Here is a 108,544-nt window from a genome sequence, read left to right as displayed (position 1 = left end):
ATAAACTGAAACACCCACATCCACACACACGCACACACACACCTAAGACACCACGTAAACACATTTACACATAAACGTATTCTTATAGTCGTAAAAGGAAAAAGTTAATTAACATGGAACCTATGCAAAAACAAAGAAAAAGAAAAAAAAACAATTATTTACAACAATTCTAAATGTTAATCTTAAATGTGTTTCTGTGTGTTAAAAAAAAAAAAAACAAAGCAAAAGTTGTATTGCGTATTTTTGAATTCATTTGCATTTAGACATGAGAAACAATAACAAATACAAATACAAAAAATAAATGTAAACGCATTAAATTTACTATTTTCTTGGGGATAATCAATTCAAATTCATTACGATGATGAGTCTTTAACTGACACTGGGCCCTTCAACTTTTCTGACAGAACTCACAGTGTCCTTCGAAAGTAAATAACCACCTCTGTATTCTTCTTGCTTCTTGAAAGTAGAAATCCCTTACTGTGTCACGACAGAGGCAGTTGGTCTCTAATAAAATGGATTCATTGGGCCATTCACGAACTTACTCTACTAACATAAGGTGAGGCCTTTTTAATTGGCTATAAGCTCACGTTTTTGATTCGGGCGTGTCTTTCAGTCTATATTGTACTCGTAGTTGCACGTTCCATCATGGGATCAGAATTAGCACCAACCAGCATGTTCCAAGATGGTTTTTTGGTACAAATCCTGGTTATTTTGGAATGAGCTAAGGGACAACGTGTCTCTAACCAATATCATACGACTTAGCTCATGTCAAAAATCTAGATTCTTTTCCATTTTTGAAGTTTTTGTCACTAGGGCGAGTCTAGAACGGCTTCCCGACTGTCTTAAAGGCTCCAGTCATAAACCCTCCAGACCCGAATGTCTAGTTCTTTAACATGTCTGTTGCAGCTATAAATATTTATACCTAGTTTTGAATATTCTTATACTTGTGTACTTTAGTATAAGAGTCTTATATTTCCGCCCAAAAGTATGTAGCAACTTTAAAAATAACAGAAGAAGCTTCAACTGAAAGCTTAGCACTTCAAAAGCTTTTATGCCATGAGCGTGCTGTAATACTGTATGGGGGGGATGAAATGGAAATGAAATTTAAATTTTAAAAATTTTCGTTTTCAATTAAGTTTTGAATGCAATTTGAAAAAAAATAAACCACATAGCAAGTTCAACTAACTAAATACATGAGGAAAAGTCCGCCTGACTAGTAGAATAAGAAATATAAAATAGAGACTCCTATTTGAATTGGGATTAAGTAATATAAGAACATTGAGGGATACACAAGCCTTAGCATGATCGAGTTAAGTCAATCACTCTGGTCATAATTAATTTGTATACCCTAGCAAAAAGGGTATATTGGTCATAAGTGTGCAACGCTTAGAATGAAACATATTTCTTAGTTCGACATAGCTATTAATAACTGTGGTCAAGATCGGGTGACTTTATAATTGGAATGAACGGTGGAAAACAGTGACTTTTGTCAATAATTTTGTCAATAACTTCGTTAATTAAAACTAATCCTAACTTGAAAGTGCTGGCTTGTATTGCCTGACTTTTCATTCTACATTACGTATACGTTATTCTACAATGAAGTATTTGTTTGTAAAATATTTGTATCCTGCTGGAGAATTTAAACAAAATACATTCTATACAATACAATCTAATTTCAGTGGTATCGGGTCAAAACTTGGTATTCCCAGTTGACTTATACAAACAACTTAGTAAGTAAACTAAACTAAACTTTTCTATGCATAGTTTTTCCAGATTCTTTTCCTAAATACAGGATAACAGTTTGTTTTAGTTCGATTAGCATCTGGACAGACTTCAGAGAAATTAAATTCCACCAGCTCGTACGTTTTATACTTTCCAAAGAGTTTACTATAAAACTATTTAAAAAGTATCACAATTAATGAATTCTAATTATTGATGACTTACTTGCATACATCAAGTCGCAATATTCGAACCGCCAGTAACCAATTTCTTTAGAACTAGTCTTGCAAGATCGGTCACTATCCCTATCAAAAGTAGAGAATAGTTGCTTTCAATGCTCATCCAAAATATTCACAATCATTCCTCTAAATTTCACAATGATCCACTCCAACATATGTTTTCTTTCTCCAAAACCAACTCTAAAATTACCATAACTTGATGAGGCGATGGAAATCTTTAAGACCAATTAAAACTTCCCCTTTTTTGCCCAATTTCCTTTAAAAGGTTTACTTACTACCGTAAAATCGTTTATGAATAAGTATTAATTTAAATTTGAAGAGTTCCTGTTAAAAGTTCTTTGCATCTGGTTTTTGGATGATTCCTCCACTTGTTTACCTATTTCATAGTTTCTTTGACTTGCAGAGAATGTCTTGCAACTAAACGATTCGAGTCAATTCGAGTGAGTTTGATATTCTTCTAATGATTCCTTCAATGACATTTCCATCTAAAGTTTCAGAATTTACTTCTTTAATCTCCTTAAAATAATTCTTATTTTAAGCCTTTCATCAATTTCCTACTCAATTGCTTTATTAATCTACATTTACTTCTTTGAATGCAAAGTTCATCTTTTAAATCTTCTTTTGATTTTCACTTTCACTTCCTCCACCCCATAGTCATCTGATATTAGAACTTGGTTAATTGATTGACGCAAAAAATCGACAACGGAGGAGAAGTCGGAGGAAAATTCCTAATATTCCTAAAATTCTACTCATTTTCATGTCTTTACTTATTTTTCACTTGACTTACTTTAGAATTTTATGTTGTTAAATGTTTGAGTTCTCAGATTGATTTACTGATTTATGCTAGCAATATTTCTATTGTTTAAAACAAAGTGTCAAACTTAATCCCACAAAAAATCCCACTGACGCAATGTTTCCTAATCTTTTCATACGTAGCTAAATGAACTTTGTATGCGGAAAACTTCTTGAAAATATTTTTAAGTTCATTTCAATATCACAATCTTTTACCTCTTGGAACAAAAGTTTAAAAATGTGATGGTCGAATATTTAAATTAACAAATAAATCAGTTAAATATTTTATATAGAAAGAGGGTAAGACAAATGTTGCAAATGCATTCAGTTGTTCATGCACGCTTTGTTTATACTCATAAATAAAATGTCTTTGAAATATTGGTTAAGGTTTGTTTTAAGGTTTGTTTTACAAGTGCTTAGCCATCAGTTTACTCTATGTTTCTGATCAAACTCATAAGAGTTAAATGAATAGCATTTGATTCAATTAAATTGTTAAATTCTATAATTTTAATGAGACGAACGACAGCAGCAAATGCATGCACATCTAATACTATATGAAGGAGCCTACTTAAACTTAGGCAACTTGTCCGAAATGCAAACCAACTAACTAAGGATTATAAGGCGATGTCTAGCCAATTGCAATGGCTTTTCGCTTTGATGTAAAGTGCCGACAGCAGAACAAGCCTAAGCGGACTATTACTCACCCATGGCCACCCACACTACCCTTCCGCACACTCACACACACACACACATATATAGATAAATATACATACATATATTGGCATCTATGTATAAATCAGTCTAGACGGGAGAGACAACAGGGCAGGCCTGCTGGCAGACAGGCTTAACACAAAGCAAAAATTTCTTTTTGTCATCGAATATGCTTGAGGCACCGCAAATTGCCGTCACTTAAGCTCCTGTTGGCCGCCTGCAGTTATCCCCTTACACACTAAGTTTACTTTACTATGCACTTTCCCCATCCTTTACCCATTTTCCCTACCCTTCCTAGTTAATCTACCTGAATGCTAATTATCGTGAGAAATGCCATATCAAGCATACGCTCTGTTGGCCAAACATTTTCAACATTTTCAAATGAAATGAAGTTTTTGCATGCCGTTTGGTGATTCACTTCCGTACCAGTTCAAATGTCAGAGATTACAAGATTTTCCATAGGAAATTCATTTCACTTTGATGTGATTTTTACATTTGATTTATTTGGACGTGCGGAAATCAAAACACAAACACACATAAATATGCATTTTTCTATATATGTATGTATATTGCTTGGTAAATTTAGCATTTCATTCATAAAATCACCAAAATTTATGGCGAAATGGGAGAGGGAGAGAAGTGAGGGTGAGAACAGCGGGTGAGAAATGTTCATATGCAATTTCATGGGAATTTCCATGAGCTATGTGATTGATATATTGAAGCAAAAGAAATTCAAAAATAACTATAAATAATAAACCAAAATATGCGAATTTAACGGAAATAGCTTCAAAAAAACAAGAAGAAATAAGTTACTGGTTGCAATTTCCTACTGCTCATTAGATGCACTTTCAATAAACACTGGCCAATGTGGCAGACACATGCATTCATTCATTCAGTTCAGTTCAGTGCAGTTCAGTTAGTAGTTACTAGTTAGGTAGATATGTATGTGGCTGGCTATTCCCTCTGCTGGCATTTGCCATCATTAGTTGAGGCAAAAGGTGAAGCGCAAACGTTGGCTATCAGCAACAGCAACTGCAGCAGCAGCAGCTTAATACGCTCACGGCACGCCATTGCCCAATAAAACGCTCTCCACGTCTACGTAATTGGCGACCAAGGGTTCCTTCATATACCTACCCATAAGAGTGTGTGTGTGTGTGTGTGTGTGTGTATAGTTGGTAGACGTTTGCTGCTATGCACATCAAATTTCTTAATTTTCACTGAAGCTGATCCCCAGCAGCAGCAGCAGCAGCACCAACATCAGCAACAGAAGCGGCACCAGCGACATGCAGTTTGTTTTTGTGCAAATATCTGGCAATTAGATCTAAATTATGACGCTGTTTGCACCATAAAGAAATCGTTTTTCTTCTACGCCAAACAATAGACAGTTAAAACCGACAGAGAGAGAGACAGAGAGAGATAAAGATACGACTTTGGTTTACTATATGGTCGCTGCATGATTTCGCCTGCATTTAATGAGCTAACTGGCAACATGTTGCTAAACCCAATACACATACACCTACATGTGTATACACATGTATGTATGTGTGTGCCTGGCAACATGTTTTGGGGCCAAGCGGCAGCCGGAAATGCATTTCCGACAACATGTTGCTGAAAGTTGTTGAGCGAGTTATTATTTACATGCCTCTCCACGCATACAAAGATAGAGTACACACACATACGCCCGAAGACGAACACAGCCTGCCTTGCGCTGCTTTGCATGTGTGTGTGTGTGTGTGTATAAGTGTGAGTCTGTTATGGTATTGGTGTAAAATTGTTGCCTCTTTTTCTTACCTAAAATGAGAACTTTGGTTTTCAAAATTCAGTCGGCATTCGACCATCAGACGGGGCGCACGTTCACCCACCAGAATCAGAGTCGTCTTAACCAAAAAAAACAAAATATACAACAAAAAAAAATTAAGAATTTAAAAAATAAAACCAACTAAAAATATTTCAAAAGTTATAACAAAAGGAAACCCCATCAAAAAAAGTAGTGCTTCCCTTTCCTCTTCCCCACACACACACACACACACACACACACACACACAAATTGAGTGAAAAGTGCTAGATACAAAAATTATAATATTAACAACAAAAAAAAAAAGTAATTAAATTTGTTTTTGCAAACTAAGCAAAAATTGTTTGTTCACCGGAAAAGAAAATTTCGTTTTTTTCTGGTTTTATTTATAAATTTATAATTCATTTTTTATTTATTTTTTTTACAACTTTTTGTTTAATATTTATAGTTGAAAAAGTGCATAAAAAATGACAATATAAAAAAAAAAAAGATTCAATGAATCAAAATCAAATCTAAAGCAAAAAAAAAAACGTTAAACTGATCACCAAGTGAAAACTTAACTAATTGTGTTTGATCAAAAGAGGTGAGAAGTTGCAAATTATATATATATTTAGACATTAACGTAATTAGTTAAGTCAATTGTTAACCCGATTTCAAGTTAAGCCAAGCCAAAAGCTAAGCAAAAGCCAATACATGAGCCTAATCCGTTTGTGGCAAAAAAATATTTCCACGTATAAGCAGCACACATCTTCCAGACAATAACAAAATTCTTGCATAGTTGACAACAGAAAAACAAAATACAAAAACAAAAAAACAAAAAACAGCAAAACAAAATATAACAACAACAACAACATATAAGAAACGATCGAAAAACTCAATAACAGCTCGGATTTCATGTGAGCCGATATTTATTTTCATTTGCTTTTTGGAGACGACTATGACGAGACTCTGAGACCTACAACTCCAATCGAGACTGGAACCGGGGACTAGAAGTGCAACAAACAATTCTAGCTGTCTGTCTGTTTGTCTATTTGATAAACAAAATAGGGAATTGTCAAGTATTTCACACGGTAAAGCGTGCGATTGCCATTTTTTGCCTAACTCAACAAAATTTCACTTAGATAGGAGACTTTAACTTTTAGTAGTTGAATATTAACACAAACTAATTTTAACTAGTTTGGCTGTGGAAATGAATTGTTAGCCTATCCCGGGCTTTATTTTGTCATTCTTTGGTACCACGTTGCGTATAAGTAATGCAAAAAATTTGAACGCGCGACTTTCGGGAAGTAAAGAAAAAAATAAACAGTAGCTCAAATGGATCTGCATATGCGTGACACTCTCTGTGTGTGTGTGTGTGTGTGTTGTGGGTGTGTTGTATCAGGCGAGCCTTCCCTTTCAGTGGCCAGTTGCCCGTCAGAGAGATAGTGCCATCATCAACATCAACATCATCTCGAATAGCATCGACAGCAGGCAAAAGGCAGCAGTCGAGCAGTCTGGCTGTGGTTTTCAGTTTCGACTTCTGTTTTTTTGCAAGTTGATTTGTTTGTTGGTTTATGTATATTTATTGAAAATTTACTGCTGCTGCTGCTGCTGTCATATGCAAATGCGTAAGTGGGCAGAGTGGAGTGGAAGAGTAGGAGGCATATGAAGGGGATACGTTCAGGCCCCCAAAAAGTCATTAATCTCACGCCAAAACTGACAAAACGCACACAGTTTACGTTTACTTTGGCCTTCCTTTCGATAATGCGAATGTTGCTGTTGTTGTTGTTGCTGATGATGATGAGTACGATGACGATGATGATGAGTTTGTTGAAAGGAATTTCCTGTTGTTCCTTTTTGGCGGCGAATGACAAACAGTTTCCTTAGAAGCTATAATGCCAAACGGTTTCAATTCGGTAACCAAATATCTTGACCCTTTTATAGACACATAAACACACACACACAGACACGCACACAGGCATCGAGATAGTTGGGACAGTGGGACATTGGGGACAGGGGACAAAGGACAGGAATGAAACACAGTTAAAACTGAGTTCCGCCTAACGACTACAACAACAATAACATCGTAAGCTAAAAATAACACAGGCTCTCAGTTTCAAGTCTACGCCTACAGCTGGCTGGCCTTCATCTGTTTCTTTTTCTGTTTCTGTGTCTGTGTCTGGGTTCCTCTCCGGTTATTGCGCAATCGCCACAGAAGTAGGAAGCAGCGTGAATGCCCCCAAAAAGAATGAGGCTGAGGGTTCAGAGAGGCCAGAGGCGAATCAGCTTATTCATGGAGGCAATTCACAACTTTTTAGTGTTAACTTCAATTCTTAGAATATCACAGAACACGAAAATCAAAATCAATTTTATTACAAATCCTTTTCATATGTTGAAGTTTCTCAGAATACTTTTCTATTTCAATTGATCAAATAATTTCAAAGATAAAATTATATGAAAAAGAAAACTCTTTTCTTGTTAACAACATTTAATTTAATAAAATACAATTGATTCATAGACTTAAATAATAGTTAACTTAGTGGACTCTTCAATATTGTCTCTTTTTTGGATTCTATAACTTTTGAACTAAGCCCAATATTGATTTGAAATCCATAGCCAAAGAAACTAATTGTATTCCTTTTTAAACGACAATTTGTATTACTTTTGCTCAAAATAAAATAAAGTTTAAGGCTTAAATTTAATTTTGTTTAAAATCCAAACGATTGAGTACTAAATATAAAGTTAATAAGGCAAAATGGTTTCGATTGGTTTACCTATTAATTTGTTATATGGACATGATGTCCTACATAGACATATTACTTAAAAATTTGTTTTTTATTAAATTATAATGAGTTTAGGAAAACTAAATTGAATAGCGCGAATTGGATGAAATCCTTGATTATTTTAATGCAGAATCATCAGTAACTAAACAACTTGTCTTGCGACATTCATTATGTTTATAAAAACCTTGTAAGTTCCCTGCAATGGACCATTTATCTAGCAGATCGATGATAGATGAAGTGATTTCTGTAGCACACATGAGAGTCAAAAATCGTCGTCAAGAATCTCGTTAAAAAAAGTATATGTTTTTAGCGAAAGCATCACATAAAGTTATCCTTGTAGAGATAATAAATTATTGATATCCCAAAAAATATTTAAACTTTGACTATGTAGTCCTTGCCGAAATGATACGAAGAGAGACATGGAACTCCTATATGTATATTACCTGGAATTTAATTTAGACTGCCAAATCCGATCCTGATCTTGAGTTAAGAAGGCAATGCTAAGTCTTATCTATTAGAAGTTAAATATGTTTCTCTCTGTGTCTCAATGAAGTCTGATTATATCTGTTATGATTTATGTTTTTGAAAATTTACCTACTTTAGGTAATATTTTTGTTTGTCTGCCTTTAAGCCCTTTTTACTGCTAGACATTAGATTATAGAAGATTGAATTTAATGTTGCTGGTGTTAATGAGTTAAAAGTTTAAATAAAAACATTGTGGTTCAAAAGAGGGAGAGGGAGAGAGAAAGATATATAAAGCGAAAGATGAAGCAATAACAGTGAAATTTAGCACCGCTTTAGTTAAAATTTCTGCTTCTTGGGGTTAAAATTATGCACTTGTTGCTGAAGTGCAACAGCAACAACAGAGAATGCAGCAGCAGCAGAGGATGCAATTCAATACAAACAAAAAATGCAGAAAGAAAGAAAAGAAAAGAAAACAAAAAAAAAAAACAGCATTTTGCAAAAATCCAGAATAAATGCCCAAAAACATAAAAACAGGTCTTTTTTCTTTTTCTTTATTTTTTGTAAGCGGCGGCCAACGGTCAAACTGCATCTTGAAAAAGGCATTCGCTTTGCCAGTATGAGTGTGTGTGTGTTGTTTGTGTGTGTGTGTATTTGTGTGTGCTGTTATTGAGTTTGGCAATGCAGTTGTTAAGCTTGCCACAGCTACTGCCTTGAATGCATTTTATGCCTTTTGCTTGCCCCGTTGCTGTGGCAGTGGCAGTGGCTGTTGTTGTTGCTGTTGCTGCTGCTGCTGCTGCTGTACTCCTTGCATTTTTTGGTTGCTGCCGTTGCTCTCTGATTGTTGTTGTTGCTGCTGTTAGTATTGTTCACCCAACCTACCAAAAGAATTTCAAGTATTCAATGGCATAACTTTAAGTACAGTAAAATCTACCACAAGTACGAGAAAGATATCCGATATATATATATATATATGTATATATATGTATATATCTGTAGCTAGACATAAATTTTTCATATACTTGTATAGCAACTTTAGTTGCAAATCAATAATAAACAAAAAATTGTGTTTTTGTCTAGACAAAATTATCGAAAATTTGTTGCCATATGTTATTGCCCCGTTCAGTGCCTCTCTCTCGCTCTCATTTACTGAGACAGGTAGTCGTGGAGAGAGGGGAAGGGTAGGGAAAAACCCACTGACTGGCACGAGGTATCTAAAAATAGCAGGAATGCAGCACCAAGTCCAACTCCAACTTCAGTACCATCAACCAACTCAAACTCCAATTCCAAGTGCAAGTGCGTGTAGTTGTTGCTGTTGTCTGGCGCGACAAGCCCGGACAGCCAGCCGGCTGACTGGCCGGCCAGCCGGCCGGCATGCCGGTTAACCTGGAAAGTGACTGCAGCAGTCAGACGAAGACGACAACGACAACGACCGTCATATAAAATGTCGCAAGGCATGTTAACGCAATAATTTTTGCAGTAGGTCATTAATTAATTTACAAGGAAATGACCAAAATTCGATGCATTAATTTTTTACTCTTAAACTTCAGACAGGGTTAAGTTGAACGTTTCTTTTTGTATTATTTTTTAGCCATTAGCAATGGTTGCCTCTCAAGGACGTTAGGCAAAAGTTGTTCTGGTTAAATTAGGCTACTTGAAAACATAAAAGTCACACTCCAGTCACGTTCCATTTTAGCTCTCTAAGCGGCAATTGTTGCATGTCTACTGTCTCTGCATATGTTTTCTTTGAGCACGTCCTTAATAACATGACGATGACACTGACAATAGCAGCAGCAGCAGCAACAACAACAACAACGAAAGCGCCAAAATAAAAACAAATGCCAAACTAGCAGGCCAAACAAACTGCAAGTCACAAACCAGCAGCAGGCAAAAAGACAGATAGACAGACATACAGGCAGACAGACAGGCAGGCAGGCAGGCAAGGTAGGCAGAGAGCTACGACATTCAGACAGACGTAGACAGAAGTAGACGCGGCTGCATAATGCGCCAAACCTACCAAAGCTTGTGGAACACCTGCCCCTGCCCCTACCACTGCCACAGACCCAGTCGATGTTGCTGCTGCAGACATCAGCAACAGGTTCTTTATTATTAGTAGTCGCATTCTGAAAACCGCCTGCTCAATGTCAACTCAACGTTTGAGACTTAATTGTTGCCTCTTTGACGTCGTTTTTTTCTCTCTCTCTCTCTGTCTCCCTCTCTCTCTGTTTCTTTTCTTTTTTTTTTTGGTTTTGTTTGTTGTTGTACAAAACATTCTTTGTGCTTGACTGGCGGTTCATGTTGTTGTTTTTGTTGTTACTGCTGTTGCATCATGTTGCTGCTGCTGCTGCTGTTGCCGTGCTGCCACTTGAGGCATGTGCTTCATTCAAGTGTCTTGGCCTGGCTTGTCCCTCCTAAGCATTTCAAATACGTTTTCGTGTATTCGTTGTTGTTATTTAATTGCAAATTTTCTCCTCTGCTTATCTTGGTATTTGTTTTTTTTTTTTTGTTTTTCCTTTTTTTCTGTCTTGCAGCCTTTTGCCTACAGCACAGCATCAAATCGCCTTGTCATGCCCCATCATCATCATCATCGTCTACTTCAGACAAACAGTCAGAACAATTTAACATTTCTAAAATCAAATTACAAATTCAAACGCAGAAATATGCTGACAATGCGCGCACTTCCTGTCCCGACGACAACGGAAGCGCGTACACCAAACCAATTAGCGGCAACATTGTCAAAGACGTCAGCAGCAGAAGCAGCATCAGCATCAGCAACAGCAACAGCAGCAGCAGCAGCACCATCACCAGCAACATCTACCACCAACAGTAGCCACAAATGTAGAACAATTCTAAGTTTATTTATAGCAATCGCATGGAACATTGTGCAAGAGTCGGCCAATTGCTTGCTCCAACAGGCCGGTCGCATTGATCGTGTTGCTATTCCCGATGATGCTGGCCATGACGTCAATACGGCCCCATTGAGACATCGTTGTACACGCATTGCTGGTACTGCTGACGACGCTAATGACAAGGTGTCAACGGCACGTGAACAGCCACAGCCACAGCAGCAGCAACAACTTGGGAACGACTACTTAGCTAGTTCTAGTCAGCCTTGCACGAGAACAACATCCGGACCAGGCCATCAACAGCAGCAACATCATCAATTGCAGTTGCACTCTGGACAGCCACTGATGACTTTGTTAATTGGATTGTTGCTACTAAACATAAGCCTGGCGGCAGGTAAGTTAATTTCACTCACTCACCCCCCCAAGAAAAAAAGAGATTGACCCAATATGCATATATATTTTTAAATGAGATGGCGCCAAAAGTAGCAGTTGCCTTACCCCGCCCCTTTTCAGTTTTTTGACTCACCATATGTGGCGTTCATTCGCCCCGAAAGGAAGAGAGATGAACTGAGCTGCGATTTAACGATAAAAAAAAAATGTGACACATTTTTTGTTTCTTCTTTTCATTTCTTACCCAAAATGTGACGCAATTTTTCATCATACACAAAGATTGTTGTTTGTTTATATCCCATGCCCATGTGGATCCATCACAACAACAACAACAAAAAATCAAAGATTGTGAGAAAGGGAAAAGACCCAAAAAAATGTGCGCAAAAAAATAAAAGCAAAATAAATATTAATTTAATCCCAATTTGCTGGGAATTTATTAGCAGGCAGGCAAAAAAGGCAAAATATGATTATGAAATATTTAGGAGCAGATGCCTTTAGACGGATCAGGGATTCTAATGAATCAATCAATCGGAATTGCTTAGTTAATATGTTTAAAATTTATCATTCTATAAATTCTATAGCTGGTACCTGCTGGCAAACGCATCTTGGCAGCGGTAAATGCAATCAAATCTTTTCAACAAATATCACCAAAACGGAATGCTGTGGCGCCAGTCAGACCTTCTCCTACACCGATCGAGAACTGAGCAGCGTTGAGTACTTCTTTGCGACGGCCATTGGAGGAGGCGTTGAGTGTGCACCGTGTATGGGTAAGTCGACGGGGTGGGTTGTGGAGTGCCGTGAAGTGGCACCAAGTGGAGTGCGGCGACTTGTCTGAAAGTGCTAATTTATGCAGCAGACAACTGCAACAGAAACTGCACGATGGCAACTAATAAATTATGCAATTTCAATTCAAAATGAAAAAAAAAAACAACAAAATAATAATAAATAAAAAACATTAATGTGCCTTTTACATTTTTCTTGGTTTTTGCAGAGAATTGCAAGAGCTTTAAATGTGGGCCAAATAAAAAGTGCGTCAAACGTAAGGGAAGGCCAAAATGTGTTTGTGCCCCCGAATGTGGAGCAGCACTGCGACGGAAGCAACAACAGGAGCAACAGTGGGGCAAAACTCAACGCGGTTCACGTAGTCTAAGTAGTGAAATTACAAACATCAATTTAGATATAAATGGCCCCAAACGCCAACGTAAACATAGCGATATCGCTGATAACCAAAGAAAATCAGAGCAAGAAAATTCAATGCCAATGCCAATGCCAATGCCACAGCGCCAGAGTCATAAAAAGGCGATGGGTGAAACAAAACATAGAAGACTTTTGATTATAGATAGCAGCAGCAGCAGCAGCAGCAGCGGCAGCAGCAGCAACGGCAGGGTCGAGATGAGGGGTTATGAAACGAGACGAAGGCATAGAAACAACCATGGCAAACACTTAACAAGATCAATGATGACAGGAGCCAATGACTCGACGCCTGCGCACCAAACGACTCAGTCTAGACACAAGTTAGCAAATGCTAATGAACCCGCCAACGACATTAATAGGCAACAACAACCACGCAGGCGCAACAACAACAACAACAACAGCAACAGCAACAAGAAGCATAACAAGGATCAGCGCATACGAATTGTGGCAGGCACATCAGCAGCAGCAACAGCAACAGCAGCAGCAGCCACCACATTGCTGACAGTAAATACCACAATGTCTGTGTCTGGGTCTGGGCCACATCGTCGTCGTCTGTATCAAAATGAACACGGAAGTGAAATGGCTGCGTCATCGGCCCAGGGCAACCATGGCCAAAGCCATAGCCACTTGGCTAATGCCGATGACTTGGCATTTCTGGGTGGAATTTACGAGCCTGTTGTATTGGTAGGTAGTAGTAGATCCAGGGCTCTTCCCCTCTCTGTTTCTCGGGCATATATGTATATAAAAACCATTGCATACTCCGAGGGGCAACATTAATTTAACTTATTTCCATTAGCAACAACAACAGCAACACTCGAATCCGGTTTGCGGCTCCGATGGACGCACCTACAACACCGAGTGCCAACTGCGCAAACGAGCCTGCCGTTCCAACAATGCCCAACTGGAGGTTGCCTATCGAGGGCACTGCAAAAGTGAGTACCACAAAACCAAAAATGGAAATTCCTTAAAGCTGCCCAAGGAAAATGTAACCATTGGAAATGAAATTCCATTTGGGTTTTCTTTTCTTTTTCTTTCGAATTATACAAAAGAAAACCAGTCGAGATCTATATTCAGTTTGGATAAGCTAGTTATTTAGTTAGTTAGTCGATTGGCTAGTTTAGTTTTGCTTGCGTGCCAAAATGTAACAGCTTGCCACAATTAGATTAGATGACAAATTATTGCACATTTCAATTACGGCCAACAACTTGTCGCCAATGGTGAAATAACAGACACCCCTCCTCCTGCCTCCCCACCGCCCACTTTACCCCTAAAGGCACCACATTCCCCCATTCCCCACATACCAAAACTGGCATAAGATCTCCTAAGCCTTAAGGAGTGAGTCGAACGATCGAAATGTTGTGTAATAATTTAATGATACAGGAAGCACTCGCAAACATGCTCAAATGATCAATAAAAGTAGAAGAGATGCAACAACAACAACAACAACAGCTAAATAAGAACAAGAAGAAGAACTTGTTGGATTAGACCCGCAAGCAGAAGCAACAGCAACAACAACAACAGCAATCTAACGATGGCGCGTGCCAACATCCAATGGAATGTTAGCAATCGATGCAACTAGGCAGTCAGTTCAGGCTATAGAAAGATCTTGAGATCTCTTTCTTACTCTCTCTCTCTCTCTCTCTCTCTCTTTCTGTCCGTCTTTGGCATGACCATCCATAGCCGATCATAAAAATGAATGCAATTATTTGTGAGTGTCACAGTTGGCGCCAAGGCGGATCAATAATAACCATAGCAATATGCCTCTGATAGTGTGTGTGTGTGTGTGTAATGATAAATTTCGACAGTTTATTGGCTAGAAAAGAAAAATATTTCTATGAGCATCATCTGAAATTGGCAAAGCAAAGAAAAAGTATAAGTATAAGGATACCCTTTAGTTAAACCCCCTTAAATGAAATTGAAATTTGAAATCAAAAACGAGCAATGACCTGATAATCTAATAATTCTATCATTTCTTAGTAGAATTATAGAAAAATAAATGAAACTAAATGCCTCCAGAAGTCCCACAAATTTTAGTTTTTGTGATATAGGACAGACCTCTAGATATAGATATGGCAAAACTCCCTGATTCCACCCTATTTCGTGTCCTGCGAGTTGAACTGCATCATTAGTTTTTTAAGTTCTCACGATAGTCATGAATTTGCTCTAATTTTGCTTCTAACTTCTAAGATATTCATTTTTTTTAAAAAACTTTCTTCCACAAAGTCTCTTAGAATTGAACAGGCTGCAAATGTTGGAAAGACATCTAGTTCCTATGTATATCCTTCCGTTCTGGAGCTTTATCTTTATACAGACAATTCTATATCAGCTTTATCGATTTGCCTAGACTTATTCGAATATTCTTTATCAACATTATTTTTAAAAATTAATTTAAAATATTACCAAAAGTCATCTAAAAATTAAATCTGAAACACATTTCGTTTTAGATATATTTTCAATTTATGATTATTTGTATTTTCCCTTCTATTTATTACAAAGAAATAACACACAAATTCTATCCGGGATGTTTAAATATTTTTCGAGATCGAAAGTGATGTCTTAGTTTCTCGTCTCCCCCTCGTCTTTGTTTGCTTATGCTTTTGTAGACTTGATTCGCTATCAAAACTTTGGCCTTTTATACTTACCATCCAACGAATGATGATTCTTTCAATATCAATTTCAAATTGTTTTAAAAATGAAATAGTTTTGGGTTTCATATCTATACAGGAAAGTGATTATGCGTTTAATATAGTTCCTACTAACTAGTCTGATTAAAGTCGCTGAAGGCCTTGATATTATTCGAGTCTCTAAAGGAAAAGTGGAAAAATACTTACACAGGTTTCCGAACGTTAGTAGCCAGGATCCATATCCATATAAAACTTCCTTTACAACTACACATTTCTTTTTGGTGTGGAAATAAAAAACATTTCTATTTACATTTTTTAATTGGTAAGGTAAAGACTTTCATGCCTTAAATAAAGAATTGTCCAATATATAGCAAAAGGTTTAAATATAACTAAAAGTGTGACATTATTCTTAGACATTTAAAAATTGTTAAAAAAAAGAACTTGAGCATTTTTGAAATCGCATTTTGTGGCTGTCAGAGTACTCCTTGGCTTCAGCTTCACAATCAGTGATCAGTGATTTTTCTATATAGTCTAAACTTAAAGGTTTTTGTTCCTTTAAACAAATTTCCGGTTATTTTTGAAAATAGTTTTTGTGGACATGTATGTCGAAGATAATAAAAGGGTAAAGCACTTAATTATTAATTCAGAGTTTTGCTTGTTTAGCATAGTGCTAATGTATCCTCACTTTCAGTGAGGGGTACTTTATATTAACGAAAACAAACCAAAAAGAAAACAACCCAAGATTTATTTATAGGCCCAATCAACGCCCATATGCGAATAAACAAAGTTGCAAGGTGCTACATGATTTTCGAAATATTTTTAGATAGATACCTGTCGAAAGGTTATACATATACATACATACTTTCTACAATTAGCACAATTTATGTTATACAATTTGCATGGATTTTTGGTAATGGCATTCTAATTAAATCATTGATTTTTGGTTATATTGATTTTTGCAGCTAGTTGTCATGGTGTTCAGTGTCTGAATGGACTAATGTGTGTAGAGGATCAGTATATGATGCCCCATTGCATATCCTGTAATATTGAGTGTCCCAGACATAATGAAAATCGAAATGACAATGATGATGATGATGATGAATTGGATTTGGATGGCTATGGCTACGATGGGGACTACGATGAGGAGCGTGCTGTGTGTGGTGTCGATGGCAAGACATATAGAAGCGCTTGTGATATAAATCGTATGATATGCAAAATTGGGCGTTCCATTGCTGTGGCATATCCGGGACCTTGTAGAGGTAAGTTTTGGCTTAACAAAAACTGGAAATCAATCAAATTTAATTGTTATGGAAAGTCAGTCAGTTGGGCAAATTGTTGACGACTTTTGCTGCAATTGTAATGCAATTGAATGTTGCTGTTGGTGGCGGCATCGAAGGCGACGGCGTCGGCGGCTGTGCAAATTTAACAACAATCAACACAGAACCGCAATTTTGCATTTGATTGACTTGACTTGGCTGAGAGTAGGACCGAGTTGAGTTGAGGTTTTCCAAGTCGAGTCGAGTGGCTGTTGTTGCTGCTGTTGTCTCGTCTGCAGCCAGCCAAGCCATATCAAGTTGCTCTCTCGGTCTCGGTATTTGACTGAAATTGCTACATTTGCTTATACGGCTCCATGATTGCCAGCAATTTGATTAGCCTCTCTGTCAGTTGCTATGGCATTGCCCCTACATTTTGCTCTACTTTGGTGCAAAGCCCGCGCGCATCCACATCGTCGTCGGCATAATTCATGCTTATAAATTTTGTGGTCACAATGCAATTGATCGACTCCGATTTCCAATTAATTACAATGCAAGCTACCAGAACCAGCAATACCAGCAGCTGCCTGCCGCTTGTACCGCCCGCCCACATTCATCTTGGTGCATCTCAACACAAGCCATTGCTAATTAAAGGCGTGGCGGGCGTATACCATTGTCGTACCATAATCAGAGATAGAGACCTCCAAAGATAGGAGGACAGAGAGAGACAACATGTTTAAGACTGCCCAAACTAGTTCAGTTTAGTGGGCCAGAGATTCTATGCTGGGCCCGGGGTAGACACGGGCGGTACACGGAGTCGTCTGAGGTGGCTGCAATTGCGTGCTAATTGCAGTGTTTTGTTGCAAATTACAACTTGTAATTAATGCTGACTGAGGAAAAAACAAAAAGGCAAGCCTCACAACCGTATGGCCAAAACAGAATGTTGCTGGTGTTCTGCAGCTGCCAATGAAATTCAACCAAAAGCTGTTTCAAACGATACACATTGCCAATAAGTCCATATTTCTTACATCTAAGCAATGCAGCAGCAACAGTAATAAAAACCTATAACTGATCGGCAATGATCAAATAAATTTTACACTAAACTAGTTGGTGATAACCAAAATGATATTCAAGTTGACCAAAACAAATTTCAATTCGTAAATGTCCCCAATTCTTCGCAATCAAAATATTGCGCATACTTAAGCTAAAAAAAGTTTAAGTAAACCGATAATACGGAGGGTAAATGCCCCCTAAGTGCATAAGCGGATTAAAATTGGGGAACCTTTGCCCCTTGATGTATGCAATATGCAATTGGATATTCATTGTTTTCATGATTGCTTTGAAGATTGTTATTTGAGCACAGTATTTTCCAGAAGTTGTTTAAATGCTTCAAAGGACGCAATCCTGGCTTGCTCATTGCATACTTTAAGGGGATAATATCTCCCACTTTACAGCCCTAGATCCGCCTATGCCTGAATTCTAAAAAAGATCCACTGTTTGCCGAGAAAAAATGAATATTAAAGGAAATCCTTAAAACAGCCGGAAATGGCCGTCTGAATACTTTAAAGAGACAACTTCAATTGCTGTAAATGGGAATTCATAATGCAATTTTATATATATATATTTAGTGGTAGAAAGTTTGATTTTCTTTAAAAACTTTTAATGGAATCTAAGTGAAAAATATTCATATTCTTGTGACATGTCTGAGGTTTGGCTTAAACCGAGTCTCGTCTGCTGATTCATGCAATTCATTCACAATTCGTAAATGTCTAAGCTGACGCCTTCTTGTTTTCCCCTTTTTATTTAATTGTCTGTCAGTCAGTGCGTGTCCCCGCAATTTCCCCATCAACTCCCCACCCATACTCGGTCCCCTGTTTGGGTACATGTAACTCATAAATTTTCTTAGGCAAGTCGCCTCAAAACAACATCGAGCTCTCCACTGAGCCAAGTTTCACGTATGCACACGGTAGCCGGATATTAAAATAAATTAAGATCATTAACAATTATTCACTTTTGCTTTTAGCGCACACACTTAGAGAGACAGTGACAGAGAGAGTGAGAGAGAGAATGTGCGTGTGTGCGTGCAGTTAGTTTGAATCTTAAAATGCAAGAGGAGACACCCGTCTGCATGGCCTTACGCCTTCCCTTCGGCTCTGTCTCTGTCCTAGCCAGCTTTCTTCCTCTTCCTTTTGAGCTTCCTTTCGCGAATTGTTGCTCACTTTTTCAAAATGATCGTCAGGCTGATAAAAACCTATGTATGTATGTGTGTGTGTGCGTGTTGGTTCTGTGTGTTTTTTTTCTTGAGTTTTTATCTTTATGGTTAGTAAGTTTATGGTTTTCGCATGTTTATTTGTTTTGTCTGCTTTCACATAAATATTTAGCGGCGATGCTGCGCGATCGAACCCTTTCTGAAACCCAAAAAAAAAAAAGAAGAAAAAAAATTGAAGGAAAAAGCAGCAGCAACAAGCAGAAAGAGCTGACCAGACCAGACCAGACCAGACCGGGAGAGAGAACCCAAGAAATATGACTACACGTACAGACCATTAAAACGCCAACCCAATCCCAGTCAGACCAGGCGACCCTCACTTTTTTGTCTGGGGTTTTGGGTTGGCTACACACACAACCAACCATCGTCTGGTCTGGAAGTTTACGATCGTATTAAAATCACCTTAAACAACACGCAACACGGGCCTCCAAACTCCACGAGACAGACAACGCAGCTAACGCAGACCCACAACGAACGAATCACCTGGACATGGACATGGACATGGAGATGGTCTTGCGTCTTGGGTCTCTTTGTCTTGGGACACAATGTTGCAATGTTGCAGCATGTTCCAAGATAGGGGGAAAGAAACAGGGCCAGGAATAGGGAGCTAGGGACAGGCAGCTGCCGTTGGCGTTGATTAAACCACGTCGACATAACAAATTACAGTTGGATGGGCATTGTGACGGCATTATCAAGAGATCCAGCCATTCAGCCATCCACCATCAGTTGCTCCACATGTATACCCAGTCACTACAAGCAACATATCCATCACAATCAACAAGTTGCAAAGGCGTTTCATTTCATTACATGTGCAAAAAGGAGCCCCAAAGCCAAATTGCCAAGTTGAAATTAATAAACTTTAACTGTTACGAATTGCCAGACGGTCGACCTTTCCTTTCATCCCAATCCCTGTCACCCCCCAGTCATACCTGTCCCTCTGTCACCCATTACCAAAGCAATTGCTCTGTACAATGCTCCAGGGGTTTTGCAACATTGTTGCCAAAGTCGAAGATCATGTTGACGATAAATGCCCGTGTGTATAAACACACACACACACATACATACGTGCAGAGACAGAGACTTTAGCCTGGTTGCGGTCTTGGCTTGGACTTGGGCTACCAGTCTTGCGCATGTGCGCAACTCTTAGGGCGTCTCTTCCTCTGCCCCTGCCTCTGTCTGTCTGTCCCTACGTTCGCAGCATTGCCCGTGGTGTGAATAATGTGCCAGCGTTGAAAATTGCAGTTCTGTAAATGCTGACAACAGCTGTAAATGGGCGCGCACTCACACACCGTTGGAGCTGGAGAATGGGGATCGGTATCAACTCCATGTAATGGCACACAACAAACACAAAAAGCTCATCTTAATACTGTCAGACGATTATAATTGAAAATTTTTTAACCACTTGTAATTAATTCTTAAAATTCAGACCTATAAGTTAATTACTACTTACCCACTTCAGGCAATAAATTAATGTGAATTCATTACTTTTGCTGGCTAACATTATCAAGATATTGCTGAAAGGTCATTTTATGGCTAAAACTAAATCGCTCAATATCTAGGACCTAGGACCTGGACATTTTTGGAACATCAATTCAATTCTTTCAATTAAATCTCTAAGTAGGGACTGAAGGTACTGATAAATAGTTAATTTGTTTTCCATTTTATAAAACGTTCTGTTATCTGAAGTTAAGGGATTCTATGACTTTCGGAATTCAGCTAAATGAATATATTTTTCCAATCAAAACGAAGATCACGCCAGTCATGTCTCATATCCTTTGGCTCAAGATCAATCTTACGATGAAGATTATTTCAAAGGCAAATTGAAGTCAATATATACTGCTGGGCAATACCATAACATTTTATTTAAAAGTTTTCTTTTGAAAACAATTGAAAATCGTTAATCTTGGTAAATTAATTAAGCTTTAGGTGTATAATTGTTTTAAAATTTTTAATTAGTTTCTAGAAAAAGGAATTTATGGGAAAACTTCATATTTTGTTAGTGGATATGACTCAATTGCAAGTACAAAAAAATGATTTCAGTACTGGGTGCGGGCTATTTTTTCAATCAATTTTGATTCGTTCTTTTCTCCTTTGCTAAGAACTAAGATTTAAAGTCTAAAGTTTAAAGTTTTACTTGTATCATCAGCAGACTTTGGTAAAAAAAACAATCCTAAACTAGTTGGGAATTGCAACTAAATGAAGAATAAAAAAGATTGGTTAAATCTACAAATCGAATTCCACCTTTTTGTGCATACCTTTAGGCGCTTTGAAAAAGATTAAAGCTTGAACAATCAGTAAAAACAGTACTTTAAAGATCACAGTTTATGAATTTTCACTATTCACCATTCTAAAGACTTTATTAAAAATGTATCTTTTACTTTGAAACATCTTTAAAGAATAAATTTCACATCTTAAGACTTGCAAACATAAATTAAAACACTTGATTTAAACTTTTTAACTGACGTTTTATGATACCCACCAACAAAACTAATAAACTTACTATTTAAATCATTAAAGAAAAGCTGATGGGGAATGGAGAGCATTGGTTTTGCTTTTTATTTCGATTTTAAACTTTAATTGTAGCAACAGTAAATATGTTGACTTAAAATATTAATTATCTATGAACTTTTTTTCCTAATGTCTTGAAAAATTAAGAGAAAATATATTCTCGTTACTCAAAATTTGTATAATTATTTCTGAAAGAAGTTGTTCTTAATATTATGTTTAATATATAGAACTCGCAACTAACTAAAATGTAGTTGCAAGAAAGTTCGAACATCTGTTTTACAGCTAAGAATTTATTTATATTTATTTACATATAGGCAAAAGGCCATTAAACTGAAATTGCCATACAAAACTTTGAAAAGAACTGACAGTAAAAATCATAAAAATTGTTTCTTCAATATTGCAGCGGACCGCGTCACCTGTGCGGATATCAAATGTGGCCCAAAGGACACATGCTTGGTGGATCTGCAGACCCAAATGCCGCGTTGTGTTTCCTGCCGCTACAAGTGCTCCAGGAAGCGGCAACAACAAAATGTGGTGAGTGAAAAATAGAAAACCTTTCATAAACTTAATATTTAATTTGATTGTTTATATAGCAAGTGCAGGTGGACAAAATTTGTGGATTCAATAACCACACGTACAATTCGTGGTGTGAAATGCGCAAGGATTCGTGTGCCACGGGCTATTTTATAGGTGTCAAGGCGCAAGGGAGCTGCTAAAGACAAAGAGAAGATAAAAGAGGAACAAGAAACATCAAATTAATTAGCATATATATATATATACATATATAGAATGCTCTAAAGGGTATTCCATACTATCCAACATCCAAAGATTCTCGTTGTGCGTTACATAACTTTCCACACATATATATATATACATATATATATATATAAATTATGGAATCTACATAAAGAAAATACATTTAGTAGTATTATCAACAACACACACATACATATACATATACAAACAGACACACACACTGACTCATATTATAAACATACTTATAACAAGTCCATCATTATTATTATCCCACACAAAACCATCTACGGCCAGAGAAACCACATATCTTAAGAGGCTTTTGTATTTTAACATAAACACATAATACTACAAATCTAGGCTATATAATTATTATATTAAACAATTTACAATTTAAATTAAAATTACAACAATTTGTTTGTTTATTCGGAGACACGCGAGAGAACGTGAAATATTTATTTAGATTTAGTATTTGATTATTATTATTATTACTTTATATGACGATTATTATTATTATTTAACTTTATCTTTTTTTTTTCTTTGTGTCTTTTGCCTGTTTATGAGCGAAGCTTAATTAATTAATTGACTGATAGCTTAACCTTATAGCAAGATTTTCTATATACACACACAATTATATAATATATAGAATATATATATATATGTACTTATATATATGTTTGAGTAATTGTTAATTAAATGTGTTTCAAACTTACATTCATAATTTGTTTGGTTTTAATCTATGAACGGAAATCTCTAAGGCTAATCGCTGTCATCGAACATATCTTTGGCCCTTTGATATCGTGCCTGGGTTATCTTCAGATTGGCCAGTTTGCGTTTATCCACTGGAGCAGAGCGTGCCATTGAGGCAGTCGTTGGTTCACTGTTGCCTAAGCCACTAGTACCCTCATTGCCCATCACATTGATCTAGAGGAAGAGGTATTTGTGGTTAAGTTATTTTTTTAATCATTACAACAATACTTACTGGAGCCAGCAATCCTGTACTGGCATTTGTTTTACCCAAGGTATCACCTTTCTGCCAACCCAATTTGCTTAACATTTTAAAACCTTTGTTCGAGCTGGCAATCTCACTGAAAAATTAAGGTCAATATATCAAAAAGTTGCCCTGAAATTGCATTCGATCAACTCACGTATTCACACAGGCCACTTCGGTCTTCTCTTTGTCCGTGCTGCTGCCCACTTTGATGCGTCTTGTGGCGGCGCGATCATTATAATTGGAATTCTGTTGGCCATTGCCGTTGGATTCAACGAATTCTATAGAAGAGAAATCATGTTTACAAACTCCTGATTAACTTTTCTTCATGGGGATACGCACTTTCATTTTCAAGGCCATATTTCTTTTGTAGCTTCTTAAGTTGTTCCTTGTGTGAGAGGACAGTCATTTGGGCATTTGTTGCCGCCTCCGCTGGGCCCGGAGTCTCTATTAGCAAACCGGGTTCACATAAGCCACAAGTGCTGTTGCCCTCATGGACATGACACAATAGTTTGGTTTGACCTATGACAATGTAACTGCCATGGACCAAATCCATTTGCTCACTGGACATTTTGGTGCCATTTAATATGGTACCATTGCGAGAGCCCATATCCCGACATTTATATATGCCCGGCTTGCTGTCATAATGGAATTTCAAATGGCACTTGCTCACATTGACATCCGGTATGATGACATCATGGGCTCCTTCGCGTCCCAATGAGCCACCCTTAAAGGTAATCAAATGAAGGCTGCCCACTTTTAAGGAATCCAAATTTGTCTCCTGAACCACAAGGCGTAACGAGGGCGGATATTTCTTGGCAATGTCTGCACGCAAAAGGATCATACATAAGAGACAGAAACATTTAAATAATTTGTGAGATAAAAACGCGAATTTCTGCTAGCACCTTGAAAACGTCCGCCTGCTTTGAATACTGGAACATCAGAGCTAGACTCGCTACTGCTGCCATCGCTATCGCTACTCGAATCCGAACTAGAGCTACTGCTGCTACTCGATTCTGAGAGCTCACCATCTTCGGCATCAGCATCAGGATTACGTTTGCTTCTTTTCTTGGTCTTGTGATGATGACGATGCTCTTTCTTATGTTTTTTGGACTTTTTACCGGCCTTCTTCTTGGATTTCTTTTTGGCCTTGCGCTTACTTTTGGCTGCACGTTCCTTAAGCTTTTGTTTCTCGCCCCTGATTTGCTTCAATTTAGCTTTGTCCGTTATGACGCCACCGAATTCATCGAATTCCACTTCAATATCATCAGCGTCGTCATCGTCGGCGTTCTGACCATTTGTCGCACCATTTGCGTCAAGATTATTTTCCTGAAATCAATGGAAAGAAAGGAAATCCGCGTTTTTATCGCACATTCTTAAGCTCATCTCTTACCTAATGCATTTCTACGCATTCGGTCTATGCTTAGTTTGTCAAATTGCGCTAAAAGTCTACTATATACGCATGGATCGAGGCGACTGCTCTGGGCGCCAGATAGGAAAAAAAGAATTGGTTTGTTTAAGATTAATTGTTTGAGAAAAAATGTATCAATTGTTTATGCCAATACATATAGACTTACCTGAACTTGAGCCTGCGAATGGAATTCATAAGAATTTTTTGCATGATCATAGCTATAATAGCAACCTGTATTCCCATCATAATATAGACCATATTCCTAGAAAGGAAGACAAAGAGACAGACCCCAAGAGAGCGAGAGAGAAAGATTAAATATTGCCATTCCGGGGGCATTTTGCTGTGTGGGCTCGTTCCCCTTGAGGCGATGATAACCTTTTTGAATGTCACAATGCATTTACGATGGAACATTGCAAACACACAACAAACGTCATAAAGATTACGTATGTAGGTAGGTATATAATAATTATTTACCGCATTATAGTAATAGCCAGTCTTGGGATCGTAGTACATTCCCGATGTCGGTTCATATACAAAATTGTTCAAATTCTCTGCATGTTTTGCCGCCTGACGCATTTCATCCACAAAACTAAAGGCATCCGTTTCGGAAACTGAAAAAAAAAAAAACAACAAAAATAAATCAAAACAAGAGCAAATGAACTTCGAATTCGAATTGAATGGGAAACCCATACTTATCTCTCACGCTCTTTGAAAGCACATGGGCCATAAAAATTACTACTATATATAGTACATTATATACATACGTCTATATATTTGCACAATATATGTATAATACAGACAGTGTTTAGAAGAGATTCTGCCAACTAGGTTACATCAACAACACAGACTCCAACCCAAGAGTGCAGGGTTTTGACGCATTTTTCTTATACAAAGAATTATTATCATCTAGATGGCATTTTTAGACCCCTAAGTAGAAGCAGAGGGCGTGATATATGATACTCACGTAGATACGTATGTATATATAGATAGGAGAGCTAGTTAAAAACGATTTCTTCTAATCATAGACATTATCTCTTTATGGACAACTGATGTTTTACGACCAACCAAATTGCGACCATAAGCGTTTTTTTTTTTTTCTACATTTTACGGAAATAAGCTCAAGAGTCTCTATAAATCTTATCTCTCTCTACAAGCCCATGCCGACAACGCGAAACAGGCACGCCCTTCAAACAGCCCCCCAAATAGAATCTATAATAAATGAAAGTGTTCAATTGGTAATAACTACATATAAGAAAGACGAAAAGCTCTTTCAATGTTTAGACAAATAAATGGGGGATTAAAGTTTATTACCTAATGAAAAAAATTCGCAAATGGAAGACCATATATACATATATAGACCAAATCGACGTAAATGGAACTAATTGTAGTTTATAAGGTGGGGATTTTTGGTTTTTAAAGCAAGTATCAAAATTTAATTATACAATTTAGAAGATAGAAATAGAATAGGTTCATTTACTCTATAGTATAAATTCTCGTCTTTCTTCGGTAAACTTTTTAATATAAATTATTAATAAATATGTTTATGATGATATGATTTTGTCATGATTTGAGGCCATAATCAGTTGCAAATATTAAACTTAAAATGGGTTAGAAAAGTGGTTTGAAAATGACTATTCGATTAAGTTAATAAGGTATGTATACACACATACATATTTGAGATTTTATGCGAAATTTCTCTTGCCATCTAATGTTCTTAACCCTAAAATCTTTTAGTAAATAACCATTTAGGTCTATAAATATAAATGTAAATAGTTAATTGCTTTTACTGTGAAATATCATGTATTACTTAATGGGGTAATAAATTACATTAAATGATATTAATACAATGAAAACGAAATGACAAAAATTAACAAATGTTCAAAGATTTCAAAAGAGTTAGATATTTATCTATTAAGATATTTTTAGGTTGAAAAAAGATGGCCAGAAATGTATTAAACATTTTTTTGTACTTGAAAATCAGATTTTAAAACTATAACAGTTAAGGAAAAAAAGACAAAAAACAAGATTACATCTAAAAAATGTCATAAATTGTAAATCTATATTAGATTCATGCCGATTTACTTGCTATTTTGAAGCAATATTCTTAAAAAAAAACAGATTTAGAAAATAAAATAATAAATTAATTAATTGACAAAATGATGCAGAGATTTCAGGAAAACTAAGTCCAAAGCAAGATTACAGACTAAATCGAAAATTGATTAAATTATGAAAAATGATCAGAATTGAAACCTTCAATTTTAGCCCCTCCCCCCACAACACTGCGTTTAGTTTCGGTTTTCTTTCGAATGTCGGCTATGCCCTTGTTTAGGGTAGAGAGACATTAGATAGAGGTGTTTGTTGGCAAATCAGGAGCTATCATCAGCAATTGACAAATTCAAAAGGCAAGTGTGATTAGCATACATCGTTTCATTTGTGTTTTTGTTATTTTTCACTAGATTGGTTGTTTTTTAATTACTAATTTAGCTACGCAACAGAAATGAAAAACGCCAGCAGCAGCAGCAGCATTTGTTGGATCTGGCCAGTTGGGTGTGTAGGTGAGGGAGAGATTGCACACTTGCTCTTTGTTGCTAGACTTTCTTACTAGATTTCTATTAACTTTTTGTAAGTCAAGGCAGAAAATTGCAGTGCAAATTTTGTTGTAGTTTGTGTTTTTTTTTTTTTAGTTTCTTATCGCCAACACAATCGACTTGGACTGGCCGCTAGGTGAAGGTGGCGGCGCCTATTTAGATTTCAAATTAGTCGTTACTCATCGTTCGAGGCAGTCGGAATCAAAGATTAGCCCCCAAATAAAACTAAAAAGCGGACAAACACAAACTACTAAAAAAATATGCTGGACACCGAAGTACGGGAACTTATGCAATCCTTTGTGCTCAGCGATTATCAGGTGCAAGAGGTTTATAGTCGTTTCTATGCGGAAATTAGCAAGGGATTGAAACGCTCGACAAACTCCCAGGCGACAACGAAATGTTTTCCCACCTACGTGCAGGATTTGCCGACAGGTGATGAGATTGGCAAGTATTTGGCATTGGATTTGGGTGGCACCAATTTCCGTGTCCTGCTTGTCTCGCTCAAGGGTCATCATGATGCTCTAGTGGAATTTCAGACCTATGCTGTGCCCAAGGATTTAATGGTTGGACCTGGAGTGGATCTATTCGATCATATAGCCGAATGTCTGGCCAAATTTGTGGCCAAACATGATATGAAAAATGCCTATTTACCCTTGGGATTCACTTTCTCATTTCCCTGTGTGCAAAAGGGTCTAAAAGAGGCAGTGCTTTCGAGATGGACCAAAGGTTTCAAGTGTCCCGGTGTGGCTGGCGAGGATGTGGGTCGTTTGCTGCATGAGGCCATTCAGAGGCGCGGCGATGTGGAAATCGCTGTGGTGGCCATCCTTAACGATACCACTGGTACCCTAATGTCGTGTGCTCATCGTAACGCTGACTGTAGAGTGGGAATCATTGTCGGAACGGGCTGCAATGCCTGCTATGTGGAGCATGTCGATCAAGTGGATCTACTCGATCATGAGTTCAAACGTGAGAAGAAGCAAGTCATTGTAAATTGTGAATGGGGAGCATTTGGTGAAGGTGGACAGTTGGATTTCGTACGCACGGAATATGATGTCACGATTGATAACAAATCAATTAATCCCGCTCAACAGCTCTTCGAGAAAATGACTTCGGGCATGTATCTGGGTGAGCTGGTGCGTCTGGTTTTAATACGAGGACTGCAGAAGAAGGCCGTCTTCAAGCTAAACCCAAGGCGAGAGGAATTTGCCACCATTCTGGAGGAAAATGAGAATATTTTCGAGACTCGTCACATATCGGAAATTGAGTCCGACACATTCCCCGAATTTGCCAATACAAGGCGGATTTGTAAGCAGCTCTTTGGCCTGGAGAAGGCTACTGTGGAAGATTGCCAGAAGCTCAAATATGTATGCGAATGTGTGTCCAAGCGGGCAGCCACTTTGGTGGCCATTGGGGCCAGCGGTTTAGTCAATAAGACCTTTGATCGCAAGGTTGTTGTGGGCATGGATGGCTCTGTCTATAGGTATCATCCCAAATTCGATGAGTACATACGCGAAACTATGCACAAATTGGTCAAACCGGACAAAACGTTCGATATCATGCTTTCGGAGGACGGATCCGGACGTGGTGCAGCACTGGTGGCAGCCGTGGCCAGTAAAACCAAATAGTTGTATAGTTATTAGTCAAATCAATAAATTGTTATCCCCTTTCCCAACACACACACACACACAATATTCGAAACTATCGACTCACGCTCTTTGGGGGTTTCGTCCTGTGGTTCTTGGTTCTCTTCTGGCTGCTTTTCCTGTTCTTTAGCCTTGGCAGGTTTAATCTCAGACTCCTTGGTCAACTGCGTAAATGAAAAGGAGTTCAATTGAAATTTTGTTTTGTACTAAAATCTCTTGAAGAATCTCACAAAAAATTTCAGCTTCTGCTTGTAGATGGCCAATTTGTTATCATATTTCCGTATGATTCCGTGTAGTTTCTCAATGTACATGTAAAGTTGCTTTTGCTCCAGAGCCTTCACATCCTCTATGGACTTGAGCTCTATGAAATCGTGATTGGATGTGTCCACGGGGGCTCCGTTGTTATCTTCGTCTGGCGCCGGCGCCGGCGGTACTGATGCTTCCGCATCATTAGCTTCATCCGTAGACATTGTGATGGTTATGCGAGGTGTTTGTATCACAGTTTAATCAGTTTTGAAAATAAACAAATTTCTGGAGAAACGAAATTCGGCGAAATGAATTTTTATAGTGCAATTTTTCCCCTTATTCAAGAACTGAGCTGACTGACCAGGGCTGCAAAAAAGAGCCAAATATGGTTCGGAACTGGTTCCAAAATGTTCTTCGAAAATCCGCTACTCTTTAAAATTTGAATTTACATTTGGGGTAGTCAAATGACAATTAATTAATTGTATGAAGTTTCTTTTCTTTATTACATATTAACTTAAGAATACTTTAGATGGTATGTGGGAACGGATTTAATTAATTTGCTTCCAGAAGCCTCCGCAATGGCAATGCAGCCACTTGTTGAACCAGGCTTTAAGGGCCGATGTCTTGGCCAATTTGCTGGCGCTGTTCACAAAGACGAAACCACAGCGGGCACAGCGTCTAATGGTGCTGGGATGGGAGCCTAACTGAAGGTTACTTATGCCATCTTTAATGGATCTGGCAAAGACAACTTCTTCCATTTCAATATCCTGCAGGCTGGCTGGCTCCACCAGAGATGAGAACATTAACGGATGACTGCAAGCTCTAAGGGCAGCCAATCCCTGAGCACTCAATAGAGTGGTGGGTGTAAATTTAGAATTTTGTGGAATTAGTAACTGCTTGGATAGCAGACTGCACTCATCCAGTAGCATATCATCCGGTTCGGCGGTGTTCTGGGCCAGGCGGGTCAGCAACCGAAAGAGAACGGCCAGGACATCAATGTTGTCCATGGTTTTGGTGTAGATGGGCAGGCATTCGGTTTTCAGTAATCCCCAGATGCGTATCATGACCAGAAGCTCTCTCAAACTCCCAATCGCCACAATGTCTCGGCTGATATCATAACTTGGTCGCTTTCCGGAGAGTTTGCATTTCATCACCTCCTCGGGCAGGCGATGCAGCATATTGAGGGCAAGGTCGGTAACCCATTGGATGAGCTGCTGTAGACTTTGCAACATCATAGGCTCCACCGTAAAATCCTTGGCATCGAGATTCAGCATTACGGTATCCACATCAGGAATAGATTCAGCCAATTTCATGGCCAAATTATCAGCTGGTCCCTTGTCTTGGCAACCCAAATCGGAGGGACGCAACAGACTCTTGAATGTGGTCGATATGGCATGGAGTATGATGAGATTATTGAATTCCTGCTCCTGACCAGGTTGCTGTGTTTGTTGTTGCTGCTGCTGCTGCTGTTGCACCCGACACAGATGACTCTTGAGGGCAAGAAAATTAGCATAGTAAAAGTGCCTTACATACGATGGTTGCCGGGTGAAATTATCCGTGAGTTTCTCCACCAAACTGTCCAAAAGATTGACACCAGCCGAATGATTCAGAAGGAGAACATCGCTGGCATCCAAGCCCGAGATGATGCAGTATTCCAACAGAAGCAATAGGAAACCAGCTCCTCCCTGCTTCAATAAAGGCGTCTGCATGGCATGCAGTTGAGCATGGCTATCAAAGATTAGGAGCATTTGGCTGGTTGGTGTAAGATCGCCACTGGTAAATTTCACTTCAGTATGAGATTCCACAGGTCGATCAAATTGCGTCAAACTGAGTTGCTTCAATGTATTCGCCTCGAGGATATGCACCGTGCTATCCTGGAGAATGGCGTAGACTTGTGAACACTCCAGAGAGTTGGTGACTAGACGGCTAACACAGAGATCAGCGACACGGGCATTTAAATGTATCTTGGCCTTTTGTTCCCAACTCTCGGTGTGAATGAAGTCATTCGGTTTTCCTGGTCCACCACCCTGTTGGAGCAGAGCATGGACTGTATGCTGGCGATGGGTCAATGACCATTGCTCAATCAGGCCGCCACCATCCGGGCAGTCATAGACAATGAAGATTATCTCCTCTTGAGCTATCCGCGCACGTTTTAGACTTCGGATCTGCCTGCCTTCGAGAGGATTAAGAAAAATGCAGGCCTGCGATTCGGATTTCAGTGTTAGATGTCGTTCCAGGCCAAGATCACCATCCAGGGAGAGCAGAATGTGATAGCATTGTACAAGCTGCTGTTGCCAGCCGCAAGTGAAGGCCACATGAAGTCCACCAGCTAGCCTGTGCTGCATGGTGCAATGTTCAATGTAGCTTCTTGAGATACCCAAGCTGTGTGTTATGAGGGGCAGCTTTTCAGCCGGTGTTATCCCAAATGAGCTGTCATTCCCTGCCTGAACGATGGGCAGAGTGAAGGCGGCCAGCAATCCAGACGATGTCAGCATGATGCCTCCTTCACCAGCCACTCCACCAAAGCCGCAAAGCGTGGGCCTTTGCTCCAACCGTTCAAACTTATCCGTATAATAAGTGTGATCCTTCTTTTGTGGATTGAATAGAAATTCCTTCGCGTTGTGAAAGAATTTCGCCGCAATGATATCCTCGCTGGGCAAAATGGCATAAAATTGCAATTGCCAAAGATTGATATTCTGATTGCGGGGCTGCCAAATCTCGAAGCGTCCGCCCATGAAGCCCAGCATCAATTGCTCCCCATTGGGGCTCCATTCTAGCACAGAGATCAGGGACCTGGAGGAGCAAACCTTAAAGTGTTCCCACGGTGTGACTATGTCGCATACGTAGACATGACTGTTGCCTGTGCTAGTTCCCGTTGTTGAGTCCTCGGAATCACCTAATGCGGCGTCTGTGTTAGCTACACTCACACTTTGGAGTACGCTAAAAGCAACAATATTCCTGGGCGATACCGTGCACAGGACAACTTTGTGCGGGTACACGCTGTCCTTGCAAAACTCCTTGCTCTCAACTTTATATAAAATTGTCATTTTCACTTTATTTTTTCCTTGGCTTACATTTAGATATTTTTGTTTTTATTTTGAATTCGCTCTACTTATCTGAATTCGCTGAACATTAATGAATTCGCCCTAATTTTCTAGCCGGCTGACAAAGGGTTACCATATCACTGAGTCACAGAATTAGCGGGAAATTCAAATACCGAATTTCCTTTTTTTTTAACAAATACAAACCACTTTATTTTATTAAAAATTTTTACATTCGTTCTTAAGTTATGGGGAAAAAAATATCAATCTTATAATTTGGCCATAGTTCTTTCATCATCCAAAAATATGTCAATTACTAGTTTATCTATATTTTCCGGGCGACAAGCATATTTTGCGAAATCCTTTACACCCACATCAAGTAATACATCTTCGTCAACAAAGAAATGTCCTGTATAATCCCTGGAATCGCGACAGAAAATTGCATAGGCAGCATCTGCCATAATTTCGGGTTTGCGAGAGTACAGAGCTCCCTCTGATCCATGCAACATATCGACGGCAGCAGTATGAATGGTGGTTCGTGGCCAAAGACCATTGACTGCCACACCTTGATCCCGGAATTCCGCTGCCATGCCCAAAACACACATCGACATGCCATATTTAGCTATGGTATATGCCGTGTGATTGGCAAACCAATGAGGTTTCATGTTCAGTGGTGGCGAAAGGTTCAAAATGTGAGGATTATCGCTTTTGAGCAGATATGGTAAGCACAACTTTGATCTATGGAGTTTGGAACGCGTGAGACTTCTATATTCTATACAGTTTACGTTTAAAACTTACACCAAAAATGTGCCCCTTGTGTTGATATTTTGCATCAAATCATATCGTTTCATATCCGTTTCGAGTGTGGGAGTTATAGAAATGGCACTGGCATTATTTACCACAATGTCAATGCCTCCAAATTTAGCTACTGCTGCATCCACAGCCTGTTGCACTTGTTTCTCATCGCGGACATCCACAATGCATGCCAACGCTTTGCCTCCAGCACGTTCGACTATGATATGTGTACAAAGATCAAAATCCAAGTCCACTATGCAGGGTTAACGGTCAACTTACTTTCTTCGGCGGCCGTATAAATGGTCCCTGGCAATTTCGGATGGGGCTCTGCCGTTTTGGCTGCTATAACAACGTTGGCTCCATCACGAGCTGCCTTTAAAGCTATGGCCTTGCCAATACCACGGGATGCTCCCGTTATGAAAAGAGTTTTGCCCTTTAGTTTGCTATTGATAATGGTAAAATCTAATCTCAATCTGGCAATTCCAAGTAGAGAAGTGTCTAAGTATTGACTTACCCGGTGTTCTTCATGTTGGTAACTAAAAATAATCTGGTTGAAGCGGGTAAGGACCACCAATTTTACCAGAAAAGCTTTGGCCTTATCGCAGTTGTTATCTTTCCATAAAAATCCAAACCAAAACAATTCTCAGCTGTGACTCTAAGGTATCTTAGAGATGAGCTATGATTAAAAACAGTCACCCTCCTTGACTATACAGCACAAGTGATTTATACAGGGTGTCGTCCTATAAAATGATAAAATAGTTTTATTTAAATTAAAAACATAAGTTTTTGATTAATCAATATTTATTTTTAGTTGTTTTATTTGTAATTAAGCTGCTTGTCACAATGTCATCTCTGACCAGATAGGTCCATCTCTAAATATTCGCCTCGCTTAACAACGCGTTTGCTCATCTCTATTAGATTTGTAGCGTGATTTGGCGGCGTCCAAAATGGGCTTTCATAGAATAATTTATTTGTTATTTCTAATATTTTTAACTAGCAAAATAGTTAGAGCGGCCAAATTAAATCATCCCCGTGTCTTGCTGCCAATTTTTCATGACAAATCAGTGAATTTTACCTTGGAGGTCGACGAGTCCAATTGTTACAAATGGTGAGTGAGCCGACGCGGTCGGCCAATGCCGGCATCTTTCTAACCTAAAATATTATATATTTTTAGGACTTCCTCGCGCCAGGACTATATATCGGTGACTCCAATTTATCAAGATTTTAGCGAATGTTCCAATCAGGCAATTGTCACAGTCCAAACACACGAACGGCGCCGGAACACGGCCATCGTTTTTGCTGAGGATATTCATTCGGGATCGACTCTGCGATGTGATGTCATTGTAGATGCCATAGCCAGACTGAATGTGCGCACAGCCACGCGTAGGTTGTATCTGGAAGAGGCACCCGCTGTTTTTGAGCTCCATGCCTTCGATGCGGAAGAGAATGAGTTCTTTACTTTGGAAGGCATTGAATTCAATTGGGAGGTATCGGAATCGAGTAGTAACATTCCGGCGGCTATGCGTTTTCTGACCTTCTCAGACAGCCCTTACCACACTGTGCCTCCAGCATTAGAAAAATTTGAGGCTGATGGCTTAAAGGGCTATATGATCCTATTGGAGGGCATCAATACAGGAACATCTAAGGTAACCATTAGCATGCCTCAACCGGAATACCAAAATGTCCCGCATATTGAAGTTTATATCAGCGTCCTGGCGAATATTATTATTGAACCATCGGAGGTGACCATAATGACAGGAGATTCCATAAATTTACGCATACTTCAGTTAAAAATGGACAAGCTACACGAGATTAAGGATAGCAAGCAATATTATTTAGAAGTGGAAGACTCCAGTGTGGCCTATTTAAATGGCGCAACAGTCTTTGGCTCCCAACTTGGACGTACTCAAGTGTTTCTAAGAGATCGTAATGTACCGGATCAGGATAAAGACAAAGATTCATTGCAGGGACCAAGCGCTCTTATAACAGTAGCAGCACCTTTGAAACTTGGCATCAATTTAATGCCACACAATAACTGGATAACTGTGGTTGGAGAGAGGCATGAGATTGCGCTGGATTTGTATTCCTCGGATGGTCAAAAAATTACCTTGGGTTCACGTTACACCATTAAATCCGAAATGAACAATGCTTTGTTTACAGTCATTAAGCAGACACGAAATGGAAGTCGCATCTATGGCGAAGCAAAGGATGAAGGTACTTGCCAGATTTATGGTACTTACAAGGATCTTTCAGTCCAAGCTGAGATGCATATCTTTGCCGAATTAAAACTGGAACCAGTTCAAGTCATATTACCATTCGATCCCAACTCATTGAAGCCACAAAAGATTCAGTTCCATGCCATGGGCGGAGATTACAATTATGCCTGGTTTTCTAGTAACCCTCAAGTATTGAAAATCGATAATCAAGGATTAGCTACTACGGAAGTCAGAGGCCGTCTAGATGAACGCGGCCAATCCCACACCACAGTCAAAGTCACTTTGGCTAAGAATCAGAATGTGGCCGGGACGGCTCATGTCTATTTTCTGCCACCACAGCGTCTGGTTATCAAGGAATACAACTTTGAAACGGCTGTCCGAGATTATGTATGGGTCCATATAGCTTTATACACTTCCGTAAAAGACTTGGATGTGCCATATACCAAATGTGATAATCTTAATTTCCAATTGGATCTAAGTCATCCTTTACTACTTGAAAGCAATGATGGAGATAATGTGCCCGAGTTGGCCGCAGATGCTTGTCATGTGCTGCGATTGAAGGCAAATGCAGTGGGCACTACACAATTACGTGTCTCGTACATCTATCAGGATAAACTGCTCCACGATTCTGTCGATATTCATGTCTATGAGCCTCTAGTTGTCCTCAATCCTGTTGAGAATGAACTTGTTTTACCTGTGGGCTCCTCTCGTCATGTCATCTATGCCAATGGACCACAACGTATATTCACCCTGGAAGCTGAGCTCACCAAGTCCATCAATTTTAATAGCAAAGTCATTCAAGTCTCGGAAATTGAATTTGATACCCCAAATGAGATTACAGCTTTTAATATTCTATGCCGCGAACTTGGAGAGACTGAGTTCACCTATCGAGTATTCAACTCATTGAGCACAGCTAATTTTGCTGCATTTAAGGCTCATGTGACAACAAAAGTGCATTGTGTTCGACCACGTTTTCTTAAACTGTATGCTCGCCAGCAGTTGAGGAAATCATGCCCCCTGGATCTGGCCTCACATTCAGCATCCCAGTCATTGCTTTATCTAAATGAACAGCAGAAGAATCAGTTTGAGATCGAGATTGAAGTGCAAGATGTGAAAAATCGTAAGCTTATGAATATTAGTTCATTGTGGTTGGAATGGGAATTTGCTGCTGGAGAAGAGCGTTATCATGTGGACAATATACCACATCGTCAGATCGCTGAAGAAGAGCATTATCAGGGCATTAGTTTGCCAGCGCAGGATATATTGATTCTCACCATGAATGAGGTGGCTAATAATTTCCGTATTAAAGGAACTGTTTCCCGGTACAATGATAAGAAACTGGCCCATCAGGATATCTATGCAGAGCGTCCACCCTTCGGAGTGAAAAATGTAAGATTATGGTGTAAGAAGTTAATTAAAATTACTTAATTTTGTTTGTTATCTCTTAGGCCAAAACTGGCGCAGTCAGCACACCTTTAATTGAGAATGAAATACGTTTCCATACAGTAAATAATACATTGCTGCCGCAACACGTGAGCATCTATATGTCTCCGTCGCATGTTCATCGTTTGCCCATTGCTCAGGGCAGTGGTTTTCTACAACTGGAGCTCTCCGAGACGGGCATTGTTCAGGTGCAACATGATGAAAAGTCACAACAATTATTATTGACCCCTCTACGCTTGGGACATGCTCGTCTCGAGCTTACCGATCGCTGTCTAATGAATGATCCCGCCTATTTATCAATCTCTGTGGTGGGCATTGGAGCAATTAGTGTTCTGGCATTGGATCGTGTTGAACGTACCAATACCATAGAGGCAATCGTGAAGCTCTTTGATACCAATGATAATCTTTTGGAGATAAATTACAATCAATTGTCTGCCTATGAGCTGAGTCAGTTGATAGTCGATCCCAATATATTGAGTGTACGCCTTGATGACCAGCTATCAGAAAAGAATCTAGGACCAGGAATATTACGTTACTTGATCACTGGTAATAATATTGGCGAGACAAAGATTATATTCCAGGCAGGAGTGGGAGATCAGCAAGTGTCAAGTGAAGGCCTCAATGTTCAGGTATTTGCTCCTTTACGTTTGTATCCCAGAGACTCTACCCTGGTGGTTGGATCCAGTATACAAATCTATTATCAAGGTGGACCATTGCCCAATACAAATATTGTGTATCAGGTGGATAAGGAAAAAGTAGCAAGTAAGTATTTATAGATAAACACAATTCAAATCAAACACATAATTCCTTTCTTTTCCTATAGCCATGAGTTCAGCTATTGTGACAGCTCATAGATTGGGAGCTACTAAAATTACGGGCAATTGCATTCTACGGAATCCCATAACTAATCAGGATGAAATTGTATCTAAGGATACTGTCAATGTTCATGTTGTGGCTCTGAAGACTGTTCAAATACGCACTCCCTTGGTCCGCATACGCAGTGGAGCTGTAATGCCAGCCACTCTATGGGGTTTACCCGATCTATCACCCATGGTTTTGGGCACTCTACAGAATATGCAAATCACCTGGACAGTTAGTCAGCCCGAATTAGTAGAGATCTTCAATGTATTCACAGAAGCAGGTAAGGCTGCATTAGGTATTTGGTTTGTGGAAAGAACGTGCTTAGATACGGTTTTGTTGCTTTTAGTTTTACTTAGCACAAAGCCCACTAAAAGACACGCAGATTAAAGTTTTGAAGTGTTCTTCGATGAGCTTGCACGGTTGAGATTCATTGCAGGAACAGATACGGAACATACAAAATTATAAACAGGCGTGTTCTCGAATGTTATTGGCCTGAATCAGAATTGAGATCTGTTCTCGCTTCCGATTCCGTGCCAAATTATTCGGTTTTAAATTGTTTGCCTTTGAGTTAGTGGAATAAAAAATAATTGCAAACTTCTTTATCGTTTAATATTAACGATTGAGCATTGCTTTAATCCAATTTAATAGATTGAGATCTTGATTTTCATAATTAAAGCTCCCAGTTCAATAGTTAAAGTCATGTTTCATTTAAAATGTTTTCTATAACAACAAATTTATTTGCAGGCATTGAATACCAGAATAGTGATTTGATTTCAGTGCGCATACGAGCCTTAAATCCCGGTAAGGTTACCATATCAGCCTCGGTGCGTTTAGCCGATGGCACGAAATTGCCAACAGCCAGTGTGGAGCTAATTGGTGAGTAGAGACACCGAATGAATGGGGGATGAGTGGTGATGGTGGTCGTGGAATGAGAAGGCAACAACAATGAAATCACAAAATTGAAAACGTTTTTATCATTCGGTAGTAATCAAAACACTGGAATTGGTGGCACCCAAGCACACAAAAATGGACTCGATTTTGGCCGCACCGCGTAGCACACTCCAGTTGAAATGTAATATGGATGATGCGGTCTATAAGCTAGATGGGCAGAGTAGTGGCATTGTGAGCGTTACGCCAGATGGCATTGTCCACACAAAGGATTCTCTCGGTCGTGATCTGATAATTGTGAGTGTGCCCCAAAAGCGGCTTAGTTTGAAATTGCATTTCACTTTCTCTCCTGTTTTCTTTTTTTGGTTTGTTATCTAGGCCAAAACCGTTGACCAAACACTGCTCATTGGCATTGAAGTGAAGAATGTACAATATATTTTGGTCACCCTATTGCCAAATATCAAATTGAAAAAACTGGAACATAAATTACCACGTGGCATGAATGTGGCATTCAAAGTCTCGCTGCATGATAATCTGGGCAATGAGTTCTCTCACTATATTGAGGATGTAAATGGCTTGCGCTACGATTTGGCCACCAAGGATGTGGTCGATGCTCAGATTGGCAATAATCTGACAATTGCGGTGAGTTGTCATTGTCATTGGTTTTTGGTCCTGCCCAAATGCGGCAAATGACCAAAAGCCAAAAAGAGAAAAACTTTTGCGCTTGTCATATTTGCTAGAGAGTTTTTGTGGTTTCTATTTTCCATTTTGATTCACTTATTCAAAATGCCAAGTTTAAGTTTAAGCTTAGTATTTTTTTTTCATTCTTTTGTGTGCAAGTTTTGTTTATTTTTTTGTTTGTTGTGGCCTCAAACTTATTTCAATTTTATGCTCCTAACAATGAGAGCAGCTGCATTTTAATGTACTGTGACGTCAAGCACCTGAGGCTGCTGTTGTTAACAAAATCAAAAACCCAGGCAAAAAAAAAAAAAGAAAATAGAAGAGAATCTCAGTTTCACGTTGTCAGTCCGTCTGACTGCTGGCTTGGCCACTTGCCTTGCTTTCTTTCTATTTTGGATGTGTGTGTTTGTTGCCCCTGCATAAAAATTCTGTGCTGCACATGGGCAAGACGGGAACAGGAAGCAGCAGAAGCAGGAGCAGGAGATTTTTTTTGGGCAGCCTTCTCTTAAAAGCTGCAGCTGCCCACTGACCACACCGCAGACCACAAAACAGAGAACGAACTAAGACTCGAAACACTTGGAACTAGTTAAAGTGGCTTCACCTTGTTCAAGAATGTGTGTGTGTGTGTGTGTGTGGTCTAACCTATCCATTAACCAAGACTTAAAACAGACCCGGAGGATGGGATTTATCCATCATACTTATGTCCTATTTGTTTGCTAAGCAGGAAAATAATTCCAAAATTTAATTAAATAAATTTCAATAGCAGCTTACGATGACATCTCTTTGAGAAACACATACAAATGTACATTTATATATGTATATTTAAATACATATAAAATCGTAATAGTTAAATGTGAAAATTTCTAACTCACTCTATTATTTTGCTTATCTAGTTAAATTTGCAACGTGAGACGAATAACATGATTGCCATCAGTTTAAAGGATACAACTGGAGTTAAATATGCTGAGGATTATATCAAACTGTCAGTGTCTGAGTCACAGCATATTTACCCCACTAAGGTGAGTTTTTGTTCATTGTTGTAGCTATTGTTGTTATTGCTGCTATTGCTGAGCACTCAGGCAACAACCCAAACATGCATGTGGGTGTGTCTATGCATGTATGTGTCTATCTGTATGTCGGTGTATATACTCTATGTCCAAACTGTCAGCAGATTGCATCCAAAAACTTAACCCCAAAACCCAACCCAACCGAACTCAACCCAAACCAAGCAATATCAACAGAATTGACACTTGTCTACGTCATGTTTAATATGACCGACCCGCTGATGATGGGATGGATTTGTGTTGAGACACGTTTTACGTACATACATATATATAAATAACACAGAACTACATAGAAATTGTTTTAGTTGAAAATGCGCTATCTAACATTTTGAGATACACATTTACTTTACAATTCACGGAAGATTTTCTCATGTCTGTTTTTTTAATAATAAGTTCTTTTTTCATTTTAAAAACAAAGCAAGTAGAGCAAATAAATTGCATTTGTTATGATATAATTGAAATGATTTACATATACACAAAGTTTGCCCAAGTTGCACTTTGTTTTTGTTACTTTTTTGTCAATTGTTGACCTTTTTGTAGAGTAAATGTTTCTAGTAAATTATGTAGTACAGTGTAAACATATTTGTGTACACATCTATGAAAACTAAGTCTCTTCAATGTTCGATTGCATTCGACCTTCTCTAAACCCCATTCTACTTTTACTTATAACTTTGCTTCTTTTTCATATATTTTTTTTCTACAGACAATTTTCTCTGTGGGTGACATCATTTGCTTCGATTCACCGCTAACATTATCATCGATTTGGAGCAGCTCCAATGAGCAGATTGTGACGATTAATAAAAACACAGGTGAGTAGTTTTTCAGCAAGGTTACTTTAACCCCCATCTCTCTCTGTTTCTCTCTCTCCACTCAGTCTCTTATCTCGTAGATATTTTTTGTTCATCATATAACGATTGAATGATTAATTTCATTAGACTAAATTTTGTAAAGTGCTAATTTTATGAGCAAATAATGCTTTATTCGAAACTTGATGTAGTTTTTGTATTTTTGTTTTATTTTGTTCAATTTTACGGATGCAAATTTATGCGCTTTACTTCATTCAAATCCGTTGGACTGTACACTGCAATGGCATTTCATTGTGCGAAAAGAAGAGGAAGAGAAAGAGTGTGTTGTTTGCACATTTCATGCATACAAATCGTGTAAATAGGTCTATATATTTTACATGCGATTTATTGATAACCCAATTAGGCTGATTTTTGGAAGCTGTACAAACAACAATGAAGGCAACAAAGGCAACACAGTTGTTGTGTGTGTGTGTGTGTGTGTGTGTTTACAGCGTCAATTCACTGGTCATAATTTTGCATTAATTACCTTTGCTTTCAATTTTACTGAAAATGCACAATGGGTGTTATGGGGCAGTGGTTAAGAGAGGTTTAAACAGGGACGAAATAATATGAGAGGACGCAGACAAACGAGCATCAGAAGAGTTAAAGGATTTAATTGATTTTAGTTGGGCCAACTCTTTTTCCAATTGTTATACTGTTTATGGAAAAAAGGTTTAACTTTAGAATAAGAATAAGCATATTTTCAATTAGATTCTTGATCATATTTTAGGAAACATCTTCACAAACCTCACTCTGCATCAGCCTTAATCCAATCCTGACAAAAAAAATGAGTGAATAATTCCACTTGGAAGCATCCAAGCATTATATTTCTAAAATAGAATATAACTTTAAAGTGCATATAGACAAAGCTGTTCTTTTTCTTTATTATTAATGCATTTTAGTCAATATCCACTGTATGAGATTTATTTACTGTTAACAAGTTGAGCATTTATAGCATACTTATTTGCGCTGGTTCTTCAGGAGAAAAAAAAAAGGAGAAGCGTTTCATATTTGCAAGTTGAGCAATTGCGATATAAACCCCACACAGATAGAAGATGGGAGGAAAAAGAAGAGGAAAATTCAAAACGCAACGCCAGCTAAGCGTAATACATTATTCATAAAAAAGCATAAGGAAAAATCCTTACACCAAAAACAGAAGAAAAAACGAAATGGGAAGTGGAGAAAAGAAAACAATTTTTCACACTTTTCACGTCGCTGCACGTAAGGCAAATAAACATCCAAGAAGACACAGACAAACATAGGGCGACAAACGGCAAATAGCAAACAGCGCGACACCAAAAGAGTAACATGCCATTATGCCATGTTTTATATGATTTTTGTTTGCTATACTCCTATAGTTCTTTTGCTTTTGCATTTGAACTTTATGCTTAAAGATATGTTTAGTATAGCTTATGATTTGAAATCTTGCCAGGTAGGTGGTAGTAGTTTATATAAAATCAGGTCTACTTCTACTCCTATGTTAAATTATTGCCATTCTGAGCTCTAAAGTAATAAAGGTTACTCAAACTCTTAGTTACAAACTACTTGGTTTTTGAATTATGTATATTAAACGTTTGTTATAACTGCCATAAATATACAGATTATTGATTTGTGGCTACAGTATACACTGCTGCTGCTACTGCTTCACAAGATGAACTCCCCAAGCAATTTATACGCAACATCAGCAGCAGGAGCAGCAACCAATGTCCTTCGCACAGCTGGAGGATTAGTTTTAGATTCAAGTTTCAGTTATTTTAGTTATTGTTGTTATTATTGAAGAGAGGAAGAGAAAGCAAAGCAAAGCAAAGCAAAAGTGGAAAATCAAAGCCGTTTTGTGTGTCAACCTAAACAAGAAAATTCCCAAAACAATTAGCTAGCTTATTGCTTGCTTTCCTTTCATTCTTGTTGCATTTGATATTGTTGCTTTAAAATTAATTCATTTTGTAACAATGAATAATAATTGAGAGGCATCCAATCATTATTATTTTCTCTGCCCTCAAGTGCCATGTCATGTTATTGTGGAATAAATTAATTAAATAATTGTATGTAATAATAAGCACTGTATTTGTTGAGAAGTGAGCGCTTAGAGCAGAAATTTCTTTGGACCCAAAAATGCCAGGCAATTCTTGTAATTAACTATGCAAAGCAGCATAACTTGAGAGGAAGAGAGAGAGAGAGACAGAAAGAGAGAAGGAAAAAAAAAGAACAAATCAGTGAAGCATACTAAATGGCATCAAATATTGATAACTTGTGTTGACCTCAAACTTAATTGGAATTGCTTAGCATTCACCTGGTTACATCTCGTTCTCTCTATCTTTTGCAGGCATTGCTCGCGTTTTAAGCCATCGCCATAAGCCCGGAGAGAAAATTGTTATAACCAGCGGCGATGAAAGCCATCCGGGTGCCTATATCAAGTTTGATGCTGAAGTGCGAGAATCGGATGCAGTGAGTTTCTCTTTCCATCTCTTGATAAGGTTTAAATCTATTGTTACTAATAATCTATTTTTACAGATTGTTTTCCTCAAGTCCCTTGACATATTTAGTGGCATGGACTATAATGCTCAATTGGTGTTGCGTAATCATATACAAACAGACAAACACACTAATCTGGTAAGCCTAGATAAAATGAATTTCTCGGTTGCGTGCTAATCATCTTCTTCTTTTAAGATTTCCCACAACATTTCCAAGTGCTTGAATCAATTGGATAATCCAATTCCCGTTGATGCCTTCGCCTGCCGCCTGTCAGCTAAAGATCCTTTGGCCAAACAAATATTAAAACTTTACAAGGTTCGGGCTGGTTTTGATAGTCAGTCTAGTCGATATGTGTGTAAATTGGAGCTATTAGCCGGTTTCAATGAACTGCTTGCTGTTGTTAAGACCAACGATGTCTATCTGGAACTAGAGGCATTAATGCCCAATGGCATATTGGATAAGATGTCGTTGAAATTGGTGCCAGGCATTAAAGTAAAACCAGAGACAGTGCAAGTGAATGATATGAAGCCACAGGAGTTGCATATTAGTGGATTGGATAAGGCTCTAACCAAATTGCAGGTAAGTCTTAACAAGTCTCTTGTGTATATATCTATATACATATATAAAATGTGGGAATTTCATTTAAATCCTCACATTTGTCTGCCACTTATTTGATGAACAATCATGCAAAGAACCACTGCCATCAAGTATTGTAGGCGAAGTAGAACAAGAACAAGAAGCAGAACTCGCATTTTATGTGGTAATAAAATACAGGAAATTGCTTTACAATGTGCAGTGCCAGTGGCGGCTTCTTCACCCAAAGTACAATATTATGTACAACACAAGCGATGAGAGTGCTCTTCTGTCAACCAGATGGACACAAGGACATTGGCAGAGAGAGCGGAAGACACAGAGAGTAAGAGAGAGAGCAATGGTAGTCCATGAATTCAAAAGTTCGTGCCAGTCAGACATTCAACCAGTCAGCCATTGTTTCCATTGTTGTTGCCGCAAGAAATGCCGCAAGTAGTAGCTGAAGCAACCGCAGCCACAGCCGCAACCAGTAACCATCAGCCTTGCAATGTCAATGCTGCCCCAAGACATTGCAGCTAAAGAAAAAAAAGTGGGAGAGCTGGAGAAAGAGCGACAAAATGTGATTGAGAGAGGAGGAAAGAAATGAAATTCGTTCTTGAAAAATGCAAAATGACAGCAATTTTGCTTGACTTCCCCCTCCAACTTCCGGCTAGCTTGAGGCATTATTTGCTTTCATTTTTATTTTTTGAGTTAACTAAAAAGATATATATGTATATATATATATATTAGCCGCATTTTTGTAACTCTAATTACAGTTAAGTGGCCATTTGAAATATGGGAAATAATTTAGATTGCTTTTCCGCTCAAAAATTTTGCCTTAATTTAAATGTGAGTAAGGGGGATCATTTGCACTAAACGCTGCTGTCATTGTTTTCCCTGATGCCAGAAGCTGTCAATGATGATTGTTATTTGTGCAATCAAGCGTTTTATTGACGACTAACCATTGAAGATGGGAAATGGAAGTGATATATCCGAGTGAAAATCGATTAGAACTCAGCGTACATAAGCCGTAAATTGGCTGTTCATAGTAATCTTTTAAGTGCAGTTTTCGAGATTTCAGCTTTGATAGCAAATTGTTATCAATTGTTTAAAAGATTAAAGAGATATTTAGTCGTTAACCTTTAATGGCAAGATCTTAAAAGATATACATAGATTCTAATTAAAATGGAACTCAAATGAATTTAAGAGAATAGGTATGATTTCAGGTCTGTTAGGCAAATATGTAGATCGAATGGGAATATTTCAATATTTGCTTGTATCAATTTAAAGGACATAAGTTCCTTGTTAAATTCTATAGATACGTGCCAAAATCGAACTCAAGAACACAAATAAGTACATATGTTTGTACTTAGATCTATTGAAATCGATTGTTTATTTTCTCCTTGGATAAGAACTATGACTTTCTCTTTCCTGGGAATTCGTTTTAAAGAGGCCTGGTAAAAACTTCTGCTTGTCAATTTCATTTGTACTTTAATTTAACAATTTCCACAACTGACAACAAGTCCAGCAACCGCATGTCAGATATATATACATACATACATACATATATATGTATGTACAATCATAGTATATATATATTTCTCTATAGTCTCTTTGCTATCGACATGTTTGTGTGTAAAATTAATATAAAAATGCATTGGTCTGCATAATTTTTAAATTAATTATTAAATATTGCTTCACTCTTTCTCACTCTTTGTTTTTGCAAGTGTGTGTGTGTGTGTGTGTATTTGTGTATTATCAATGGACTAATAAGTATTGTTTTCAACTTTTTTTGTTGTATGGCTGCTGCTATTGTTGTTCTTATTGTATTGATATGCTGGCACTTCCGTTTATTAATAATGTTGATGTTTTTTCAAGCATTTATTATTACATATTAATAATTATATTCGATACATATGTGTGCATGTGTGTGTGTGTGCTCGATGGTGTGCGTAAACTTGTTCGGATGTCAGCAAAAGTTGCTCCCTGGTCACTTCCGCTACAATAATAACTTATTTTTTGCAGTTTCCATTTTTTATGCTTCTAGAATCGGGTAGGGTAACAAATTCGGGTAGTTTGGTGTTCTCAAAAACATATATATTCCATCTCAATGATTATGTGCCATGTTGAGCAAAACGACCTCTAATTCCGAGAGTTTCATTTGACCTAAATTATTTGCTTCTGTAAACTTTTCCGCTAGCTTGACAGGCCGTGTCGCAACAACAAAAGTTTTTTTCCTTAACAACAAGTTTTCACAATATTTCAACACATCTTTCCAGTAGTTTATTTTAAAATGGTTGTAAACTTAAAGAAAAGAAGTGCAAATAAAAGAAAACTTATAGTTCTTAGATGGCTTTTCAGCCGACTTTTAGGTAACTCTTCTAAATCATTTGATTGTTTGTGGAATCGAAGAGTTTGACTTTGTGGTTACTAGGAATGCTTTTTGAAATATAATCATAATTAAATCTTTTTCATCTAATATCAACAGATATTTCTATTTAGTTGCAGAAATCAGTTAGGTAGGATTGGGTATCCATCACTCGATCATTTCAACCATTACTATTTTCACGTTTTTTTTCGTATTAATTTGCCAAATGAAAAATTACCGGATATGCTATTTTTTGCAAGTTTAATATTTTATTATACAAATGTTTTTTATTAAAATTAAATTTTCTTCAGGTTTTAAGCATGATTTTGGGAATTTTTCGCCTGGATGAAAGGTTATAAATTTAAAATATGAAAATTTGGCAATTTGGAGCGAAATTGAGTGAGAAAAGGCTTCTTAATATCAAAAAACTCTTAAAAACAAGACACAATGCAAACAGAAATATTTGTCAAGTGCTTGATAATGTCATGATGATGTTTGGTTTTCCATTCGTAGGTGTGTGGGTGTGTGTCATACATACATATATGCACAATACAATTCACACATATGTACAAATATATACATATTTAAATTAAATTGAATTTGCTGCTTGCAATTTGTTGAGACTTTGCCACACGCACACAAATATGAAAATACATTTGGTTATGCGAGAATGCAAATGCTGCCACACAGCTGACAAATGAAATAAATACAATACGGCCGGAACTCTTCAAAACCCCTGAAGCCCCCCAAAACCTATGCCCACCCATGTCCACCCAGGTCCACCCACTCTCTGCCTCCTGTTTCCACTTTTAGCGACCTCAGTCAACTGCAATTTAATGCTAATGAGCGCTTATTGAATTTTCTTTCAAGCTTTTTTCGGTTTTTTTTTTTTTTTTTGTTGTGAAATGAAAAAATAATTATTTAATTTGTATTGCCAACATATTTAAGTTTGATTTAAATAATTATTTGCTGTTGTTATTTTTTCTTCTATATTTTTAGGTCAAATCATCGGATACGAAATACTTTGATGTCGAATTCATTGAACATGGCCATGGTCTTAGCAAATATCGCTTGAATTTCCTTGCCGATTTCCCGCTGGATGAGCAGTTCTTTGTCTTGGTGGAATCAATAGAAACCGAACAAAATATTGAGGTAAGACGGAAGAGATTTAACCAACTAGTTAAACATTTGTAGCAAATTCCTTTTGGAATTTTATTGTTGCTGTTGTTCTTGTTGTCCAATTTCAATTTCAGCAACAAAAAGCGCAAATGTAAATATACATATATGTTGGTTGGTTGGTTTTGTTAGGGTGCGGGAACGTTTGCCATTTTTCATTTGAAGGTTGCCTGGATGGGGTTACACCTGCTGTTGCCGCTGCTGCTGCTGATGCCATTAGATAAAGCAAACATACACATACTGATAGTAGTAGTTGCCTCTGCGCGTATCAATTTGTTGTTGTTATTTCCACAAAAAGTTTCACCCGGCACGTTTCCTGGTGCTGCACTCAAACTTCCTGTGCTGTTGCCGCTTCGTCTTGTTCGCTGCAGCATTAAAAGCGGGCAACTGAAATAAAAATTGCAACCAACGGAATCGTATAAATTGAGTTTCGTTTATGTACCCATCTACACCCTGCCCATTCCCGCCCACTGAAAGCATGGAATGGTCAACGCAATTGTAGTTGCAGTTGCAATTGTATCTGCTTCTGTATCTGTAGTTGTAGTTGCAGTTGTTGTCGTATATCTTGCTTAACCTTTTTCCCAAAGTCCAAGTTGTCTGCTGGTCAAATTGCATAAATTTCGCTACCAAAAGAGATCAACCAAACGGGGAGGGTAAAAGGTTGGTTTTGCTCAGTTTCAGGATTTCACACAAACAAGTCCAAAAGTCGTTAAGTATCTGAGTCTGTGAATGTCCTATATACGTGTGGTGGCTATTGGTCTTTTGTTTCATATGCTAACCATACAAACACACACACACAAACACTCTCATGCATCATGTCAATAAATTCTCATGCCTAAGTCGATCTTCCTTGTCCTTTTCTTCGTGGAAACATTTGGCCAGACGCCACAATGGTCACCGACTTGATTTAAGTTTTGTCTGGCCTTTGCAGAGTCCATTTTCGAAGGTGGCCTTTAATTTTGCTAGCTTTAAAAGCGAAATTCCACTTCCTAACATTAGTTATCCTACATTGTAATTGTTAGTATGACCCACAAATTGGTAATTTATGGCCAGCACTTTAAAAATATGTTGAATTTGTGAAAATCGACTTTAAAATAGAAACTTTATGTGTTCCATGTTAAGCATTTATTTAAAATAAAGTTCCCCGAGGTAAAATGTACAGCTGGAAGCCCCAAAAAAAGAGTAATTTTTGATAATTTTTTCCAAGGAGAAAGAAGGGTTTAATATTGATGATTGGGAATTTATTTAACTGAAAGTACATATATTTAATCACATGTTTTTTTCAAATGAAAATATAACAAGAATTATAAAGGATATTGTAAAATCCTTGCAATTCCTTCTTTCTCTGCGGTGCCATAGCGTTACCATAAAAATTATCTGAAAAGGAATTAAAAAAAACATGGTTGACAAAAATAACATCCTAATATATTTCTGGCCAAACAAAATCGGCAAGTAAAATATTGAAGACCTTCTAAATCAGTGATTTTTAGAATTTTGATGAATTTCAACTTAAATATTGGGAAAGACAAAGCAACTTCTGCAACAGTTTATTGCAATGATATTATCTCTTCAGTCTCTTTGGAAACAACAAAGATATAATGATGATAATAATAACAAAAGGAAAAACAGACTTAAATGAATTCTGCATTTGAAAAAAGCTCTACTAACCACAATATCTCTCGTTTTATTTCAGATACCAATTGTGGGCCATACGATGTTGGCCCAAAAGTGCTCTGGACGTTCTTTGGGTTCAACATTCTTCTATCGTTTATTGGAGAATATTGGTTTCATTCTAACCACCGCCATTATAGTGATCATTTCTATATGGGGTAAGTGATAGCTTATTTGCATATTCCATCTAGAGTTATACAATAAATTTGAATAATTTAAGCCAAAAAAAAAAGTAGAAGAACATAAATCATAAAGAGCCGGCGCGACCTTCACATAGACAGAGATAGAGAGAGAGAGATTTGTTTTTTGCTGTTCCTGTTTTGCAGTTAATCGCAAATTCCATGAATTTTTAATCAGCGACCCCTTTCGTTTGGCATCCTTGCTGCGTTATCCTTTGACACACAGGCAATGGCAACGAGTCGACCTTTTTAGTAACGCTTCATGCGACCTGCGTTTTAGTAAGGACAACGCCGCTTCGTTAAACTTTCGAGCCATTTCCATGCATTTTTACACGCAGCAGCCAACAACTCAGTTGCTCTCTCTCTCACTCACTCCCTTCCTCGATGAAACTTGCTTTTGCCATAGTTGTGGAAAACTTTTCGTCGTTTTCGTCTTTCCCTCTCGTTCTCTGTCTCTAAATTTTTCTGTTGGAACTCAATGTAGTTAGTTGGTTTCGGTTGTTGCTGTTGTGTTATCGGTTCGCCTAACGAAACAAAAAAAAAAAAGTAAAGGTAGAAAACACTTTACACCCAATAAAAAATGAAGGCTAAGAAAAGTGGCCAAGCAACGTTGTTTACCTTGTTCACTTGGCCAACCACAAACTGATAAGAAGTTTTGTTTTGCTACGTGCCAGCAACCTCAAGCCCCAAACCCCAACCGCAAACCCAACTCAAACCCAATACACAAGTTTAAAGAGTTACCCCGAACAAAAAAAAAACAAACACCCCCAATTGCATCTTGGAATCGCCCGAAGTGCAATAGCAACGACAACAGACTATTGCATCTTGATTAATTGCATTTCGCATGCATGAGCCATAGACATACACATACACATATACGAATAATATATACATACATATATAAAGCAACTTTTGTTATTCATTCTCATTTATTCTATGTCTCCCTCTCTTTTCTTTCTTTCTCTCGTTTCTTTTTTTTGCAGTGTACATTTTCTTTTTGCAAACGCAAGACGTCACGCAAGTCAACTCTGAGGGTAAGTTTAATTAATAATTTTGAAAGCACACCACACCAAACCGAGGATGAGCAGGCAGCAGCCCGAAGCTGGAGTCAGGACATGGTGAAGTTGGGGGGAGGGGGCGGTAAAGGGGCAAACTAGATGAGGGGTTATCTAAAAGAAGCTGGGCAGCAGCATCTTCACAAAAACCCAACCACGCACAACTTTTCCTACACTTCTCTATTAGTTTTAAGTTTTTAGTCATTTCGTGCATGAATACCAAAAAGTTTCGGGCAACCATAGCGATAACAGGCTCAGTCTTTGCACTATCATCATCAGTTGGTTGGCAGCAGCGTTTACAGAATTTCTTATTTATGACTTCAACTTTGATTTTTCATGCTTTCCTTTAGCTTCTCGCGGTTGAACTATGAAATTAAAGGCAGCAGTAGAAATAGCTATCCCTCGACTCCACTTCCCCCTCTCTTTCTCTATGTTTATATGTATGTACATATATATTCTTGAAGGATTTCAAAAACTATGCTAATCAGGCTGAATAATAAATAATCATCAGGAGGGTGGTCAGTAAGAGGGAGAGAAAAAATGTCGCAGGTCCATTGGCTTTATGCCAGTGTGTAAATTGTAATTCAAATGCAATCAATGCCCATAAACTTTGGCCAACTGTGTAGATGTGTTGAAGGAGCAGAAGCAGAAGCAGGCCAGAGTAGCATCTGGTACCAAGGCCGCCAGTAAGAAAAGGAGGGCTAAAAAAAGAGATGAGAAAATGCAATGCAAAAGTAAATTGAATTTGGCCAAAGAAACCAAAACTTATAGCCACTGCCTAACCTTGACTTGAAATGCTTTTCCAAGTGTTGATTGGTTCAGAATGTTGCTTTACTCTTTTAAAGGGTAATTTAGTTTTCCCCAAGAAGGGAGGGAACAAAATAAGCAACTGCTTTTTAATATTGTTTAGATTAAGTAGGATATATAAAATCGTTTAATATATATTGAAAGACTTACCAATTAAGAGCTTGATATTTGCTTAATGTTGCGCCAAACGTTTCATCTTGATGATAAGAGTTCACTGAGTCACTTTTTAATATATGAAAAAGTTAATTTACCCAATTCATTCATTTGTTAACTCACTTGTTTACTTGATTCACTGGATTTATGAATTGTGTTTTGATCAGTTTTTTATATTCTATTGAAAAAGGAGTAAACAAGTGAGTGAGTAAAGAGAATAAGTCTAGTGTATGAACTGTTTAGTTCGCTATATACTACTATAGATTTTGATTCCTTATTTTCGGGATTTTCCTGTACACATGTAACTGCTGAGCCCAGTTAAGGCGCCTGCACGTGGTGGTCGAAAAGTGTTTTGCATTTTATCAGCAAGTTGCCTCTGCGCATACTCAAATTACCTTAATTACCAAATTAGTCTAATTACTTAAGATTTCTAGCTAATGAGAAGTTTGCTGCAAGGTCAGCATTTTGCCCTCTGCCCGCACGTAATTTTCACACTAATTTTAATAGCTAAATTATTTGTTACTGCTGCTGCTGCCAAAAAGGAAAGAACCCAGAAAGAAAGCAAAAAGAAAAGTCGAGCAAATGTTTGCCTGTTTTTTGTTTGTTCGCACATTTTTCATTTCATACACAGGACCACCCTCAATCTCCAAGTCCACCCCCCAAGTCCGCCGCCTAGTCGAGCGCGTGCCAATTGGCGTATAACTTAATGTGAAACCTTCCAACTAATAGCCATTATTCTCTGCCTTCTTTCTAGTGTTCAAGAAAAATACCAGCAAAATGAACAATTCCCATGGTGACAGTTTCAATAATTCCAGTGCTAAAGTATATAATGGTGAGTAGAGATTGTAATTGTTTGTTTGGTTACAAAGACTAATTTTATGATATCGTTTTTAGCCCTCTTCTCGGGCTCACCGAGTCCGAAACGCAATCAATTAAATTCATCCGATTCCGATGAAAACTTTGTCTATGGTAATCCACAATTGGGCTCACCTTTCAGACCGCCAGTTTTCGCGCGTACTAACTAGTGAAAGTAAACTGTTTTATTATTCCGGACTGATGAGCACAATTTTTAGTTGATAATATTTATAATATGATAGACACATGATTGATTATAAAACTCAGGTTGTAATATATGGAAGGTGTTTAAATAGGAGATTATAATTAAGTGCAAACCAATGGCAGACTCTAAGAACTTAATAATTGTTAATCTATCTGTTTGTTAAGTGTAAAGAACGATGAAAATAAATTTCGTATACGATTTTGTACTAGATTCTAGAAAGTGAAAAGTTTTCTTTTTATATATATATAGGTACTGTGTGTATGTGTGTGTGTGTGGGTTCTGTTTTTCTTCTGTTATGTGAGTGTGGGAGTGTCTGCCAGGCACGTGCAAAAGGCCACTTCAATTTACTCATTTTTCCTTCTCCTGTATCGCGGCGTGTGTCTCTCCTACTTTTCCTCTCTTTTTAGTACTCGCTTTCTCTGCAAAAGTGTTAAGTGCAATCTGAGCACTCCGAAGTACTGATTTTTAAGCAGTTGCAGTTACCGGGTTGCTTCTAGCTGCAAATTTTTGTTGTATGCATTTCTAATTAGAATCAGAATCAGCATCAAGAGTCAAGTATGCCATTAATTTTACATTTGCGCATTTCAAGTATGTGCCACGCCCGAAAGCATTTGAAAAATGGGCTTACATTTGAAGTGTCTGGCTGAATTTGCTCTTTTTCTAATTCTCTAATATTTATCCATTTTTTTAATCCAGTTTTTTTTTTTTTTTTTTTGCCATTATTAATTAGTTTTAAAGCTTTTCTTAATTAGAGCACTAGGCCAAATGGTTATATGTTTCGGCTCATTAAAACTGCAAGAGACTGAAGCCAGCAAATTTTTTTTGGTCTTTTTTTCTGTGTATCTCCCTTTTGGTCTATCTTGATTTATTAATATTAAGCATTTATGCTTAAGCCAGTGGTCGGTCGGATGGTTGGTTTTGCGGTGCAGTCAGGCGATGTGGTAATTTTACATATGGGTTAAGGGATAAGGCTCTCGCTTCATCATTTTAACGCAATATCCTTGGCACTGAAATGGAAATTTTCTTCGATATGTAAGTTCTCTTTACCGGATACTTTTTTTTTTTTTTTTTTTGCATGCTCTCATAAATTATAAATAAACTTAATCGTGTCCGAGTGTATTGAACTGTGGCCACATCTCGAGAGGATTGTTAAAGTAGTTGCCCGTGCCGAGCAGCTGACAAATGCACAGGCATTCCTCAATAACAGGGACCCTCTGCCTCACCAACCTCCTGAAACCCTGTCTCGTTACGCTGTCCCCTTAAGGTTGATTAAGATGCTTAAAATTGACTTCACTCATGTGTTAGCGATATTTGCTGTGCGTGAGTGTTTGTGTGTGTGTGTGTGTGTGTGTGTATGGCATGCTTGATTTGCTCATTTCCGGTTCATTGAAATCCTGCGAACGGGGCAGAAGTTGGTGTGTGAGTGTGTATGTGTTGGCAAGCGATATTCTAATCGGATTTGTGTGTTTGTCCGATATGTACGAATAGATGAATTATGGTCAAGGCTTCTGCTGCTAAGCATCCTCCACTCCCTTCTCTTTGTCTCTCTCTCTCTTTCTTCGTCTCTCTTACGATTACTTTCTCTTTGTGCAGGCTATATGAATTATTAAAACAACAATTAGCAATCTAGGTAATTATATATACATAGACTAACCAATACATTCAACTATATAAAATCATATGTACATAAATTCATGTATAACTAAACATCCAGTTTTGTGTGCAATTTGCGTTAGCAAATATTATGTCCTAAATTGCTAAAATATATATGTAATAAACAAAAACATAAAGGGTGCTTGACTTAGAGCACTTACAACTAAAAGTGAAATCTGTAAAGACAGAAATATAGAGAATTATTTATAAAAAATAAAAATGCAGCCAAATTTTCAAAAAGTTGCCAGTTGTTATAGATTTATAACAGTTCATCATAGTATCATCAGAAAATTGATGTCTCAATTCATTAAATAGTAGGTCATTAAAATTATTATTATATTTTCTTAATTCAAAAATAGATTTTTTGCTAAAATATAAAAAATTTAATAATTAAACAGGAGATCGAGTTTGACAATAATTTGACAATAATAATCGAATCCTCCCAAAGATTTCCTAGACGTAATGTCAATATATAAAGTCTCTTACTTACAGCCTTCCTTTCCAGAATATATATCCCAAATGAATTTTTGGAGTGTTTAATATATTTCTTACGCAACGATCATATTTACTAGAAAGGACACCCTATAATACATCTTTATATACATACATACATATGCGCTCACCCATAATCTGTATTTATGTTTTATATGTATTTATGTAAATATAGCTGTTAATGTAACTGTAACTGTAACTTCTATTGACTTGATGACCTTAATCGATTTGGGTTTTAGTCGCAGTAAATTAACATTAGTTTTGCTGCCCACAAATATTAAGTAAACGCTTTGGCAAACAAATCAAAAACACGAAAATTGCAAATTTAATGAAATTTTTGCCTTTGGCCACACACAAACACACACCGAGAGAGTAAGATTTGCACCTGCAGCCTTCTTAATGTTGCTTTCTAATTAAAAGTGGAAGCAAAAAAGATAAAGACATCAATTACAGCGAAAAGCACCAGCAACAGCAGCTACAGAAACAGTATTAGAGCAGCAGGAGAAGATTTTCTTGCTGATGTTGCAAATTCTAATTAATTACACAGTCATATGACTTACTGCCACCATCAACACACCCCCCGCCACAGCGTTTCCCTCCATCTTTGTACCACACTAAGTACAACTTTCGGTTTTTGCCCGAGTATGTAAGATGTGCGGTTTACATTCCATTTTCCACATTTTAATAAACGCCAATGTTTACATTTTCTTTTTTAGGCTAATTGAAATTCTAATTATTTTTGAGGCAAAAACTGTTTTTAGCTGAGCAAAAGACTATTTGTGTGAATCGGGCACAAAATTTTGCCGCAAGTCCTTGTTTTATTTTGGTCTAGAGAGCAAATTATATATGCAGGAATGGTGGAAGTAAAAGTCAGTTATGGAATGCCAAAAGGATCGAAGGGAAGAGCTGGAAGATCTAAGGATGAAATCTACAAAACGACTTCCCAAAAGCTACTCCTTTTTTCTTCAATCCCACAAGAGCAAACTAATTTAAGCTTAGTGCTTAACGATTTCTGAAATTAAAAGGTATTCTTTTCTGTTTCTGTTAAAAATAAGATTTTAAGAGCCAATGTGAAAAACATTGCAAGTATCCGAGTATCAAAAATTAAATGCTTAGCGTTAAAATATTTATTTCAAAGCTTAGACTTCGATAAATTTAGGAATTTAGTTTATTTTCTTAAAGAAATTAATCATTTCATACGTTTAAAAATTTTCAATTTAAAGAACTTATTATTCATTATTCAATAATTATTAAAATAATAAACACTTCTTTACAAACAATTATTGTCTTGGACTGCAATTAACACCTAATATTAATGCCAAAATAAATTTATTGCTAATTTTTTATCTAGAAAATTTCATAAAATTAATACATAGAATCACAAATATGCCTTAAATACAATAATAATAATAATAATTGCTATACAAACACACAGACTTTGGTACTTTAGAATTTTGGTAATAAAACTTAAATGCCCTAAACTGAAGTTAGATGTTCGATTTGTATGGTGGCATGCTTGATATTAAATTGTTCACTATTGGCCAATTCTGTAGCCTGTTTTAATATTCTTGAGCTATCTGAGCAGGTTTCGTCTGGAAAAGAATAAATTGTATAATTAAAATATAAATCAATTGTATGGTTTTTACCTATAATCAAATGAGCCATTAGCACATTGAACTCGCTGGTATGTTGCCACACATTCAAATGATGAACCGATCGAACACCCTCAATGCACTTCAGTTCCCTCTCGAGAGTTCTTAGACAAACGTTACGGGGCACAGCGTCGAGTAAGATTGATATTGATTCTCGGAACAGCTGCACTGTGGTCATAATCACAATTACCGAGAAGAGCAGCGTGCACAATGGATCGGCAAACTTGGCACTTGGCTGCAAGGGTCAGTCAATTGAATTAGTAAAGAAGAACTTTCATTTAATTGACTTGTCTAGACACTGAATTCAGCGACATACATAGACAAGACCAAAGGGCGAACAGAGGTGAACAAAACTTACGCAAAATTTGATTAGCACAGCGGCCAGAAAGACGCCAATGCTCTGAACTAGATCTCCGATTACATGAATCATGGCCGCTCGAAGATTCAGATTCTGTTCTGGTTTCGTATCCAGCTTTTTGGATTGGGGCTGCTGTTTCCTATAGAAAGCACAAGGAATCGCAAAAGACATTAATCACCTAAAATCATCCACTAATACCAAAATCAAATCAACTGGATTAAATTTAAATTACATGCTAATAAAACAAAATGTAGCAAAACAATTGGCTCAATGTGCGTATAACCGCATAGTGAAAAATTTGTTGCTATTTTCAGATAATTTCAAATTGAAAAGAGCGTTAACCGCAGGCCATAAAATTGCAACCAAGTCATTTGAATCAATATATTCTACTCTACTCTCAGACTGCATATGTATGTATGTATGTATACAATTGATTTCTGTTACTTGCCCACCTACCCGATTTGTTGAAATGGCTTTGAGTCATTTGTTATGGCAACATAATGACCATTCGGCATTGTTGTTGCTGTTGCCGAAGTGCCACTAGCATCATCATCGTCTGCAGCAGCATTCCCAGTCGATACTGTGTAGGTGTGGGCGTTGGCATGGGCGTGACTATGCCCGTGTCCATGTCCACCATGACTATGACTGTGTCCATGACCATGACCGCCTATAAACCAGGAGCCATGCAACACAAACATCATGCTGCAATAATATAAAAGCAGAAAACGTGAGAGAAAGTATTGACATAACAATTAGGAGATTTTAAAAGGTTGACAGATTGTATAAATTTCATAAATCTAAAAGGTTGGTCGTTTTTAAGAATTTGTATAATTTAGTCGCGTCATTTTCTAATGCTGTTGCTTAGATAATTCAACAATGAGTAAAAAACGTGAATTAAAGTTTTTTTAAACTTTATTTTTTAAGAATTGTTATTTACTGAAACTCACACAATATTAATGGCTATTCCAATTCCTGATATGGACATCATGACATTGGCATCCAATTCGTAATCCTGTGAGAAAAGTCGTTCAATGGCAACCACAACAAGCATGGCTGTTAATAGCCAAACTCCTAATATTGAGGCCATGGCACCCAGGACCTCTGTAAGACAGACAGCGAAGGAGAGAGAGAGAGAGAAAAGAAACGGAATTGTTATTGAAAAACTGTCAAGGCGAAATAGTAGACAGCGTGTTTGACATAAATGCAAATGACATTGTATGGTGTGGTACAACTCACAAGTAGTTAAGGCAGCGAGCAGCCCCATTAAACCACTTTAAACCGTTGAGTTAGCCACAGAGAGGGATAGAGAGAGAGTCATTAGCATAGTGTCAACTGTAATTGGGGATACTTACCAAAGCGTTTGTAACCAAAGGACATGCGTCCATCCGGTGGTCGGCCACCCAACCAAATTGCAACCAGACCGATGACGAAACTAATACAATCCGAGGCTAAATGTGCGGCATCTGTCATAATGGCTAAGCTTCCGGCCATGTAACCGCCAAGGAATTCAATGATCTGCGGTTACCGTAAATTGTAGTCGTTGTTGTAGTTGTTGCAGTTGTTGTTGTTGGCCGAGATGATGTTGGTTTTGGTGTCGAGATGAAATTTATCATAATTAAATCAAGCATGCAAGGCAATTTCGCGACTCTGTGTCTCGCTGTTTGTGTGTGTGTGTGTCTGTGTGTGCGTGTCCTTGTAACTGTGTTACTCACCATGAATATGCAACAGAGGGAAATTGCGAGGAGAATTTTTAATTTGGCCTCCTGCGACGATTTGCTTTTGAGGTTCGCACCAAAACCTGGCTGAGAGCTGCGGCAACCGCCATTGCCCATTCCCGAACCCCTTCCTTCATCTGCTTCACCCGTTCGCCTTGTATTGCCAAGCTCATGGTCGGAGTGCTGGTAAAAAAGAAACAAAACACGAAAAAACCCACAAATTGCTTATAAATATGACTATATGTATATGAGTGGGTTTGTGCATATAAATAGCTTGGCCAAATTCCATTGCATACCGCAGGGAACAGGCACATTATCACCCACAAAACTAAATGGCGCGTTTTGTTAAACTTACAAAAGATGCAGAATAGTTAAATGATACAGATTATTTAAAAAGATATGAATTAACTTATTAATTGAATTCTAGGAAAAACATTTGTCAGTGGCGAAATTACAAGCTTGTTCCCCATTGGCTCTTTTTTCCTTCACTTCACTTAACTAACAATAACGTATACGCAGTGTGTGACATCTGCTGTAATAATTTTCAAGATTATATTCAGTTGACTTACTAAACTAAAAACTGCATCTGTTATATAAGTTTCAAAGAGCTTTATATTTTCCTTGGGCCTTTTAGTTTCTCAATAATGTTGCTGTTTGATTTTGTATATATTTTACTATATATAAACATAATTTGGTGTGATGTTTAGAGCCACAATTGGAAAATAAAGAATTCATCAAAAAAATATTTTGAACATAAAATGAAAGTGAATTGAAACTCACTTAAGAGCTGAATCATAAAAAGTCTATTCACCTGCTTTGGTTTACATTAAATAATGGATACTCGACATCGACTGAGACTAATAGATCAGATAACATTCACTTGAACTCAAAAAGGATTAGAGAGTAAAACTTACCAGATGATCAATATCCATGTCTTCACTGTTATCCAAGAGCGGTACTTCCCATGTGCTATGCTCATCAAGATCCCGATATGGATTATTTGTACAAACTATTTGTGATTCATGGCAGTTGCTGTCAATGTTGCTGTCGATGCTAGTTCTGATGTTGCCGATGCCGTTATTATTTTTGTTGTTGTTGTTGTTATTAATGTGGTATTTGGGATTACCATTTGGCAAGTGAGTACTCCGATTCCCACCCACAATATTCAGTCTCATATAGCTGCTGTTGCTGCTGTTATCATGCTGCTCATCCTGCAGTTGCTGCTCATGATGATGTTGCTGCTGTTGCTGTTGTTGGTGGTGTTGATTATCATCAAAGTAAAGTGAAAAACTCTCATCATAATCATCATCATGGCTTGTGGGTGCCAGAGCGCTGTCAAGCTTCTGATATTTTGACATTGTTTGTTTTGGTGTGTGTTTTTTTTTTATCTCCTCGCTTTTATTATATATTATTTCCCCTTTTCTGGATTTTTTTTTTTTTTGTTTTGGTTTCGTTTTGCGGTTAGTCTTTGTTGTTCTTTGTTTGGTGTTTATGTTTTATACTGATTTGAGCTTTTGTTATTTCGGTTTTAATGATGCTTATTTATGTGATATGGAAGCGCAGGGCAGACGTGGCGGTGGCGGAGTAGTATTTAGTGAGGAGTTGTCGGAGAAGGAAAATTGAGGTAAAGACAGGACCTTCATCCATCATCGCATTTATCATAATTAGTGCAACTGCCACATCATGTCCATATGCCCAGCTGAATTGCAGTTATCTTTCAAAGAGTCTCATAACGTTGAAACCAAGTTGTCTTTACTTCTTTCTATGTCTGTGTGTGCGTGTTTGTATATGTGTGCCAAAAATATGATAAACGAAACATGTAAGTATTAAATAAGTATTAGATAATTTATATGTACATATATTCAAGGGTTAAACACAATTCCATTGCCTACTTATTATTTGCCACTTTTGTCTTACAATGTTTCTCACAATTAGACACTCGTGTTGACTAATTTTCGTTATACTTGAATGTCTGTAAAATGTTAATATCTGCATTTCAAATACCCTGCATCTATTTGTTCTTTCAAAAAGTGTGACCAATGCCAGACTACTTTATCATTAGAACGCTTTATGTTGGACGCGTGTTTTGATCTTATCAACTAATTTTGCTAGGTAATGAGCTTGTTGAGTTAATAAACCTTCTAATTATGGCGTATTCTGCCATAAAGATATGACCCCAACTAAGCATTACTTACGGTTGGTAACCCAGTAAAGATTCTTAACGTTTGGCTCAATCATATTTTAAATAAAAGAAAACATAAATGAATGACTTTTTATGTCAAACAAATTTTTAGTAATATCTTTATAATTGCTGTATTTAGTCTTCATTTAAATGACTTACAGCCCGCATTATTAAAGAAAAGGTAACTAAAGCACGAGGTGAGGCACTTTGAAAATCTGTTTTTTCTTTTTACATATCGCTAGTAATCATAATTTGATAATTATATGTATATATACATGTACCTAATGTTTTTTTCTGTGGTTTTTTTGTTTGCTTTTCTGTTTTGCCTGTTTAAGGCTTATGTTCTTTTTTCTTTTATCGTTTGGGGTTTTGTGTTTTATGTCAACCATACGCATTTATTGTTTTGTTGCCTTCAAGCACTTGAGTTTTGCGATAAGCTGGAGCTTCAAATATTCCCATGCCCCATACCCAAACGAACGTTCTCATACTACATTGAGCATTAGGGTTTGTCAACTACTTTGCGGACTTTGATTAACTTGTCAGACCCAGCCAGACCCACAGACCAGACCCTCTATAATATGTAGATGTATGTTTGTACGTATGTCTGTATGTATACACAACCAACACCACATTCTTATGCTTAGACACTTGACTCTCAATTGGAAAGAACATTTTGTCGAGCTCTTGATTTCTGGTGGTAACGCATTTTCTTGCTGTTCTTGCTCTTGTTGTTCTTAGAGCCGTTTTCTGACAAGGCTCTTAAAGGCTGTTTGTAACAATTTGAACGTGTCTTGTGATAAACAGAAACGATTAGATAAAACTCTGATAGCCGGCTGAATAATGTTTTCTTTTTTATTATGGCATTATAACCAAAGTGGCAGCAAAAGTGAATATTACAAACTTTTTCTCTGAACAAAAAAACAAACAGCTGAAAAATCGTTGAACAACTGAAAGTGAAGGTGATAACAATTGGCTCTTTAGCCACCCTTTTAATTGCAATCGTAGAATATGTGTAAGTGTATGTATATGTATAGTGGACTTCTGCATATATATATTTTGAGTAATTCCATTTGAGTATTGATAAAAATGTACGTGCTCTCGGCCCGTTAGAAATCAGATTTTTTTGAAAATAAAAAAAAAAAACCATATAATTTATTGTTGACAGTTCCTGTCTGTATATATGTATAGATCTAGTATATGTATCTGTTTCTAGTCGCCGTGCTCTCTATATGCGATTATATTCCCCTCCAATACATTTCCCTATTTCCATTGAGTCTTGTTTATTTATGGCCTAGGGGCTTCTTTTGACGTCTTTTGTTGGGAGTTTATTTTTAGATATTGCTGCTAAGTGAAAAATTAAAATTACTATTATAGGAATAAGAAAAGCATTTCCAATACAAAACATATATTTGTTCAGCATTTGCATTTCCACAGAATTTTGTTTATTCAAAACCAAATGAAACAATGAACAATTGCTTGCATTTTCTTATTGGAATGTGAGGCGATTGCTTGACTATATAATACTTTATAGCCGACTTCCCAGTCAGCCATTTTCAGCTTTAACGATTTTACGGTGGGAATTCAATTTGTTTACAAAACTTCATTTGATTCTAAAAGTTTAACCCAATATCTGAATACAGGTTTTGCATTCGCAGAATGTTTATTCATTTTTAAAGTAAACTGCAATAGCATTACTAATCAAAACAACATTTAAGTTTCACGTGCAATGACCTTATCAACAGGTTTGAGCGGTAATAAGCTTCATTACGAACTCTCATACGTACTACATAAAGGCGTTGGGAGATGAATATGAACTTGAATAACATGTGAATGTAAATAAGTCAGACGACTAGCCGGTCCATCGAGAGAGTGAGATGCCATAAGAGATGTTTGAGTGAGCATAAGAGCAAAATTGTTCATACCTTATGGCACCCCGTGGACTTTAAAATACCCTGCTGAAATTGCACATAATATTGATCTTAACACAATGTTTTAGTTTGTAATACAATTTGTTAAAACACCTTTAGTAAGAACCTTAAAATCCTTCATAGAAAGCCTTTTGTTTTTAATTTTGATTGTCTCTACTCAGGCATAAATGGTTTGCTCCATTGAAATGCAATTTGATCATAAATATATATTCTCTAGAATAACACACTTGCTTTAAAGTATCACACTTGTTGCTTTGTCACGTTCTAATCTATTATATACCCTTTCATATGAAGAATACAGGGTATTAGAACCGTTATCACTAATAATATGAACAAACAAACAAACCTCGTATATACAAAATTTGTATGAGTGTTCATAATTCACTTCCACCGTAATTGACTTGTCACTATTTTCCCATAAATTCAAATAAAATATACTTTGTTTTTAACTTTCATTCACATTTTGGTGATGACATATTTTCGTCATGGTACACCCACAAAAAAATCACCTTTTATGTCACGAAAAACCGTGTTTAGTTATCTAAAAAAGGCTTCCTCTTCCTCTACTTCGTTTTGAGGTTGAAATTCGGAACCTTTTTTTGTGTAAATTACACGATCATTAGCCTTAATATATGTATTTGGATCTTAAGTGTAAAATACGGAGAACGCGCACACCGCCAGCGACGCATGAAGTTCAACTAACAGACGCGCACAGAGTCAGCGGATGGGTACCAGCATATTTAGAGAAAGAGAGAGGAGAATGTGACTTTGTAGGAGAGAGTAAGAAACAGAGAGATAAGCAAAGAAAGAGAGAGAGAGAGAGAGTGGGAGAGGGCTAGTTTTGATTAAAACACTTGAAAAGTGTTAATCAGCGAACGTGTAAAACGTGCGAGAGCTTAGTTAATTTAGTATTCGCTCTCTCTCTATCGCTCTCTTTGAGTGCTTTTCATCTCACTCAGTGACTAACTCTCTCCTTTGGTCATCTCTTTTGGTCCATTGCTTATCATGGGGCCAGTTTGCATTGGACATTTGTAAACAAATGTCACTTAGTGCGATACATCAGATACCTATAGTATATATAAATTTGATCGGTTAATTGAGTTAATTCGCACTCTCATATTTGCGTGACTGTGTGCATTGGATCAATTGATTCATTAAAAATAGGTATGTACATATATATACTATAGACACAAAGAATTCTTTGTTCTGTTTTACGTTTACCACTAAAAAAATAAGTATACATATAGACAAAGAATGTATTTTAAGCTCACTGGTTACACATTTGGAAAACCAAACTAGAACAAGTTAGAAAATAGAATTAAAAGACCATGAGAAATGCTGTAGAGGAGAGTACCTAGCCGGTTTGTTTAGTGAAGTTCTTTAACCCGATGAAGTAGCCAATCTTCTGACTCAAAATACTTGAATAACTTATCAATTTTTAGCGTCCTTTGTGATGATTTTCATGGTCAAGCTGCAATCCGTCAGATCTAGGAGATGATTACGGCCTCTGACAGCTGTATTCTGTGTAAAATGCTGATTACACAGTGCATTAATTACACAACAGTTGAATGTTTTAAGCATTGACGTTCGCCGAGGCCCAGTTGTCAGTTGTTTGTTCAGTGAACTATCTCGGAAGCAAAAAGTAAATTATTCGACTTTAATTCGTTTACGAAAGTACATACCTTGAATACAAAAAAAGAATAACTTCAAACTGCTATAGAGGGAGAGCTCTAAATCAACAAAACTGATAATTGTTTTTGAGAAGTAGAAAATTCTTTTTGCTTCTTTTACTAGAAGTGCCAGTCAAGGTTAGTCACAAAGTTTCTGTTTTAGAACGCAATTTGCTAAAACATACTAAATATCCTAAATGGCTTCATAAAATCATTTTTTGATATTTAATATTTTCGTTTAAAACGTTTCACTTTACCACAAAATGGGTCTATTTACGACAAATGGTTGTCTACAATTTCAAACTGTTGCCCCTCGACCCCTCTTCTATTCCGCTCCATCTAATATAAAACGATAAGATTTCAATTAATATCTGAGTAGGTAAAAAAATACTTATGTATCAGATGACACGGAGGGGGGCAGAGTAGAAAAAAAGAAGCTTTGAATCGCAATAACTTGAAAATTGCTACTTACCGAAAATTGTTTCAACAAATAACATGAAGTGAGGGGAACTTTATTCTGAGGTTTGTTTGCCTCTCACCTGGCTGAGTGTTCAGGTGTGTGTCCCTGTGTGAAGGTAAAACCACAAATAGGCAAAGAAAAAGCAAACGGGAGAGAGAGAGAGAGAGAGAGAAAAAAGAAAAAGTAAATTTAATTTTCTAGGAATTTCTTTAAATGGAAAATGAAGGATCCGCCCCACAAAATCTTGGCTGTAAACAAGAGCCCTTCGCCGTTGCGTATACGCCCCATTTGACACAACTTGTGTGTCTGCCTGTCTGTGTGTGTTTGCATGTGTTTGTGTGTGAGTGATTGTGGGTGTATGTCTGCTGCCGCCTTCATGGCCCTACATTTTAGCCAAGTTAAATATATTTTATGCAAACGTTTCTCTAGCGTCGCTTCAAGGAACTATTGACGCTTTGGCTGGCATTGATGATGTTGTTGATTGCGTTTGTTTGTAGGCTGTCTTAACTTTTTCGTGATGCTGCTCCAACGAGGGCGTATTCTTTCGATTGCTAAGCAACAATTTGTGTGTAAGATTTTCGACAGCGACAGGTTAACGATAACTGACAAACATGAAGCACAGATTAAACATTAAACATTTAACTTCTGAACCTAATCGCATGAGAAAATGCCAGCAGACACATTTTAGGTGCAACCCATCCCCAACCTCCTGCTCCTATCCACACACAGACATTCACGTAATTAGGAACGCAAACAGATTACACTGACTGCTTGGCTACCTGAGAAACTGGCAACTAGCTCTACCTAGCGTCATCCAGCCAGAGAGTTAAGTGGAAATGGTTTCCACACACTTCGCACAAACGGAAACATCATCGAGCCGCGTAACGAACGAAATCAAGAAGCTACTTCGGCAGAGAGTTGGGCGGGGGACGACCAGAAAAAAAAAAACAAGAAAAGTAGCAAAATATCACATCATGTCAGACAGGTAACGAATGGTGATATGGTAGGGATATAATGGAAGGGGAACTGGAGGGTCTGTACGGATTGAGAAGGATGCAAAAGGCAGTTGCTGGGGCAGGTGACAAGCAAAGTGAATTTAATACAAAGTGCCTTGAGCATTTCAATGTCTGACAAGGGGAGAGAGCGAAAATGAGAGAGGCCAAAAGGGAGGGGTCACAACGAGATAGGGATACATATTTGTATCCTTACCATCTCGCAATGTATGCTTCGTGTTTCTTCTTTAAAGAAAATAAGAAATTCATTGACCAAAATGTCCGATACCGAATTTGAGTTACTCTTGCTAAGAAAAAGCATACATGAAAGTTATATAAAAATGATTAAAATGCAAAATAATTTATTTTAAACTCGTCTTTATAAGCAGATTATTAAGTATAAACAATTTTCTTGAAATTTTATGATATATTAACTTTAATCGATAGACAAATCATGATACATATTTTTTAGGTAGTAGATGAAGAAATTATTTGTAAATCCAAATACAAAGTAGATTAATTTGGTTTTAACACAAATAAGTTTAAGAAAGTTTACGATTTTGAAAACTTTTTCTGATATTAAAAACTTTCTTCTTAATTCTTTATGATGTTTTGTCAAGAATTTTGAAAAATGTAGATCAATATTTATAACGAAGTAAAGGCTCCAGGAACATTTGCCCTTTCTTTTTTTTTTTGGATATCATTCATTTCGAAGCTCATGGAGAGCATCCTTCAATATCCTTCCCTCAAACAAAACAAAAAGAAAAAGAAGAAAACAAACGTTGATACAGCTTCAGCTAGCTGAGGCATCCATTGACACCATATTCCCAGGTTTCTGCCTGCGTCATTCTTTTATTTGGGAGGGTTTTCTTTTTATGTGTATGTGTGTGTGTGTGTGTGTTTTTTTTTTTTTTTTTGGTACGTTTGGCGGCGTCTCTATCGATTGTCGATGTATGTGTTGGGTGTGCATTTTGTGAGCTTAATTGAAAATTGAGTGCTTAACTTTGATTTTGTTTTCGGCGGCGGAAGCGCCACTCGAACTTCGACTCCAGTGCCAACAACTGTCATTGCTGCTCCTGTTCCATGGTTGACTGACTGACTGACTGCCTGAGTGACTGACTGACTGACTGAATGAGCAAGGGAGAAAATGGCTGGCTGAATCTGTCTACGGCCTCTTCCCGCTTGATTGTTTGTGTGCGGCTTTTGGCACTCTGAATTTTTTTTTTATATATGTATATATCTTACTATATACATATATATATATATGTATGTATATGTGTATGTGTATATCCTTTTCCTCTCGATGTATTTTTACACCTCACATTTTTCTCCATTTTGTTAAATTTTTTTCTGTTGTTGTTTGTCAACAACTCTCACAGCGGGTAACTGGGGGCCAAGGGCCGTTGGCCGGGGCAAAACTGTCGGTTGGTTGGTTGGATGGTCGGTTGTAGTTTGTTTTAAAATTGACAAATTGACTTACTGGCACCAAGAGTGACGACACTCCCATGCACCCACCCCCAAATCCCCAGACCGCCTACTGCCTGTGATTGCTGTTGTTACTAGATGAAAAGTGAATTTATTAAGCACTTTAATCCCATCGAAAAAAGGGAGGAACAGCTCCAATGATTTGCAATTCAAATCTAATTGCTTAAAAATATTGACTTGGGCAGACGAAATCTTTGGGAATTTGCCACTACGTTTCTCTAGAGTATTTTATAATCGTATCTTAACATTTAGTTGGTATAAATACTTGGTAATTTTTTTTATATATTTTTTCATCTAATGTAAGTATGTCCATGCACTTGGAAGTACATGCTTTTTGCGGTTAACCTTTTCTCTGGCTTGTTTTTAGGCATGATCATAAATAATTGTGGTTTTTGTGTCGTTTTTTAGTTGTTGTCTTTAGGTAAGCTTTAATATTATTTATGCTAGCATTGATAATTCCATGATTAATGTGCAACAATGTTAAATTTACACTCCCCGAGACAGCCCCTAATGTCATTTTCTGTGGCTCTTTTTTGCACTCTTTCTCTCTCTCTCTTTCTCTCTCGGGTTGTAATTAGTGCAGGCAAATGTTTACTTGCATTAGATACACACATGGATGCACACTCAACGGAGAGTAGTTCGTATGTGTCTTCCATATATGTACATATGTAGTACATATATATAATATATATACTAAATGTCTGTCTATGTGTGTGTGTGTGTGTGGCTTATTTATTTTTTGTCATGGGCCATTTATTTACTGTCTTACTGCTTTTACAGATTCAACACTGGACGACACTCAAATATGCTTAAGCAAATACACACACACACACACACATACATACATACATACAAATTCAGTCAGAGAGAATACTTGTGGGTGGTGGCAAGGGGAATGCAAATACAAATACATTATGTTTAGATACTGTTACATAATTAAACATTTGCTGGCCAACATTCGTTCAAATACAAGTCAACCCGGCATGTAGTCTGCCCTTTTGGGAGCTGTTAATGTGCTTACTTTCTTCTTTTCCTCATTCCACTCAATTTACCTTTTTCCTTTGTCCTTACAAATTTTGTATCTACTTATGGATATCCATAAGGACATGTGTATATCAGAATAAATAAATGAATTTTTAACAAATACAAATTCACTGGCAAATTAATTATCTATTAATAATAGATATTGATTGTAATTTGACAGTGTTAATTTTCAAATTTAAAACTCATAATCACAAATGCAATTTTAAAATCTGTTACCGAATCTTTGATTCTACGAGCACCTTTGAAACATTGTCAAGGTCAAAGTTAAAACAATATCTGTTTAAAGTTAACTAAATTTATATAGGTTCTTATTCTGAAACATTTCCAAAACATTTTTACTGTTGAATATAAACAATCAAAATGAAACAATAAAAGGATTCACATTTTGCTATTTCTGGTCCGGCACCTTTGAAAGTAAAGTACATTAAAGTAACTTAAGTTTAAGAAAGTCTTCACTGAATAGGGTATGAATATACATACATACATATCTATGTAGTTATAAGTGTTGAGAATTTAGTTATTTAGAATTCTGAAAATACCAAAACCTGAAAACTTTATCATTTATAAGCTTTTGGTCTACGAATTCCTCTTAAACCCGCTCTTATATACATAGTGACCGCTTTATTTTATTGATCAAACTTTTAACCTATGATTGATTTAACCTTACCTTCTTTGGGCATATAAGCTTAGTAAATACCCAATTACAAAATTGATTTGTCCTATTACACACTTAAAAACTTCAATCATCTTGCCAAAGCAAACTCGATAAAGGAATAGAAAAATGGGTGAATGAAAATCAATTATGTAGTGTATGGCAACCGTGGATGGAGCTTGGAAACGTGAAGTACCTACATCTCCACTCATATGTAGACATATGTATGTATGTATGTACATATGTATGAATTTCTATATAAGTACAAATTTTATTCCCATTTGGAAACCCTTTTGCTTGCTAAAAAAACACGAGTTAATCAGCTTTTCTCCATGTCATTGGAATTTTGTTAAGACTTTAAGTTCTAAAGCTTTGTTGATAGGTGGCAATGGTATGGAATGGGGATATATGGCATAAGTATATTTCCTTTTGAAAAGCAACACTAAACCGATTTCATGCTCCATCTAAATGAGTTGACAGAGGATGCCAACCAACACGCAGACGTGCACACTCACACACAGACACACAACACATATAAAGAATCACAATGCGCATTTTGAAATGGCTGAAGTGAAATGTCAGAGCTGTTGGCTGTTTGATGTTGGGTGGAGGGAGTGGTTGGCTGTTGAAAGAAGGTATGCTAGCTGCTACACTTGACAAGGTCACCAGGTAACATGCAGCACATTCGCAACAGCAGTGACAACAACAACAACAACATCAACACCAAATAGGGACAACAGCAACAAAAGGCAACTCCTTCATCATTGGCAGGCATCGTCGTCGTCATTATTGTCATTAACATCATTATCATTGTCATCAGCATTAAACAACATCATTATCATTTCGAGTAAGTGAAAGAGTGAGAAACACACACACACACACAAACACACACTGGGACGAAAGTAGGAGAGAATAAATGCCAAGGCAACCGGCTACGCATTCAAGTGACTTAATTAAACGTCTTCCTGGCACAGATAAATGCCAAGTGGGGATTGGTTAAAGGCGTGGCATACACTAGTAGGAAATGAAGGTGAAACTCGTCAGCAATGAATGATAAGATGATGGCCAAGGGGATGGCATACAAACTGATGATGTCTGCGGAGTGTGCAGGGAATGTGGGTGATGAAGCACGTTCTTATAAATTGCACACGAACGCATTTAGGCGGTACTTCAATCTATTCGAAATTAATGCTAGACGACAATCTCAAGGTCGCTTTCAGGTCGTTCGACTTCATATATCTAGGAGACATGCTGCCTTTACCCAATCTAACCGCAATCTAAGCGAAAAGTGCACTATTATTAACACTTGAGGGACCAGCCCCTTAGATTTGATTTTTGTATACACATAACTTTTTGGCTAAACTCGAAAGAAAAAGTTGATTTTCTTTAATTGAGACATTGACTTTGACATACCCTCTAATGGAGTTTCTGTCACTTAGTCTGAATAATTTATCACCTCTTCAAAAGTATGCATTAAGCAGCCCAAGAATTTTCTAGTTAATACATATACATATATAAAGTTTAGAATGTACTGTTAATAAAAATTAATGAACTCTTAAGGCAAAACATTGTAGCTAACGAAAAGATGTAAATTTCTTTACTTTATGGGGCAGAGCACCCTTTATTTTCATCCTAGATCCGCCTGTCAATACAAAAGTGATATCCAAAACACATTATATTCGGATTTCATTAAATGATAGTTTGCTAATTTGCCTCTGGAAAAATCTGCTTCATTCCTCAGCTAAACGAAAGTGTTGGTAACTTCAATTATATACAGAATTCTTTCTATCTTTCATATGGCCTTTACGCAATACTTCTTTTTATCATGTTATTTTAAATCTGCCTAATTAAGCTATCTACTACTTATATATGTACATGTATCTTGGCCCACTGAAGAAACCCAAAAGGGCGATGATGGGTGTAAATTCCGAGGTATTGGTTATAATCGAAGCTTATAACTTTTTTTCAAAAGGCCACAAATGTTTGCATCGTGTAATCTACTTGTTTCATCCAGGGTATATAAGAATGTGAAGCATCGTCATCGTCAGGTTTTCACCTTTTTTTTTTTTTTTGCTGTTGCGTAAATCCCAAATAGAACTTTTGTCCAACTTTTTAACGATAAACTATATAAGAGCCAGCATAAAAGAGGCAGCAACAGAAGCAAAAGTTTGAAGCGCAACTTTTAGTAAAAGCTGAAATTTCCTACTAACGATCAACTTTTTTCTCTTCTCATCCTTTTTTTTTTTTTTGTGTATACCTATGTATATATTTTAGCTTGTGGCACGACTGGAAAATTGGCTGTATTTGTGTGAGCCATTGGCTGTCGATATTATTGCGTCCCGACGCGGCAAGTTTTGTCCATTTAATTTTAATTTGTGTGCAAATTTCTTAGAATGCTGCTTGCCTGTTGACTTGGTCCAAAGAAAACTTGTCCCAAAAAAAAGAGTAAGCCGAAATTCTTGTTTGCTCTTTTCTGGTTTGCCCTTCTACACGCAAATGCTTTTCGGTTTGTTTTCTCTGTGTATCTGTGTTGGCCATGCTGCACTCTTACTGATAAGCTAAAAGATGCACTTGCAGTTGCAGTAGCAGCATCAGCTCCAGCAGCAGCAGCAGCTGCTTAAAATGCAATCCAAAATATGAGATACATAATTTTAATTTTGCTGCTCCAGCCATGCGTGCAATTGTTATGATAGTTTGAACTGACATGTTCTGGCCATCTTGAGCTCTTTAAAACTTCAATAAGAAATACATGCGAAACTTTCCAAACATGTCTGCCATGCTCTATGTGTGTGTGTGTAGGAAAATTTGGACATTTAGTTCAACAAATTTTGGTATATTCTACATTTAAGTTAATTCAATTAAGGAAAACAGTGAGGGATTTTCATCAATTTAGGTGTTAGGTATTTTAAGTTTAATTTATCATTCATGCCTATAATATCGTAGTTGTAAGGTTTGATATAGTTTCTCAATAAGTATGTAAACTGATTCGCTCAATAATTATTTGTCCTATAACATAAGACTTTTTGATTCTAGCAACTTACAGGCACAGAGAGTAACATATCTAAATCATAATATATTTAAAAACGTTTATATAAAAACGAAATTGAGATTCATAGTAACTCTGTTCATTTCAATATTTCAAATTCCGCTACTGATTACAAGTAAACTTTCTGATTTCTCGTAGCAACTTTTTGAAGCGCACAAAAGTAGACTATGTTAAAATTTTATTTTTAAAGTTTCACTTTTAGATATCGTTCGTTTCACCGAACCATTTAAAATGAAATTGACCTAGTTTCAATAGATAGAGAGAAAGAGATAAGAAGTAATTTGAAAATTTTTGGAAATTGTAAGAGCATTTTTTTGCCCGATGCAGGTTCATAATGTGATGCCATTGTTCGTTGTGCATGTGTGGGTTGCTGTGTGTGTAACTATGCCTGCATCAGGGCGCAAATACCTTTGAAATAATTAAGACTTTTAGTGCTGCAGCATCCTGTGCAACTGTGCCTTGGCCATTACGTGCCAAAACCGCCATCAGTGCAAAATATGCTAAGCACTTTGAGTGCCAAATAGAGTTGAGGCAGGAGAAGGAAAAGCTGCAGCATGCCAGTCCTGAATGGGGACCTATTCCAGGCTGCTGCAGTTTGCCTGTGGCTCAGACATTGCCTACCTACCATACAGACGATGATGATCATGATGATGATGATGATGATGATGATGGCAATGGCCATGTGGCTGGGCTTGTCTTTGTTGCTGTTGTTTTTGCTAACTGGTGTTGACGCTCATGCCTTATTCATGAAACGTCTGGGCCGTTTTTGCCTCTTCTATGTGTCTACCTCTCTCTCTCTCTCTCTCTCCATCTCTTCCTGCCCGATTATACATACACATATACATACCTCCATGGTGGAGTGTTGACCAATTGCGTTTAAAAATGAGTCGGCGGTTAGTGATTGCTAGTTAGCTTGTGTATATGAATGTGTTTGTCTCTGTTTTGTGTGTGCGTGAGGATGTGTGTGCCACTTTCATAGTCTCTGAGCCGCTTTGATAATTCGTTTTGCATAGTTTTGAGAATTTTCGGTGATTTGCATGCAGCCTGCCAGCAAAAAGGAATAGAACAAAAACCCAAAATACACTCAGAAAAAAAGTAAGAGGTTTGGAAGACTTACACTACCCAGTATCAACATCAAATACTAGCACATTAAAGAATTGAGTCCATAATGGCTTGAATTTCAAGTACTAAGTACCAGTACTACAAGTTCTACTATATTTGATAGCTTACAGTTCTGATATTATAGATTCACATTAACAAATTGCATTGTTATCATGATAATCACTTACATACATTTATAGTTTCCATTCTCAATCTTAGATCTGAAAATACAGCACATACATAGGTAGATAATCAATTTTAGATAAGTTGATACCCAGTACGATTTCTCAGTGTAAATGTATGCACTGAAGAAGGAGTTTCAAATGGCAAATGTTAGTTGGAATGCACTTTAAGTTATTGCCCAGAACACTTGTGTATTGATAAGCGACTTTAATATAATCGTGTGAAATATGGTGAAATTTTTGTAATGCTTTTATTTTTGCCTTGAATTGTTGTGTCAATGAACGGAAATGAATTACACTTACCAAATATATTGATAAAATCCAAGGTGATTTTTGCTTAAAATTCTTCTTGTATACATTATATGCCGAGCATCGAGCAGGTGAGGAATGTTTGGGAGGGGGACTGAATCAGGAAATTACATTTATGACATCTTATTTTTAGTGACAATTTCCTGAACGCAAATCAAATTCATTTGACTTTAGTTTGATTTATTTTGGCCGATATGCACGACTGACATTATGGCTCAAACAATCAAGATACCAGCACCAAAAGAGCGAAAGAGACACCAGAGAATAAGAACGCAAGAGAGGCAGAAAGAGAGAGATAGAGGGAGAACGAGAGGTAGTAGTCGGTAGAGATAGATAGCAAAATAGTGTGCCATAAATTGAAAATGGTGACGCGGGAAAACAATGGTCGTAACAAGTTGATGTGACCCATAAACCTATATGTACAGATATCGGTCAAATCCAGCCAATTTCAGCTAGCTGACTCTATGTTTATTTGATGCTCATAACGCTGCTGCTGGCTGAATCTAAGTTCTGGGCGGGCCAACGATGAGGTCATAAAATTGATTGTTCTGCTGTCGCCTGTCGCTGTCTTTTGATTTGACTTTTGGGTTTTTTTCGACCATATTCTTTGTTTCCTCTTTTGGTATCTTTCTCTTTATTTTTTCGTCATTTAGTTCTGGCCTTGCAGTAGTGGCCCGTGATTTAACTTATGACATGCAATTCGCTTTCACATTAAGACAAATTGAATGCTTACGTGGCAAAGATATCCCAAATCAGTATAAAAAGCGAGAGAGACACAAAGAATGTCAGAGAGAAAGCGAGAGAGAGAGAGAGAATGCGACAAATGTATCGATATATAAATGGCTGCTTTTTTATATGGCTCATTATTAGTTCAGTCTATATTTGTGATTTCTGATTACCATCTATCGGGGCATTTTTTCAATTACATGATTGTGTCCTAGCAGAAATGAAATGCAACCGAAATGCAGAAAGGCAAACTGAATTGGTTCACCTCAAATTTCAATTTTACTTTTCTGTATACGAAAATGCAATTTTTCGCTGTTATTTTCGCATTGGTAGCAGAAAATGAGTGAATTGAATTGGTTGGGTGGGTGTTGGCCAGGTGATGAAACAGTTCTTTTTTTTGTATGCGAAAATACTGATATATGAGAAACATGAGAGGGGGAAGGGACAGAGGAAGAACGTCAGAACAGGAACTGTTGTGTTGTGTCTCATAGGTCCTGTCCTGCTTCGAATGCCTGTGCGCGTGTGTGGCTAACCAACCTTTCATTGCTGCGGTTGCGGCTTGGTCCTTTATTCGCTTTATTTCGGTAGGCATGAGACTCAAACTATGAGTTGTCATTGCCTTGTGCTTAATGACAGGAATATGTACAAACCATTATAGCTATTTTGCAACAGAATGCTGATGGTTATATGTAAAATTTGTACATTTTTCCAAATTGATCATCTTTAGCTATTTCTGACATTATGTGTTTCGATGTTTGCCCTTAACACACATAATCTATTATCAATAACTTGAACACACTCGCGTATAATCCACTCAACGCTTTTGTATGCCAATCAAACACTCTTATTGTAATCACCAGCATTTCAGTTTGAGCTGTTTTAATGGCAATCAATGGGTAATTAATTCAAGCCAATAGAAGTCCTAATAAAAATGCCGTTAAAGGGGCATTTAAGAATGATTTTAGTGATTTCTTACCTCTTGCAATCGTTAAAGTTTAACATCTTTTCGAGAGTTTGTTTAGTTGTTGTCCAGTAAGTTTAGCATAATTTTGCACCTATCAACTATATAGAAATATTGTTTATGTATTAAATATTTTAAAGATTGAATTCAATCAACATTTGAGGGTATTTAGCTTTTGGCTACATTTTATGTGCTTAATCATCATTTTTTTTCCCTTTTATAATTTTCACATTTTAATGCTATATAAACAAAATGTTTTTTTCTTTTGGCTGAAAATATTTATTCGCATCAATTGCACGTACAATTTGAATTTCAGGATGGAAAAAAAACCCCTTGGTGAAATGTGGAAAATCATCTGTCAAAAGGGTTTTTTTGTGTCTTTTTTTTTTTGGTGGTTTCGTTACTATTCGTTGCAGTGTGCAACATTTGCAATCTCGGACATGTTGCATACTTTTGAGCGGGTCGAGTAAATGCCAACAGATTGCAATTGTCACGAGGCTAAAGTTCATTTTTTTTCTGCTTCTCTCCCCTTCTATACAGACTTTTTTCTTCACTTTTGCTAATTTAGTGGGCTTTAAGGCTTAAAGCCATGAGCATAAGCAATAAAGTTGGCAATGCCTTTGGCCATTGTTTGCCATTTTGTCGTTGTCGTTGCATTTGTCGTTGCTATTGCCATTGGACTGTGTGGCATGCGTCCAAGTAATTTTTAATTCTATTACCCATTACCCAGAGTGGAGAGAGGGAGTATGCTGCAGGGATGGGAAGCACTAGGAGCTGGCCAGAGGAGTTGGTTTAGTTGATGCTGGTGCTGCAACTGGAACTGGAACTGCACTTAATTTCTATTATAATGATGACATGCCCGTCGTCTGCCAGGCAGCAGTTGCCCGGCAGCAGTTGACACGCCCACACGTAGTCAGCCCATATTATTTTCCATTTCTTTTCTGCTATCTACCACCTACCTCCTCGCTGTAGTTATCTTGCCTTCCCTTGAATTCCTTTTTCTACTTCTTTCTTTTGGTAGTTTTCTGGTTTTTTTTTTTCCTATTTCTTTTGCCTTTGTGCCATTTGGCGTCGCGACGCTTCCGCTTTTATGGACATTTAGATGCAAAGTTTCTGGCATAAAAATGGCGTGGCAGATAATTTTCATAATTTTCAACTACATTTCATTGTGTCTCTGTGTGGGCGGGGGCGTGGCTCCTCTTGCTGCTCCTGCGACTGCAATTCGCTGGCTCTTTCAACTGGCTCGTTATTCTCAGTTTTATTTTCGTGTGACACTAAAAAGGAAGCGCACAAAAGTCAAAGCGGCAAAGTTGGTTCTTTCGTTTTCTGTTATTTTTTCCTAATGTTTTTGTTTTCTTTTTTTTTTTTTCCTGGCATTTCATTTTGGTCATTTTGTTGTAGTCTGGCCATGGCAGTGTATTATATTTTATTAGCTATTCCCGTCTAAAGAAAAGCCGCATAAAATAAAGAGAAGAGAAAATGTAAAATATGCATGTTCTTCAAATCCAACTTAAATCTCTTTTCCCGAAATTAAGTGCAACAAATTATTCCCTCCCTTCTCCATCTCTCTCTCTAAATCTCTCTGACAGTGTGTAGCGGGAATTTGTGCTACCGTGTGCTAAATGCGAAATGCTTACCATATTTGCAATCAAAATGATAATGTGACAAAGTTATATACGTGTAACACACGCTGATGTTGCTCTCGTTAGCTCTCTGTAAGAGTGCGTGTGTGTGTATGTGGGTGAGTTTGTGTGGGTGTACGTTTATGTGTATATGTGTGGCATTGTGCCTTATGTCCTCTGTCCTCTGTCCCCTTGTCTTTTGTCCTGTGTCAATGCTGTTAAGTGCTTTGCATATGAACGCGTTGATGACTGCGACTTGCATGTATGTACATACAAACATAACATACTTTTTATGCCAACCTTAAAGTGCCATAAATATGGATGGAAAATCGAATCTGGTTTTTTATATCACCGAAAAAAAGTTTTAGCATTTTATGGGTAAACTCTTCTATGATTTTAATTTCTACAGCAATTCCATATTTTGGTTGTAAGGTAAAGATTTCCATATAATCTAAGAAAAATCATTTAGAAATTAAGTGAAGTAAAATTATCATAGCAATCTTAAGCTACAAATTTTATCAAGCAAAACTTTTATTAATATCTGATCTTATATGATTAACGATTGTTTTGAAACCTCAATTGAATTAATTTGTATATATTATAGTGGCTTAAATGGCGGTAAACCTCCAACAGTTGTGGTCGCTTTAATGAACTTGCAACCATTATTATGCATAATGAACTCTTACCACAAGTCAACAACAACAATGACACTTCGCTACAGCGTTCCTATCATTTTCTTTATCTATACAGCATATGCCATGCCACATGCATAACTGAAATATTTTGTTTACATATAAGGACGTACTTTAAGTACATATTTAAGATAGTGTATACGACCCGTTGGCCGTTCCTTCTGTTTCAATCAACAATTCAAAATTTTTTGTGAAACTCACTTTGTACTTGGCGATTGTTTTGTCATCTTTAATAAAGTTTTTAAACGAAATGCCATAAATTTAATTAAAATGTAAATGAATTTCTCTTTCCGTCTGGAAATATGAGTGGAAAAAGTTCTTAAGCTTACTTATCTAACTGCATTGCGTGGCAAGTCCGTCTCTACATTTATAGATTGCAAGTTTTTGGTTTATGTTAGATGATTTTCCAACCCACATTCATACATCTACTGAAGTTTTTCCAGGTACTCTTGGGGGTCGAAAGTTGCCTACTGTAACTGCTGTTACTTTTTGGCATTGAAAGTGCAGCAAACGTTTCCGCTTTGAACTTTGCCATATCCGGCTTTTGCTTACAATTCAAATTGGCTTCTAAGCAAAAGAGTGGAACGAGACGGTAGACAAGTTAGTCGGGTATAAGATGGCAAGTTGTTTCAGCCCTTCTGTCCTGTCCATGCCAGGAAAGTTTCCTCAACTTCAGGTGTAATGTGCGGAAATGCTCACATTCAGTTCTTGGGTTGGTTGTCTTCTTCGTTTATGTGTACTTTAAGGTAAATATTTGTACACTAACTTGACTTGCTAGACAGCTTGTCTATCTATGTATATGTTCCTCCCACTTTTTCTCTCTTTGCCGCTTGCCATTCGTTCTCGTTTTAACCAACTTCAAATTTGCTTAGTATGCAAATCAATATGCACAAGTGTCGCAGTTTGCACCGTTTGCTAAAATGTTTTCTATAATTTGATTGTGTGTCAAAAAAGACATTGCCATTGACTAGAGTGAGAGAAAAGAGGTGTATTAAAATTGAAAACATTTTCACTAGCAAAAAACAGTAGGTAGAAGTTGTCGTAAATCATTCAACCTGACTTATCAATCCTGTTGTGAGCTTACAAGCAAATACACGTTTGCCTTATCTCTTCGTAAACAGAATGCGAAAAATACCCAACTACACATACAATTTACAATATAAATAAAATAAAATGAAATAAAAGACCACTTGAATTTGTATTTTCTGTTTAATTTTAATTGAAAACTTATCATCAGCCATGTATTTGACTTCAACTCAAGTGGCTGCATATGGACTACATTTTGATGAAATTCCAATTAAATGTTACTGTTCCTGCCACACGAATCAGTGGAGTGTGTAAAATTTGAGATAAAATAAAAAGCAATAAAAACTGACTTTTTTAACTACATAAAGCCGACTAAATGTCTTTATGAAATTGAGATGATTGCGCCTCGAGTGTTTTGTAAATTATTGTGGATGCAATACAAAGGAAATCTAAAATACAAAAATTTATCATAAGCCTTGGGCATCGTTTTAAAAATAATAAAAAAATGCCACTTAGAAATCGTACGATCTTACCACACTTTGAAGAACGAATTTATGACGAACCTGATTACTGAATAATTTAATCACTACCTAAATCTAAATCCAAAAATATCTCAACGATGTTGATGACCAATTCACGAATTCCATGCTTTGCCACGCGACGAGCACTCGACTTATGCGTGACTTGCACTCGGATAATGCAAATATGCAATTAATTAAACTCCTCAATAGGAAAAGGAAAAAAAAGTTCAACAAATTAATTTTTATTCTAGCTGCAAGTATTTGTTTACTTATCGTTTGATAAAGATGCCATTTTTTCTATATATGTGCGACGAGCAAAGTTCGGAGCGATAATTAGATAGAAAACACTATTTTTATTTTAAACTGATCATCATTATAAGTATCATTATTAGCAAACGAAAGCCAAAGATTTACAACATAAACCACTGGGACATGTCAGAAGTTGTAAACCAAAACGAAACAAACAGGCAGGAGAGGTGTCAAGTGGGTATTAGTCTAATCAGTTGATGGAATTCAATGATGAATGCGATTGTGATGATGGGGGGCAGGTAAGGCGAAGAACATGTCTGGTCGATTGGTTATGCAGCTGATCGGCTTATAGATTTGATTAAAACTAATTATTTAGTCATAATAACCGCTCCAACATGTCTGCGCGTTCGACTGAACTTGAGCACTGAGTATTAAATCAAAGCATTGCCGTCACCCCCCTAATAGATGATAAGGCAGCGGCAGGAGACGATATGTCGATACGGCAATTGTCATATCTTATCGCACCGTCAAGAGATCCCCCGCGATACCCCACTGGTCGATTGATGGGTGGGGTAACCACCAGTTGTGGCGATAAGCTGGCCATTTGCATCACAAATCATTCACCGATTGAATCTTTTTCAGCTCTGCGGACCCCCCATATAAGCTGGAGCCGTGACCATTCCGAATTCAGACTGAACTTTCGGTTCAACCAAGCAGTAGTAGCAGCAGCAAAATGATTTTCACCAAAACCCTTTTGGCCCTGGCCTTTGTCGCCATAGCCAATGCCCAGTTTTCCCCCAACTATGAGTCGGGACGCAATGGCATGGTCCATTTGTTTGAATGGAAATGGGATGACATTGCCGCCGAATGTGAGAACTTCCTGGGCCCCTACGGCTATGCTGGTTTGCAGGTAAGTTGATAAGGAGCGACATCTTCTGGCGGATAGATATTCATTTCTGTTTTTTGTTTGTCTAGGTCTCTCCTGTCAACGAGAACGCTGTTAAGAGCGGCCGCCCATGGTGGGAACGTTACCAGCCCATTTCCTACAAATTGACTACTCGCTCCGGCAATGAGGAGCAATTCGCCAGCATGGTCAAGCGCTGCAATGCTGTCGGTGTCCGCACCTATGTGGATGTTGTCTTCAATCACATGGCTGCTGATGGTGGCACCTATGGTACTGCTGGCAGTACTGCCGACCCCAGCACCAAGAGCTTCCCCGGCGTGCCCTTCTCCTCCCTGGACTTCAACCCAACTTGCTCCATCTCCAACTACAACGATGCCAACCAAGTGCGTAACTGTGAGTTGGTTGGTCTGCGCGATTTGAACCAGGGCAACTCCTGGGTCCAGGATAAGGTTGTTGAGTTCCTTAACCACTTGATCGAATTGGGTGTTGCTGGATTCCGTGTGGATGCTGCCAAACATATGTGGCCCTCTGACTTGGGTGTCATCTATGGACGTCTGAACAACTTGAACACTGCTCATGGTTTCAGCTCGGGCGCCAAGCCTTACATCTTCCAGGAGGTTATCGATATGGGCGGCGAGGCTATTAGCAAGACTGAGTACACTGGCATTGGTGCCGTTACCGAGTTCCGTCACTCCGACTCCATTGGTAAGGCTTTCCGCGGCAAGGACCAATTGCAATATCTGGTTAACTGGGGTACCGCCTGGGGCTTCGCTGCTTCCGATCGCTCTCTGGTCTTTGTGGACAATCATGACAACCAGCGTGGACATGGAGCCGGTGGTGCTGACGTTCTGACCTACAAGGTGCCCAAGCAGTACAAAATGGCCTCTGCCTTCATGTTGGCCCATCCATTCGGCGTTCCCCGTGTGATGTCCTCTTTCTCCTTCGACGATACCGACCAGGGACCACCCACTACTGATGGAACCAACATTGCCTCCCCTGGTTTCAACAGCGACATGTCTTGCAGCGGTGGATGGGTTTGTGAGCACCGTTGGCGCCAGATCTACAACATGGTTGCCTTCCGCAATGCCGCAGATGGCGCTGAATTGCAGAATTGGTGGGACAACGGCAGCAACCAGATCTCCTTCAGCCGTGGCAACAAGGCTTTCGTGGCCTTTAACAATGACAACTATGATCTGAACAGCTCCCTGCAGACCGGTCTTCCCGCTGGTACCTACTGCGATGTCATCTCTGGCGTGAAGAACGGCTCCTCTTGCACCGGCAAGTCGGTCACCGTTGGCTCCGATGGTCGCGCCACCATCTCCATCAGCAGCTCTGCTGACGATGGTGTCCTGGCTCTCCATGTCAACGCCAAGTTGTAAATTCAAAATTCTCCAACCACATTCAATCTGAGATTATTAACTTTAAATAAAAACGAAACTGAGATTATATACAATTATAAATAGCCGAAGAATTTCTATAAAAATGGTGAATAATGGTAAGATAGAAACTTCATCAGTGAAGTATGTTCCATCAACTCAGTTTTCCATGTGATAGGTTTAGTATTAGGCAAGAGCCAAGATAAGCCAGCGAGTAGTATTACTCTTAAAACTGAAACAAAAAAGAAACCCAAACATAACTTAATGCTTCCCTATGCATCAGTGGGGAAAATTTGGCCTTGGTGGACCGATTAGTTACGAGTTATGTAGTTTTGTTGCAAATTCAATTCAATTGTTAAACAGAATCATGTAATTCTTATGTAGTTCTTACATTACCAAGCGTACAACACGTGAAATTTATTAAAGGAGGAGGCTTTCATATAGCCACCATTTACTCAATGCAGTTTTATCCTTATTTAAATCTACAAATATACAATTGATTGACAGAAAGATAATTTAAATGTTTAGTTTAGTTTGTTAGTCCAACTGTAGCATAGTTTTCGTATACGTCTGACAGTATTTGGAATAATTTTTAATATTTTTCATCAGTTTACACTTTTAACTAGAGAATCTTCGAAGCGGTCAGACAATTTTGATAAAAAAGAACGGTAAAAGGTGGAGTTGCTATTGTAATGTATGTTTTTATGACAGCTGTAGAAAAAAGTTATCCGATTTTGGGCGAAATCGCTGAAATCCAAAAAGTATTGACCTTCGGCAGTGCCATTAAGAGCCAAAATAAACAAACAAATGTTGATTTTTATGACAATCTTGTGGAAAAAAGTTATTGATCGAAGGATTAAAAACAGACGGACGGATATGGCCATATGAACTCGTCTCGTCGTGATGATCAATATTGTATATTCATACATAGCTCAGTGAAAGAAGTATATGTTTTTCTTCTACTTGTACTTTATTAAAATCTTCCCGCACATTGATTTGGAGTATGCATGTTTTTGCATTCATACTTATAGCATATGTATACATTCTACGACTTCTATTTGGACTTCATTCTTAGTAGCTTTACGTCAAATTTGTGTAGCAGATGGTCGGTTTCTTATGAAATAAGTATATGTGTATTCTGCTAATAGTGGGCTTTCATGTACGATGGAGCGTTCAAGCGTTTGTACAAAAATTATAATTATGTTTGACCTCAACAATCTTGTCGGTAGTTTGATATTTCGTTAAAATGGCTTGTGAATCACATTTATCGGCGAAGGACCAAGGTATGATCCTTAGATTGGCCGAAGCTGGAGACAAAATGGCATGTATTGCTTCCAGAGTCAATGGGGATAAAATTACAGTGGCCGATTTCCTAAGAAATCCAAAAAATTACGGGAAAAAACAAGCGGACCCGTAGACCTACGAACATTCAAATTTGCTGTATGAGGTCAATTTGACATCTGGCCGTGGAAGAAAGCATGTAATGTAGTGAAATCAGACGACTCAGCTACAACTAAATATGTCAATTAGAAAAGTAAAATAGATTTTACAGGAGTACGACACGGTAAATTATGCTCTCCCTGGGGCTGGGCTCCCACACTATTAAAACGTCACATAACCGCTCGCATTGCATTTGGCGAAAAATATAAATTTCATTCAGAAGAATTAACTGTAGTTTGTTTCGACGAAAAAAGGCTTAGCTAAGACGAGCCAGACCGTTTCCAAAAGTATTGGCAGGATAAGAGGCAACTATGCAATGCATGCCAGAAGGGTAACAACGGTGGAGGATCCTTGATGATTTGTGCAGCATTTGGTTATGTCTTCACTATGTTTTATACCCACGAAAACCCATGCAGAAATATATATAGAATTGTTAGAGTTTGTTGGAGATCTATCCGGAGATAACTGGATTTTCCAGCAGAACAACACATCAATTCATACTGCGCGGAAAACAAAACAATTTTTGGAATATTGCCTTACAAGGTGTACACGAATAACCGCCAATTTGATAATGTTAAGGACCTTAAGAAGGCACTAATCGAAGAATGCGTGTTTAAGAATAAACATCGTGTTCATCTGAAGCGGCTTCACCAAATCAGATGCACTAAAGAAGATATAATACAACTGTAATTTTGTCACAAACAACTAATCTAGCATATGACTAGAATTACAATCAGCCCCACAAATTGTAGAAAAACACTTGTAATTCTAAACTAACCCAAAAGATCACAACGGCAGGATGTCATGTGCCCAAAAATAATAGTAATTTTCAACCCCCTAAAACGTGCGATTTGAGTCTCATTAGAACAAGATATTTTAAGAACAATTGTTACCTAAGATTCCCTATATAAACTCCATACTTTTGTTAATAAAATCAGTTCATATTCTGAATTCAACGAATGAAGATTGGGTTATTCTTTTTCTCCCGGAATCCCTATTCAATGCGATTAAATTGACCTTTCAACACTACAAAACTTGTCAAAGTCAATGGAAAGTCGAATAAATCTAATGCTTGTTAAAAAGGAATAATTGATTAACTATTAATTAAGAAATTTTATTGGATTAGACAACAAATTATTTAATTTTTATTTTCCTTTTTCATTTTGCACATATACTTTCTTCACATGAAATGAACTTTTTAGTGAAATATTTTAAATTTCTTGCAGATAAATAAAAAAAAAAAATCAAATTTTTTAAACAATGAAATTATACTGCAAAACTTGATTGTAGGTGCTTCCTTTTAAACGTTGCACACTTCTAACCAAAATAATATTAATTTTTCTCAAGGCAACAGAAATTCGTTTATTATAAAGGCAAAACACAGCGATTAAGGCAGTTCCTTTTATGAATTTTCTGTTGGCCAAGTAACATTTTATCAAATCATTCCACAACTTTTCATGTTCAGCATGGAATTACACAAAGCTTGCAGCGCTAGCACTTGATATTTACAACTTTAAAAGAAGCTTTAAGTAATTACGATTAGCTCGAATTGTATAATTAGGTATTAATATTAGAAACTGGTTAGAATTGTCATATCTTTCTTCCCACATTTTGCATACAAATTCAACAGGTATTTATAATTGTATATAATCTCAGTATCGTTTTTATTTAAAGTTAATAATCTCAGATTGAATACGGTTGGAGAATTTTGATTTACAACTTGGCGTTGACATGGAGAGCCAGGACACCATCGTCAGCAGAGCTGCTGATGGAGATGGTGGCGCGACCATCGGAGCCAACGGTGACCGACTTGCCGGTGCAAGAGGAGCCGTTCTTCACGCCAGAGATGACATCGCAGTAGGTACCAGCGGGAAGACCGGTCTGCAGGGAGCTGTTCAGATCATAGTTGTCATTGTTAAAGGCCACGAAAGCCTTGTTGCCACGGCTGAAGGAGATCTGGTTGCTGCCGTTGTCCCACCAATTCTGCAATTCAGCGCCATCTGCGGCATTGCGGAAGGCAACCATGTTGTAGATCTGGCGCCAACGGTGCTCACAAACCCATCCACCGCTGCAAGACATGTCGCTGTTGAAACCAGGGGAGGCAATGTTGGTTCCATCAGTAGTGGGTGGTCCCTGGTCGGTATCGTCGAAGGAGAAAGAGGACATCACACGGGGAACGCCGAATGGATGGGCCAACATGAAGGCAGAGGCCATTTTGTACTGCTTGGGCACCTTGTAGGTCAGAACGTCAGCACCACCGGCTCCATGTCCACGCTGGTTGTCATGATTGTCCACAAAGACCAGAGAGCGATCGGAAGCAGCGAAGCCCCAGGCGGTACCCCAGTTAACCAGATATTGCAATTGGTCCTTGCCGCGGAAAGCCTTACCAATGGAGTCGGAGTGACGGAACTCGGTAACGGCACCAATGCCAGTGTACTCAGTCTTGCTAATAGCCTCGCCGCCCATATCGATAACCTCCTGGAAGATGTAAGGCTTGGCGCCCGAGCTGAAACCATGAGCAGTGTTCAAGTTGTTCAGACGTCCATAGATGACACCCAAGTCAGAGGGCCACATATGTTTGGCAGCATCCACACGGAATCCAGCAACACCCAATTCGATCAAGTGGTTAAGGAACTCAACAACCTTATCCTGGACCCAGGAGTTGCCCTGGTTTAAATCGCGCAGACCAACCAACTCACAGTTACGCACTTGGTTGGCATCGTTGTAGTTGGAGATGGAGCAAGTTGGGTTGAAGTCCAGGGAGGAGAAGGGCACGCCGGGGAAGCTCTTCGTGCTGGGGTCGGCAGTACTGCCAGCAGTACCATAGGTGCCACCATCAGCAGCCATGTGATTGAAGACAACATCCACATAGGTGCGGACACCGACAGCATTGCAGCGCTTGACCATGCTGGCGAATTGCTCCTCATTGCCGGAGCGAGTAGTCAATTTGTAGGAAATGGGCTGGTAACGTTCCCACCATGGGCGGCCGCTCTTAACAGCGTTCTCGTTGACAGGAGAGACCTAGACAAACAAAAAACAGAAATGAATATCTATCCGCCAGAAGATGTCGCTCCTTATCAACTTACCTGCAAACCAGCATAGCCGTAGGGGCCCAGGAAGTTCTCACATTCGGCGGCAATGTCATCCCATTTCCATTCAAACAAATGGACCATGCCATTGCGTCCCGACTCATAGTTGGGGGAAAACTGGGCATTGGCTATGGCGACAAAGGCCAGGGCCAAAAGGGTTTTGGTGAAAATCATTTTGCTGCTGCTACTACTGCTTGGTTGAACCGAAAGTTCAGTCTGAATTCGGAATGGTCACGGCTCCAGCTTATATGGGGGGTCCGCAGAGCTGAAAAAGATTCAATCGGTGAATGATTTGTGATGCAAATGGCCAGCTTATCGCCACAACTGGTGGTTACCCCACCCATCAATCGACCAGTGGGGTATCGCGGGGGATCTCTTGACGGTGCGATAAGATATGACAATTGCCGTATCGACATATCGTCTCCTGCCGCTGCCTTATCATCTATTAGGGGGGTGACGGCAATGCTTTGATTTAATACTCAGTGCTCAAGTTCAGTCGAACGCGCAGACATGTTGGAGCGGTTATTATGACTAAATAATTAGTTTTAATCAAATCTATAAGCCGATCAGCTGCATAACCAATCGACCAGACATGTTCTTCGCCTTACCTGCCCCCCATCATCACAATCGCATTCATCATTGAATTCCATCAACTGATTAGACTAATACCCACTTGACACCTCTCCTGCCTGTTTGTTTCGTTTTGGTTTACAACTTCTGACATGTCCCAGTGGTTTATGTTGTAAATCTTTGGCTTTCGTTTGCTAATAATGATACTTATAATGATGATCAGTTTAAAATAAAAATAGTGTTTTCTATCTAATTATCGCTCCGAACTTTGCTCGTCGCACATATATAGAAAAAATGGCATCTTTATCAAGCGATAAGTAAAGAAATACTTGCAGCTAGAATCTATTTTAATTAAAGTTCGTTTTTTGCACCTATTTTTACTTTTCCTATGGACGAGTTTTGTTAATGCGTATTTGCATCATCCGAGTGCAAGTCACGCATTAGTCGAGTGCTCGTCGCGTGGCAAGGCGTTCTCGGAATGTGATTTCGTGAATTGGTCCTCAATTGGCGTAAAGATATTTTTAGTTTCAGATTTAGGTAGCGATTAAATTATTCAATAATCAAGGTCGTTATAAATTCTTAAAGCAACGCTATCATGATGTGAAATACGTATTATTTCGCTATTATTGCGCCATTTTAGTGAGAAATTCATCGTTCTATATTTTGCAACTTAGAATGACAATCATAAAGTTTAATTATTGCAAATGAGGTATGACTGTCTATTTTTCTTAACTTTCGGTATGGGTAGAGCCTCTTTTTTACAATTTATTCCGTTTGAATGTAAAAAATGTGATCTTCAATTAAGTATTTCAATCATGACTTTAATTTGTTGAAAGTAGTTCAATACCCTGTATGAAGTGATTACATGTAATTCTTATATAGTTTTTTAAAATGATAGGCATTGAATCATATCTAATTCTTGCTGGATTTTTATAAAACATGTACCATTTGACGGGAAATTCAATTTAATTTCATATGTGGATCAAGAAATATGTATTTTACTTTAAATTGGCATCGTTAAACGGCGTCAAACCAAACGACCTCAAGAATTTCATTTAAAAACCCAAAATTTCGATTGGCCCCAAGACAAGTATTGGGGCCAAATTGAACATTTTTGATATGCAGTTTATCTAAGATGACCTAGATCTAAAACTTCTTCAAAGAATTCACATGTCTAAATATAATATTAAAGATTTTGGAACGACCGGGCCAGGCCCGGACTGGCCCACCGGGCAAATGCCCGGTGGGCCCTTAAGGTAGGGGGCCCCTTTTGATGAAATTTCACGTAGTAGAGTAGCAGTTTTTAGTCAGTAGGGTACTTCGTACGAGGTTCCTAGCAAGAATCATTTTTTAAACGTAATAAACTGGAGCGCTGGGGCCCCTGGAATTCAGAAGCCCTGTGATTTTATTTTAACCAGGGTCCAACACCAAAATTGATTAAAGGCCTGGGCCACAGACGTTTAGGGGCCCTTCAATGTACTATAATTGTATAGTTTTGCCATAGATTTTCCTACCAAAGCTGTAGTCTGTGTCATTTTTCCATAATTAAAATAACTTAAATCAAATTAAAGATGAACGAATTATTAACGCCTTCTCGTTACTTGAAAAACTTTTGACTGTTTAATGAGTGTTAAAATCTAGTAAAATTACGCCTTACGTAGAAACGAACGCATTGTTGAAAAGGATAGGCAAATAAAAATGTTTGATTTATTCACATTTTTGTTCTATTCATATAAATGATCAAACTTGATGTAAAACCTAAAAAATGTGTACCTTTCATTTGCCTCGGAAATAACTTTTCAAGCATATAGTATAGGGGGCCCTTCAACTAGTATGCCCGGTGGGCCCTTAGGGTCCCAGTCCGGGCCTGGACCGGGCTAAACTATTGTCAAAAATTTTGGGGGGGCTTTTTGTTCAAACGCACTTGTAAAAAAAAAAAAACATCGAAAGCTGGCATTACAATAATTATGTGTCATCATCTAAATACAATAACCAACAAATAATTGAACAAATTTCTTCATTAAATTTCTTGGGAACCGAGAAAATCAAATTCAAAGTCAAAAAAAAGGGATAACCCTCTGTCCACCACTGTATGTATTTACATTTGACACTTTTTCTTTTTAGATACAGTGGTGGTTTTTCTTGAATATTATGCAAATTACTTTTGGTGATGCCTTAGACTTTGGGTAATTTACATATAAAATAATATTTAAATATTTGAAATGTGGAAGACCAAGTGTCTATAAAATAAGCTATATGTACATGCTGTACAGATATTGAAGAGGATTTCAGCACCGCAAAACTAAAACGCCATCTTCATCTGTTGAATTCAAAATATGAACTGATTTTTTTAACAAACGTCTTGTGTATATAAATGAAATCTTAAAATCTATGAGACGACAATTGTTCTTAAAAATGCTTATTCTAATGTTTATATTTCATGCACAGCGTCGGCGACTTGATATTGTGCCGTTGTTAAAATCTTAAGTGCTTTTCCACAGAGTGTGGACGCATGTTTGGTTTGGTTTTTGAGCCATACTTCAAATATGAATCTGTATCAGCTGTTTTTGTTTTATGTTTTGTATTTTTCTTTGTTCAATCTGATTTGGTGAAGCCATTTCAGATGAACACGATGTTTATTCTTAAACAGATATGAATTTCCTTTACATGGTATACAAAATAATTTATGCAAGTTAGAGACCACTATTTTAGACGAAAACTAGCCAAAATACTAGTTTAGGGAAAAAAGAAGTAAATTCGATTAAAATTCCAATTCCAAATAGAAAGTAAACTTATCTAATCAGACCGTCTGATCGATTGATGGGTGGGGTAACCACCAGTTGTGGCGATAAGCTGGCCATTTGCATTACAAATCATTCACCGATTGAATCTTTTCCAGCTCTGCGGACCCCCCATATAAGCTGGAGCCGTGACCATTCCGAATTCAGACTGAACTTTCGGTTCAACCAAGCAGTAGTAGCAGCAGCAAAATGATTTTCACCAAAACCCTTTTGGCCCTGGCCTTTGTCGCCATAGCCAATGCCCAGTTTTCCCCCAACTATGAGTCGGGACGCAATGGCATGGTCCATTTGTTTGAATGGAAATGGGATGACATTGCCGCCGAATGTGAGAACTTCCTGGGCCCCTACGGCTATGCTGGTTTGCAGGTAAGTTGATAAGGAGCGACATCTTCTGGCGGATAGATATTCATTTCTGTTTTTTGTTTGTCTAGGTCTCTCCTGTCAACGAGAACGCTGTTAAGAGCGGCCGCCCATGGTGGGAACGTTACCAGCCCATTTCCTACAAATTGACTACTCGCTCCGGCAATGAGGAGCAATTCGCCAGCATGGTCAAGCGCTGCAATGCTGTCGGTGTCCGCACCTATGTGGATGTTGTCTTCAATCACATGGCTGCTGATGGTGGCACCTATGGTACTGCTGGCAGTACTGCCGACCCCAGCACCAAGAGCTTCCCCGGCGTGCCCTTCTCCTCCCTGGACTTCAACCCAACTTGCTCCATCTCCAACTACAACGATGCCAACCAAGTGCGTAACTGTGAGTTGGTTGGTCTGCGCGATTTGAACCAGGGCAACTCCTGGGTCCAGGATAAGGTTGTTGAGTTCCTTAACCACTTGATCGAATTGGGTGTTGCTGGATTCCGTGTGGATGCTGCCAAACATATGTGGCCCTCTGACTTGGGTGTCATCTATGGACGTCTGAACAACTTGAACACTGCTCATGGTTTCAGCTCGGGCGCCAAGCCTTACATCTTCCAGGAGGTTATCGATATGGGCGGCGAGGCTATTAGCAAGACTGAGTACACTGGCATTGGTGCCGTTACCGAGTTCCGTCACTCCGACTCCATTGGTAAGGCTTTCCGCGGCAAGGACCAATTGCAATATCTGGTTAACTGGGGTACCGCCTGGGGCTTCGCTGCTTCCGATCGCTCTCTGGTCTTTGTGGACAATCATGACAACCAGCGTGGACATGGAGCCGGTGGTGCTGACGTTCTGACCTACAAGGTGCCCAAGCAGTACAAAATGGCCTCTGCCTTCATGTTGGCCCATCCATTCGGCGTTCCCCGTGTGATGTCCTCTTTCTCCTTCGACGATACCGACCAGGGACCACCCACTACTGATGGAACCAACATTGCCTCCCCTGGTTTCAACAGCGACATGTCTTGCAGCGGTGGATGGGTTTGTGAGCACCGTTGGCGCCAGATCTACAACATGGTTGCCTTCCGCAATGCCGCAGATGGCGCTGAATTGCAGAATTGGTGGGACAACGGCAGCAACCAGATCTCCTTCAGCCGTGGCAACAAGGCTTTCGTGGCCTTTAACAATGACAACTATGATCTGAACAGCTCCCTGCAGACCGGTCTTCCCGCTGGTACCTACTGCGATGTCATCTCTGGCGTGAAGAACGGCTCCTCTTGCACCGGCAAGTCGGTCACCGTTGGCTCCGATGGTCGCGCCACCATCTCCATCAGCAGCTCTGCTGACGATGGTGTCCTGGCTCTCCATGTCAACGCCAAGTTGTAAATCAAAACTCTTTAACAGCTTTTCATTTGAGATTATTAACTTTTAATAAAAACAACATTGAGATTATAACATAAGAACTCTGTTGGTAAACCACAGTGTAAAGTGGGAAGGAAAGAAGATATGCAATAAAATGCAATTGATATAAGCTTTTCCTTCACTTCACTCTTCAATATGAGCCATTCCTTTAGCCTTTCTCACCTACTGACCCTAATCAAACAGATGACAACAAAGCCAAAACACAAAACTCCAGTGGTTCGTGGAAATGCCTAAAAATGTCCTTGAGATTCAGAGTGAGATTGACAAAGAGAGAGGGACAGATAGAGAGAAATAACGCACGCCTGAGAGGACAGAACTTAATTAAATTTCAGTACAAAAGCCCTGGACAGATGGGTCACTTTAGATAAAAGTCGATTAGAGCAAATGACAAACGCAGCAAAAGAGCAAAAAAAAAAGTATGAAACGCATTTAGAAATGTGATTGAAGCTGCTGAAGAGACCTACATTTGTGAAGTGAATTTTCTCTTGACTGCCAAGTAGTTAAATCTTTGATTTGCAAGATATAGAAATTTAGCTAGTAAACAACTCATGGATATATAGCATGTCATTATCATTTGTCAGATATAGTATCATCCTTCTCCCTAGTCAGCAACCAACTTCTAACAATGCAATGCGCTTATTTGTGCTCATCACACGAACAAATTTTGTGCGGGCTTTGAATCCAAGAGTGGGGAATGTAAGCATTGGTCCGGCAGTTTGCAATCTAAAGGGCAAATACAAACCAAAAGAACAGGGAGCCGAATATGGGAAAAGAAGCTGCAGCAGCTGCACACGGATACGGAAGGATATGCTCTTACTGCTGGCAAGTCGATGTACAATTTTGTTGCATAAAAATATGCACTCATAACTTGCCGTCGTCCCTGGATAGAGTTGATATGAATAAATGCGAATGTGAATGTAGATGTGTTTCTGTCTGTGTGTGTTTTGGTGTGTGTGTGTGTGTGCAGCTTTATCAAAGGATTTTCATGTCATTTACTAGAGGTCAAGTGACTGCAGCAGCAGTAGCACTTCCACTAGCATTACCATTACCAGAACCAAAACCATAGTACACAATGTATATGAGCTTTATGTTAGACAAATAGAGTTGAACTAGGACAGAGAACAGAGGGAGAAGGGCAGAGTTAGCATAAAGTTGAGTTTCCGGCTTTAACTTCCGAGTTGCCCGTTTCCCCCTCTCATATACTCATGAATAGGGGTGTGTGTGTGTGTGTCTGCATATATGGTAAATATATTCAAAACATCGCATAATTCTTAATAAAGTCATAAAATTGCAAAGTAAATCAGTTTTCTCTCTAACAGCAGATAAACTCAGACCTCTTTTTATTACGCAAACGCAATTTTCATATGCTCTTCTTGCAAAAAGATTATGATTTAGCATGTGTTGTGTGGGAGTGTGTATGTGTGTGTTGCCCAGCTCCTTCTATGCGTTGTGCCTTCCCTTCAGGACATCTACATAAAGGGAAGAACAAAATCACAAGTCACATCAAAAATCACGTGTACAATACAACAGCCAAGCATATATGTATGAACATATATGCTTATACCAAAATGATAAGCATAAGGTTGAGAAGGCGTTGACTGAGGAGAGAGAAGGTGGGGGTCATGCAACTGAGTGTGCGGTATAAAAAAAATTAATTTAAAATTGCTGACAAAAGGCAAGACAGAAGCAAAAGCAGATCCAGTGCCAGAGCCAGAGCTTCTTGTGTTCATTTTTATGCAAAATATCAAAATAAAAATAAAAGAAAAAACCGCACACATTTGAGAGAGTGAGAGGCATTTGTTCTTTGGCTGATGGCATTGTTTAGACCGCCGTGGCATAGACTCAGTTTTTTTTGACAACTGTGCTTCATTTGACATTGCCAGCAGCTGAGAATTGACTTTCAGTACATTTAGCATTATCTTTAAGCTCTTTAAATGACAGGTGAAGTTAGGGAGAAGGATAACCCTAGTTAGTTTTTATGAAAACTTCCACAGAAACTGTCTGAGTCTTCGTGGAAGTGTGTGTGTGTATGTGTGTAAAATGCTCCTTAGCACATGTTTTCAATTTGACGTCAGTTGGTTAATATTGCTGCCTGTGTTATCCTTTACGTCTCCAGCGCCTGCTTTTGCACCCGCTGATGGTGGCTGTTGCTGGTAAACATGTCCTGACAGCCTGTCAAACAAGTTTCAAAAAGCTGACTTTTAAATATTAATGCCATGTGAGGATGTCAGAAGTAATGCGGTCGCCTTTTCCAGTATCTTGTCTGTTAGGAATTGGTCGAGCTAGGTCTGGCGCCCCAATCAACATCAACATCATCATTATTATCATCATCTTCATGTGGTTTCCATTAGCCTGACATTCGTATGCTAGAGTTCAATATGTTAGAATTTAATCCATAGAATAATATTAATCTCGATTGCTTCATTATTAGCAATTTGTTTTTCTCACAGCCCCATGAGGTGCACCTGTGATTCGAAACACGCTTTGCTAATTGGTCTTATCAGCCAAATCGTACTAATTTTCGTTTGATTATTCAAGTTGGACAATGCATTCCTTAGATATCGATGTGGGAGTATGATTTACCATCTCCACTTAAGTTAGGACATGCTGGCAAAAGCGTGATCAATTTGCACTCTAAGCCAACTACTGCGATTTCATTGGTATGGGGTGATTTTTATATGACCATATAATCTATGTAAAATACATTAATAGAATAATTCATCACCGTATTTTATACGCCCAATACTTAGAGCGTTAATTGCTTTTATTAAAATGTTTGTTTTCGATAACCAACCTTTAGAAAGCTTTAATACATTGAAAAGCGCCGTGTAAACAATCAGATAAATAACCTTTTCAAATTCAAGGAAAGCAAAAACAAAACCTAGTCACAGAGATATTTTCTGAGTGATTTCGGCGCTAATTTGAAAAAATTTGGAAAGACTAAAAGAAGATTTGTAAAATGTATGCCAGGATATTAGAGCTTTTTCAAATTACATTTGCCCACATTTATCTTCTGTGCGAGTAAAGTAAAGTAAAATGAAAAAAAAAAAACAATTTAATTTAGCTGCAAGCAAATATTAAATGCATGCTGTGTGTACGAATTGTAGGGAGAATGGCGAATAGAGCTCCAAACGCCCATGGTATGGGGCATGCGGGGGCAACAACGGACAGCGGGAGCAACATCAAAATCAACGACGAGAATTGCGGCAAATGGCAACGACAGTGAACCCCAAGCGGACAACAACACGTTGAGAAGCAAAAGGAACAAGGGCGGAGAGCAGAGACAGCGAATTGTAGCCCTGCTGACAGGCAGCGGAAAGGACATTTGTAACGATAACGTTCGTTTCGTTTCTATTTCAAAAACTCAACTATGTGTACGAATGTGTGTGTGTGTGTGTGTGTCGCTGGGTGTGTCTGTGTGTATGTGTGGCCATTAATTTTGAGCGCGTTTAACATGAAAACTACATGGCAAAACTGATTTGGTGCAACCAGCAAAAACACACACTCACATATACATATATGTATGTGTATATATGTATATATCTATCTAGATACATATATGTATTCGTATGTATGCATGTAGACGACTCTATGGCAGATAGTTCATGCCCGCGAGCCAACAATGAAACAGTTATACTATAAATAAGTAAGCAAGCGAGAGAGTGCAGAGAAAAATAAAGCAAAAGAACGAAGAAATTGCAAACCGAAATGTAATGGGGGAAAAGCACCAAAAAGTGAAAAAATAAAAACCAAAAATACCCAAAAAAACCAAAAAAACAAACAAAACAAAAAAAAAAAAATACTGGAAAAAAAAGAGGCAAAGCGGGTCAGCAAGCACAAAATGCCAACCAGCTATGATGATGATGATAGCGGATGGCGGATTGTGGATGGCCGCCACCCGGTATGAAATGCTGATATTGCCCAAGCTGTAGTACATCACGAGGCGTGGCATGTTTCGCTCATCTTCTTTTGGCGCGTATTTCACGCAAAATGAAATAAATACAACACGAAGTAGTAAAAACAGAAACAATGCGAGTATGGCATACGCTGCGTATGCGTATTGTAAAAATAAATATGAGCGCGCTTAAAAGTATGCAGCGCGTTTGCAAAAACAATGTCGGAGGAAAACAACAAAAAATAAACTGCAAAGTGAAATATTTTTGCGCTCACACACACACACAGGCAAACACAGAGGAACGCCAGAGAGAACGTGAGAGAAATAGAGAGAAATAGAAAAAGAAATAACGGCAAGTGAGGGGAAAAATGGTGGCAGGAAATGGAATAAACGTATTTCAATTTTACATTTTCGGGCAAATGTAAATTTGCATTCGAGTTTTGCATATTGTTTGATATTTTTCCTGCCGTCATTGCCGTTTGTTTTATTTCAAGTGTTTTTGGCCTTCATTTAGTTTGTTGCCAACTTTTATGATAAAAGTTAATTGAAACCAATTAACGTAAATTGAGATTCAGGATTCAATTCCAACATTACAGCACTTACTACTCAGTTATTTGGACTTTCGAAATTCGTAGCCAGCTATTTTAGGCCTATTTGTCTATCACCTTCCGACTGTGTGTGCTTGTGCCATTCATTCATTTATCTAACCTACTGACGAGACCCACTAACACTTTAGCTGCAAATGTCGTTGTCACTCTTGTTCTGACCAAGAGAGATAGAAAGATATATGCACGTTATTAGAGGCCTGCCTAGGACATTTCACATGCAGGAGCAACAGCATCGAAACATCCTTCTTGTATGTGCCTTTCGCATCGCCTCTAACAATGTCAATTACAGCAACGAGCCTCATGTCGAATTATCGCCTTTTGCTTGTACCTTTCACCTGCATTTTTTCTTTTTTTTTTTTGCTTCCCTTTTGCTTGTTTGTGTCCTTTTCATTTTTAAGTGCTATGCAAATAGCTTTTTGGCCAAGGAACAGAGCGCTTGCTTTCAACTGATTTCGTCTTTTATTCTGTTCTTTTATTCTTTCCATTTTTTTCTTCGTTTTCTTTCCCTTTTTCCCTTTTTTTTGTGACAACCGCTTTTAGCCAAAGCCAACTGACACATTCATTCAGATTTCGATTTTTAGACTATTGGCAGTTGTGTGTACGAGTGTTTAACTTGCGGCCAGCTTGTGGCCTGTATGTGTAAGTGTGCGTGGGTTAGGGTGGGTTTGTGTGTGAATGGCGTTTACTTTTTATTGGTCAAGTTAAGCATTTGGTTTTGTTGAACACTTGAAATTGTTTGTCGATTTGTTTGGGCCATTTGTTTTGCACGTTGGAACAATACGAGTATATGTAACAGGGGACAGAGCAACTTTGTTGTCGATGATCTTTATCTTATAATAAAACCTCTCAAAATAAACACTCAATATAAATTTTCACCTTCTTCTCCAGTTTTCGATAATTTTTCAGCAATATTCATTTGCTTTACCAGTGTAAAAACAGAAAAGGAGAATTTTGTAACCTGTGAAATGGAAATTAAAAAAATGACTTATGCATTATTCGAATTAGTCAGCTATTACTTACACTTATGTTGGTGCCAACTGAAATGGTAAAAACATTCATGGCCATAAAAGTTATGGGCTGCTGTAAATTATGCAAAAAGTGTCTCAAGGCATTTTTATAACGCTTAGAATAGTCAATCCAATTGGATTCGAATAGAGCATCAGCCAATTGATTGCAATCCTCGGTAAGATAATTGCAGAGTATGCAAAATGGTGTAGTCTCCAGCAACACAGCCGACATAAACGATAACGCGGCAATTGCAGATGCCAAATTGGCAAACATCACAATATTGATGAGAGTGAAACCCAAAACTAAGCCCACGACCAGAAACTGGACAAAAATCGTTCCAGAGATGACAGGCCGTAGGCTGTCACAAAATCTTTAAGACCAATTAAATAATTAATATGCTAATTCCTTTAAAATTTTTCTCTTCCTACTTACCGCAAGATAGTCTTATGATCCTGAATACATTGCACCAGTTTTTCATAGCGCTCTTTCTCACTTTCGTGCGGATCACTACCCAATTGACGCAGTCTTTCAGCAAATATTTGCATATGAGCTCTAAGCACTAATATATAATTGACAGGATAACAATCGACGCAAACATCCTGAAAGCAAGCACCGCACATTGCAAAATACTCTAGACCAGCTTGCAGAGCCAAATGCCATTTACTGCTACGCCAATCCAAAAACGGATAGTAATTCTGATACGGTGGTCTGCCTATGAAAATGGCACTTAGAAACGTATTTGTGGCATACATCATATAGACGGACATAAAGAAGAAAAATATGCGATTGCTAAGCGAACATGCCTCATGGATCCTTTTACGCTCACTGTCCTGTGTAATGCGTTTGTCCATTTCATCCAGAATGTCATTGGCATCATCGAAACGGTTCACCAAATACCAAACAATCAACACTTTTGTGGAACATGACCAGGCATTGAAGGCCACCTGCAGCGATGTAAGAAATTCACCTGGCGAAAATTCCGATAGATGGATAACATAGCCGGTCATAAAGCCAATCGGTTGATAGAATGTTGAACAAAGATTCAAAGCAAACGACCAGAGGCAATAAGCGAGAAAAAAACGTTTTGGTGGCTTTCTCACACCCATGAAAAAGACGCAACGCAAAAGATAAAGAGTGCCATTCTTTGAGTTTGCCGGCTCACTATCTTTGGCCGTGTACATGGCAGGAAAGATACGACGAAGTACCATGGTCAGGCTGCTGCTGCTGCTGCTGCTGATACTGATGATCCTGAGGGCAAAACTGATGTGTCTATTAAGTCGCAGAGTCCGAGGCATTTTATATAGATATTGCGTGATTATAAGCTCATCAGTAGTCAAAAATTCATGAGGCAACACTTTCATTGAAATCAATTACTGTTTGCTTTATCCAGCTACTGAGTTTCGGCTATACGCTATTCCCAACGCTTTCCTTGGCGAGAGTTGAACTAATTGAAATGCCTTGCCATCATCGTTACACTACACCGTGTACAGCATTTACGCTTGGCACGTAACATTCTAAAAGGAGAAGTGTAAAAGTTTACACTTTCATATAAATAATTAATGGCATCCTCCATCCACCAGCTTAACCAAAATGAAGCAGCCTGCACTTGTTCACAGAAGAGTGAGACAGACAGTTAGAGAGAGGGAGAGAGTTACACTGAACACATCAATTTAAATGGCATTAAAGTGCACACAAGCTTTGGATTACATTACAGGGTATATCATCGAATCACAATTAAATATCAGTTAAGTGTCATAACAACAAATTCTTAAGGTTAAACAACATGCAGTTATTTGGTTATAAATCTTTGAAATAAATCCATAAAATGCCAATAATCGTTTGTTTTCCCTGCAAATCGAAGCCATTAAAACATAAGTAGGTATACATATATAATTCGCTGGCATTTTATTTTGAAAGCTAATTAAGTGGCAGAAAGACCGAAGGACGAATGAACCGAAGCAATGTAATGCGAGTTGGCTTAGCCAGTCGATTAATGAGGCGCAACAAGCGCTGAGCCTGGGGCATAACATTGAATTAAAGTTCAATTGACCAAAGCCAAATTGTAGGTCGTTAATTTAGCTACTAATCACCCTGGGGCGATTGTCCATTTATTGTTGTCCTGGATATTTTAGTGTGCTTGGTTCACTATCATCCTTATAGTCATCATCATCTGATGACTCCGACTCATAGGGATCATCGGCAAGTTCAGCATCCTTATAATGGAGCAACATTATCAACATGGCAATGCACAAGACAACGAATACTATAATATTATCTCTAGCAATTTCCTTTTCAATCCCCCTTAGAGTTGCATGAATGATTTCACGACATCCATGACATGTTTCCATTCCACAACACGATTCCCGAGACCAAGTCCGATTTACGATGGTCTCTAAATAATCGATAACTCCCGTCTTGCCACAACATTCGAATAGACTCTCTACTTTGTCAAATCGATTTCCCAACCATAATTTCTGTAACAACATATCGACTGAGAGATTGAATTCGTCAAGAAATGCAATAGAGGAGATCGCTATGCTGGCCAAATAAATTAGAAGAATAAAGCCAATTAGCATATATCCAGCATATGCGAACAAACTGGGACTTCTTGCAATGCGTATGCCCAGAATGGCTTCGAATATGTAGGTAATAAGTGTAAAGCCGCGCACCCAATTCATCCATGCGCTTAGGGACACTATATAATTGCCCATTTCAAAGCTTTCCAGAGTCGATAGCTTAACAAAGATGTGTATATATACATCGGCCAGAAAAATAATGCCAATCACTAGCAATAAAACATTGCTCTCCAGCACAAGGTCGCGGGAAATGCGAAACCAGCGAAGCAGCCTCATCTTGAGACCCTCTTACTCCTTACTACACGAAGCTGCGAATACTTTTCAAATACTTTTGTTTATATACTTTGAAATGTAAGGCAAGCCCAGGCCAGGCGAGGCACGACAGGGCTAGACATTTTGAAATTGCCCCCAAGGCCAACTGTTGATTTCGCTGGAACGAAACGCCAGAGTCAGTCAGTCAGTCTGTTGGGATGACTGGCATTCAGGCTGACTGCCTCTCTGGTTGGTTCGCTGGCGGCTAATATCAACATTTGAATAACTGACACACGCCGCCATCCCCCGCCGTCTCCCACTTCTGACCGACATATATTCAAGTGCAAATGAGTTTACCTGAGATATCTCACCTGTTGCGGGTGGCAGAGTAAGTTGCCTGTAAGGTGAGTGGTAAGTGGTGCAGCCATTGTAAAAAGCCAGATGAAATTAAATATTTGTGTGGCAGGTAGTATCAACATTACGCTGATTGCTCATACATAGCAACACGCAAAGCTAAGCGAAAAAAAATAATCCAAGACGCAAAATGAAAAGAAGAAAAATCGACACTAGGAAAACTAAGACCGAGCACTTAAGGCTATGCCAATGAAATTTGATATTTTAAGAAAACCTTTTGAAACATTTCCCTAATTTCTCTTTACTTATTTTTTAGAGTCTTTCAATCAGTTCTGTATCGTTTTCGGGCCTGGGGGAAATTTTGCTGCTAATGTTTTTCCATGGTAAACAAACTATAAATGAAAGTACCCTGTTGTAAAGAAAAGTGAAATCGTACTTATTCAACTTGGCATTTATTGGCTAATCGTTGGTGGAATCAGTTAGGAGCACTCCTCATGTAAAAGTCAACAAAAATCATGTTAATCTGAGTAGTCAGCAAAATAATCTGAAAAAACACAGTTCTGTTTGACATACTTTCTTAGTTATTTCAATCAATTATATACTGTCTATAAGTTTAAAGCTTGTTTAAGAAATAATTTTTTGCTTTTAGAGACCCAGGATATTTGGTTGGATATTTGGTTACAATTCGCAAGTCAGTTGATATTGATCAAAAACATTACTTGTCAAAAATAAAAACCTATTTTTGAGTGCAACTTCTTGCAAAAGAAACTTCATTCAATTTCATATCGGTCTAATACCATTTCTGGAATGGCCTGTAATCACCGAGCTGCTTGCTATAGTTTTAAACGCGATGTATAAGTGGAATAATCTACAACATATCTAAATTTGATTGAACTCGCATACCTGACGTTCTCTTGGAAAGGTTATTCTTTCTGGCAAGGTATTTTGGTAGTCTTTGAAATATTTCTTAGGTGCAGTTTGCTTAAGTTTTTGTGATATTTACAAGATTTGTGAGCTCGTGAATAAATTTCGTGTACTTTCTGACTTAACACTTTTAGTTAAAGACAAAAAATATATGCGTTTAAGTTTTTAAATTGGTTTAAAATCTTCTTTTATATAATTCCATTTGGTTCCTCTAAATTAATGTATTTAGTTTGAACGACATTTCAACCAAAAAAAAAAAAGATTGCAAACAAATGACATTTTAAAATTTACAAACTAAGAGTTGTAAAAATTTGTTGCGCTTAAATGTAAAATAACCTACTTAAACAATGGCCCACAGTATTCATCAGGATGGCAGAGCTCTGTTGTCACTTTTGTGTGTGTATGTGTGTACTTGTAGTAGCAACGAAGCTACAACATTATCTTATGGCATTTAATTTCAATGCAGTGACTTGACGCTGTTTCCGCTCTGACGCCCATTGTTTGTACTCCCTTGCCCTTGCCCCTTGCCCTAGCTTCGCTTCAGCAACTGTTCGTTGTGCAGCAGTTTCCCTGTTAAAAGGAAGTGTCGGTGCGGTGCTTTTCCTTTATTTTCTCTCTTAGTTTTTTTTCCCTCTCAGCTTATTTGCTGGAAAATTTTTGTGAAAAGTGCTTATTATTTGATGTGCGCAAAAAATTTGCTTTTTACTTTGTACTCAGTTGCACAAAAAAATAAAGAGCAACAACTTTCTGCTCCTGGGCTAATAGAGCTAATTTATCGTAGGGCTTGAAATTGAGTTTTTTAAGCGTTTTAATTAGAAACAGTGTCAGAGTCAGAGACTGTTTTGACCCGACCCGGTCAGAAGCAATGTCACAGTTTGTTAATTAAGTGAACAAACGGCAGCTGCGTCAATTGAGACACTTCGAAACGTTGCCGAAGACCAGCTTTTTGGCAAAGCAACCAATCAAGGTACTGGCTGCCAAAAACGGGATTGCCAATGGCAAACTGGAACACCTGTTTCTCCATTCGTTTTTTATTCGCAAACTAGAGTCCAGTCAATTTTGATGGCTCAATTTAGACAATGATTTACGAGGCGAGCAAATGGTTGTGAAACTCTATTCGCAACATTGATGGGTACACAAAAGTTCCAAGCTTGATTTCTATGAACATTGAACCGAGAACACATTCCCAGAGGGCCATAATTGAATTCTGACTCTATGTATGTATGTATGTATGCATGTGCCGGCGATATTGGCCCATATTTATGTTCTTGTTCTTTTTGCCGTATGAATAATTGCTGTGAATGTTATTTATGATTTTTAAGCCTTAAGCCTTGATTTAATTAAATTGGTAATGCAATGAGACAACATGTAAACGAGTTAAGCGAAATTAAATAATGTGCCATGAATTATTACAATTGATTTAACATCAAAAAAAAAATCTTAACGTTCAACAATCTAAATTTGTTGCATCGAACTTGGAATACTCTGACAGTTGGTTGACGGAAAAAGGTTTTACCATTTGTATCCCATTTATATCATTTGCGGATATATAAGTAATAAGATTACTTGGCTTGGTCTTTTCTCGTTAGAATTCAAATTAAACTATAACATGACTTAAAAGTCTTTAGATCTAGTTTGTAAATCGACTCCAATTGTATCATTCAACTTCTACTGCAAAATGCATAAAAATAACCAAATTCCGTTTATAATATAAAAGTTTTCCCAACCAAAATTGGCAAACTGCAGCAATCGAAAAAGTTGGATTCAAGCACAATGAGAAAGTTATATGAAAGAATCTATATAAAGTCAGTTCCTGCCAATATCAGACATGCAAATCCTTAGATTTAATCCATTTTAAGTCGAAACATTGCATAAACTTTGCTTTCACCTCAAAAGCCAGTTCCAGTTGCGCCTGTCACCGTGTTTAGCATATCCTCTTTTTGCTTTGCTTTTACTTTTCCAACTGATTTTCATTATTAAATGTACACCTAACCTACCAAATGCCACAGGCCCCTGCCCCATTTCGTGTTACTGTCAACATTTTTGTTGAAAATTGCAAATGAAAATGTTATAAATGCAAATACATTTATCTTAACTTTCAAGTTTCTCGCACAAAAGAATCCTAACAGGTGAGATGAAACTGCAACCTTTTGGCCCAAACTGTTTCAAGTTACCTTTCATTTTATTTTTTATTACTTTTTAGGTTTTGTTTTTGCTCATGCTGAAGATGACCTTTGCCTGTATTTTCTGGTTTATTTATGGCAAAAAGTTTCAATAATTAAAGTTATACACACAAAAGAAGAGCTAGAAATGAGACGACAAGAATACCCTGTACTAAATTAGTTGAAGAAATGTTTAAAAGTTTGTTCATTCGTTTTTGACCGCTTAAAGTGTTCATTATTACATTTTAATTTGTTTTGATCCTTTTCCAGTAACGAACGATTTGAGGCGACCATAAAGATTAACTCTTACTTGGTGACCATCAGAAAGCCTTTTTGAATTACATTTGTGATTCCACATATGTATATTAATTCATCCTGAATATACTTTCAGAACCCATTTGACTACAGGGTATTTAAAAAAGGGAAATTTTTGTGTTGTGAGGACAATAATTATGGCTTTGTGTGTGTCAAAAAGAAACGCCACTAGAAATGAAAATAAAGGAAACAGAAATGCAAATGCCATTGCAACTTTTTGCTGTCTGCCGCAAGTTGTTTTACTCCCAAAGACAAAAGCCTCCATAATTAAAGAAGAAAGTCAACTTTAAGTTATTGACAACAAAGTTAAAACTAACAAAGCAAATGAAAACCTTTTTAAAGTTGTCTGTTGCATACTTTTCGATATGTCTGTACCTCAATTCCAAAGTGCAGAAACTTTACCTTAGTTATTTCTTATTGTTGTCAACTTTCTGACATAATATTAGACTTAAAGACACAGTTCTAAGCATTTGTATTTAAACTTGATGTGTTGAGATTTATATTGCATTTAATTAAATTTTAGAGATTTTTGGAAAATATTTCTATTAACTTTGCCAGTTTCTGTTTGATGTCAGTTACCAAAGTAATGTGGATTTGAGTGGCAGGCAACCAGGCAAATTTGTAGTGTGGGGGTAAATTGAACAGGGACCACGAAAATTTCATAAAATTGCTAAATCAAAAGCCAACCAGTAAGAGCCAGTCAGACGAAAACAGGACTTTGATAGGGGTAGGGGTGTAGATGGAGGTAAAGTGGATTGAGGCAGTCATAAAATACATGCACAACTTGCCGCACAGATTGCCACACAAATTCACACGAATTTTAATAAATGTCAGCATTTCACATTGTGTTTGTGGTGTTGTTTGTAGGAAAAAGTGATTGATTTATGTCACAACATTTACCAGCGGACTGGGCACCATAAAGCATGCCAAGCATACACAATCATACAACCCCCTCTTCTCCGCCAGCGTTATAGCAATAGGAGTAGCGGCGAGGGGTAGCCAACATACGAAACCGCAGTTGGGAGAGTTTGGAAAACCGACCTCAAAAACGAGTCGGCAAACAAATCAACAGGCCGTGTGTGTGTGTGTATGGCAAATTTCCAACGATTTACAACCTCTTTTTATTTTGCCTCTCATCCTCCTCATGCTCTCTCAACCTTTCTCTCCTCCTGTGCCAGCAAAAAGTCAACGATTATTAATTTTTGGAAATCCCAGTTCAAAGTGTATAAATTTTCCATTTAATTTTCAATATTTGAATTCGATTTCGAGTCAAATTGCCTTTTCGACTTTTTTTTGTTTTGTCTAATTTTTTGTGTGGCTTTAACTGGGACTGTCAACTGTCAAAGCACGGTGAAATCTTCAAGCCAACTGTCATAAATGTCGACATCATTAAAATGTCATAAAGTTGCAACTATTCGACCCATCCAATGACAAAAAATCTTCAGTCCCCTTGCTCCCTCTCAACTATTTATGTACTATAAGCGTCCAACCGACCGAACGAACGAGCGACTACTACTTGGTAAAATGTACAAAAATTTCGCGCACTTCCGTTACATTTCGCATCCTTTTTGGCTGTTTATTTTTCGGGCAACGCTTCCTTTAGACAAACCGCAACGGATGCACAGCCGTGCACACTATTCAGACGGAGGCGGAGACCGAGACGAAGACGGAGATGGCAGGCAGCAAGGCAGCTTTTTGGAAGCACGGCAGCTCGACAGCCAAACACAACTGAGCCAACGGAGGCAAACCGACGAGGGCGACGACGACGAAGTGAAAACGAAATGACAAAGCAACTTGCAACCAAAAACTATTTGCCTTTAAACGAAAAGGCAGTCGCCCTGGAAGGAGAAGTTCATGAAATGTGCATTTTTTATTGAAATGTTTTTATTTTTCTTGTGCCCTTTTCAAAATACCATTGAAGATAGAGAAAAAGCACGTTGCAAATGTGTGTGTGACAAGTGAAGCGTTAAACGTTGTAAAAATTAGAATTACACAACAAATTCAAGAAGTTAAAAACAGATACGATATGGTCTTCTCTTGTGGAAAGAATTGAAGCGAAAATGGCATTATTTTTTATTTCCAAACAGTCATACATACATTTCCCACACAATAGCGAAAAAAAAATCTATGAAAGATTCGATATCTGTACTTTCTTTATAAAGTAAAGTATGAATTCCAAAACTACTACGAAAGCTAGCAACTCCTTACCTAAGCTTAAAGCAAAGATTCTACAATCCTGGTTCTTGTGCTTAATCCTTATTCCTGGGTACAACTCGTAAGCGTAAAAGCATTGCAAAAATATCACCATTCTTTGACTTTGTAAAACCTTTGTTTACTAAATATTATTAGAATATTTACATAGAACTATTAAAACGCGTTTTAGATTAAAATTAAATTAAATTTTTCAATGTTCTCCCTCCTGATAAGAGCGTTTTCCTTTTCGAATAGATGTCATTCTGAATTTAAAGAGCATAGTAACTTTCTTCTTTGTGGCATTGAATCTTGAAGGCAAAGAAGATGACCCACCCTGTCGCTATTGTTGTTCATAGTCTGGGTCCGTTTCCATTTGAGTACAGGAGGTATCACTACCATATTTTGAGGAAAGGTTGTTAAGTACAGCATTCAAGTCACCATTGCAACGGGTAAGCAGAATATCGCTAGGTTGTGCTGGTGTGTTAGCAGCCAACTCATCATCATCATTATAATCGAGTGCCCCCACATCCAAATCTTTGTTATATTTTACTAAAAGTTCGTCCATTGCTTTATTTTGTTCTTCTTCCACAGTGAAGGCGGCAAAACGCTTCTTACGGCTACGACGTTTATCGGCTGCATCGTTCTCGAATTTTTTATATGTCTTCAGCTCCTTGGTCCTTATGAGGCTCCTAATGATCTTTTTAATGCGATTCTCATCTTTCACCGTCGTAAGAGGAACTTCTGTTAAGATTCGGTCCATTGAACCTTTGCCCAAAATATAGGCTGTTTTGATATCTCTCTTCTCTAATAGCGAGCCTTTGTAATTATGTAGAAAATTCTCACGCACACTTGCCCCATCAAGCGGAAACTTCATCAATGCGAAACATTGGTCTAGCAAATTGGTTAGATCCAGTGTCATTTGATTGGAAGATCCCGTCAGCCCAAGGCTCCCACGTTTATCATAGACAGCTCGCTTTTTGGCATCCGTCAAGATGAGCAAGATTTTATGCACCAGGCGGCATTTCTCAAAAGCCTCTATACGTTCCGTTAGTGGCTTCAAGTCCGGATGCTCATGCAAAATCAATTGATAAGCAGCCTCGCGTATTTGACGGGGCAATGACTCAGGCGGTATATCCAAAACATCGTAGACATTCTCCACGTTAAAGAGGCGCAAAGAGTCACGGTACATAGACATCGCTGCTCAGTGTCTGTGGGTGTGTGTGTGAGAGAGTAAGTGGTCAATATAAAGGAAGTCCTTACTAAGAGTAAATGCTGTTTTATTTGTTATTTCTAACTTTCGAGAATTTTGGATTTGTTTACTTTACTAGTGGAGATGAAAAAGCAAACTGAGCTGGGAGAACCCAGACTTACTTACGTGCCGAAATGCTTTACAGTAAGCTACCTGACATTAAAGTCATGGAGCACCTTGGGAGAAAAGATCAGAGAGGGAAGTTACTCCCCCTGTATATCTAATTTGCAAAGTTTATTTGAGACAAGACCGCATAAAGTTAAATTAATGCCCAGGTCTAAGAGGCGCATGCACTTCCAAACCATATTCTCCATCTCCACCTCCTTCTAGCTCCATCTCCATTACCTTTTCTCTGAGTTTGTCGTTTTCAATTACACTTAAACTTTAAGCGTTTTGCGTGTTGAGATTTTTCTTTCGTTCATATTTTTCTTATTTTTTTTTTTTTTTTTTTTCGAGTCGAAAATCATCAACTTTTTGCCCTCAAGTGCTTCATAATTTTATTAAGCAACGTTTTGAGCTCCACTTTTGCTCTTTGGGTGAGATTTATGCCACGTGCTGCAAATATACCATACACATAAATACATAAACATACAATCTTTTTTTGTCTTCTGTCAGTGTGAGTGTGTGTGTGTGTGTGTGTATGTGGTATTTAGCATTATGCATATATATGTATATACTTTGCGGCTTCCAGCCAGACCGAAGCAAAACCAAACCAAACCATTCCAAGTCTGAACAGATCGGAGCTGTGTGAGTGTCTCTCAGCTGTTACACATCCTGACGTCGATGTCGACGGGCTGTAGGCCCAGTTTTCACATCATTTGAAACGTGGCTGGCATTTAAATAGAGGTCCCGCCTCTTCTTAATGCGAAAAGTTGAGTTCAGTTTAGTTGAGTTTTCTCGCTCTCACTTTTTTCTCGTTCTCTTTCTCCCATTCACTTTCATTTTCTCCATTTTTTTCTCATATAGATCCAAACCTTAGTTCATCTACTTGGTTAATTTAGTTTAGTTTATACATGTAAGTTTAGTTAGTGTTAGTGTGTGTGTGTGTGTAAGTTTATGTGGGGGCTGTGGGTGTTTTCTTTTTATTTCTTTTTTGAGGATTGCAGGCTTAATTAGTTTTTAATTTGCAAAGAATTTACCAAAGTGGTTAAGCCACATTGTTAAGTGGTGTTAAATCGACGACAATCTGGCTAAACAGTTTTGATGCAATGCAGAGTCTGGTTGATAGGGTTATACATATATACAAATATAAATTTTTTCCAACCTGAAAAGGAAATTTTGTACAAAAAATGTATTTAAATAGAATATTTGCTTTTACATGATGCCGGAAATATTTACAATATTTACCCAAAGAGCTGTCTCAGTTACAGGTGCAGCCATTGCCTATATTGGCCAACACAAATTTGGCCTAGACCATGCCATATAAGAGAGTCGACCTAAGGATATCCTGTGGCATAGAAGAAAGTTTTCTGAAATAGTTTTTTGATATATTTCAAGAAAATATATATTTTTTTTTGTCAAAATGATTCAGACATCTTACATTTATTTATGAACATTATTTGGGACTCGAGACTACATTTGCATTGAAGGGTAGAAAAAAATTTGGCAAGAAAATTTGAGATGTAACAAGCTTTATAATAAAGGACACAAAAAAAAATATCATATGCTGAGCTCAAAATGCAATAAATGATAACCGAGCGCAAAGAATTCACTATAAAAATACTGATATATAGGTAAACATTCATGTATTTCTACATATTTGCAAATACATACATTTCGTTTTTTTCGGTATCGTTT

The 108,544-nt window shown here is 37.9% G+C and overlaps 13 protein-coding genes across 17 annotated transcripts; 5 read left to right on the top strand and 8 right to left on the bottom strand.

Moving 5' to 3' along the window:
- Positions 1–5,296: 5,296 nt before the first annotated feature.
- Fs (Follistatin) lies at positions 5,297–22,943 on the top strand. 2 transcript variants are annotated; one of them, XM_068289377.1, is made up of 9 exons: positions 5,297–5,448; positions 5,705–5,839; positions 11,137–11,720; positions 12,298–12,483; positions 12,708–13,594; positions 13,707–13,842; positions 16,497–16,793; positions 21,965–22,095; positions 22,155–22,943. In XM_068289377.1, exons 3-9 carry the CDS (start codon positions 11,141–11,143, stop codon positions 22,275–22,277), a joined length of 2,340 nt encoding a protein of 779 aa, XP_068145478.1. In that variant the 5' UTR covers positions 5,297–5,448; positions 5,705–5,839; positions 11,137–11,140; the 3' UTR covers positions 22,278–22,943. The 2 variants fall into 2 exon arrangements, with proteins under 2 accessions (XP_068145478.1, XP_068145477.1); XM_068289376.1 differs by having other exon boundaries at positions 11,012–11,720; positions 22,155–22,942.
- Positions 21,874–29,541, bottom strand: LOC137576333 (angiogenic factor with G patch and FHA domains 1). Of its 2 annotated transcripts, none has more exons than XM_068289379.1 (10): positions 29,178–29,541; positions 29,015–29,111; positions 25,191–25,327; positions 24,883–24,978; positions 24,211–24,634; positions 23,648–24,130; positions 23,463–23,586; positions 23,297–23,402; positions 23,028–23,238; positions 21,874–22,273 (listed from the first exon to the last, which is right to left on the bottom strand). In XM_068289379.1, the coding sequence occupies exons 1-9, from the start codon at positions 29,415–29,417 to the stop codon at positions 23,074–23,076; spliced, it is 1,872 nt and encodes a 623-aa protein (XP_068145480.1). In that variant the 5' UTR covers positions 29,418–29,541; the 3' UTR covers positions 21,874–22,273; positions 23,028–23,073. The 2 variants fall into 2 exon arrangements, with proteins under 2 accessions (XP_068145480.1, XP_068145479.1); XM_068289378.1 differs by having other exon boundaries at positions 21,874–22,270.
- Positions 27,407–29,111, top strand: Hex-C (Hexokinase C). The gene has a single exon (XM_068289380.1). It carries the CDS (start codon positions 27,565–27,567, stop codon positions 28,927–28,929), a length of 1,365 nt encoding a protein of 454 aa, XP_068145481.1. The 5' UTR covers positions 27,407–27,564; the 3' UTR covers positions 28,930–29,111.
- Positions 29,542–29,662: 121 nt separating the features above from the next.
- On the bottom strand, positions 29,663–32,300 carry MED16 (mediator complex subunit 16). Its single transcript, XM_068289172.1, has one exon. It carries the CDS (start codon positions 32,238–32,240, stop codon positions 29,742–29,744), a length of 2,499 nt encoding a protein of 832 aa, XP_068145273.1. The 5' UTR covers positions 32,241–32,300; the 3' UTR covers positions 29,663–29,741.
- Positions 32,301–32,414: 114 nt separating this feature from the next.
- LOC137576933 (hydroxysteroid dehydrogenase-like protein 2) lies at positions 32,415–33,701 on the bottom strand. The gene is made up of 4 exons (XM_068290277.1): positions 33,544–33,701; positions 33,309–33,472; positions 33,033–33,246; positions 32,415–32,972 (listed from the first exon to the last, which is right to left on the bottom strand). The coding sequence occupies exons 1-4, from the start codon at positions 33,555–33,557 to the stop codon at positions 32,504–32,506; spliced, it is 861 nt and encodes a 286-aa protein (XP_068146378.1). The 5' UTR covers positions 33,558–33,701; the 3' UTR covers positions 32,415–32,503.
- A 231-nt stretch (positions 33,702–33,932) lies between these two features.
- Gp210 (nucleoporin 210) lies at positions 33,933–52,748 on the top strand. The gene is made up of 17 exons (XM_068289556.1): positions 33,933–34,137; positions 34,204–36,634; positions 36,694–37,450; positions 37,512–37,829; positions 38,294–38,425; positions 38,535–38,734; positions 38,816–39,079; positions 40,012–40,137; positions 40,886–40,991; positions 43,351–43,472; positions 43,539–43,637; positions 43,695–44,078; positions 47,437–47,589; positions 49,307–49,442; positions 50,447–50,497; positions 52,233–52,310; positions 52,373–52,748. The coding sequence occupies exons 1-17, from the start codon at positions 33,977–33,979 to the stop codon at positions 52,501–52,503; spliced, it is 5,649 nt and encodes a 1,882-aa protein (XP_068145657.1). The 5' UTR covers positions 33,933–33,976; the 3' UTR covers positions 52,504–52,748.
- A 3,387-nt stretch (positions 52,749–56,135) lies between these two features.
- ZnT41F (Zinc transporter 41F) lies at positions 56,136–63,185 on the bottom strand. Of its 2 annotated transcripts, XM_068288788.1 has the most exons (9): positions 63,028–63,185; positions 59,323–60,176; positions 58,406–58,591; positions 58,046–58,208; positions 57,641–57,794; positions 57,150–57,395; positions 56,694–56,832; positions 56,330–56,570; positions 56,136–56,275 (listed from the first exon to the last, which is right to left on the bottom strand). In XM_068288788.1, the coding sequence occupies exons 2-9, from the start codon at positions 59,764–59,766 to the stop codon at positions 56,160–56,162; spliced, it is 1,689 nt and encodes a 562-aa protein (XP_068144889.1). In that variant the 5' UTR covers positions 59,767–60,176; positions 63,028–63,185; the 3' UTR covers positions 56,136–56,159. The 2 variants fall into 2 exon arrangements, with proteins under 2 accessions (XP_068144889.1, XP_068144890.1); XM_068288789.1 differs by lacking the exon at positions 63,028–63,185 and having other exon boundaries at positions 59,323–60,265.
- Positions 63,186–63,553: 368 nt separating this feature from the next.
- Positions 63,554–81,620, top strand: LOC137575989 (alpha-amylase A). Of its 2 annotated transcripts, none has more exons than XM_068288793.1 (3): positions 63,554–63,682; positions 79,899–80,166; positions 80,232–81,620. In XM_068288793.1, the coding sequence occupies exons 2-3, from the start codon at positions 79,990–79,992 to the stop codon at positions 81,537–81,539; spliced, it is 1,485 nt and encodes a 494-aa protein (XP_068144894.1). In that variant the 5' UTR covers positions 63,554–63,682; positions 79,899–79,989; the 3' UTR covers positions 81,540–81,620. The 2 variants fall into 2 exon arrangements, with proteins under 2 accessions (XP_068144894.1, XP_068144893.1); XM_068288792.1 differs by lacking the exon at positions 63,554–63,682 and adding an exon at positions 64,186–64,326.
- A 2,989-nt stretch (positions 81,621–84,609) lies between these two features.
- Positions 84,610–86,318, bottom strand: LOC137577132 (alpha-amylase A). The gene is made up of 2 exons (XM_068290524.1): positions 86,063–86,318; positions 84,610–85,997 (listed from the first exon to the last, which is right to left on the bottom strand). The coding sequence occupies exons 1-2, from the start codon at positions 86,237–86,239 to the stop codon at positions 84,690–84,692; spliced, it is 1,485 nt and encodes a 494-aa protein (XP_068146625.1). The 5' UTR covers positions 86,240–86,318; the 3' UTR covers positions 84,610–84,689.
- A 3,240-nt stretch (positions 86,319–89,558) lies between these two features.
- LOC137576767 (alpha-amylase A) lies at positions 89,559–91,182 on the top strand. The gene is made up of 2 exons (XM_068290058.1): positions 89,559–89,802; positions 89,868–91,182. Exons 1-2 carry the CDS (start codon positions 89,626–89,628, stop codon positions 91,173–91,175), a joined length of 1,485 nt encoding a protein of 494 aa, XP_068146159.1. The 5' UTR covers positions 89,559–89,625; the 3' UTR covers positions 91,176–91,182.
- A 5,022-nt stretch (positions 91,183–96,204) lies between these two features.
- On the bottom strand, positions 96,205–97,930 carry Or42a (Odorant receptor 42a). The gene is made up of 3 exons (XM_068290852.1): positions 97,155–97,930; positions 96,735–97,092; positions 96,205–96,672 (listed from the first exon to the last, which is right to left on the bottom strand). The coding sequence occupies exons 1-3, from the start codon at positions 97,928–97,930 to the stop codon at positions 96,574–96,576; spliced, it is 1,233 nt and encodes a 410-aa protein (XP_068146953.1). The 3' UTR covers positions 96,205–96,573.
- A 674-nt stretch (positions 97,931–98,604) lies between these two features.
- On the bottom strand, positions 98,605–99,680 carry Tsp42A (Tetraspanin 42A). The gene has a single exon (XM_068291340.1). The coding sequence runs from the start codon at positions 99,572–99,574 to the stop codon at positions 98,831–98,833; it is 744 nt and encodes a 247-aa protein (XP_068147441.1). The 5' UTR covers positions 99,575–99,680; the 3' UTR covers positions 98,605–98,830.
- Positions 99,681–105,612: 5,932 nt separating this feature from the next.
- On the bottom strand, positions 105,613–106,854 carry LOC137577065 (J domain-containing protein CG6693-like). The gene is made up of 2 exons (XM_068290435.1): positions 106,759–106,854; positions 105,613–106,706 (listed from the first exon to the last, which is right to left on the bottom strand). Exon 2 carries the CDS (start codon positions 106,691–106,693, stop codon positions 105,839–105,841), a length of 855 nt encoding a protein of 284 aa, XP_068146536.1. The 5' UTR covers positions 106,694–106,706; positions 106,759–106,854; the 3' UTR covers positions 105,613–105,838.
- Positions 106,855–108,544: the final 1,690 nt, after the last annotated feature.

This window comes from Drosophila tropicalis, unplaced genomic scaffold (genome assembly GCF_018151085.1).
Source record: "Drosophila tropicalis isolate 14030-0801.00 unplaced genomic scaffold, ASM1815108v1 contig_593, whole genome shotgun sequence".
Taxonomy (NCBI): Eukaryota; Metazoa; Arthropoda; class Insecta; order Diptera; family Drosophilidae; genus Drosophila; species Drosophila tropicalis.
The sequence above is the reverse complement of the archived record's forward strand: the minus strand, read 5'-3'. Positions and strand labels throughout refer to the sequence as shown.

Coding starts and splice junctions, on each gene's coding strand:
- LOC137575989 (XM_068288793.1), top strand. CDS start 79,990: ATGATTTTCACCAAAACCCTTTTGGCCCTGGCCTTTGTCGCCATAGCC. Junction 80,167..80,231: donor ACGGCTATGCTGGTTTGCAG/GTAAGTTGATAA, acceptor TTGTTTGTCTAG/GTCTCTCCTGTCAACGAGAA.
- ZnT41F (XM_068288788.1), bottom strand. CDS start 59,766: ATGTCAAAATATCAGAAGCTTGACAGCGCTCTGGCACCCACAAGCCAT. Junction 58,592..59,322: donor ACATGGATATTGATCATCTG/GTAAGTTTTACT, acceptor CTTTTTTACCAG/CACTCCGACCATGAGCTTGG. Junction 58,209..58,405: donor CCCTCTGTTGCATATTCATG/GTGAGTAACACA, acceptor CGGTAACCGCAG/ATCATTGAATTCCTTGGCGG.
- Fs (XM_068289376.1), top strand. CDS start 11,048: ATGCCCCATCATCATCATCATCGTCTACTTCAGACAAACAGTCAGAAC. Junction 11,721..12,297: donor AAACATAAGCCTGGCGGCAG/GTAAGTTAATTT, acceptor TAAATTCTATAG/CTGGTACCTGCTGGCAAACG. Junction 22,096..22,154: donor AGCGGCAACAACAAAATGTG/GTGAGTGAAAAA, acceptor TTGTTTATATAG/CAAGTGCAGGTGGACAAAAT.
- MED16 (XM_068289172.1), bottom strand. CDS start 32,240: ATGACAATTTTATATAAAGTTGAGAGCAAGGAGTTTTGCAAGGACAGC.
- Or42a (XM_068290852.1), bottom strand. CDS start 97,930: ATGGTACTTCGTCGTATCTTTCCTGCCATGTACACGGCCAAAGATAGT. Junction 97,093..97,154: donor GATCATAAGACTATCTTGCG/GTAAGTAGGAAG, acceptor TTGGTCTTAAAG/ATTTTGTGACAGCCTACGGC. Junction 96,673..96,734: donor CAGTTGGCACCAACATAAGT/GTAAGTAATAGC, acceptor TCCATTTCACAG/GTTACAAAATTCTCCTTTTC.
- LOC137576933 (XM_068290277.1), bottom strand. Junction 33,247..33,308: donor TTATACGGCCGCCGAAGAAA/GTAAGTTGACCG, acceptor CACATATCATAG/TCGAACGTGCTGGAGGCAAA. Junction 32,973..33,032: donor ACAAGGGGCACATTTTTGGT/GTAAGTTTTAAA, acceptor CAAACTCCATAG/ATCAAAGTTGTGCTTACCAT.
- LOC137576767 (XM_068290058.1), top strand. CDS start 89,626: ATGATTTTCACCAAAACCCTTTTGGCCCTGGCCTTTGTCGCCATAGCC. Junction 89,803..89,867: donor ACGGCTATGCTGGTTTGCAG/GTAAGTTGATAA, acceptor TTGTTTGTCTAG/GTCTCTCCTGTCAACGAGAA.
- Tsp42A (XM_068291340.1), bottom strand. CDS start 99,574: ATGAGGCTGCTTCGCTGGTTTCGCATTTCCCGCGACCTTGTGCTGGAG.
- LOC137577132 (XM_068290524.1), bottom strand. CDS start 86,239: ATGATTTTCACCAAAACCCTTTTGGCCCTGGCCTTTGTCGCCATAGCC. Junction 85,998..86,062: donor ACGGCTATGCTGGTTTGCAG/GTAAGTTGATAA, acceptor TTGTTTGTCTAG/GTCTCTCCTGTCAACGAGAA.
- LOC137577065 (XM_068290435.1), bottom strand. CDS start 106,693: ATGTCTATGTACCGTGACTCTTTGCGCCTCTTTAACGTGGAGAATGTC.
- Hex-C (XM_068289380.1), top strand. CDS start 27,565: ATGCTGGACACCGAAGTACGGGAACTTATGCAATCCTTTGTGCTCAGC.
- Gp210 (XM_068289556.1), top strand. CDS start 33,977: ATGGGCTTTCATAGAATAATTTATTTGTTATTTCTAATATTTTTAACT. Junction 43,473..43,538: donor AAGTGCGAGAATCGGATGCA/GTGAGTTTCTCT, acceptor CTATTTTTACAG/ATTGTTTTCCTCAAGTCCCT. Junction 50,498..52,232: donor CACGCAAGTCAACTCTGAGG/GTAAGTTTAATT, acceptor CCTTCTTTCTAG/TGTTCAAGAAAAATACCAGC.
- LOC137576333 (XM_068289379.1), bottom strand. CDS start 29,417: ATGTCTACGGATGAAGCTAATGATGCGGAAGCATCAGTACCGCCGGCG. Junction 29,112..29,177: donor AGCAGAAGCTGAAATTTTTT/GTGAGATTCTTC, acceptor TCATTTACGCAG/TTGACCAAGGAGTCTGAGAT. Junction 24,131..24,210: donor AGCAGGCGGACGTTTTCAAG/GTGCTAGCAGAA, acceptor TTTTGCGTGCAG/ACATTGCCAAGAAATATCCG.